The following is a 144,179-nucleotide window of genomic DNA, read 5'->3' as shown; positions in this document are numbered from 1 at the left end:
ACATTAGTCACAGGATCCGGTTTTGTAAGGGCTGAAAGAAAGAACGACTATTAATCAAGGAAATTTAAGAAAGAAACACTTAAACAAACCATCGCGATGACATCTTCAATAAAAGCCTTGGAAAACAAAATAATAAATGAGCACTGCAAGGGCTTAGTGCGTCCATTACGTATATAGTTAGATCCTTAACCGTCCCCTGCAAAAAAAGAATGCTAGTGGTTATGTTCTCCTTGAAATGAAGTACTATTTTCACAAAAAGATCTTAAGACATAAAAATTTTCCCGCTTTCAAAGCTTGCTAGGTAATTTATTTTAAAGACGTTGTACAGGTTAATTAAGCCGTGACTAAGCAATGGTGTCAAGCCATTCGATCTATCAGGTGGCGTTGTCTGTCCAAGTAATGTGACCGACAAGTAGTGGATGTGGTCAGCATTACAATTCAATGTTGAGCCACGAAGAACTGGTATAAGGCAAGCTGGGAATTTTGGAATTACAGTTAAATGGATGAATTCTGATCATCACGGTACAAAAATATTATAATAAATTTAATTTTAATGACTCACTTATTTGCGATGTTTGCGGTCCATAGCTTACGGAAGAGTTTTTTGTCAGCGCAGCAATTTTGAATCTGAACAATATATCTGTGTATTCCGATCTAAAGGGACTTCTTTTAGTGTACACACAAGGATGTTCAAACTTGACTGTAGTCTGTGAGCTGACGAAGACCTGATTAAAGAGTAAGAAAAGTAGAGCTATAATGTAAATAAGACGAGAACAGGTCCTTGATGAGGAAGAGAACAAAAATTAAAAAAGAAATTAAATAAGATCCAAGAAAACGAGGTGGGAAACGAAAACGTGAAGCATAAAAGCTGCTAGAACTCAGAGACGAACGTGTAAACGAAAACGGGAACGAGAAAAGAAGTCTACGCTAGTTAGACGAAGAGCGTCGTAGACATAAACAAGTATTACAAATACATTTCGTAGAGTACTGCTCACTAGTTTAGTCTTAAAAAAGTGTAAAGAAATTGTCTTAACGTGTTGCCCTGCTAAACCAAAACAACACAACGAAGAGGTTCTCTTGACAATTTACCTCTGACAAGTATCTAGGAGAACATCTAGATTGTTCTCCGGTAAAGGTCATTTCGATTAGGTACACGACTGCACCACTCGTGTTGTGCACAGGATCCCACTTCAGTGAGATTGAGGTGAAATTCCTGCTTGTTACTATTGGTATGCTAGGTTTTGGTGGAAAGGAACCATCTCCAGCCAGTATGGAGGAAGAGTTCTGTAAATGCGCCAAAAACTCGCAGCTTTTCAAACAGCTGCTTGCGTTATTCTGAAAGATAAAAACAGTCCCAGTCTTCATAAATGGACATTTTGAGAAAATATTCCACAGTACACAATACAATGCAACACAAGTTTATTGTTACAAGTATATTGTGACATACGCTTAGCTATTCAGGTGTAACCACGAGAAGGACTGTAGGAGCTTATTTAACGGACTTAATGTTTTCCGTGACTGGTTTAACTAAAACTATTTAGCTGGTGTGAACGAATTATGACAGAAAAAAAAAATGAAGTCCTTTCCGTAATAATGGAGAAAGCAGTCAACACGAGCTAAGGACATCAAACGCGTCACTTGACTTCACCTACTCGCGTATTTCGTTGTTGTTGCTGTCGTTGTCGTCATTTCATTTGAAGTTTCTGCATGTGGGAACAGAGGCTCAGCCGAATTACGTGTTTTTTAATCATTTTTGTGTCATATCTTAAACACTCTTACGAACAGAATAAGCAAAGGTGTAACTATGTTATATTTTAAAGGATATCCTCTTTTACGAGTTCATAATTAAGAAATTAAGACGGTCATTTGGGCATAGACATAATGGCAGATATTTACACCTGAAACAAACCTTCCTAGGAGGAACAGATGGCGGCTGTACATTTACCACAGTGCCTTGCGAACCTAGCACAGCCCAATGAAGACAAAGCCATATTTTTGCAATTTTTTCCTTTTGTTAAAGAAATTGTTTATGCTAGGTTGGAAGATGTTGGAACTTTTCTGTTCGTTCCTGTGAGAGTTGTTAAGGTCTTCATGCGCTAAGAGCTATGGGTAAATGTGCTAGTTGCCATCTTCTTTTCCTACGCAGGATTCAAAATGTACTTACACAACTTTGCTTGCACCTATCTTCGTCAGCAAAGGAAACTCCACATGGAATAAGGCACTGTGAAAATAGGTATGAGTATCGATTTAACAAATTAACGTCAGTTTTTTATGCGTCTGTCCTCTTATTGATGATAAATTGCGTCATAACATTGTCAAAGTGACTGCGGAACGACGAGCCGTAGGAACCCAAAACGGTCAAATCCCGGGAATAAATGAGGAGAAAAGACGCCGTAAACTTGCCGTAAACAAAGATAAGTGAATTTTATTCAAAATGACGCCACCATTGTCGATGGCTTTACTCGCTTTTTGATTGGCTACGTAGTCCATAGTCTGACAGCTGAAAGTTGAACTTGAAAACTTGTATAAATTAAAACTTTATCCGTCTGTACACTTATTGATGATAAAAATGAACCAATTAGCGCGAGAAATTAGGCGGTTATTAAAAAATCACAACGTATGTAATTTCAAAGTGCTGTTTAATTTTAAAGTAGGTGTTCCATTTTAAAGACACCCACCTCTTCGCAGGTTGACGTCTGGCAAGTCTTCTCTGTTTCATTGGCAGGTGTGTTCTGACAAAATGACCAACAATTCAAATTAATTAACAGATTACATCCAATCAATGGCAAGTGATGTATGTTACTTTCTGAAATTACAACATGCACAGTGTAGATATATCTAGGATTTCGTAATCGCAATGCGAGGTTCTTCCACATTTTGATTTTTGGATTAAGGCAATCTGGAACAAGTTATAAATACACCATGTGCACTCGTTCTGTACTCGAAATCTCTAATTGTGAAGCGTTTCGCAAGGTTTGGGCATAGCTAAGGGTTGGGAAGTTTTTGAGAGAGACTGTAAACAGCGGTTGCGGTTACTAATAAACATTGATCCAACGTTACTTAATGATATTATTTACACTTCTTGGCGTTATTAGTTTCTGAAGAAACTGTTGTGTTTCATTGGTGAATGATTCGAACTGTCGTAGTTAACGTGATTGATTGAAGGGAAAAGAGAGGCTGCCAACAAAAAGGGCAAATTGAAATTGTACAGCTAATTGAAATTGAACTGTTGGTCTGCTGAAAGGACAGTTGCCTGCCGTCTTTAAAGTCCCGCTTTCCGGAACAATCACAAAAGCGTTGCTGTTATAAACGATTGCATTCTCTCATCTTATCATCCCCATATTTTAGAGTTGCCTTCTTTATTAATATTTAGCTCTATATTTGTTTGGTTTTTTGTTTGTTTGTTTTTATTTTGTTACCTTTTTTTCCGCATTCGTGTTTCATTTCTTGTCTGGAATTCCTTGTCAGTAACACGAGTGAAACCTCGTCGGAGTGCTTCTATTTCTAAATTATTTTCCAAAGGTTTAGTTGCAATACACCGCTGCCAAAACAGCTTTCGTGTAATTAAACGCCTCATAAATAAGTAAATCGTGTGTTTGTATATTGTAAGTGTATTTTAATTTAGGCAATTCAATTTTAAAAAAAAAACTTTTTTTCAACCTCTGTAGAATCGGTCGATATTGCTGTTTGGAGCATACACCATTATCACCAAATTAAAAATTTGAGTTTAAAATCAGACAAAGAAACATCAGCTCTTTATAACCTTAATGCCACTATAAAATGTATACTAAAGACAAAGAAAACGAATTGTCAGCGCTTTTTTTCAGCCTGTTTCTGGGTCCGTTGGGGAATCCTCGCCAATCCCAAAAAAGCCCTCTCTCTGCCAGTAGCAAAGAGGTATGTGATATAATTTCCTCGTGGAATGTCCTGCGCCCTGGTGCCCGCCCCACGAGGGGAACTGTATTTCACATAAGCTCTCGCTACTAGTCGATAACCCTCACTTACGAGAAAAGTACTAACTGACTACTCGGCAATGCCAACCAAGTTAAAGAGGCTACTATGTCGGTTTCATTGCGAATGCTTCCATTGTACAAGAAAAATTCTTATGCCGTGTTTAGACTTGAACGGTTTACTGAGGTACCACAGTTTACTTACCTAGGTAAACATTTTCCGTGTGTAAACGTTAACTGATACTTTGGTAAATGCCGCAAAAGACAAAAGAAATTTGACCAAGGTAAAATTTGTAATTACCCTGTGATCAGGCATGGTTACAGTTAGTAACCAAGGTCAGGATGGCAGATATATCCGCCTGTGGCGGCGTAATATGTCACATCCCGCGGTGAGCAGATCGCGCGATTGTCACGTTTTCGGCCAAGCGTTTCTATCAAGGGAGATAACAGAGAAGTCTGAGAACGATTGGATCGATCTTCGTACGGAGAACAATCCGTCAGGTAAAAGAAGGCATTGTATTTTTCATTTTTAGTATTATTTACAACTTTCTCTAGACAAACTTCGATCCTAAGTGCGAGGGAATGATCCTCAAACGAAATCATTTGATCGGTCCCTTAGGCAGTTTAAAAATTAACCAGCATCTCATAAAGTGGTCCTCAAGTTCTAAACTGCTAGGTGTAACCATTGACAACAAGCTTACGTGGACAAAACACATATCAGAGCTCAAGAAAGGGTTCGTCAACAAGCTCAATCTGATCAAACGCAGTTGCTTTTTACCCAGGAATTCGCTTTTAGATCTATATTTTAAAGTCATTTTACCCTCGGTTACATATGCGCTACCAATTTGGGGGTGTTGTACAAATAAAAACGAATTTAATTCTTTGGAATCCATACATTGTAGGGCCGCTAGAGTCATATGTAACCTCCCGCGCGACATGCCCTCTGAGGATGTAAGAAAAACAGCTAACTGGGACTCTTTATTCGACACTTATAAGGTCAAAATAGCCACCTTAATTTATAACATCTACAACCGCATAACTCCATCATGCTTGGAACATATAATCCAAAGGAAAGAGTCTAAGTATGACCTCCGTCATCAACATCGTGTTAGCGTACAACGTTTTGAAACTTATTATATGAAAAACTCTATTTCTTACAGAGGATCCATTGTTTGGAATATTTTAGAACCATCCGCTGCCAGCGCTAGGGACTACGCCAAAAAGGTAAAAAAGTCTCACGCCCTCAGAAACTTGAACTTTAATGAAGAGTCACCGCAAATGGGCCGTCCCCAAATTGACAGGGATTTCGTCTTTTATTAAATCTATTCATATCTTTTATTTTACATATCTTACTTTTTATTGACTACATTCAGTTTTAATAATTTTTTAATAATTTTTAATAATTTTTAATTTATTATTTTATTAACATTTTTTACACGGCCCCACAAGCTATATTAGCTTTAAAACCCACCGTTTTTAAATAAAAGATATTGTTGTTGTTGTTGTTGTAATAATGGTCGATGTATTTTCCCACCAGGGAGGATGCTGCACATTCCCAATATCCACGTTTCTTCGCGTACAAGCACGCGTACTCTGCGTACGATCAACCACCGGATTTCCCCCCGCAATATTATGGAATGAGGTCAGCGCCTATGCACATGATGGCACCTCAATTTGCTCCTGTTAATTCACTGCAGTCGGATCCTCCCACAAGTTCCACTAGTGAAGATTTATCAAGCGCTGCGCGGAAGAAGAAAACCAGTCCATGGACTGAAACTGAAGAAAAAATCCTCATCGAGTTGATCGGTGAGAACGAAGAGAAGCTTCGTAATAAAGCATATAATTCGCCAGAATGGAAATCTATTGCAAAGCAACTGCACGAGAAATGCAGGCGAGAACATGTTTCAAGCGACAAGACTGCACAGCAATGCAAAAATAAAATGAGCACAAAAAAATACAAAACAACCAAAGACAAACTCAGGACCACTGGATATGGAAAACGGAGAGATGTTGAGGGTGACAACGAAGCAGAAGGCAACCTTGAGCTTGTGCGTAAGCATTATCAGGACATGGACGAAATTCTCGGCAATCGAGAAGCCATCAATCCTCGACACGTGTTGGAGAGTAGTTCGCCGATCGAAGACCAGAGTTCCCCACAAATTGATCAGGACATCCGCGATAAAGAAATTTTGGATGAGGAAGTTTGCACTGCTGTGTCCGCTCAAAAGAGGAAACTTGTCCAATCCGATGATCTACATGGCCCGTCTGGTGAAGTAGGCACTTCTGACTCAGAGGAAGACGAGTCATTGGCCTTTGCAAAGTCCTTATTCTTCAAAAACAAAGGCAAACAGGGAAAGTGCACAAGAACACCAGAGTACTCCAAAGAATACACCAATGAGTCGAAAAGATGGAAAGAAAGTAGCCAGAAAGACCAAAGCAACAGCAATAGCAGATGAACCTACAGTGCTGTCGTTTATGGAAAGAGCGCAAGAGAGAGACGAGGCGTTTATGGAGCGAATGGCAGAAGCCGAGAGGGAAAGCAGAGGAGAACAACAAAAGTTTTCAATGGATGCGTTAAAGATGCTTGGCAACATTTTAAAGGACGTTGCCAATGGGAAAGAGTAAAGTGCAGACCTTAACTTGTTTTACAAGAACATTTTATTCGTTTCAGTTCATTGACCATGATTTCGTGTGTTATGATTAATTTCAAGATCAAGATAACTATGTAGCAGGACGATGATTCCAGAAATGGAGAATATAAAGAAGGTAAAAATTACCGTTTGTGCCAAACAATTATATATACCTGAGCAATTATTTAAAATTGATTTTGAAAAATACAATTGTCTGTTGATTAATTTTTTGAAGTGAAATTAATATACACATACCAGAGAAAACCGTAAGGCAACTTATACGAGTTTTTAAATACAAGAATAATTTGTTTTCAATGATTCAAAAAAGAAATCTTACTCTTGATATCGGAAAGCTTTCATAACATTTTTAAACCACAGTGAATTAAATTGCTGATTAATTATACCTGTAACAAATGGAAAGGGACAAAATTTCAGTCTATGTACATTGATCTCCAGTCAATCCACCTGTGTGTTTTCAACTTAAACCAAAACATTCCAATAAAAATAAAAAATTTGGTTTAGTGTTTGCGCTATGACAAATGGTCCATTATATCATCTCTAACAGTGTTCCTTGCGCAAGGCTGCTCATCTCCATTGAAAGAACTTTGATCCATTTCATCGTCATCCTCAACGGGGTCTATAGCGCTCGGATCTCCAACATCTATACAAATATTGTGAAGGACACAACAAGTCATGATAGTGAGAGGGACTCTGCTTGTTTTTTCCTCCAATGGTTTATAGAGACACCTCCAACGACCTTTCAAAATTCCGAAGACTCGTTCTATAACAACCCGGGCCTGACTGAGGGCACGATTGAAACGCAATTGGCTCGCAGTTAATGTTGGTGTTTGCTTAAACGGCTTCATCAGCCAAACAGACAAAGGATACGCCGAGTCCCCTACCAGAAGAGATCCAACTTCAGAATCCCCAATTCTCTTCGAAGGCGCGTTTAGCCAGGTACCTTGATCAATTTCTCTCTGCAGTTTGCTCAAACGGAGAATACGGGCGTCGTGAATACTACCGGGGTAGTCCGTACTCACATCAAGAAATTTAAAAGACGCATTAGCAACACCTTGGATCACGATAGAATAATCTTGCTTTCGATTGAAGTATCCAATTCGTTCGTTGACTGTTTTTAATGCAATATGACTACTGTCAATTGCTCCTACCACTTGCGGGAACGGGGACTTGTTTGTGAACAAGCTAATGCTTTGTAGCACCTCTTGCTCAGTCTCTGGGAATTTAATAAATTCTGTGGCCCGTTTGGCAATTGCTTCACAAAAATCGTGTGTTATCAACACAGCTGTACACCTTCCAATGCCAAATTGCAGCCCAGTCGATGTATACGTGTCTCCAGTAGCTAGGCGCCATAACGCTACCGCCACTCGCTTGTTTACATGGATACATTGGCGCAATTTCGCGTCTCTCTTCGTCATATCCGAGCCAACCACTCGAACAATGTACTCACACGTACGCCTTGATATCCTGAAATTTTCTTTCCACCAATCTTCCACGAAATCTCCTTGCAAAAGGCTCTCAAACCAGAACTGATTTCGCGGCCATGCTCACGTACGCCTAGCTCGTTTGGTATTTTTTAAAGCAATTTGGAGTAAAACCATTCGTTTTCGCCACGACCTCTTAAGGTGTTGCAACATCAACATCCTACGAAATCTTGACGTTTCTGTTTGCGGCTCTTGAATTGAGAAATGAAAAGCAATGGCCACGAAAGCCACCACTTTACTTCTTGAAGCGAGCATAGTTTTAGAATTTCCCGCCAATTCGATTTCATAACGTAGATAATGCAGCTAGCGGGAGTGTTGACAGATCAACTTGAGTTATTTGAGCCAGTGTAAACACTGAACGAAACACATGGATAATGGTGGTTCTGTGACAGGTTTTAAAGATAGTTCTGTGACAGTTCACGGCTCGCTTCGCTCGCCGCGAATTATACAGAATTTTTAAAACCTGTGCACAGAACCACCATTATCCATGTGTGAGGCGTAACAGGCACAGAAAATAACGCTGTCATAGAATTAATTTTTAATTAGAGGATTCTCCATCTATGGTATAAAGAAAAAATTGGCCGCGTCAAGACTTTCTTCCGACGTGCTTGAGATGTCTTACGGCTTCATTTCGCAAGAAGAGAACGCGAGGCTTCGGCCTCCCCTAAGGCATAGAAGGGATTTTGATTTTGATTTGGTAAGAACAAACTTTAACGAGGGGCTTCATGTATGGAGAATGACAGTTCCAGCATCCTATAAATTCAAAAACGACCTTTTAAAATTCGCGCAAAAAACGAAATCAAGATTTGCCGAAGTTATAAAAAATGAAATCCAAAACCTACAAAGCGTGAAAACCAGTTCGCTCTTAACGTAAGGTTTTCGATAACCAGAGATGGAATGAAACAACAAATGGAACATTATTTTAGACAGAGAGAGCCAACGATTTTTAACAGAAACAACGTGTCAGAAGTGAGCGACGTATTTCGGCAGTTTATTGATGAAGTAAAAGGAGAAATAGAGGCATGGTCTCAAAGAGGCTCAGGCTGGGTGGTAGAAGGCATTTTGGATGCTTTTGTTAATGTCTCCCGATACCAGCCTTTACGTGGAGGCAGCTATATAATTTTGCCTGAAAAACTGAAAAATAAAAAAGTGATCATCAACGTAAAAAACAGGGACAACCAATGCTTGAGATGGGCACTGCGTGCGGCATTATTTCCAGCTACGGTTGGTGAAAACCCGGCAAGGCTGTCAAGTTATCCCACAGAAGACGGCCTAAATTTTACGGGAATAGATTTTCCAACGCCGGTGAAACAGATAGACAAGCTAGAAAAGCAAAACCCGAACCTGGCTATAAACGTGTTTGGCTGGGAAAAAGAGAGCGTCATCGTGCATAGGCTCGGCGAAAAAGACGGAAACGTGCCGAGGATCAACTTGATGTTGATAGAAGACGGAGAAAAATCTCATTATACTTATGTGAGAAGGCTGAGCGCACTGCTGCATGACCAAAGCAAGCATGGGGGTGTCAAACATTTCTGCGAACGATGTCTGCACGGATACAAGACGGCGGAGCTGCTGGAAAGGCACAAACCGGAATGCATGGGGCAGCTGAAACGCCCCACAGGGACCGAGTTGCCCAAAGAGGATGAAAACAAAGTCAGGTTCAAGAACCATCACAAGCAGATGAAAGCGCCGTTCGTGGTGTACGCCGACTTTGAGTCTTTGATAAGGAAGATCCGCGGCTGCGCCAAAGAAAACCAGGTGACGATCAAAACAGAGGTCCACGAGCCCTGTGGCTTTTCATATGTAATCGTGAGAAGCGACGGCCAGACGCACAGCCCGTACGGGTACCGCGGGGAAGACGCGGTTTACAGGTTTCTTATGAGCCTCCAGAACCACGAAAAGGCGATGAGGGCCGAGCTAGCCACCCCAAAGCCGATAGTCATGACGAGAAAGGATTGGGCCAAATACAAGGCCGCAACACAATTCCACATCTGCAACGAAAGCGTGGTAAAGGCAGGCAGAGATGCATTTGGCGTGTACGACCCCAACACAGGTTATTATTGCGATCAAAGACACAAAAGGGGTTCGTGGGCCTAAGAAGAGAAAGGAAGCCAAAAGGCCACGACACCGAAGCGTGTGTATATTGCAGGACCCCGCTGCTGGTAAACGGATACAGAGATGCGGTGAAAGACCACTGCCACATAACAGGAAAATACCAACCTAAAGCTAGGCATAAAGCCTAAAACGGCGCCGATACCAGTGATCTTCCACAATCTGAAGGGCTACGACGGCCACCTGTTGATGCAGGCCATGGCGCGGATGCAGGGGGAAATAAACTGCATCCCGAACAACATGGAGAAATACGTCTCCTTTTAGATTGAAACCCTTACATTCAAAGACAGCCTGAACTTCATGATGAGCAGCCTCGATGGGCTGGTAAAGGGAAACGCGCCGGAAGACATGAAAATTATAGAAAAGCTGTGTCAAGACGAAGAAAAGAGGAAGCTGATGCTGAAAGGAATCTACCCGTACGAGTACATGGACGGGTTCGAAAGTTTCGCCGAGGCAGGGCTGCCGCCAAAAGAAGAGTTTTATTCAAAGCTGTCAGGCAAAGGGATAACCGAAGAAGAGTACGCCCACGTCCAGGCCGTGTGGGCCGCTTTCGGCTGCAAGACCCTTGGCGACTACCACGACTTGTATGTAAAAACCGACGTGGTGTTGCTGGTCGACGTATTCGAAAACTTCCGAAAAGTTTGCATGGAAAAGTACGGGCTCGACCCCGCGCACTATTACACAGCTCCCGGTCTGAGCTGGGATGTACTGTTGAAAAAGACCGGCGTCGAGCTGGAGCTCTTGACAGACCTGGACATGCACCTTTTTATCGAAAAAGGCATGCGAGGCGGCATCTCGATGGCAAGCAAGCGGTACGCGAAGGCGAACAACTCGCGGGCGGCCGACTATGACCCAAGCAAGCCGAACAAATACATTACGTACTTGGACGCGAACAACCTGTACGGCTGGGCCATGAGCCTGCCGCTGCCGAAAGGAGGCTTCAAGTGGAAGCGAGTGATGCCGATGGAAGAGCAAATAATGAAAATGAAAGAAAACTCGCACTTAGGCTGGATCTTGGAGGTGGACCTTGAGTATCCAGAGGAGCTCCACGAAGCTCACAACAGCTACCCGCTCGCGCCCGAGAAGAAGTTCATCGGGGCAGAAAAGATGTCAGGTTACCAAAAGAGAATGATGGAAGATCTGGGGCTGGACTTCCCGACAAGCGAGAAACTGGTGCTCACTCTGGAGGGCAAAGAAAAGTACGTGGTCCATTACCGGAACCTGCAGCTATACCTGAAACAGGGAATGCGTTTGAAAACCGTCCACCAAGTACTGGAGTTCGACCAGGAGCGGTGGATAGAGCCCTACATCAGAATGATCACAGAGTTCAGGAAAGAGGCGAAGAGCGACTTCGAAACAAACTTCTACGAGCTGATGAACAACTCGGTGTTCGGCAAAACGATGGAAAACCTATGCAACCGCGTCGACGTGAAGATAGTCCGGAGCTGGGAGGAAGAAAAGAGACGCCGCCTGACGGCCAGCCCCTCGTACGCAGGCTTTCATATATACGTAAGCGACCTGGCAGGCATCCACATGCACAAAACGCGACTGTTCTTGGATAAGCCGATAGACACCGGCATGACGATCTTGGAGAACAGCAAGATGTTGATGTACGACTTCTTCTACAACCAGATGAAAGCCCGATATGGGGAGAAATGCGAGCTGATCTACACAGACACCGACAGCCTGCTCATCGAGACGGACGACATATACAGAGACATGGTGGCGCTGTACGACACGAGCAACTACCCCAAAGATCACCCGGTCTACAGCGGTGAAAACAAAAAGGTATTGGGCAAAATGAAAGACGAGTGCGCGGGGAGGGTGATCGCTGAAGCGGTGGCGATACGGTCGAAAATGTACTCGATCATAGAAGAAAAAGAAAACATCAAAAAAGCGAAAGGCGTGAAAAAATTTCGTAAAAAAAAAGAGATCCAGCATGAGCAGTACAAAGAGGCGTTCTTTGAGAGAAAGCAGTTCTGTCACGGGATGAACATCTTGCGAAGCGAGGGCCACGAGATCTACGGCATGCGCGTGGAGAAGGCCTCGCTGTCGGCGTTCGACACGAAGCGGTGGATGGCTGACGACGGCGTGCACACGGTGGCATACGGGCACAAAAAGATCAGGAACGGACTTTTTCGGGAGGAAGCTGCGTATTAGGAGGCACAACCAACAGCTCTTCGCGGACAAAACCGCGCTAAGGCCCGTCAGACAAATAATAGACAACAGGTTCGTTCGGTTTGGTTACAGTTCTTTCAAGATGGTGTACTTTCAAAGACCAAACTGGGTCTGTGGCTCTTTTAGTCCCGCCTTCAAGTTCGCTGGGCTGATACAAATATCTTACACTAAGAAGTGAGGGGAGTTTTAATAAGTAGAGGGTTTGGAGGCGACAGATTTCTCTTTGATAGCGACAGCCGGTTTTTTTCCGATAAGACTAGTGACTTCGCCGGTAAGAGCGGCAACAACGTCGGGAAGCCTTTTGACCCAGGCAGTCGACCGCTGAACCGAAGGCAAAAGCATTTCTACAGCATACTGATGCCCAAACAAGCGCTCGGCGAGCGTGCGGTTGAACCGTTCCACGATAGCCTGGTCTCTGTGAATTTCAGGGCGCCCGTGTCGACTTTTGGGGTTTTCCATTTCTTTGGTCACGCTTCCCATGAACTCGCGCCCAGGGTCGACCTGCAGCAGCTGAAGCCACGTCAAAGGGCTGCGCTTGTAAATCGACTGAAAAGCTTTCGCAACCTCCGCAGTCTTTGGAGGTCAGAGGTTCTGCCTCTTTGTAACAGCTGGCGACGTCGACAACAGTCAGCGCGTATTTGTAAACTTTGCGGTCGCGAGGGGGCTTGTCATGAGGCAGAAAAAGAAGGTCCGCCTGGTAGACCGCGTTAGGCGACGATACGTCGAATTTGGGCCGTGGAACATATCGCGGCGCGGGGAGATAGATTTGCCAGAGGGCTTGTTTGATGAGCCACTGCTTGGCGGTTTCTTCAGGGACTTTCGCAGCTTCCGCTAATTTTTTGATGGCAGCGATGCCTCTCCAGTAACCCTGTGGGCTGTAGTAGACTTTGGCAAGCTTGGCGTCCATTTATTTATTACACCTTCACGTTCAAAGAAAACGGAAAGCCGCTTAGCCGAGAGCGAGCGCGCTGCTGTCCACAAAAAGCAGCTCGCCTTATTTCTGCTACTCACTGGGCTGATAAAAGTCAGCGAAGCGAGGCTCTTTGATTGTGATCTGTTTGTCTGGGTGGGCCTGGTTATAGAGTTTGAACGCGTAGTCGGTGTTCGTGAAGTTCTGCTTCGCCTGTTCTTTGATTTCTCTGTTGGTTTCGATCCAATCAAGAAGCATGGTGCGGTCGCGCGTGTATTTGGCCATAGCGGCTTGATAAGCTTCAAGGGCTTTGTCGTGTCGTGTTTTCTCTGCCAATGCCGCTTTCCCACTGTCGCCAGACAGATATCTGACAAGGTAGTTGCCGCCGGAAAAAGCAGAGGCGTTAAGAATCGCGCCCCCAATCATCATCGCAATGCTCGCCATTGTATATGTGTAAAAATGTTTTTTTCAATTATCGTATGGCGGTGGGGGTTCGTACGGAGGAGGCGTAAGGCATTTGTCCGGTAATGGAAAGTGTTCAGTACCGAGATCCTCAAAATCAGAGTCCTCCTAATCGGAATCCTCAATAGCATCCAACCAAACAAATTTTATGGCATCAGCGGTATAATAAGATATCTTCATTGAAAAATATAATAACGCAACCGTTGAGAGGGCTTTGAGGAAAAAATAACAACGTGGCATTGGTATTATGACAATATTTCTTTCTTCTAAACCGAAGACGGAAGAATTTTTTGGTCTTCAAGGTACTGTTTGAGTGCGATGCTACCTGACAGGACAGCCGTAAATTTTGCATATTGCATGACACCGCTGCTCGGGTCAGAGGTAAAGTTTTCTTTTACCACCTTTTTCGGTGAGAACGACCGCATCCATTATCGTATTAACGAGCTTATTGTCTGACATCGCATAATGTACATCGTTTTTATTTTCAAATATCAATCCATATGCCAGAGCTCTCTTCTTTGCACCGGTCGAGGCAGCTGCGTATCAACAGGGGCTTGCATCTCGACGGCTGGTTGAGGCGTAGCAGGCTGTCGATTGAAAAACTTTTTTATATCTTCGCGTTTTTAATAGAGGCCAATGACGGAAACCGCGATGCTGATTATACTGAGCCACTGCGTCATACTGATAACTTTTTTTGTGTCTTCCTTTGGCACCTCATCAACGGGCACCTCATGAACGCCTGGCTGCTTTTTGCTAGGAAGAACGAGACCCGCGGCTTCAGCGGCTTTTTTCTTGCAGCGACGGCTCTGCCTGCAGCCATCCGGTTCGGGTTTTTCGCAGGCCGTGTGGTTGGTATTTTTGAAGTAACTTGACCCTGTGCCGGCTCGACTTGAGTGTTTTCTGAATCTGCCATTATTTTATTAAACAAAAAAATATTTCATTGAGGAATTGCTGGGCAAAGCTTACTAATTATTCAGCAGTTTGTTCAGCAACTGCTTGGCAATCCTTAGCAGTAATGAGATCGACATGTTTCGTTGTGATCAGTGCCGTGTTGAGTACCATGAGAAGCCGCCCACATTTCAACGCAAGACTTCCGACAAGGGTGGACAACTCTTTGGTGATGACGTAATCTCTTTTTGAGATCTTTCTGCAGAGCTTCAACGTCTTTAATCGGCAAAAACATACCAATTCCCCTGGTGTAAACCGAGATAAAGCTATTGACAAAGGTTTCAGTGATCTTGGCACCTACGTAAGTCTCATACCTTTTGTAGTACTTTTCAACATCTTTAGCTTCCAAGCGCTAACCTGCTCTTGTGTAAGCTGCACGCCGATAGCTTCCTTTGCTTTGCCTGTAGAAACCAGAATTGCACGCTCTTCTCAGAGGGCTGGGATGTCTGGCTGAGAAAGAGCGGGGCCTGGAGAGTTTGAGGGCTCGGTTTCGAGCATCTGAGCGACTTCTTCCATAACTTTCATATCGTCATCGGTAATGGCCGCCATTTAGTTAACGTTTTCCTTTTTTAATTCGAAAATTCGATCTCGTATGGGTGGCGAAGAGAGAAAATAAGGTGGGAGAACTTGCTCTCTTTAAGCCTCGCAATCAGCTGCTTGAGGGCACCTTGCGAAAGCTCTCCCGCGTATTCTTCAAAAATCGCCCTCGTTGTCTTGGCCGAAGGGGTGTAGAACAGCACGATGGCCGCCACATTTTCACGGAACGGTTTCGCAATGCTCGAGAGCGTTTGGTCGGCCATGGAGCACAGGTTGATCAGCATCTCAAACCGGTTTTCGGTGTAGAACTTTTGCAGCGTCATGTTTTCGGTTTTGCTTTTTTCTTTCACAAAGAAGCGGCTGGCCTCTTTCCACATGTCCTTGCTTTCGATGCCTTCGTTGTACAGCATGTTTGGCGAGCCGTTGATGGTGACGCTGACTTTGGTGATGTCGGGGAAGATGTATTTTTCCGAGTCCCGGGCGCCTGCGACATACGGCTCCATGAAAAGCAATAGGATCCCTTTCAGGGACCGTTTCTGAGCGTCGACTTTGATGTTCAGCCGCGAATCCGCGCCTTTTTTAAAGCTCACGATTTTGTGCCGCATCACGTGGTCGTAAGCGAATTCTTTGCCGTTCTGATACACGCTGAGCGCCTCGGCTCCAAGGAACTTACTGCGTATCATTTCGTACTCGAGCTGGATGTTGGTCAGCTTGTATTTCGGCTTGGTGGGGTCTGAGCCTCTGACCACCTGTGAAGCAGGGGCGAGCGTCACTTCGAAAATGAGGTCGTTGTACAGGGCCTGGGGGTAGAAAATGTCGTGGTCGGTCAAGATCTGGTGGTCGAGCATGATGTAGTATTTGCTTCCGAAGGTCTCGTTGAGCTTGGTTTCAGCAGGGTCGCTTGCCCTGTCGCCTGCGTTTAAGCGTATCTTGTTCAATTTATCACTCCGGATCCCCTCCTGCACCATGTTGTTGCGTTTTTGGACCGGGAGAAACAGGTCTTCGAACGTTTTGTAGATGCCGTACCCCCACCGTGTCTTGCAGGGTGGTGCCCGCAAACTTTACGACGAGCTTGTCGACCAGCGCCCGCGTAACGTTTCGAACGAGAACGTTGTCGGCGTGCCCGCCCTCCAGGTCGATGTCAAAGCGCAGCGCCAGCGAGCCGGGCACCAGCACCTCGTTTTCATGGCCCCAAAGATTTCGCCATGTATGTTGGAAGCAGCACGTCCGGGATTTCACCAGGAGGAGCGGAAGGCAGAACGTTCGCAGACGACATGGTATATTAATCCTTGATTATTTTCTAATTTAAAAAGAACATACATGGAATATATTGCGATGGCGGAAGGCGGCGGCGAATTTTGCTACAATGACCCTGACCTTGACAACCAGATCGACCACGATGATGATGATGACGACGAACAAGAGGTGAACAGAACACAACCCCTTCAGCCGGGCGCGGCGTCTACCCCCTACCACGGAGGTGAAGAACTGGAAATGCAAAAGAGGCAACACGAGAAGAGCGGCCTGCCTGACACTTCTTATTATGAAGAAACCCCTTTGTTGGGAGCGCAAGCTGAAATACAAACGTCGTGGGATGTTTGAAAGGCTCTGTTTCCTGAGGCAAGCTCGATAGATCTTGAGATTTCTTACAGCCAAAAACGCTTGCAAGTTAAAAAGTCTGGCTTTGGCAAAAAATTTTACCCATTGTTTACAAAGGATAATACGACAGGAAATCAAAGGCTGAACCCTAATCTTCCAAAAGAAATCCTAAAAGCTCTGGGGCCTTCTTTTGAAACAATCATGGCTGAAGAAAACGCCAGCCTTCAAGAAGATGCCCGAAGAATGGCAGAAGCTCAAAGGGTCTTGAATGTGCAAACATCAGAAGAAGAAAGACAGGCTCAAGAGGTGAGAACCTATAAGCAAAAAACCGAGGAAATCCGCACGGAATATATCGCTCTTCAAGAAGAGCAAATAAATAAAGACCCCCCAGGGGACGTTAGAGAAGACAGAGAAAAACTTATAGAAGCTGGAAAACAACTAAAACTGTTGTAGAACTTGATCGCAAAAGAAGAAAAAGAGTCGCTAGAGAGCGACAGACTGAAACGCGAGATCGCGGAGAAGGAGGCCCAGACTGCCATCTTACAAGAAAGATTGAAAGACTATGACCCAGAAGCCTTAAAGAGCCAGCAAAAAGCTTTGAAGAACCGTCTGACGAATGTGAAAAAAAGAAGAAGCCTCTCTTAAAAAACAATCCAAAAGCAGAGAAAAAGCCCAAAAGGACCTCGACACCCTCAGTAGAAGAGTTGCAGCGAAAGAAAGTCATAGAAACGCCTTGGAAGAAAGGTTCAACAGAACCCAAACACTTGATGAGCTGAAAGAGCTCGAAAGCGAGCTGCAGCGCCAAAACGAAGAAGATCGGGCGGTCATCCAAGATGAAAACACCACCCTCTCCGCCAGAGAAGCCACAGAGACTGGTGTGGCAGAAAGAAACGAAGATCTCGCGCGTTTGCAAACTCAGACTGAGGAACGAGAAAGGGCTCTCTCTCTCGCCGAAAGAATCAAAGAAATTTTCAAAAAATATGGCGTCACTGTGACAGCCACCTTTTTGGCAGCCGGCATCACGATCGGGGCTGATCGGCACGGTTACAAATGCTTTGAAGGCCACCGGCAAAGCTTTGTGGGCCGGCCTAAAAGAAATCGACACGAAGCATGGGGCCCTGCTCCCAGGGCTGATATCGATCGGCCAGGTCGCGAGCTTTCTTTTCAAAACGGCCGGGAAGGTGGTTGGCTATCTCGCCGAGCACACCTGGCTTCTGATCTCGGCGGCTGTTGTCTTTATTTTTGAAAAATATATCAAAAACGGGCCTAACGCAAGGCGATTAAGATCAACGCCACGAGCCCTACGCCCCCTATTATCACAGCTGTTTTGTTGATTTCCTGTTGGCTAGTTTTTTGCTCCTCTTGTGCCGTGGGCTCCTCTTGTCCCGTGGTCTCCTCTTTTTTTGGCTGCGGCTTGCCTGTTTGGGCGGCCATGGCTTCTTTGTGAATAGGGTTAGATGGGTGGCTGTTGGGTGGGTTGATTTTTGAAGGGCCGCCTGCCATGAGTTTGAGGGCGACTTTTTTTGTCCTCGAGTTTACCCCGTTGTTTACCCCCCAGCTTTATCCCAGCAACGGCCTGTTTCAGCTTGTTGTTGTACCCCACCGTCCTTTCTGTGTTGATGATCATTCTCGCAGGCATCAGCCAAGCGCCCGGGCAGACCACCTGGTTGAGCCTGACCTTCGCTTCATCCACCGCCAGCTGATACCTTTGCACGCTCTGGGCCAGGTCGGGCTGTCTGATAGCGTCTTCCATCAACACAAGGAACTTGCTCTGGGCTTCGTTAGCCCGGCCGCCTTGGCCAAGAATACCGCTGCGCACGTTGACCTGCGCGCCCAAGATGCAGTACACGAACGCTTCGATCGACTGGTTTATGCGCACCAGACCTGCCTGCGTCAAACCAGAGGCTGTGTTGGGGGCGAACCAGTCGTACTGGGGCACATCCTCCGGCTCGATGAAAGAAATCAGGTTTCCTTTGATTGCTTTCCCACCTTCATCACTAAATTTATTGTAGCCTGGGAACGGGTTTTCTGTCTTCGTTGGGTGCCCTGACACATAAAAGTATATGCTTCCCAGCCCGTGGTTTGCCCCGTGTGTGAAGCAAAAATCACTGGATGAATCTATGCTGAACTCATCGCAGATCCCGTTGGATGAAGCCACTCATAATGGTTGTTAGATTTGTCGAATGTTAGGTCGCCTGGCAAAGCGCTGATGCTCTGAATTCCACCAAGCTGGTACAAAATGCGTCTTACCGTGAAATACACGTGGAATTTATAAAAAGCCCTTATTTGCGGCGGCATTGCCAGGCCGCTGTCAAAGATTTCTCGTGAAATTCTTCAGCCTTGTGTCGCACAAAACACGGCGAAGTTGAGCCGCTGTGGCCAATATGACATGTGGGGTCCACCAAGCCACCGCTTTGATTCAGATGCACTGTTATGCCTGAGCTTGGTTTGTTGAAAGATTTCTCTGAATTTTGTCACGAAGAAGACGTCTGGGGTCACATATATGTTAATGGGTTGGTTGAAAATCTTTTTCAGGCTTGCAGGTGTCTCTGCAAAATTTTCAGCGGGTATGGCTAGCGCGTTTTTGGCTTTCATTGGCGACAATTGATAAGGGAAGCCTGCCGTGCTTGCCAAACCAAGAGCAGATTTCATTTTTTGGCTCCAGTAGGGCCTGTCTGACCCAAACACGCTTTGGAGAGAACCTTCCCCTGCCTTGAAGAACATTTCTGCCGTAATGCTGCGCTTTTCATCGATGTTGATTTGCGCCACGAATTGGTTTTTATCAGCATTCGGGACCTGTTTTTTGAATTCGGCCCACGAGTTTGTCTGGGCCGTGGCTTCTTTGGCTTTCGTATCGGGCCTTTGCGCCCATTTTTCAAAGTCCTTGAACGCAGCGCTATCCATTTTGAATATGTTATATTTGTACAGTATTATGGTGGTGCTTACGATTGTCGCGCAAAATAATGGAGAAACCGTGTACTCTGAGGAACCACTCCCGAAGGTACATTTCATCAGACTCCTCTCTTGCATATTGTACAATAGCTGGCACAATCTTGAAAGAGTGGGGCTAATATCTTTCAAAAATTCTGGTAAGGTGCTTGCCTCTTTGCCTCAGGGTCATTATACTGTTGAGAGCCTTGCAAAAGAGCTGACAAAAAGTTTCAAAAAACATAACAACGATGAAAAAATTGAAGTAGAAATGAATAAGCCTAGCTCTGTTCTAAAAATAACAAGAAGTGAAACAGTCTCAACAGAACAAATTTCAGTTAGGTACCCTTTGACTAGGTTGCTTGGCATCGGGGTGACATTAAACGATATTACATATTTCAAAAAGCTAAACAGCCCAAGCACCAATTTCATTCATTGCGATCTGCTCGACAAAACCACAGATTTTTTAAACGGGAAGAGGTCCGATGTTTTGGCTAGATTTGACATAAAAGGCTTGCCTTATGCCAAAGTAAGCTACGATTCTACCCCGCAAAAGGTGTTGCGTGACTGCTCCATAGACGCCCATGTAAATAGCATAATCGTCAGCGTCAAAGATGAACATGGCGAGCTCTTTGATTTCAAAGGCATGCCTCTGGAATTTGAATTAGAAATTAATTAAAGCTTTATATATACTATGTCGTCTGCGAACGTTCTGCCTTCCGCTCCTCCTGAGGAGCCTCTCTATCCCGTATTGACGGCGCCTGCTGAAAATTTCCGTTTGCAAAAGATCGACGAGATGGCCAACACTTTGGGCCAAGAAGTCAGACACTATCGCCTCGTTGCGAAAAAATACAAACGGGCCAAGAAATTCGTTAATTGGAGTGCTGCGGGCTCGAGTGTTCTCTCTGCAGCGTTTTCAAGCGCGAGCCTCGACTCGGCTCTGTCTGTGGTCGGCCTGCCGGCCATAGTTCCGTTAGGTGGCGTCGGCGGATGTTTCGATCTCGTTTCTTCAGGGCTGATAATCGCCAGCAGAAAACTTGAGGCGAAAATTAAAAAGCATCAAGAGATTACCCCGCTCGCCGTCGCCAAACGTGACACAGTCAACAGATTGTTATCCAAAGCTTTGAATAACAACGCCGTGTCTGCCCACGAGTTTGACATCATTCTTTCCGAGTTTCAGCAGTACAACGTCCTGAAAGAACAAGTACGAGCTAATCTGCTTCGACAACCGTCGAGCGGAAAGATTGTCGATGCTGACAAACTAGAGAAAGAGATCCGCGGCAAAGTTGAAGCCGAACTGATAAAAAAATAACCAACCCCGCCACTTCGAATTAACATTTAAAAACACACGATATCATTTGCATATTATAAGAACATGATCGTCTGTTTACACTTGATTGCGTTTCTTGTGAACGAATATTTCACACCAGAGTGGCCAAAAAATGTGCGTGATATTACACGCGAAGTCGTCGATGCCTTGTTTGAAACAGCTAATTAATACCCGGCAACATTTACGTCTGTCCAAATTAATTTGTCATTTTTCTGCGCATGTGCAGCGAATGACAGAGAAAGAGTACCACAAGTATGCAGAAAGCCTGACCAAGCAATATAAATATGTGATTTGCATAACCAATTGTTAGCGAAGCAAATGGCGGTGCTTTTGGATGTCAGGGTGGCCACCTGTAATTCCTAATACGGCACGTGCAGGCGCTTTGTTAGGAGTGGTGGGGGATGTCTTCCAGTAGACGGTACCCCCGGGTGAACTCGCTCCGGCCCTACTGGCAACAGGAGGTGTTCACAGATTCCTCGGTATTTCAACCTCTGTCCCAGAGGTTAAATGGGAATGACAGCCGCCTTGTCAGCGGCGGGAGAAGCCCTAGCCAGGGTTAGGCAACAACAGCCATCGAGCACTCACGACGAGGGTTTTGCCACCTTTGTTGGTCTGTAACACAGCGTCACGTGACAGTAACACCATTAGAGCTGATTGCTCGAGGCATGTTTATATTTTTTTTTGATAAGAGAATATTGGCTGCTTATTTCAAAAGTGCCTTGACCGTTTCTCGTGGTTCTAAACTTTGCATTAATTCAATCAACGGTGTTTCCAACAGATATACCGTCTGTTGACGGCTTTTGTCTTTATGTATTTTTACCAAATCCCAGTAAGGCTCTTCTTTCCTTGCCTTTTTCAATTTTTTGTTTTTCATGTGGCTTGCATTGAGAAAACCATTCCTGCCGCGCCCCATTTTGCTAAATACTTGCAAAGCTTTTTAAAGCTTTGCAAGTATTCAAGATAAAGAAAAAAGCAATTAAAATTGCTTTTTTCTTTATCTTAAACGTGCACTAAGCGCAATAGCGTCTAATAACTTCTCAATCAAACCCCCTACCCCAACGGAGGCCAAAACTACTTGTTTTTCATTATCTTTCATCCCTTCCAAATACGCTGTAATAAAGGCGGCACAACTTCTTGAAAATCTGTTAGAATATTTCTGATCTCCAAGATACTATGTCCCAAGAGCGGCAAAATTTCTTAAATGTTCTTTAGAAGCTTTATAGCTTTTCAAAAGATTTTTCATTAATTCGAGTTCATCAAACTCATTGACCTGCGTTTCTTCGCCCTCATTCATTGACCTCGCACTTGCAATAATACCAGCTTGCATAAAAAGACTCTGTTTGTCCGTAGTTGTTTTATATTCCTCTTCTGAAAGATTATTCATGTTTTCAGCTGACTGGTTGATAATGTCTGCCATCGCTATACAATGAACACGCAAATCTTCAATTAACTTTTTCGGAGAGCCATTTTTTTTATGCTTGTAAACCGTCGTTTTATGCAACATTTTACCACATCCTGGGCAGCTTTCTTTAGGAAGCCTTTCTGTTTCCAAACTTTTACAACTGTATTTTCTGTGCCTTTTAAGCGAGTTCGATTGAGTAAATCTTTTGCCACAGGCGTCGCAACAGTAATTTTTCTCTTTTTCTTGCCGCAGTTCAGGTTCATAATCAAGTTCGACTTGTTGATTTGTTGTAACGTCGGGTAGATTTTGTTCGAGGTCTTGAAAATCCTCTTCCGTGGGTACGTTGTTTGCAAGCGCCATCTTTATTCAACATGAATACAAACCTTTAAATAATTCTTGAAAAACAAAGTGCAATTCTTCAGGTCTCGCGCTCAAACAGAGCTTACAAAATTTATCGACTATTTTTGGAAGATACTGCTGAAAAAAATCACACAAAGAATTATCTAAAGTCACGTTCAATTCCGGATCAGTAAGATCTGACGCTTCTTCTTTAAAAAGTGAATTGATCAAAAGGTTCAGCATCTTTTTCTCAATTTCAGGTCTTTGTTCTTTGGGCGTCGCCGAAAAATTTTCTATAAGACTAACAGAGAATTTTTCTTTAAGTTCATCCATATAATCAAAAAGACTTTTTAACTGATCCACTGCCTCTTCTGAAGGATGGTTCATTTTTCTAGCTCCCACTTCTTTTTCTAAAAGCATGTTTATGTATTTAACTGTCACTTCCTCGACTGAAAGATTGTTCATGTTTCAACTGACGGGTTGATAATATCCACCATCGCAATACAATAAACTTGCAAACCTTCAATTAATTTTTTTTAGCGTAGGCAAGTTTTCAAATGGGTGTGCGACATCACGCGCGCCCTCAGTAGTAGGTGTGGAGTCTAATGGATACTGGCAAATTCTGTGTACAGATATCTCGTTTACATATAGATATACATTTTTTGATATCTTTTAACCTTTTTACAATTGTAAATTTAGTTAGCATCGGGCAGGCGAAGAGCCACCCTGTAAATATACTGCCCGAAATGCCATTATTATTATTATTATTATTATTATTATTATTATTATTATTAGTAAACACTGTTGAAATAGGTTTTAATAGTTTATTTCTTTTAGTTACTTTTACCTTGTAATATACCGATAGTGACGTCGAAACCCAGGAGGGAGCCATTATGTAAACACTGTTGAAATAGGTTTTAATAGTTTATTTCTTCTTTTACTTACTTTTACCTTGTATATACCTTATTTATAAAAAAAAAAAAAAAAAGTAGTAGTAGTAGTAGTAGTAGTATTAGCTTTAGTTGTAGTAACCATGATATCATGACATATATGATATGACGATGATGATAATAAATTATTATTATTATTATTATTATTTTGATATTATTATTACTATTATAATTACCGAAAACTTAAGGAACAACAGAATTTCTGAATTTTTTACCAGATACATGTAAGATTCAAGTTTGTATGGAAAAGTGCTCAATAAAGTTTGATTTTTAAAAAAAAAATTATTATTATTATTATTATTATTATTGTATTAAAAATTCTGTATGATTCGCGGCGAGCGAAGCGAGCCGTGAACTGTCACAGAACTATTTTTAAAACCTGTCACAGAACCACCATTATCCATGTGGACGAATGTACTAAGGTTAAGCAACTTGACCTTAGTAAATTTTATCTTGGTAAAAGCTCAAGTGTAAACACAGCATTAGTGGTATATACGGGTTTGGTACATGAACTTGAAACTGACAGATACAGACCACTTTTTGCTGCCTTCAAGCAGAAGGCTGCCACTTGGTTGTTCGTAAATGCTTCTTCAGTGGCTTGTAACAGGCTGGCTGATAGATGAATGATTCCAAAAGCAATCTGAGTCAGTTTCATCCCGCAGTTTTTAGCGGAGCTCCGGCGGCCCGTAGAGCCGCCAAGCGGAGCCCCATACTCATATAGGAAAGAAAAGGAAACCCATGAGTTGATTTTCTCATGGTTATCATGGCTAGCGGTATTGCCCGTGGGCGCGTACGCACGACGGCAACGGCGACGGCGACGACGACGACGACGACGGAGTCGCACAACATGGCGACCATACTCCAAATAATAGGTTGACAGAGATATGCAGCCTTGGTTTACAGTGTACTTCTTTGATATTGGACATCCAAGTTATGATCAATTGACACCTGTCAAAACACGGTATCCGCTGACCAGTATCACGTGACCATATCGCGGGCTCAAGTTTACAGCTTATCGAGGTCGAGTGTTTTATAAAGTTGACTGCTGACCAAGTGCCGTTTTTCGATTGGATCGCGGGCTCATCTCGGGTTAACTTGTTGAAAACAGGGCAGGATTGTTCGGAAGCCGGTTAACGCTAACCCAGGATTAAAAGTTAACCGCGATATATATTTTTCCTCTATACAAATGGTTTTCGCTGCTTTGTTTTGTGTATATAGTGATTATTAAAACTCAAAACAGAAGGCCAAACAATATACAGAAAACCTCAACGTAAAGTTACAAAACTCCAATTAAAATTCTACCTTTTTTGGGGTCAGCTTAATTTGACTCTGAACAACCCGGCCCAGGAGCTTCGCTTTCAGGCTGGCCTAAATCTATATATTAGATTATTCGCCTTCGATTTCCATGAGATGACAACTGATAAGGCTGGAGACCGAAAGGCGAATTATCTGTCATCTGTCACCTGTCAGCTGTCATTTCTCCTAGTAGAGTTCTGAGTAAATTTCCTTCAAACAATGATTTTCAATTATTTCTTAACCTATGAGTAGTATTTGAAACGCGCGTTCATCTGTTCATCTAGCAATTTTGAGGTTTGCAAGTCGCTTCACGCTGAATGACATTCTATTCGTTTTGGGGGACTTAAAGTGCCACTATGATCAAATTCTCCATACCCATTTTTTTACATTTTCGCACACAATAGGTCTTTCCTAGATTTTTTGCCAAATTTCAATCTATTACGAACATTAGAACTCATGTCGTTTTGACCTTTATTTCCGAGAATTTACGGCCGCCATTAATTTTCCTTGTTCCAAGTCTTGGTTGAGAATTTGAGAAAATGACGTCATTTTCTCAAAAATACCACACGGGTTGAAATTATAGTAACAATTAGCACAGCAATTCGCATAAAGAGTAACAAAAACTTTGGCTCATATATTCGTGCAATTTTTTTATATTAATTGTTATCATAATTTCAACCCGTGCGGTATTTTTGAGAAAATGACGTCATTTTCTCAAATTTTCAACCAAGACTTGGAACAAGGAAAATTAATGGCGGCCGTAAATTCTCGGAAATTAAGGTCCAAAAACCACGAGATTTAATGTTCGTAGAAAATTGAAATTTGGCAAAATATCTAGGAAAGACTTAATGTGTACGAAAATGTAAAGAAATGGATATCGAGAATTTCATCATAGTGGCACTTTAAGTATTCCAATATAATTTCTAAATATTCCTTCGAAGCTTTGTAGAAACGAGAAAATGACGCCATTTCGTAGACAACCCTTAGCCAATGTAACCTGAAGGCTGATGCTGTGGTGACGCAAGTATATGTATAACGTTCTTCACCAAAAAGAAAATGAACAGTATGGCTAGAGTAGGATCACCCCTTTCACTTTAAATTTAACAAAAATTGTATTAGGTTGCGTGGCGAAGTCAAATATGTTTAATTAGAGACATTGTTTGTTGAAATACTACTCTTTAGAATTTTGTTAGCTCTTGTCTTTCCTTCCATTATTCTTAACCTGTTCCTCTCGGGCGAGTTCTCGTGATGATTCGCTCTTAGTTTCAACCATGTGCATGAAATGAAAATACCAGTGCATGACTTTTTGAGGGAATATACGTTGTGCGTACTACCCAACTGCATAAGCTGTAAGGTAACTATAGAAACTCTTTAGCTGCGGAAATAATTAAATATACTAAATCAAGGGTGAATGTGAAATGAATCACAACAAAACTTACTGTTTTGTATGAAATCCTTATACATTTGGCTGACACGTTTTGTTAAATGAATGAAGTCTATCATGTTTCAAATTAGCAAATAACAAAATCATAGCCCTTCTCTAAATAATGTAGTCTGGTTGCGTTTAAAACGTACAACGATTCAGGGGATATAAACTTCCGCTGTAATTTTATGTATGTATGCTGTTTGTCCCAAGGAAATTTCCATCATCAAAATAACTCAAACGAAATTAAAATTGTTCCGAATTCGCGAAAATTGCAATTATTTTTTTAACAAATGTCAGGTGTTACAATAAGCGAGAAACCAACCCGAACGTTTACTTTTGTGCCAAACTCATTAAGTGACATCCTAAAACTTAATTTCATTTTGACCCATTTATTGTAGATTATCATGTGAAAATTACCCAGTTGGTCGTTCGTGAACTCGTGTATTTAAGCAATCGGTGTCTAAAATTTAGTTATTAATCCATTTATTTATTCAAGCTGCAGAAGCTAACCACCTTGTTCAAACGAAATGTACCGTATTTGTAATAGAGCGGCGTAACTTGAGGCGATTCTTGCCAAAAATAGAAATATTCGTTAAGCCCAATAAATGATTTAAATAAAACTACCCAAAGAACTTAGATATTAATTTTTTTTTTAAATGAAAGTAGGAGAGTTATAAACGATTTCATTTCAAAATTTGTCATGAAAGTATTCCAATTCATGAAAACTGACTTTGTGCCATTAATGCTTAATTCAGCAAATTTTACAAGAAGGTCGTATTTTCTGAGACTTTTCAGATCGTACACGCCAAAAAATTGTACGCAAACTGCTAGCTGGTACTGAGTGATAATCATTTCTTGATATCCGCTTCTTGATTTATAAGAATGAAGCACTGCAATTACACCACGTTAAACACAATACTTAAACTGCCACTAACCCTATTTTTTTTTTCGCTAATATAAATTTCCTTTTTCTCCTGATCACCACTGCGAAAAATTATCGTTGTAGTTATTTTCATTAATTTTCTATGAATTTTAAAAGTTTGTAAATTTCCATGTTCACGACCGAGGAAGAGCGGAGAATGGGACGAGTTGGCTTTTGACGTCACTTCGGGAATAACAATATTTTGTTTCTGAGAAGAATGTATGCGAACATGGGATAGTGTGTGTCAAAATCATTGCAGAATGCAAGGAAGATAAGTTGTTGGAGGCTGTAGCAATACAGGATGCGTAGAATAGAAAAAGACCAAAGAAGTGGGCTGATCTGTGCGAAGCTAAAGCTGGGGAGCCGTTGAGAATTTCTTCGATCTCGGGTTCGCCAAAATAAGTAAGTAATCAGGGAAACTAGTAGATTTTATTAAAGGAAAAAAATTTGGGGGGCTAGTGGCACTTTAATCCGGCTTTCAATAAGCGTAAGTAATTATCGTTAATTTGACACCTAAAGAAAAATTAAAACAAGGACTTTTTTTCCGGCAGAAATAAACAAGACCTGTTGTAGCTTGGACTCATGTTTTAGCGGAAAGAAAAAAAAAGATATTGCAAATTCGTGGTCACTGTGAATTTCATCAGCCAATACTAATCTTTAAAAGCACAATACCAATATTAATCATAAACGTTTCAGCCAAATTCTAGAATGATTAAGTTTTAACCGAAATGGTAACATCAAATCCATTTTCATTACAACTCAGAAGACTTAATTCATAAACGTTTAGTTCGTCAAGGGAAGAAAATATGTTCCCGGGTGTTATTCTGCCTGTATACGTCATATGTTGCGGATACCGCATATTTGCCCGGCTTATTTGATTATTTAGCCGGGTGAAAACCTGCTGAGGAAATAAGACTTGGTTTGCTAGCTCAAACATGGTTGTTGTATATCCATATGATTTAGTTTTTGTTGCGCGAGTTTGAAAAGACTTGAGATCATACGGTAGTCTGTAATCTGTAGCATTCATTTATCAGAGGTATCAATAATATGGGACCTTTCGAAAGTCGCCTATAAATTAAAAACAATTAAGAACTTTTAAGAAGCTTTAGAAAATTCTCCATCTGAAACTTGAATATTCACGAAATGTTTGTTGCTTGATTAGAATGATTTAGACCTATAAGTTAGTAAGAGTACGTTACGACTTCTTGAGAAAGTATATTAAAAGGCAAGTTTACCTCAGTGAGGCAGTTTGCGTAACATCGAGCCTTCGTGACAATTGAATCGCTTGGACCTCCTTTCACATTATTGAAGAGGGTGAAAATCCATAGAATCAGCAAAAATGGGCTGCAGGTTCGCCTGTAGGGCTGCCAAGCCATCGCCAACGACCCAATGTCCGGTGCAGTCTACACTGGACACAATCCAATATATTGCAGTTTAACTGCAGTTCGGTCTCTGTAAAAGAAACGTCAAGTTTGAATATTGTGGCAAACATGTTGACCTACAATGCTAACTGACACTTCCGCTAAACGGGTTCTGTCTGGCTGACGAGCTGACATGAGGTAATGTCATTAAATCAAGAATTTTTGGACTACCTTTTTACATGATTTTCCTAGTTTTTTAAACACGAACTCACTGAATTCAGCAGATAATTTCTTAAGTCTAACTACTGTATTCTAATCAATCGAAAGTGGCCCTGGTAGTAGAGCATTTTTTTAAATTCGTTTATTTCTTGTTGTTCCGTCGTCAGTAGGTAGTTTCAGCGGGGGAGCTTTAAAATCCTTTGTTTTAATGTCTGCATGGTATTGAAAAATATATTAGGAACAAACATGGAATATGACTTAACACCTTTACGACCATAAACACATATTTACAAGAAAACGATTTAATTAAATTTAAAGGACCTTTTTTTTCAAAAACCTTTCTGCTATGGAAAACTCGCCTTCAACGCTTTATCTTCGAAATCAGTTTTCAAAGATTTAGTCTTAAAATGCTGTTTCATGATATGTGGAAGTTTTTCACCATTTTTGTCAACAATTAAAAAATGTCTGTTAGCTACTCTCCAATGGAGTTACTAAATTTGTAGATTTTATTTCCTTTTTATCCAGTTTTAAGGGACCAGCAAAGAATTGTAGCCAATATAACGATCATAATTCAGCTTATCCCCGTTTTCCTTTATTGATTTAACATGATCAGTTTAAATTACCGTGACAGAACGAACCCCACGAACTGCCGGAGAAATTGAGTTTTATTGACAATTAAAAGAGACAAAAGAAATTTAATTGTTTCCATTGCTTATATTGGACTCCTGTCAAAAATAATGTTACTTTACAGAATATATTATCTCTACTAATTAAAGTTAAAAAATCAAACCAACGAAAAATATTGCTGCTGCGTAAAATGTGGTTTCGTAATCGACATCTGCTTTTATTTTGACCCAAAATAATTTTGTGATAGTTCAAGTGTAACTATTTTCAACACTAAGTGTTTCATGATTCCAACTGTATATAAGAAAATCGCCATATTGTTGCTGCATGTGAATTTCGGTTGAGATGAATGAGAGCCATGATTGATAGCGAACAACTGAAAAACATCTAATTTGTTACTCTTGGTTATCTGGCCATTTGCAGCATTAGCAATACCTAATTGCAATGAAAACAATAATAACTTGCAATAGCAACTTGTGATTTCAAATCGAACTCGCGCTGCGCGCTCGTTCGATTTTGAAATCACTCGTATGATTTCAGACCAAATTGCACTCCACTCAGTTCAATTACCATTATTAATATTGATATAATTATTAATATTTATTATTGATATTGATATTAATATTAATATTAATATTATTTTTTGGTGTCTTACACATGACACATTAATAGAATAAACCAAGATGAATCCGAGCTAGGCTAAAATATTGTTAATTGTCACAACCACACAAGTTCGGAAAGCCTAAATTAAAAATATCTAGAAAAGTTAACACCTGTTTCTATCGTAACAAATGACGTACCTTAATTCTTTGATTCTGCTTAAGTTCTTTTAAGTAATTATCGACACTAAATGGAATTTCAATTAAAAAAATGTACATCATTTTATTATCATGCAGGTACATACGTGCTCGTGAAATACGGTCCACATCATTTTGAGGATTCACGTGGCTTTGAGCAAGGCTGAAAAACTATTTCTTTCCTCTATTACAGAAAAAGATCTTGGTAGAAAATTTAATTGAAATTTTTGGTAGCGTATTCAAAGATGTCGTTTCAGTTTCCCTTCCACAAAAACGATGCCAAATGTAAACTGGCGTACCAACAAAAAGTCATTTGAAGCCTTTGCCAAGATGCTGGTTTGTTGAGAATGTCAAACGTTATTTCGATATCGCATTCACAAGAACGACATGCAACGAGAGTTACGTGCGGCTGAAATGTACGATGGAGTACCACGCTTTGTGGTGAACTCTCAAAATTGACAGCCTGAAGTAATACTTTTATCCCCCAAGACGTCAGTGAAAATGCGTTTTATTTTATCACAAAAGCTGATGTAAATCTGTCAAAAATATGCATAAAGCTAATTTGACTCTTAAAAGTCCGCCACCTTCTTTTAGAACAAAATTATGATGGTAGATAAGGGTAAGGTTTGTCTTCTTGGCCGACAGAAAATGATCAATCAGAATTTTTGTCAAAAGCATTTCACAAAGTTCACCCTCTCGAGATTGCTTGCTAAGCAGTTGTGATTGACGGATATCCGACTACCAAACATGCCTTAGAAAAAAACTTTTGTACAGACTGAAATCTATTTCCGCACAATACAGATAATATTAACATAACCGACAAAGTGGCCAGCGAATCCAAACGTAATAACTGTGGTACTAACCAAAAATTCAACCTATATTATTATTTTACACGTTAAAATTACCGAAAAAAAAAAGAAACGGAAATAAATTTTCGCTATTTTTTCTCGGTCAACACAGGGTAGAAACCGACGACTTTCTGAAGCGTGTGACGACCAGTATTCCTGTTTCAAATAAATATGTGGAATAAAACGCATTTTCTGTTCAATAACTGATTCGCCTTGCAACATACTAAGCCCAACGAGTCCGATAAGTCCTATTTTAATCTCGTCTGTACTCGAGAGGTGCCCGAGGTGTCGATATAGTCCCAACTGGTCAGATATTTTATTAAAATAAAGTCGCAGCGCGCATCATTATCAAGAAATTATCAGGTACTGTCTGCTTTTTATCTGGACCGTTACAGATAACTTTGTAAACTAAGTGCACTTTACTGAAATATACTTAGTGGCCAATGTACAATTTTTCATGAAGCATGGTAGTTAAAAACTTATCGTTGCCACTATACAACCAAAGCGGTTATTCATAATATAGATAAACAAAGGTTGAAAATGTGAATGCGTTATTTCATCAATCAACCACGATCTCCTTTGAATCGCGCCCGGCCAAACAAAATCCATTACATTACCAGGAACCATATACCTTGTGCCGGCGCTATACTTTTTTTCATGAGGAGTGTTAGTGTGAAATTATTATTACGAATCAGTCCAACCGGAGAATAAAATTCAAGGACACTTCCCGACACCAGGTGATCTCAGTAAATGAATTGGTCCCATCTCAAGGAAAAGATTTCTTACAGCGCCATTGATAAGAAGAGGTTTTATTCTGCACAGTGTATTAGAACGGAAATGAGACTGTTTTCGTGTGCGTGCAATATTATTAGATTATCTAATTTCGTCTTTGAACCTTATTGTCGGAGAGATGATAAGAAAACTGATAACTAACCTAATTATTAATTTAATGGCATGTAGCAGTTGAAATGGATTGTTAATTTATGAAAATTATACGGAACAATTCTATGCGTTTTTATAGAAAACATAACAATCCTTTATCTTAAATTGAACTAAGGATTTGAATTCAAATGCTGAATGCTGCCGAACGTAATATCGCAAAGTGGTTTCTGTTTCAGATTAACAGGTTAATGACTTTGAGAAGGGAAAATAAATCTTTTGTCCCCCAAGCTCAGTGTCAACAAATTTAAATTAACGTGGAATAACACCGAACAGGAATAAATAAGTTATATACGCAGAAGGCACGCATTTTATCTGCATTTACAAGCAACATTTATTTCACGTTACTATTATGTATCCCGTTGAAACAGTTAATTCAAGTCTTTTTATATAGCTACTGGTTAAACCTAGTGTGTCGAAACAAGTTCACAACTGAATTGAAACTGAAAAATTTTGTAAATTACAGATCTAAAAGAGGCATAATCAAATATAGATACCGACGATAAAAAGGTATTCAATTTATCGGTACTTACTAAACCGAAAAGCCCTGTTGACGTTATCTTGAACTAAAAATAAGACTGATTATTTCAAATTCACCTGACTTACTTTATTTAAATATTGTCTGAATTGAAAGGAACTGGAAGCAGGTGTGGAAATGTTCGTCGTTACACTTCAATCAAATAATGAAAAGTTTAAGAAAACATCATCTGGAAGCTTTTACACCAGTTACGGTTTTAAGCCAAATACCGGAATTTGTCTCCAAAGTCGTGATCACCCCAGATACAGTTGGTGAGTAATAGACTATAAACTTTTGTGTATACTTAACCCAATTTACCCCCAAGGCTATGAGCAATTGTGATAAAAATTTGTGGCTTTTCGTAATGTTTACAAGGAACACGTTAATCTATGATTTAAACAACTGACCGTCTTCTCAAGGCAACGATAGTGGGTATATTTCGGAAATCTAGTGTTTTTCAAAGTTTAAGGCCCCGTCAAAACGTATCTGGAAATACGATAGCGCCCCCTGCAGAGCATGCGCAATGCCAGTAATATATCAATAGAGTCCTGAAGTGTGACGTCACAAAAGAATAAATGTGAGAAACTATGGGATTTGGCGCCATTTTCGAATAGAGCGTCCTTAAAAAAGGGTCCTTGCCAAAAATTACCTCTTAATTGTAATTCCCAGCCGAAATATAAAGGATGAAAATTTGGTACTGCCCCATATAAATCTCTCTAATTTTGAGTCAGTTCTAAACTGAAGGAATCGAAACAAATTTTGAAGGGTTTGTATGGGATGCTATCAAACTTTGATCCCTTATATCTCTATCGGGAATTCCAATTCAGAGCTAATTTTTGGGATGAGGGCATCTTTTAGGATCCTCTATAAGAATATGACATCATATCCCATATTTTCAAAAATATTATTTTTGCGACGTCATCACTTTAGGACTCTATTGGAACCAATTTAGTAAGGTGTAAACTCCACTGTTTACTCTTGTTCAAAACTCTTACAATATGTCGAAATCGGCTAAAACACCCAGGAATTCCTCGACCAAAAGCAAGGCTGACTCATTCACTTGAACAGATGACGAAGTAGAACTTCAATCGAAAGTTGCATTTGAGCATTAAGTTGAAAAAACCGCTGTGAAATGTCGACTGGAAATCGGCCTACGCTTGAAAGAACCCCAAGTAGGAACGACATAAGATGTCTGTCCGCCATCTTGATTTTTCACTGGGAAGAACGCAGACCGGGAAAGACTGGACACGATCTATGACAACATCGCATTCGACAAGCTCCACTGTCGTCCGTGCACACCCAAACAATGAGCCGGCTTTTAAAAAGAAAACCTCCCTTTTGGGAACCGTTTTCGAAACTCTTTCTGTTTCTGGTGCCTGAAAGCACCGCTTAAGCGTGGACAGAAGGCTAAAACGGAGACAAAAATCTCCGTTTTTAAAATATCCGGATTCATGAGGAAGGAGTTTAAAATTCTCTCTTTGCGAGATTTTGGGTTTTATAAAGATTATATTTCAATGCTGTATTGTTCTTGTCATGAAAGGAAATAAAATGTAAGTGGGAAGGGGAGTGTACTGGCCACGAAAGTCAAAACAGTCTATAGCTAGGTTTGAATGTTTTCGAGACACGGTAGACACAAATGACTTTCATGTTCTTTGTGCCCAAAAAGATGCACTTCACTAACGTGTCCACTTAATTTCTATTTCAGTTATCTGATCCCGAACATTTGCCTCAATATAGAGAATGCTATTCTCTTAAATACTAAGTTTTTAGGTTTTAATATTTTGGGATTTTTCACAGGAACGCGACGTCACAAATTTGGTACCAGGCGATATAATATTGAAGAATTTTCAACAAGGACCTCAAAATGAAAAAACTTGTTTCAAATATGTCTATCCACTCAACAAATATAACGTTTTTAAATTTGAATTTTTGTTTCGCTTTTAGTTTAAGATTAATTGCCTCTCGACGTGGGATTTTAGGCAGGTAAGGGTCGCAAATGAAAAATTGCCTAGGCTAAATGAAAAGGTAAACCTATTCTTTTTACAAGGATAAACTTTTATTCCAGTAAACGCACAAGAGGCCATCCTGACTCACAGAAGATAAAAAAATGCATATTTAAACTCAACACTGATTGGCTAACAGAATGAGGTGAACACCAAATACGTTAACGCAAGCGCATAGAAATCTGCACAGCGTTAATTGCATCTGCATTACCTTGGTTTACGTTTCTCCAAAAGTTCCGTGCACCGCCGGAAATGAAGCCTGTCCTCTCCTATAATGTCTGATATCCAAATCCCATTTTTGAGCTTGATTTTCGTGTATTTTCCTGTCAGTTTGTTCGAGACATAAGACATTCACTTACTACTGTAGAGTTTCTTTAGTATTGCATGTCGTCATGTTGACAAAGTTTTGACATTGCATTCTAAAATGAACCTTAAGCAACATAAAGGGTAAAACCCCCCTACATTTCATCCCACTCGTTTTTGAAATACCAAGATTCTTGCGAAATGGAAGCGTCGAATCGTGTATTTGAGTGAATAACTAGCTCTAGATGAATAATAAAGGTTTTTATTTAAAACAGTAAAATATAATGGCTAATTGGAATAATCTGTTTTATGACATAAGCCTGTGTCCACGGTGGTTGCTCAGTTTAATTACGAAAGCCATTACTTTGTTTCCAGTGTTATCTCAAACAACAACAGACAATCACAAATGAAACCAGCACACACATCATACGTGTAGATCAGCTATACCCACATAACAAATGGCTAGAAATTCTTACTAATAAATAACACTGTTCTTCCATAAAATGAACACAATGCTTGGTAAATCTATATACTTTGGAAGACCGTTAATAACATAGACAGACTTAGTGGTTGTTTAAGCTAAAATTCACATGATACCATCGAGCTAACAGGCACTTATCTTACCTGAAAAGATTGAAAGAGATTAATAAATCCGCTCAGCATTTGAACGCCAAGCTAAGTCAAATGATTTTTAGTGCAGTTGTCGCATGAAGGCTGTTGATTTATCCATAAAAAAGGAAATAAGTCAACTGTTGTATCTTGAAACTTTGGCTGACAACTCTGACTGCTGGTGACTGACACTGTTCTCTTAAAAAAAAGCACGTTTGATTTACTCTTGAGACAACAAATTTCCTAAACAAGCATCATTTGAATAATTATGTCACGTAATCAATCGTTTCTTTAATATCTGAAATTTGGTCGGGCTTAAATCTTTGTATTTTCATTTTTATTTCAATTTGCTGTGTATTGCTGCAATTCTATTCGAGGAAATTTATCGAGCGATAAAATCGAATTAAACTATTTTAATTTAGTATTGCAAACAAACCTCAACAATTAATTCCCAAATGTAAAGTTTGAGAGAGGAAAATAAATAGAGCCTCATAAAGGACGGTGTTTTCACGCGGCCTTTCCTTATGTTATATCCTGTTTCCGTCGGGAATAAAATATACATTACATCTTTGACAGTTGTAATTACACAACTAAGTTAGTTCAGCAAAAATCAACCAATACGATCGCTCCTCTTGCCTACTCAGGTACGTCTGAAATTTCAATTGACCAATCAGGATTTAGCAGCTGGAAAACTGTACTGTCCTGGCGTCAAATGCATGTAAACAGGAAAGGTATTGAAGTCGTTCCACTTTTCTCACTGGAAACTATAGTTAATACTCACGAAATAATTTCAACACCCATATCAGATTGTAAAAAGTGACAAAATATAAAACATGTTGTGGCTTTTAATTTGGCACCAAAAGTAGGCCACCTGCGTTTGGCAACTTGCTCAATGATCGCTGTCGCCAGGTAAGACAATAGTTGCGTCATTTGGAAAACAAAATATGCTTTTCCTCGTCAAAATAAACTCAGAATTAAGTAGAAGAGGCTAAGACAACTTTAGTATTGTCTTTCTTTTTCCAGCTGCGAAAACAAAAAAGACTATTATCGACGGTGTCGTTTTGGCTGTTTGAATTTGACTACCGCTCGTATTGCGGACGCAGCCACCTCTTAGCAGTGCAGTGTGTAATAAGTATTTGGTCGGGATTCGCTTTCTTCTACTTTAATAATTAATTTATAAAAACATAAAACGCTATGTTGGCTCTCAATCAGAATTACGCCCATGAAGTTCGCGGTGTCTCAGTTTTGAGCATGTGCTTAAAGTTCGCGGTGTCTTTAAAATCTGTCATAATTTTTTTTCTAAACATTTTTAGTTGCGTAACACAACTCCCAGCTTCCTCGGGACTGGAATAGGAGCCCTCGGTCTATTCCTGTACGGTCACACCTCGCTGCGCTTGTTCCGTACTTTTAAGACCTGGGGTGAAATTCTCCCAGAACAGTCTTCGCACTTGGTTAGCATGATCGATTTATGTAATAGCGGAGCTCCGGCGACCCGAAGGGCCGCCAAGCGGAGCCCCATGCTCATATGGGAAAGAAAAGGAAACCCATGAATGGATTTTCTCATGGTTTTCATGGCTAGCGGAATTGTTCGTGGGCGCGTACGCACGACGACGACGACTTCGGCGGCGGAGTTGCCCAACATGGCGGCCATACTCCAGCTAATAGGTTGACAGAGAAATGTACCCTCGGTTTGTAGCGGAAGAATGACATTTTTTGGCGGGATTTTTAAAGAAAAGAAAACTCATTTCTATTTGTTATGTCGACAAACGATAGTGGAGGTTGATCTAATGTTTTTAAGATACGGTTGCACTGAAGCAAAAACACAGAAAGCAAGAATTAACAGGCAAAGAGGTAGCGAAGAAGATCGCGACAAAGAGCGGGCCAGCTCTGGGGAACGAGGCGAAACAGTACTGAACAATGCCATGAATTATAGCGAGTCAAGGGCTAGAGAAAGGAGGTGAAATAATACCGAACAATGCCGTGAACGAAAGCTAACGAGGGCTATAGAAAGGAGGCGAAAGTACCCGACAAACTGACTCAGAAGACTTGAGAACTTTCCAAGCATGTTTAAAAATTCGCGCGCGACGTGATGCTGTACAGCCGTGCAAGAAAGTCACATGATTTGGATAGTGCTATGTCGCACATGATGGTCTGCGGTTTTGTTACTATTATGCGCACGCATGCCATGTGCACCTGTTGTTGAATATGAACCGCCATGTTTGATTAAACGTTGTTGTGTTGTACCAGTTTGATTTATTAATTCCGCGAGACACAACAGATTGGCGACGAGGATTTAGATCCTACGCAGCAACCAGAGAAAGTTCGAGCTTTCGCCACTATGCCGATTGGAAAGATTGAAGCGTTTGACGAAACGAACGACGATTGGAACGCCTATGTGGAACGTATAGAGCAATACTTCATCGCCAACGAAATCAAGGAAGACAAGCAAGAGGCCGTAATGCTAAGCTTAATGGGAAACAAAATGTATGGATTACTACGCAATTTGGCCGCCCCAGCCAAGCCATCCAGCCTGTCTTCAAGACTATCGTAGAAACACTACAGAAGCATCTGTCACCGAAACCACTGCTCATAGCAGAACGATTCCGCTTTCACAAAAGGAACCAACTCGAAGGTGAAACCGTAAGTACTTACCTTGCTGAATTAAAGAAATTGTCGTTGTATTGTGAATTCGGAACTAACTTAAATGACGCGTTAAGAGATAGACTAGTGTGTGGACTACACAATGAACTTATCCAGAAACGGCTGCTCTCCGAGCCAGATTTGTCATTGGCCAAAGCGTCAGAAATTGCCTTAGCAATGGAAGCGGCAGCGAAAGACACACTTGAATTGCAGGGTAACATTAATAAAGAGTCTGAAGTCAACAAAATAAACAAGGATAGCAAAAGAGTTCCAAAAGGGAAAGATGATGTCAAATCAAAATCTCATTGTTATCGATGTGGGGGTAGTACACACGAGTCAGCCAAGTGTTACTTCAGGAATGAAACATGCCGAAAATGTGGGAAACTAGGCTATATCCAAAGAGTATGCCGCTCAGGAAAGAGTCAGAACTCTACCCGAAGACGAAGGGATGAGAACCCCAACCTTCACTCGTTCGAGGTAGATGATGAGTGTGATGATGATAGCTTGGTGGCATCCCTAGAAGTCAACAATGTTAACTATGGGATAGTTGGTGACGTCATCTGGGTGACACCAAAAGTTAATGGCCACACAATGAAGATGGAACTAGATACAGGTTCAGCGATATTTACACTCCCCTTGGAGACGTACAAGGAAACCTTCCCAAACACACCTCTGGCTGACACTACCGCTATTTTGAAAACCTACTCAGGAGAGAAGATAACACCAGAAGGCAAACTACTCGTTCGCGTGGAACACAACAACCAAGTCAAGGACTTAACATTGTATGTAGTGAAGACACAAGGGCCGGCGTTGTTTGGAAGAGATTGGCTACACCAGATACAACTCGATTGGAAAAGGATCTGTGCTATTTCAAAAGATTAGCCGACACAAGACACCCAGAAGAAATTAGAGAGACTCATAGACGACTATAGTGAAGTGTTTAAGGATGAAATCGGCACATTCAAGTCAGCCAAGGCGAAACTCGCGTTGAAGGAAGGCAGTCAACCAAAGTTTTGTAAAGCAAGGCCTGTCCCATACGCCATGAAACCTAAGGTCGAGGTGGAGCTGAAACGTCTAGAAAAAGAAGGCATTAATAATTGCATTATTAATATTAAGTGGGAAGGAATGCTATGTCGCTCATGATGGTCTGCGGTTTTGTTACTATTATGCGCACGCATGCCATGTGCGCCTGTTGTTGAATTTGAACCGCCATGTTTTATTAAACACTGTTGTGTTGTACCAGCTTGATTTATTCAATTCCGCGAGACACAACAGATAGGTGATGAGCAAGAGAAATCAAACGTTCCTGAGTGTTTAGAGAAATTACAGAACAGTAAACACAGCGGTAAAAAGTGGTTGATTCGTTGATCTATCGAAAAGATTAGTTCAGTGCAGTCTTCACAACTTTTGCCGCAAGTTTCTGCCTGCCAGGAAGATTTACACTGGCCGAACTGAATTGCCGACTTGCGGTAACTGACTTTTGTTGTGGCGTTTGCTATGAAAATTGACAAGTTGCCTCGGCGATTTAAGCTTATTTTCAATTGGAATCCTTTTTAAAGTCTTCCTTATTTGAAGCCATCCTGTGAGACATTTTATAAATTACGTCGTTTTAATTTCGCTCATCTCTAAACAATAACACGTGAGTCGCTTTGTGGAGAAGCCGGTCGTTTCGCCTACAGGATGATTCGCCTACAAGTCGATTCGCCTACACTTAAGACGATTCGCCTACACGTTCTGAGATGTTTCGCCTACATTGAAGTCGATTCGCCTACACGATCTGAGATATTTCACCTACATCGAAGCTTACTTTTAAAATAGAACAGAAGAATAAAGTTTACTTTAACTCAATGGTATATGTGTGTTATCGGATTAATTTTCTCCGAAGCGGACAAGAAAACAGCGCGCAGACTAAGTTCTAGTTCTAGTCCGCTTAGTTTCGTTTTCTCAACAGTGACCCGCGTAAGGTGCGCGTAATTTTTTTTGCTTTGTTATTAGCTTATACTGTCACACATTCGCGGCAAGCCGATTTTCTTAACAATAAGTGTAATTTTTTCTGACGCGCTCGTGATCAGGACAAGCCGATCGATCTACAAATTGTAAAAGACAGTTTATAATTTAGATAGTCTTTGTGGAGGTTGTTGTAAGTTGCAAACAAATTAAGTTTTCTGTCGATTTTCGTCGTCAACTTAAGATTATGACCTCACGTTTAAAAACAAACTTAACCAAAACCGTATTTGTAAAGACGGCCGGGCGAGTTTTGAAGTTTTCTCTGTGTTAGTTGGCACAGCTGCTTCGTAGAAGGCTAAAATTTCTTCTTCTGTTGTTGAAAACCAAGAAAGGTAAACCATTTTAAGCCGAAGCGAACAGGATTTGCTAAATTTACTTTTGACGTTCCTATGTGAATATCTGCATATTGTGATTACAAAGTATGGAGATTTCCTCGTTTGTTATTTCAATTTATTTGGTTTTGCGAAATGCTTGGGTGAATTCCCAGGTTAATTTGGTTGAAGACTGGTAAAGCTACCGCCGATAAAATGACTGCAAAGCTAAATTAAGCCGTCGGCAAAAATACACACTGTAATCTTCAAATTTAAGCGCGAATAATTATTAAACTTTAACACTGCAACTTAAACGAATTTTCTTTATCCTTTCTTTTATTCGGTCACCTTTCATTGAGAAGGGATTTGTTGTTGATACTCAGATGTAGTGATATGCATATTGTGTTTATAAGGTAGATTTCCTCGTTTTATTTTGTCTGTCCAATTAGTTCGGTTTGGTGAAAATATTATGCTTATATAGTCCAAATGTCGAGTAGACGATTATGCATGTAAATCCTGTCTGCAAATAAGGCTCTACTTTGAGTTCGATTTGCTATTTCATCTTATTAGTGCCACTGCTTTTGGTTGGAAGTACATGGGCCCTATTTTCTTAATGAGAGGTTATTCCCCAATGCAGTATTTACACTTAATATGGAAATGTTCCTCAAAAGTGAGATAGTACTAATAAAAAAAAAATGTGAAGAGTTTTACACGGTAAATTGAACAGTGTAAATAACATTTACATACTTAGAAAAAATTTAGGGTGTAGAAGTTCTTGCCCTGACCATTTCTCGGGAATAAAAATAACTTTTACATACATAAATACACAGTTTAGTCGGTGAGAGCGCTCTTTTCTCTACACACTCTCTCTCTCTCTCTCTCTCTCTCTCTGCTCTCTTCTTCACACTGATTTTTTTATTTACTAACTCATTGACCGAATGTCACTGACTGTTTTCTTTGTTGTGCTTGTACACCTTTTTGCTCGTCGAAGAAAGTTTCAGTTTCTTTCTGGCTGTTTCCTTTGTCCTGTCTGGCACCAATTTGTGAATTCCCTATTCTCCTTAAATTTTATCTCGTCAGGGTGACAGAATGCACTCTCAGTGTTCAATCATTGTTTTCAGTCGCCATAATTTTCAGGAAAAAAGCAGTAGTTTTCTTAATTTCCTTTTACTTTGTGTTAGGACCTTTTAGCATGCCCGTAATTGGCCCATGGGCATTACGGGAGAATAATTTTCAAGTAAAGAATTAGATTCGTTTTAGTGGTAAGTATTTTTAAATTATTATGAATTAGGCATTTCTTTTTTCTTATTTTTCTTATTTTAGTCGCAGTTGAGGTTTTATGATTTTACCGATGTATACCATGTAAATGTAAATAATGCACTTGAATTAGCCAATCAGAGTGTGCATGATATCAGCGTTCAACACAAGCCATATGTAATAAATGTATGTGAATGATATTGTTATGACAGGGAACTGTACAGGGCAAGAACTTCTTCTTTCGTAAATTTATATATTAATTCCTCTCAGCGCTGTCAAAATGTCTCAGGAACCTTCATTTTTCATAGTCCATTATTTTCCACCATACCTAGCACAGAAGCTCACCAAATCCTAACTAATAACCAACGTGTGTGTATCTCTGGCTTTTGGTGTGTACTACGTGTATATTCTGTTTTCCTGCCTTAACTGCTAGAAACAATTTTGACAGAGCTGTTTCAACAGTTTCACTTAAATTAATTGCCAGTAACAGTGCTACATGTAGCAGTGTTATCGAGTATGAGCTTTATGTAGGGTTTTAAATTTTCATTTTTTTATGATTACAGAAGACAACAAAATATACATGTGTATACATAACCTGATGTTCGCGTTGGTTGCGAATCGTAGTTCATAATAGTCATCCTATCACAGGTAAGGGAGAAAAGTTCAGAAAGTTTAGAGCATCTCTTCCCCCAGCACACCTTCCGTCTACAGGTGCAATAATTGAGAGGTTATATATATACGAACAGTAATGTAAAGTTATAGATTTAACATTAAAATCTGACATTTGAACACCTCCTTTGCTAAAACTAGTCACGATTTAATTGTTTTCACTCCCTGTGAATTCATAGAGATTCTAGAGGCAAATTATCACCAAATGTGGAAGTCCTGTCTTCAAGTGAGGGAAAATGACGCAAAAAAAGTTACAGTAAAAGTAAAAAGAATTGTGAATGCTGATATGGTGTACATTATACATCATTTAAAGGTATTTGGTGAGTGCCAAAGGCATAACATTTCATGTATTGCTTTTTCAGGACAAATTGTATAACAGTGACGTTTTAAAAGGTGTGAGCAGAAAAATAATGAGTACATTGTCCAGGCAGTACCAGTTTATGGACGGCATATGCAGACAGTGAGAGGTACTGTATGCATTACCAGGTAAGTTTGGTTTATGCTTTTGACTCTTGTACTTGGATTTTGCGTCATTTCATCACAAGAATAGGTAATGAAAGATGCAATAGTTGCTGCAAGTTATTTTTGAAGGCAAACTTATAAGTCTGCCTATGCTGAATAACACACTGTTAAAGATGGAGCAACCCTAAAACCAGGAAATCGGAATCCGGAATCCGGAACCCAATCCTGGAATCCAGAAACTGGAAACCGGAATCCACAAATCAAAGAAAACAAGTTCTTTAAATACTCGAAAATTGTTTTCCTTAGGTTTTTGCCTGTAAAAAAGAAGCGGCCAAGTAAAAAGGACCTGAAACTTAACCTTTTTTGAAAGAAAAATTCCCCATCTGTTGAAATTCGTGCAACCGTTATTTCTAGTGAGGGCTATGATTATGAGAGTCCTAGTAAAGTGCGTCGTAATTTTATTCCAAGCACCCTGAGAGCGTCTAAAATAAGCTTGTTGGTAATTAACCGCGCGGCCATGGGCCGAGCATGGTTCATGTTCTACCCGTGGCTTATTTTTTTTTTGGCAGTGACCAGACCCAAACTTTCTCTCGGCCAAATTTTAAATCATGCAACCTGTGATGTTTATTTGCCAAAAGCTGTTGAAATATTAATACGAGGACAATGTTACGGATATTTTTTCTTTACTTGTGTGTAAAATATATTTTCTTTTGGTTTTATCGAAGCGTTGGATTCGAAGGGAAATAATAAATACGCTAAAAACACTAAAAAAGGGTATTATGTCAGCCATGGAATGCACTGACATTGCAGCTTTCATTTTCGCTACGTGACAACTAAGATCGTGTTTACTTTGCAAGTTTATTTTGCCAGAAGCGATAGTCATTAATTTTTTTGCAGTTTTGCTAGTATTCTTGTGGGTTCCGGCAAATGAAGCAAATTCTTTGGCTGTTTCATCGCAGTGAGTTAAGAGATTTGAAGAAAAATTAAATATTTGCTGAGGTAAACAAGAGCTTGCCAGAACTTGCAACGTTTAAGTTAGTGCTAGAAAAAACACAACTGTTCTAAAATTAGCCGTGGATAGCGTAAACCCTCTGGTTGTGTGACTTGCGTGAGTACATGTACTTCAAAGCACAAACAATGGCCGCAACCGCATGTAGGCACTCGCTCACATGCCAATGCAGAAAAACACTAGACTCTTATTTACCCTGCTCAGACACTAGAGACAGATACCAGAGCCTGCTGGCAGACTATGAGTAACTCTATCCACCCGAAAAAGCACTAACCCTGACTGGATAGTGATTTACCCAATGGATAGCTTTATCCAGCTTTTGAACAATCGCGCGAGATGTATAGCTAAGGGTTGTTCAGAACTTGTCAATAATTTTTTAGCAATTACAGCTTGTGGCTGAAGTAAAGCCAAGAAAATAAATAACAGCAAAATAATTTTTCCCCATATTTATTTATTAGACATTGCTGAAGTGAATTATTAATATTTTCTATCATCATTCATAATATCTGGTTTCCGGATTCTGGTTTCGGGTTCCGGATTACGGTTTCCGGTTTCAGTGTTTTAGGGTTGCCCTTAATGGTGTACGTGCATGTTAATCTTGAATAATCTGACATTTCAGAGAGTTTAAAAATATCATATCATATCTGTGATGGTTCTGAAGTGGAGGGTTGCTACACGTACATGTAAATGTCTCATGCACGGTTTTTCACCTGTTATGATTCAGCTGCCAATAGTTTCTGTATCTGTTGGTGTGCAACGATCTACACCAATATTTCAACCTAATAATGTACAGTGTATATTAATTAACCAAATTATGTTGTTTTTAGTTGACCAATGCTACTACATAGTAATGTGATGCAAATTACATGTGCTCTCGAAAGCAAGTGGCCAAGTTCATAACAGTTATATATGTTTGCTTTGCATCTCAGGGCAGAGCCTGTCACTGTGGAAGTTTTGGTACCATCCCCCTAACATTTGATTCACTACTGAAGACACTCAGTAAACAACTAACAATGAAGTACACTGTATATCAATGAAAGGAATGTCATCTGTTGGTTATAAATTGTAATTGATATGTCTTTGTATGTTCAGTGGTGTTCAAATAGCAGCTATATACAGTATGATTACATCCCTGTTCCTCTCAGTCAATATATGAACAGTGTACACATGGGCAGCCTGGATTAAAACATCAAAGATTTTCAAAGCAACCATGGCCAGGTGAGATACATGTATTTCTAAAGAAATATAAATTCAAGGTCCTTAAGATTGTATATAGGGATTGATTTTTATTGTAAACAATATCTTACTGAGTGTATTTTCTTGTGTACTAATTGTTGTAGAACACAGAGATCACTATTATGACAGAGATATGTGTGAAAAGTTCCATAAAAAAATGCACTGCGAGCAAATTAAATCATCATAGATGCAGCTTCTGAGAGATCCCTAATATTAATGGCACATACATTGTACATACATGTAAATGAGTTCAATAATTTATTACTTAAGATTGTAATGCTTTGTTTGGTTTCTCTATATTTACAGACAACTTGATGCCATAATAATTTCTGCACTAAGTTCATTGAACAAACTGACTCGGAAGTTGAGTTCTGCAACCCATACTGCGTGTAGTAATATCATAGCTGCAACATTGTGATAGATACCCTGTATTACATTATTAAGAAACACCTATTATACATGTATTAACTAATTATTTAAAGTGTCTGTTAAGTTAATCAGTTTTTCTTAGAGATAATTTACTCACCATGTCACAGTTTAGTTAAATAATTGCTTTTTTGGCTTAAAAATGATATTTATTGTGCTTGGTTTATGTTGCTCTTAAATCAATTTTGTGATAACCTGCATTGGGCATGGCATAAATTAATATTTTGCCAACACGAAATGGAGAACTGGGTCTTAAGCAAAGTTGCACAATTAGTATTTTCGTAGAAAGAAAGAGTGGAGAAATTTGAGACATTCTACCGACAGCCTTGCCATTCGCAACGTCCAATAAGGTTAATTTTTTTCCTTAGTGTTGTACAAGTAGTGTTCTCTAATTTATAAATTATTTCAATCTGTTGTTTAAATGATTGCCTTGTAACCTCATGTCCAGCTTTGGTGCATGTAGGATATTGATGTATTGTTTATCCATTTTGCTGTAAATTACCTTTAATTGATGTGTCAATCAAATCATATCTTGGATATGCTGGCTTTTTCTGACAAGTGTACCTGTGCCTCATAATCTTTGAGAGCGTTTGGTTGTGTAGTGCTGACAAAATACACGTACATAATATAACTTACTCATAGCTTACTTATAATTCTTGGTATAATTTATTCATAGCAAAATTAACTAATGGTACCCAATAACAGCTCCGGTAGTCCACAATCTCAGTCGAGAAAAAGAACAAATAACTTTGGAATTGAATAATACAATTATTATCAGAAGCCTGTGCAAGTATTCATGATCAGCAACAAAAATATCATATTTATCGTTCATGCCTGAGTGATTTTGCTTATACTTATACTTTGAGATATGATGCAAATCCTTTCAGCAGGAGGAGACTCCATACGAAAATGAAGATGGCTAACTATCTTTGGGGATCAAGTTTGAAAACAAACTTTTTAACTTTTTACATGTGTATACTATTTTGATATTTTTGTGAGATTTCATTTGGTAGAGATTTGGGGACTGCGTATATTGTAACCACCTCATTTCAGTCATACCCCACAACAAAAAACTGTGTAAACGTCTTTCGTGCGGGAGTCCCTATGTTAACTAAGAAGGAATATAATGATTAATAACAATGTCTTGTCTTTCTCAGTAAGAAAGAACAAGAAATGCCACCAAAAACCATAGAAGACAGTTCTGTTATGTGATCAACATTTTTGGTGGCACCCCTGAAATCCTTGAAATCATGGCTCTATTTTCATCATCACACCATCTTACACCTCAATCTGTTGATGTAATCCTATTTCGGGCTGAAACTATAAAATCGCTCGCAGTTTATCTCACATACATGTACATGTTGGATTATTTTCATTAGTAACAACATTCCAAAAAATAACTGACGAGCTCTGCTTTTAGGCTTGGCTAAATCTATATATTATATATTTATTGGCGAGGACTTAGAAATTATCTGATTCAGTTTTTACGAAAGTTTCCAGACAAATGATTTTATCATACTTTGTCATTTCACGTTTTTATTGCCCGATAACAAAAAAAAAATCAAAAAAAATGTTAGAAGCTGTCGAGGAAAAGGTTGTTGTTATTCATCGTGGTAGATGCAGTAATAAAGTGTATTATCGTTTGTGTCACGATGTAGTCACTTGAGATGTAGATCGCGACGTTTCGACTGCTTACTGCTGGTCTTCTTAGTGCGACCAAAGGACATCGTCAACCCGGCTAAACAAGATGGTGTTGTCTACAGGATTCCCTGTGAGTGCGGCAAAGTCTACATCTGGGAAACAGGGAGATCTATGCAGGAGAGGATCAAAGAACACGACAGGGATATACGACTCGCCCGTACCCAGACCTCCGCCGTTTCTGAACACACCCACGAGACCGGCCACTATCCTATCTGGAATGAGGTCAAGTTTATTGATCGAGATCCTCACTGGTACACATGTAGGGTCAAGGAAGCTATTGACATAAGACTTCACCCTAATAACATCAACAGGGATAGTGGAATTAAAATTCCTGAAGCATGGATGCCCACGATCAAAATACACAACAAAAGGAGAACGGTACAACAGCGGACCACTGAGGGAACAGCTACTCGCCGGAACAATGGAACAATAGGAGGATCGAAATGCACCAATCAAAGCCGACCTTTGTGATATAAATGATTTCGTGCAATCAGTCGACCTTATCGCCTGAAGAAGACTAGCAGTAAGCAGTCGAAACGCCGCGATCTACATCTCAAGTGACTACATCGTGAGACAAACGATAATACACTTTATTAATGTTAGAAGCTGTTAGAAGAGGAAGTTGCGGCACAAAACACAAAAGCGAGCAATTTAGTGAAATTAAAAACGTTGAATTTATCAATCTTTCGGTCCTTTTTGAATGATATTCACAGTATTTCTAAAGGTCCCTGCACGAATTAGTTCGTTTTCAAAGGTCTTCTTCGCCTGTCTGAAAAGACGTAGCAAAATCATGATGAGGTTTTGTACACGCAAACTAGCGTCTCTGTTTAGCTAACTGTTGACCTGCTTTTCCGTTAACAGATTTTAGTGTCAACGGACTAATTTTTACGCTTTTTTTTTCTTGCCTGTCCTCCACACTAACATTATTGAAAAGCCTTGGGTTAGGTTATAGGGTTAGCAGTCCACAGTTTTCGAAGTTGAAGATAATGAACTAACGAGGTTTCACAGACGACTAAACAACGCTAAACATTATTGAAAACATTATTGAATTAAGAGCCATCAACGCTAAACATTAGTGAATGGAGAGCCATCGAGTGAAGCGACATAACACGCATACCCCAGAAGTCGGAGAAATAGTGCTGATTCTAGGAGAAGAGAAAAACCAAGGACGTTGGAAGAAAGGGAAAGTGATCCGAATCGTGAGAGGAGATGACGTGGCGAGGGGTGTGATCTTACCACACAAGGGGAAGCAATTGGAGAGACCGATACAGTCTGTGTGCCCCTCGGAGATCAGAAGCGCGGAACATGAGCCAGAACAAGCTTGAACAAGACGCTTGTTCGAAGAGAATGGAACCTACCAGAGAAAGGAGGCGAGCAACTTTGGACGCAGCATTTCGCGTTAAGAATATTCTTAGAGACAATGATTAATACATAAGGACTGCATTTGTAGTAAAAATTGCGAAACAATATTTAGGGGAGCGTGACCGGAAATTGTATGACCATAATTTTGCGTAGGCGTAAGATTGACTGTTGTAATCAGAGAGCTTTGTAATCGGATAGGTTTTAAAAGAGGAAGAATAAGGCATTGAAGTGAACACGACGTTCGGAGTGAAGTGTAAAATGCCAAACGCGAGGGAAGAAATAAATCTTGATTTGTCGATACACTGAGTGAGTTTTGTGTACCCTAACATCTCGGCACACTTGCCTGTCCTCCACACTAACATTATTGAAAAGCCTAGGGTTAGGTTACAGAGTTAGCAGTCGACCACAGTTTTCGAAATGGCACGGTGCATTTTGTCTGGATACGACGTCCTATGTTTATAAAGCATTGTTTTTAAAAACTGGAGGCTTCGTTTTCGCAAACCTTTCTTTAGAATAGTCTGGACGATTGGCAAAAACGCCAAAAATTATAAGTTGTTTCTCACCTTTGTTGTGTTAACTGCTCTTGCTTGTCATTCAGATTCCTCTTGGCTTAACTGAAACCTTAGAGCAAAAGAAATATAAATATAACTGATCCCGAAGAAATGAAAGTTATATTTCAATCCTATCAGATATGGGGCTTCGAGTATGTGATGGCGGCTGCGGTAGTTAATTGGAAATAAAGTTGCAGATCTTTGCCAACGCGTCTCAAGGAAGTTATATTAAAAGGAACTTATTTTTTTTCTGAGTAAACAGCAATTTAAATATGACAGATTGTGAAATCTTGGCGTGTGACAACCGATATGTGTAGAGCAGAAGTCAATGAAGAGTTTGATCTCAAAGTTTCTACAACTAAGATGGTAGATGACGAGGCCAAAGAAATCGCCGTAAAAATTGAGCGTGAATGATGCATTTGTTCAGTTTTAGTTTAATTGCTTACTAACTTTGAAACTTGGCGAGCTACTGTGTCTTGTTGCATGTATATTATACGAGCCAAACCTCGTGCGTTTTGTTAGAAGGTTATAATTACAGATTTTTGGTTTTATCCTGTCTTTTATCCTGTCTTTATCCTGTCTTCCGCCAAGTTTCCGTGGGCCGTTTTTGAAAGGGTGACGTATGCTGTAAGAGTGGAAATATATGTAAACATAGATTATTACAAGTAACTTAGAAGAAAGAAAGTACAACAAGCTTTTGCAGTGCTTTGCCCGGTTTGGACTGCTACCAAAATCAAAATTTTCAACACCAATGTAAAGTAACGACAATATCAACAAATTAAGTACAAACTTTCATCAACAAGTGTCTGAGGAGGATTCTGAGGGTGTATTGGCCTGAAGTGATCACCAACAGAGATTTGTTGTTGGAACCGGTCAGGAGCCTATCAACACTACCATTAAGAGAAGGTGCTGGAAGTGGATTGCCCATACACTATGACATAGCACGCCACGCGGTGGACTGAAACCCACGAGGCACACCCCCTCCCCCTCCCCAACCTCCTATTGAACAAAGAGGACTAGATGTTGGCCACGACATTCAAAATATTTTGTAGCCAGCTTTCAATACTATTCGAGACACGGTGGACACAGAAAGGTACACTTTACCACCGTATCCACTTGAGTTTTGTATCAGTTTTCTGGTCCTGAACATTAGCCCCAGTATACAGAGTGCTGTTCTCTAAAATCCGAAGCTTTTAGCTTTTAAAATTTTGTCATTTTTCATAGGAACGTAACATCACAAACTTGATTCCAGTTGTTATTAGTTATAGGCGATATTTTTATTAAAGAACTTGCAACAAGGATCTCAAGTTAAAATTTAATTTAAACATGTCTATCCACTCAAAAATGAGGACACTTTAAAATTTGAATTTTGCCCTGCTTTTAGTATAGATTAACTGCGCATCTTTTGGAGTACGTTGTGCTGCCCAACGTGTGATTAATAAGCAGGTGAGGGACGCAAGCGAAAAATAGCCAAGGCTAAATATTAATTGTTAACTGATAAGGTTCATCTATTCTTTATAATAGGATAAACTTTTATCCCAATAAACGCACATTATGACATCTTGACTTACAAAAGTAAAAAAGGCACAACAAAACACAACGCTGATTGGCTTACCGAATGAGGTGAACATCAAAACGTTAACGCAACTGCCCAGCTGACTTTACCTTTGTTTACGTTTCTTCAAAGATCCGTGCACATTGCAAATGAAGCCTGTCCTCTCCTCTAATGTCTAATATGTAAATCCCTTTTTTTGAGCTTGATTTTCATGGCTGACGGTTTGTTCGAGACATAAGGATATTCACTTACTACTCTAGAGTTTTTTAGTATTACATGTCGTTGTATTGACAAAGTTTTGACATCGTATTCTAAAATGCACCCAAGCAACATCAAGGGTAAAACCTCATTTAAATTCCAACCCACTCATTTTTGAAATGCCAAGATTCTTGCGACATGGAAGCGCCGCATCGTATATTCGAGCGTATACCTAACTCTAGATATAAAATAAAGGTTTTTATTTAAAGTGCCTATGAAGTGAATTTTTTCTTTGCGTTTTTCTGTCGCTTGTTATGTCTACTTTTCGAAATTGCCAAAAGCGGATAATGTTAAACAGAGAAAAGTTTGACTTTTTGCTGTTCAAAGTTCGAATTTGACAACCGAAAGTAGGTCCATTTTGCGCGCTTTCACTAGAGGACATATATCCATCACTATCTGACATTTTACTTGCAAAAAAAAATGGCAAACTTTGAAGAAATCTCCTATGGCAATTCACATAGCTACAATGGCAAAGTAGGGTAAATAAATCGCTGGAACAATTTTCAACGTCATCGCTTGTAAACTCGTTGCCAGTCTCCGGACCCCCTGTTTTGCTATACTGAGTTCACTTTGGGCGGCAAAAAGTCGGATTTTTCTCTTTGTAACATTATTCGCCTTAGGCAGTTTCCAAAAGTAGACATAACAAGCGACAGACAAAAGCAAAAAAAATTTCACTTCATGGGCACTTTAAACAATAAAATATAATGGCTAATTGGAATAATCTGTTATCTGATTTAAGAGCAATCGTCCCAAAATTTCGCCTGGAGGTATGCAAAATGAAAAATTCGAAAATCCCCAAACTTTGCCAGAATATAGGTCTGGATAAACTATTTCTAGAATAAATACTTTAAGTTCAATTAGCTTTCTATTTTACGCGAACTGCGGCAAAATCGGTTTGGTGGTTCTCATATCAGTTTCACGAGCTCCAAACAATGGATTATTTGAGCTTCGCTTAAAAATAAACAAAACGGTAAATCTGGCCATCGAATATCTTAATGAAAAAAACACATATTTACAAACAGTATGAAATATTGATAAGTTAATAAAGATGGTGAATTTTAAGCTCGATAATGAAATGTGAAGGTGAATTAATCAACATGACACGAGCGTGGGACAAAGAAAAAAAAAAAAAATTCTGAGTTCCCGACAGGAATCGAAATGCGAAATTTTAAGGCGCCAGACAAAAGTGGCACAAAGGACAAAACACGCTATTCCTTGTGACGCAATTAGAGGTGAAAATCAACAAAGCGCTCGTAGAAAAGACAATAGGCCAGCTTTTTGGCGAAAAATCGTAACTTTTCCGAATAAAAAGCTACTTTCTATCAATAGTTGTCCTGTCTACTGCTCAGGTTGCCTGAAATTTAAACTTTTAGCGATTATTTTTCGAAGTAAAATACAAAATCCTCATGTTTTGAACGGCCGAGGACGGATACAATTTGTAAATTGTAACAAACCGTAAAATCGATACTTTGTCGTATTTATACTTCAATTTGAGTATTGTAGTTAATCTGTGCCAAGCATGGACTGCATGTGTATTGGCTTCACAAGTTGATTCCGTTAACAGCCAACCGCTGCAAACAGTGAGAATTGCGTGACAGACTGCTGAAGGCCCACGCACCTTGCACGTGTTCTATAGTCGAACCCGTATTGTCCCTATTAAACGGCCACCCTTGGGGAAATGGATTTTGGGACTTCGATTACCAGCCCCCTGAAAGGGGTGGCCGTTTAACAGGTGGCTGCTTAATAGGGGTTCGACTTGTAATGTAATTAAAAAAGGTAGTCGTTACACTTCCTTTATTTTTAGTAAAATTTTGTTGCAAACCACAATACTGGAATAGTTTTTTCCTATTTTTGTTTAATAATTATTTCACAAGATACGTCTACCCCTACTCCAGCGCGCTGGGCCTGTTAATCGTGAACATCCTGACAAATTTGGTGGCTATAGGCTATTAGCATGAAACTCGAGGTTGTTTTGTAGCCAAACTAGTGTGAAAAACAAAAACTAAGCGACGGAGGCATGGGTAATGGGTCGATCTGTCGATCCTAATCAATGCATGTAACATCTGATGACTCTGATCGACGTAACGACCCAATAGGGATGAATAGTCTCACATCGATGTAAACAAAAATTTAAGACAGTTATGCACACGAGCACGATCTCACGAGCTCTTCAATTAATTGAACATACGGCTTTTTTAACTTTAGTGGAATATTGTCAATTTTCACTTCAAAGTGGCTGCATATTATGCGCAAAATAGGGACGCTGAGCTTGGTTAGCTTATTTCTTGAGTACAGTTCACAGAGATTGTATGTATCGTAAGTGATCGGGTGGATCAGCCGACACTCTTCAAGAATGTGCGCACGGGCGGAGGAATACGCGTCTTGCTCTGCAACAGCTTGACCGCCCCACTCGTCTGCAACGTCGTGACTTTCTTGCCTGAATTTTGCTGTCATTCTTGAAAAATAAGATTTTATTTGCTGTGGGGCTAGGAATTCATCTTCAGTGAATCTGCGACTCCCGTCTTCATGTTTTGTATGTCTCATATCTTGTGCCACCTGTGCGGGGTCTGCTTTGAATCCTGTCTGTTCTCTATTTTAAATTTTTCGTTTAGGTAGGCCTTCTGCTTAGCACTGAAGCGGGCAGCCTTCCTCGTAGATCGCAATGCCCCGCCCTGCGGTAACGCCCGAACACTCTGCTCTGAAAGCTCAGAACCGGCAATAAATGGCTGTGCGCTTGATCCTTCCTGTAGTTTTTCAACGTAAATAATCTTTGTCTTGTCGAGAAGAGAGTGTCTTTCCTCTACAAATTTGCACTTGCCATAATACATATGCCGCTCCAGGTTACAATGGCGCTGAAAAGTATTCACGCATCCTTCAACCGGACGGGAAAAAAGACCAGCGTGCTCGTTGTCAGCGGATGCAATGTTTCGTGTTGTCAAACAAAGAGACGTTTTGGAAGTCTCCAGGAGAAAAGGAACTCTCGGGGAATACTGGATCCTTCACTGAACCCATTTGGACTAAGGAAAAGAGAGCATAACAAATAACTAACTTATAGTACAAGACACGAGATTTTGTTGCATTGTTTGGCAATGACCTTTGAAATAAAAGCGCCTTCAGTAATAAGGGTATAAACCGAACCTAAGGTTCTTCAATTGATTACATTAGCGGTAACCCTGATATACTACGAGCAGCCCTTACTTAGTCCGTCGAGCGTGACTCGAAAAGAAAGCGCGCGAGAAAATAAAAATTTGGTAAAAGTAAGCAAGAAATTTTTTTTTTTACCTTGCAACTGAGACCATGGGATGGCCTTTCCTTCTCCCACATAAAATGCTTTCCATACAGTCAGACATTCCTCTCCATAATGGAAATTATTTAAGTTGCTCACTCCTTTCAGTTTCCCCTGCAACGAAATTGGATGCTGCTTTCGGACACCTCTGACACCACCATGAGATAGAATAGCTCGTTTTAGATCATCCGCAGAGACTACATCATGGCCTTCATTAAGCTTTGCAGTCATTTTTTCGGTACAACTACAAAGCTACAGGTTAAAACTACAAGGCATTGCCTTACTTCAGTAACCATCTCGACTTATTTCATTGTTTATACCTTGCATAACTTCTACAAAATTTGGGAGAAATATTGACAAGAGAAGAAGATCTGCCTCCGTTTGCAAAGTTGAATCAAAGCAGTCGAAAAACTTCAAATGACTCCTGATGTTTCTTCTGCATCTTTCTATCGCTTCACACACAGCATTTGCCGGGTTAAAACTACTGCATCCACACGGCCCTCCAACAAGTTCAGAGTAGCCACAGGTTTCCATTTCTTAACCTGTATCATGCAACTCCGGCTGTACAAACGCGGCACAGATTATCGACTCTGAAGTAATCTGATTATGCGTTGGTGGGCGGTTTAGACGTTTGTTTGTGGATATCGAAAGCGAAATTAAAGTGCTCTCGCATCAGTCATTGCGTGCTAAGTACTTGATGATTCCCAGACGCACAGGATTATACCCACGTGTAAATTTTCTTCCCATCTATTAAAATGTGGCCGTCGATAAAACCAGGAACATGGGACACCCCGGAACATTCCGGAACATTCTATTCCGGAACATCGAATAACTATGATAATTATAAGAAAAATATGTAAAATTAAATTTTCGAAAATAAAATAAACAAAAATAAACTGGTCCCAGCTCGAAATATGAAAAGATATTCTTCAACTAACCACAATGAGTGCAGGCTCCTCTTTTTTTCAGCCAATCACGTCACGGGGCTTTACAGCACAAACCTGGACGATTCGGACGACGAATGCCAGGTAATTCATTGCGTTTCCTTTGTTGATCCCCGATTTCTTCAACATCTGAGGTGTTCGTAGGAGCATCATACAGTTGCTTGTTAAGTCAGTAGCCATAGTTTTGTCACTACTGTTCCGTCTTCGTGTTGCAATTATCATCCCCAGTTTCGCGCTCTCCGCTAGGAACGCCTGGCACTATGACCCATCAAGTGCAGACTCAGCCTTTCCGGTCAAAGATTAGAGCAGTGCGTTCACGCGCGTACTTCGCTTGTTTGGTCTACTTTGGTGGCGTTCAAATGGTTCGACGAGCGAGCAAGAACTTCGATTTCGCAGTCATCTTTATGAACATAATTCGATTTGTTTCATCACACAAATTATTCTTTGACATTGTGTATCACACATGTAAGCAATAATTTAAATCATACCTAATCAATAGCCTTGGTTATAGATGGCAAAGTCCTGTGGAAATCTACGTGAGAAGACGACGTGACTCTTGTGACGGGCCATAAAGACTCATAAAGTCATGAACGGGAGTTTCACAATCCAAAATCTTCGTAAATTTGACAGATAAAACCGAGAAACGTTCGCTACTTCCTTTTTGGCCATTTTCCATATGTATCTTCTCTAAACAATGTAGAGGGAAAAGTTCAAATGCAGCGGTTTAAAACTGTGACTGGTCAGCCAGCGTTGTTAGATATGTTGTCGTGATGAATTGCATGGCGTGACACCGTGACAAGGAGAACAATTTGCATATTCCTGTTGTGTACACGAATGTTACATAAACACTTGCGTTTCGTTCCGAGCGAACGCTCTATTAATCGCTGCAGTCGGGATTGGTTCCCCTTTTTTAAAGTAAAAAGAGAGAACTAATAAATCCAAGGAAGAATTTGCGATGCCTTTTCTCCATTTATTCGCCAAAGGTGCTCCAGTTTTGAATGCAGGACTACCGTTCCACCTTGAGGGCCGACATTTTGCCAAAATCGTCTGCTTGGGCGCCGGCTGATTTCTAGAAGACTGTGTCATCTATAACCAAGGCTTATTCTGAGGTATTATTTAAAGTATTGCTTCAGTCTACAATACACGATGTCTACGAATAATTTGTGTTATGAAACATGTCGAATTATGTTCATAAAGATGACTGCGAAATCGAAGTTCTTGCTCGCTCGTCCAAAAAAGACGCAATTGGCCAAAATACCCTTTAATTTTGACGGGCCAAGCTAGCCAGTTAGATATGGTATACCTATAGCATAGCTCTTCCTTTAGAACCTTTTATTTGTTGAGAGATTTGTATACTAGAAGAGTTATGACCCTCTAAAATCAGTTGAAATTTTTCTTGTAAAGTAAATTGCGACAGTTGTATTTTTCAAACGGCCAAGAAGTAGACAAAACATATTTACTTCAAGATGACTTTTAGCTCAGAGGAATGATCAAAGTGTAAATTACAAACTGTGTGAATATGAAATCCAGGCAAGTTCCCTTCTTTCTGTACTGGTCTGTTGAAAATGTGCAATTTTGCATAAATTCCATCGGCCATCTTGGTTGATTGAGCGGTATTTCGAACTTTCCAAGATTTCACAAAAATGTGAAGTCGCTGGAACTTTGAAAGTATATTTCTGGAAATACTTCATCAAATGGGTCTTTTTGACGTAATAAAAGAAAATCTGAATTTTCCGACCTGTCGTCGGATTCTCCATATTTACAGGCAGTGACTCTTAAGTAGCGCAAAAATTTTATTGAAGCTATTTGAAGAAGAAACCCTGTTCTTTCGCTGGATTAACTTGACGTAACTCGATGCCATGTACCAAGGTGCTATTTTACCCTCTCATTTCTGCCGTTTTTTTGTCCGCCGAAATGAGTGAAATATTGAAGAAAAGCAAAAATCGCCCAAAAATTCAGTTTGCGATGGAATCGGACAAATAACATGTCAGACTGTTTGTAAATATGTGTTCTTTTCATTTAGATATTCAATGGCCAGAGTTACCGTTTTGTTTATTTTTAAGCGAAGCTCAAATAATACATTGTTTGGAGCTCGTGAAACTGATATGAGAGCCGCCAAACCGATTTTGTCGTCGTTCGCGTAAAATAAAAATCTAATCGAGCTTAAAGTATTTTTTCTAGAAATAGTTCATCCAGACCTATGTTCTGGCAAAGTTTGGGGATTTTCGAATTTTTCATTTTGCATACCTCCAGGCGAAATTTTGGGACGATTGCTCTTAATAGCCAGTTAATTGCAATCTCGTTCCCAGAGCTCACGTGTCTTTTGGTCAGCGCCAACCAAGAGACACGTTGGCTCTGGCAACGAGATCGCCATGTTTTAAACCAAGGCACGCATGCGCCGTGAAACCGGAACTCCTAACATCTTGGCGTCTGGAAATTGATTATTCCAGAGATTCGTGTCTTGGCGATGACCAAAAGACACGTGGGCTCTGGGAACGAGATTGAGTTAATTGCGACCGCTCCGACTTTCATTTATCGGAGCCCGTATTCCATCAGCGGCTCGCACTGTGTTTGTCATATAAAAGCAGTCTATCCAGATATAAAGCAAAACTCCAGTCTTTGGGTACAAAGTTTCCCCTGATGGCAGAAAAAAGTGTCATCAGTCCGGGATCGTTATCAGATTTGATAACCATGTGACGTCACAACATGGCGGCCATTTCAAAAATCGGGATTTTTCGTATTCACTTCGCTTTGCTCGTTATTTGTTCGATTATACTAGGGTAATTCACCCATAATTCTATTCGATAAGTACCAGAAAAGAAGGAGCCTCACGTGTTTTGAAGATGGCGGTTGAAGACCAGCGTAAACGATGTAAAATGCTACTCGTAAAGTGAAACAGCGCTTGCAATTTTGCATCCAAACCAGGTATGTTTCTCATTTTGTCATTAGATTTAAGTTACTTGCAGATTTTTGCGAAAATCACAAAAAATATGTCGTTAATCTTCACGCCATATTCTTGGGATTTAACGCGTTTTTAGTGTTGTGCACGATCTGTGAAAAAAGTACACGGGAGTATTTTGATTTACGATGAGTTGTTCGTAACGGCGGCCATATTTACAGCTGTAATTGATGTGTTCCTAGGTATTGAGATGGCGGATACTGGTACCATAGAATCAAAATAGCAAATTTATGTCGATTTTGTGGATATAGCTTGGTCATTACATGGGGCCGGGTAGGTTTACTGTTGTCGAGTTTTGCATCGCAGCGCCCCGTCGACCGCCATATTGAATTATACACTGTTCCTACCAAATAATGTCACTTGAACGAAAACTTGTGCAGCGATTGGTTAATGGTTTGTTTTGGTCGAGGTTATCAAATCTGATAACGATCCCGGACTGGTCATTGTCTGAGAAAGTTTTCCAGGGGCCAAAAGTTGTGGTCGACTGATTTGGCTGAAACATGGCACAGAAGTTGGGTGCAATGAGATATTTCAAAAGCCAATTTGGCTCACTTCTCTGACTTTTAGTTTTGGAGTCTCAGGGGAGGTCTCATTTTTTGCCCTTTGAACACCAAAAACCCAGCCTTCCAGGGGACATTTTGAAAGTGCCATAAAACCCAATTGGTAAATTGTGCTTCCAAATGAATTTGACCATGAACTCTACCATAATAGAGCTTTCATTTCATACCTGTAACTTTGTCCTCGAGGTATTGGACAAAGAGGAGCCTGGGGCTAGACTTAAGCAAAATTTGATGTTAAAATTACAACCCAAAAGTGCTATTTATCAAAAAAATCAGTGTATCTACCTGCCTTCTTGCATAACTTCCGTACCTATACCATTATTTACTTTAGTGACCCAGTTATCAAAATCAGTCGAGAAAAATATGGCTTATCAAAGTTTGCTGAATTTTTGCCACAAACACTCCATGCCTATCTAAGGCCATTCAAAATGGAATTTTGAGCATAATTCATGCCATGAACAAACCAAATTGCTGACATGAAGCCCTTATTCTGTATTTGGTAAGTGAAAATGAAATGTTAAAGCCAAATCAGTTTCATTGTTCAGAAATACTGTGATTCTTACCTTACAATTGCTCTTAAAAGGCCTTTGATTAGCACAACAAACACCCTGATTTAGCAAAACAAGGGTTAAAGTTTTCTTTCAAAACTTAATACAGATCAAACAGCACAAATGATGAAGGCCTTGCCTAGATATAACGATTTTTTTAAACGATGCTTGAAGTTTTCATTGATTTACATTCAGTTTCAAGTCATAATTCTTCTTGCTCCAAGCATGGAAAATCTCCATATTTTCTCAGGCCTGATTTTTTATACGATTACAAGACAAAGTTAGCTTAACAAAAACGTTCGTTAGCAAATAATCTATGTCTGTTAACAGCCTGCATAGTTCTTGTAAGTACCCACCAGTAAAGGAGCATGACCATGCATACATAGATATATTACAAACATACGAGCTGCAGTTTATAGCAGTGTCGATGTGACCCATTATTTCAGAGTCCTTTAGAGCGGAGAAAATGAAACCATACGTCAAGAAGGAATGCACAGTTCAGAGAGCTGGATAGTAAAACAAAAAGCTTTTGTTGCAGATACAATAACCAAACGAGGCCTTGCATTGAGATGACGTATCAACTGGCCCGCCATTTTGGACATAGGAGAGAGTGGGGACTGAACCGAGTTCCCATTCTTCTTCCGTTTCGTGGGTATGCTTTGTCATTGTTTTGTCAGGTGTAAGAAATTCGAGGGTAATTTCACGATGGCGCTTTGTTCCTTTGGAGGGGTAAGTGACCAGTGCGGCGCTGCATCATGGGCTGCGCACGAAACAGGAATGGTTCCTTTGTTGTCCAGCGAGATAGACATGCTTGAATGGTTGAAGGAAAAGTACAAGGGGTCAGGTGCGTCCGGGGCAAGAGGAAGACCTGGTAATACAAAAGCTACAGGTGATTCAAAATATCAGTTTGGGATCATACACGCGCACAAATGGCTTTTATCGCGATCCAGTGGATTCTTTTTATTGGACAGAGACCACGATATTTTACGATTTTGTCGTCTCAAATTGCTTGTTTGTGACGAAGATTTCTCGAGGTGATTTACTTGGTTCTTGCGAAGAGAAACTAACATTCAACAAATTGTTCATAGACAGGGCAAAAGGGTTGACTAAAACCCTAACTTTGAAAGGTTAAAGTACAGTTATTTTATCGCAGCAATCTCGTGAACCAGAAACAACAATAAGAATAACTTGAAGGCTGTTTTTCGTCCGCTCACTCTGTTCGTTTACATTCAGCTTTACCTGTGCAGATGCTTATCACGCAATCACAATTCGAGCTTGAAACTCTATCGTTTTCCTATATTTGCTGGTTTCGTCGAAGAAAAATCTTTGCAAACATGCTGCATCGAAGCTTTTTGATGAAGCTGACATTTTAAGCGAGAAAATGCCTTGTTTCACGGATAACATTCTTGGTTACAAAAATTATTTGGATACATTTTTTAATTACTTATAATTAGTTATTTTAGTATGTAAACAGAGGTGGCATAATTTTAGGAATCTTATACCCAGTGTGAAACCTATCTCAGATTTATCGTTGTATTCTGAAGCTCGATTAATTGATTAACCATTTTGTTTCTACAAAAATAGATGAATCGCGATAAAAAATACATTCGATTTTGAGACGGTATTACGACACCATAATGTCACCATGGTAGAGAATGTTTTCCTGCAGATGGCCTCTCTGCTTCGCATCGTTATGAGGCCCTAATATTGTCTCAAAATCTACCGAATAAGTTTGTGTTATCGGATTTGCTTGGAAGATTTAAACTAATTAGACTGCGTGCTAATACATAGGCAATGAATCCACGTGGATCTCTTCTATGATTTCACTTAGTGAGCGATAAAGTATTTGGGAAATCTGATGGATCGCAGGTCACCGAGACGCTGATCACTGCAGCTCGTATGCACACTGTATCTACGTTTGGTCATGATTCATTACTGATGCAAGAGCTATTTAGGGTATTAAAATGTCAGACAAAGATTATCTGTTAACGATCATTTTTGCTAAGCTTACTTTAACTTTTAAAAAATGGCTTGGAAAATTATGGGGACTTTCCATGCTTGCGGTAATACATGGAGATATGACCTGAAAAATATAAATCAGAGAAAATCTCAAATATTTTTGAATGAAGGTAAGAACATTGTCATTTGTGCTCTATGATGCGTACAGTCAACTCTCTTGTATGCGACCACCCTCGATGCAAGACAAAGTGGTCGCTTACGCTGAGAAGGGGTCATCTACGAGAAAAAATAAGAGACTAAGCTCAAACCGAAGTGATTAACGTGATTACATAAAGTTATTACCTAACGAGCAAACAGACAACTGCCAATAATGTTTCAAATCGAATAACGCTTGAAACTGTTGAAAATTTGTACATAACATCTTACATCAATGTTACAATCCATTTTTACCTACAGATCGTATTGCAGCCTTTTTTTGTTAGGCAACTGCTATTATCTGTGAGCACGCTTGGTCAGCGCTTTTTAAAACTGAACTTTTGTGATATTTGAGCAATGGTTTTCTTACAGTCATACGTGATCATGTCGGGTGGTCGCTTACGAGAAGCGGTCGCTATGACAGGGTCGACTGTACTAGGTTTTCAAAGAAGAGATTCATCCTTTTTTTGTTCAATCAAAGGCCTTTTAAGTGTAATTGTAAGGTAAGAATCACAGTAATTCTAAACAATCAAACTGATTTGGCTTTAGCAATTCATTTTCACTTACCAAATACAGAATAAAGGCTTCATGTCAGCAATTTGGTTTGTTCATGGCATGAATTATGCTCAAAATTCCATATGAATGGCCTTAGATGGGCATGGAGTGTTTGTGGCAAAAATTCAGCAAACTTTGATAAGCCATATTTTTCTCGACTGATTTTGATAACTGGGTCACTAAAGTAAATAATGGTATAGGTACGGAAGTTATGCAAGAAGGCAGATAGATACACTGAGTTTTTGATAAATAGCACTTTTGGGTTGTAATTTTAACATCAAATTTTGCTTAAGTCTAGCCCCAGGCCCCTCTTTGTCCAGTACCTCGAGGACAAAGTTACATGTATGAAATGAAAGCTCTATTATGGTAGAGTTCATGGTCAAATTCATTTGGAAGCACAATTTACCAATTGGGTTTTATGGCACTTTCAAAATGTCCCCTGGAAGGCTGGGTTTTTGGTGTTCAAAGGGCAAAAAATGAGACCTCCCCTGAGACTCCAAAACTAAAAGTCAGAGAAGTGAGCCAAATTGGCTTTTGAAATATCTCATTGCACCCAACTTCTGTGCCATGTTTCAGCCAAATCAGTCGACCACAACTTTTGGCCCCTGGAACACTTTCTCAGACAATGACACTTACGTTAGGTTCGTAATGAGGAAAACATACTGTCACATTTCTATTTTTTCCCCACCCCTTCCAGTCCTTTCATCGCATCGCATCCAGTCCTTTCATCGTTAAACTTGGTTCGGCTTCAAATCTTCTATCCGTCTAAGATCACGCGTCTTTGGAATAATTTTTGTACTGTTAACGCGTTCGCCTTTTTTTTTCTTTTTTTTCGGAAGGAGTTTGCGTAAAATGTAGAAAGATGCTCAGCGTGTATAAAGAAAAAGTACCTGAAACAGGGATATGACAGAAGAAGTTGCTAAGATCGCAGATGGTTTGAGTGAGTTAAACCTGGTGAGTATGTAGCCCTCAATAAAATGCTAAAGTAGGAAACAGAAATGTAAAATCATAGTATAAAAATATACAAAGATCCCTTTCACTGAAAATACCGGCATCTAAGCACAACAAACCAGATGACCGACGAAAAAAAAAAACGTTTTCGCAGCAAGTGTAAATTTTTAATCACCGTTACGCTAGCAGCTGCTTTTCAGTGTCTCGGGCTATTAGTTTTCGCTCTACTAATTGAGGGTAGTCACTAGAGGCAGTTCACGTTAAAGGCTGTCTTGGAATATAACGCTGCTTTAGCTGTCTTCTCGCCTCGGCTAGCCGGGTCACCCTTTCTGGTATGTAAACGCTTCAATGTGTTTTCTAACGGAACGTATGAACAATTGGCTCTCCCAGGGTAGCTCAGTTATCCGAGTAACTCGGTTAGCCGGGGCACCCTCTCTTTGTCTAAGCTTGGCAGCGATGCCTAGAGGACACAAACAAAGGAAATTGAATGACCATGTTTGTTCATTTCTTTTGCTTGTGTCCTCTAAACCTCACTATCAAGTTGAATTGTAATATATGGAAAGTGCCCTGTTAGGTTTCAATGAGAAAGACAAAAGTACCTAATCGCTTTCCCCCTCCACCCACCAACCCCACCCTAGCGTCGCACATGCAATTCAAACCTCTTCTTTCCTTTTTCGCACTTCAGGTCGATCATGAAACTGATAGCGACATTTCTTTTTCCATTCCTACCACTGAAACTGAATGTAAAGGCAAGTATAAACGAGAGAGCTTTTATGTACCAGACGAGGCTTCACAGGAAAGCGAAGTTAGTTTAACCGACGTGCAAGACGAGTTCAGGGAACAACTCAACCGCCTTCTACAGGCTCGAGACATCAGCCCAGTGCGCCACGTACTGTCAGTACCGTGAAATGAAGCACAAAGCCGTTCTAAGCGCCGATATGTAGGAAAAGCCGAGCAGTGCGTTTCAGCAGTTCTGGATGTCCTTGCTCCAAAAGATTCAAAATGCTTGTGGGATGAATTATGTGAGCGCAAAGGGTATTTAAGAACAACTGGCGGGAGAAGTCGGAAGGATCTGGAGCTTATTGAAGCGTTTGGCGAGAGTTGCTTAAACGCTCAGCACTGGAGTACTTGACGGTAAATACTCTCAATCCTCTCGGACAAGTTGTCTTTCAAAGAAGTGCAGGAATTTATCCAAACGGTCACCAATTACCGCTATAACATAGCTCGACACCATACCCTGCTACATGGGAGAGCAGAACCGATTCCAAGCCACGAATACCGGAGAATGAAAGTTGACCGGGAAAATTAGAAGATTTCATTTCGTTCATCACAAGTCCGCATGTTCTCCAAGATGTTCCTTTTGGCGAAAGGCTTTTGAAGCTATCAGCTGGTGAGGTTATTAAGACCCCAAACGTGATCAGAATGATGATACCTGAGCGTATTGTGCAACAGTACCAACAATACTGTAGTGAAAGAGGTTTTGAGCCCATGAGCAAGCGAACACTACATAGAGTTTTGGATGAGTGTTCAGCGTCTGTTAGGAAGTCTTTACAAGGACTTGACAACTTTTCCGCCCAAGGAACCGACGCATTTGATTACTTGGACAAACTGGTCGATAAACTGGTGGACTGTGGTAAAACGGAAGTCTGGACGAGAGAAATGAAGCAACAGCTGCGGTTATCGAAGCAATACCTTAAGAGTGACTACAAGGTACTTTATTTCGTTTTATGGTTTAGTATGAGGTTTGGCAGAAGAAATTCACGAAAATGGGACAGACATTATACACAGCAAGTCTTGCGAATTACCTTCCTAAAGTGAAAATATCTTGCTGGATAGTTTTGGTATATTGTATTTGAAAATCAGTATCAGAAATAAACACCTAATGGAGCGTGGGTTTTATTCGAGGGACGCTTAATTCGGAGTATGGGGGGACGGGGGTGTCGCTTAGTCAAAAAAGTATTGCAGTTGAAATTGTATACGTAAAACACAGTTGTGGTTTGCTTTGTCTTCAGTGTGTTTCAGGTCCACGTGGTTGAGTCGTCGAACATTGCTGATCACTGTGGGACTTACGCCCTAAGTGATTTGACAGACCCTGACTTTCAAAGTGAGTATTCCCATGCACTTTGCAATGACGAGGATAAGGAGGACATGTTGCACACTATTAAGCAAGCAAAAAATAACATCATGACCTGGAAAGCCCATCAGTTGCGCTCCGTTCACCAGGATCAAGCCAAATGTTCTGTCTTAGAGGCTAACATCAAGAGCAAATCTGATGTGTTCCTCGTTCAGGAGTGGGCGATGAAACTCATGCCACGGAAATTTCGAGAGCCGCAGTCGGATTTTTTTGCTAAGCGTGGGCCACCATGGCATATTACAGTTGCAATCAGAAAGTAGGAGGAAAGCGAGCGCTTTGAGTCTCAAAAATTTGAGCATGTCTTTCAGAACTGTTCACACGACAGCGCCGCCGTGGTATCTATCATGCAGGACTGCCTTGCCTTACTGAAGAAGGAAATGTCGGAATTAGAAAGAACTTATATTACAGGCAAGATAACGCGGGCTGTTACCACAGCGGGTATACAATTTTTTCAGCTAAACTAGCAGGTGACATCGCTGGGGTGGTTGTAGAACGGAACGACTTTCCGACCCTCAAGGCGGCAAAGGAGTCTGTGACCGTCAAGCAGCAACTATCAAGGAAGATGTAGGAAGACATGTTAACGAGGGTCATGATGTGACAACAGCTGTGGAGCTGAAAACTGCCATAGAGTCTGGTCCAGAGTCTTGTGCGAAAGCTAGTTACGTCTCTCTCAATACGTCAATTACTCCGCCAGTCAAATGGGAGGGTGTTAGCTTGCTTAACAACTTCAAGTATGAAGAGAGCGGAATACGAGCGTAGAGAGCGTTCAATGTGGGTCCAGGGAAGTTGATGCCATGGTCTCAATTTGAGGGCGTTTTGCAGATCCCGGAAGTCCTAGAAGTGCTTCACCCCCTCCCCCCCCCCCCCCCCCCCATCGCAGACTAAGCCATCTTTCAAGAGCGTGAGACACAGACATGTAAAGAAAACAGCTACACGGGATCAACAAGCAACCAGCGAGACCACCAGTCAAGACCAAGATGATGATGATAGTGAAAATGATCAGGCCTCACTACTTTTCCCGTGCCCCGAGGAAGGATGTATAAAGCCTACCAGCCGTTTTACATCGTTACAAGCACTTCTAGACATGGGTAAACACAAACAACTGTCTGAACAGGAAACACTGTATGACAAGGCTAAACGAGTTTACGCTTCAAAGCTAATGGATGAAAGTGGCAGGATTTCCACTGTGCAGTTACAATGTGAAGAACAGAGTCAGTGCTTAACTCCCCTTCCAGTGGGATGGGCTCTAAAAACAATTACCAAGAAGGCTCGTTTTACGCAGAAACAGAATGAATTTTTGAAACAACAATTTGAAATTGGCGAGCAAAGTGGTAGGAAAGGAAAGCAGATCTGAGTGAGGTCTCGAAATTAATGAGATCTGCTAGGGACGAGTTGGGAGCTCGCCGGTTTCAACCAGAAGTTCTAACAGGACAGCAAATCGCTGGATTCTTCTCACGAATGGCTACAAAGAAAAAGCTGGCTCCCAGTAGAGTGAACCGTGGAGAATCGGACGACGAGGTCCTAGGAGAAGATAACAGAGCAGCGGATCGAGGCGGAGGCGGCCCATTGGAAATCTGTGTATATGTGATGAGGGAGGTTTCCCTTCAGCACCCAATTGTATCCTCGTCAGGCTACAATATCTGTGAGCTCATGCGAGCGCGCAAGAAGAAATCGACATCGCTAAGTGTGGATATGCTGCGTAGCATTTGCACTGAATTGAGCGTGGATGTCTGCGATATGACGCAAAGGCGAAAGAGTCCGTACATCAGTCGCCTGTCGCAGCTTGTGGACGAATGCAACTGTGGCTCGTAAAACCGAGAGAATTTAATAAGCTGTTTACAGTTATGAGATTATTTAGTAGTTAGCAGGTGGAGGTGAGGGCGGAAATCTGCATTTGTACGTTTCGTAGAACCTTACAAGGACCTAGCCCCGGGGTGCCCCCCTCCCCCCTCCCCGGGAACCGAGTCAATTTCTGGTACGCTGCATAAGTTACTCTACACTATTTGACCTTCACCCAACTATAACGATGCTCGATGAGCGGGATAGATTTTCGTAAGTTGCACGCGTAAGCTAGTTGGTTTTTGAAAACATCAACACCGTGCCAAAATAGGCCTATTTCCCTTTAGGTTCCGGACAGCGGTATGACGGAAGTTGGGTCGACTACATTGTTGTACTTTGTTCGTACTGAAGTCAAATTCCACCGAGAATCTAAAGAAGGAACACAAAATTGCTTTTGAATATGTCACGGAACTTCCCCAGCAATACACTCTCTTTATTCAGAGAAAAGTGCTTTGTTTATTTTTATACCGATGCGATTTAAACTTTTCGGCGGCATAAATTAAGCTACTCTTCCGTGATAAAATTATCTTTCACTATTCCGATTTGTGTGTCTGTCAGGGCTGTTTTATTCTATCAGCAGGTTAACTAGTTAATCCTCTCTTATTAAAGCAACATTTTGCTCATCAACAACACAGATATTTTAAAATATCACCTGGTTTGGGGTCGATAATTTTACGAAGTCGTTCGTGCGTGACACAATGAAGTAGATTACAGTGTGATTTGAGTTTGGTGTTCCTTGACTTTTTTCCTCTTGTACGCGATGGTCAAGATAAATGCGCTATATTTCTAACGTTTCATCGGCGTAAAAGCATTTCGACCCGTTTTTTTGAAGCCTCTGGCCTTTTTTTGTTGTTGTTGTTGTTGTTGTTTTCTTGTATGGGGTGAGTTGTGTTACAACAGCTTACATTGTAAATTTCAATGGCGCTGAATTGTAGTTATCTGGAATTTTGACCGGCGTTCACGCAAAACTGCAAATCTAAACCTCAATGACTGGACTCTCTTTGGTTAAAATATCAGAAGATTTAAAGCACTACCGGTCAGCTTTTTGCCTCGCTGGATTTTGATTATTTTTGAGTTTTGCATTAATGAGAAAAGTGTGTTTACTTAATCGGGGCTCAGTTCGCTCGGAAAGGAAAAGAGATAAAAATAATCACTATGTCTTGACCAAGGAAGAGTCAATATATGCAATTAAAGTTGAGAAAGATTCACAGCGATGTAAACGTTTGTGTCGCAGGAAGCTGAAAAATGTATTTTCCGCCGGTCAGTGTAAAACGCAGACTGCAGACCGGGGGTAAAATGCAGACTGAGGGTAAAATAAAATATTAATAATAAAAAACGAGTCATAAGGATAAAATAATAGTGTTCGTAAAATGCCACGTCAGGACTCACGAAATGCACAAAGGCCTCACTCAGAAATTGAATTTTGTACACGTCGAGTTTTGGCATCTCTTCAAACAAAATGGTCATACTAACGATTATTTGACAACGCCGCCGACTGTCACCTTTCAGCGAATACCAATTCACAAACCTCTTGATATATTAAGTCGTAAACAGAGATTGAATGTCTTCCACAAACTAGGCTCGATGCCTACAAGTTTAGCTTGCCCTGTTGTTGTGCTGTCGTGTTTTGCTTGCCCTGTGTTCCGAACAATTCCAAGGCCATTTGAAGCAACTAAGACCCGCGGTGATTTGAACGTTATTAACCCTTTGTCGATGAAAACAGGATGAAGGAATTGCGCTATAAGAGTTGGTCGGTCCCAGACCTGATCGCGTAAACAAAATTGTACGCGTCTTTATTTGATCCGGATTTGATCATTGTGTTTTTTATTATTAATATTTTATTTTACCCTCAGTCTGCATTTTACCCCTGGTCTGCAGTCTGCAGTCTGCATTTTACACTCAGTCTGCATTTTATCCCCGGTCTGCAGTCTGCATTTTACACTGACCGATTTTCCGCTGGTATGAAGTTGATACAGTTCGTTAGCAGTGTATGTTTTTCGTGTTTTGTTGGAGCACGCCGTTAGCGCTTGTCTCCAGGGATTTTGTGATTGGTTGGTGTTTAGTATTTAAGGCTTCAATAGTTGCTAGATTCCTCTCGCTCGCGTTCTCCACTCTGGCGTTTATTTCATTTCCCACCTACTCGCCCGGTCCAACCTGTTTCCCTGTTTTCATTTTATTTTTCCATTATTTTGGGCCGTTCAGAATATGCTTCAAGTGCCGGTCGCCGCTACCGTTGCAACCGTCCAGGACACTGAACGAAGGACTGCAGAGTCCCGTTGCCTGTCACCTGAAACATGAGCGGCGTCTATTATTCGAGTAGTGCCCCAATTGTTAGACCCGGAGCAGGAGGTCTTACTGATGGAAGCTCAAAGTGACGGAGGTGATAACGTTTTGTTTGCACAACTCTCGGAGGTACAAGAAGCTTGTAAGTTTGAAGAATCTAGTGGGTCAGCTTTGTCGCAAGTCAAGGGTAGTCTGAGAAGACACGTAGAGTTTTGGCGCAGCATAGGTGCCCCTAGATATATATTATCAGTTATATGCGAGGGTTACCGTTTGCCTTTTCAGCAAACTCCCGCTGGGTTTACCTTCCGAAATAATAGATCAGCTTTGGATCATTCAGAGTTTGTTAATGAAGCCATTTTGGAGCTTTTACATTCAGGTAGGGTTATGGAACTAAATAGCCCTCCTGATGTTGTTAATCCTTTGAGTGTGTCCATCCAGCCCAACGGTAAAAAGAGGCTAATTCTTGATCTCCGTTACATCAACAATTATCTTATTAAGCGTAGAGTCAAGTGCGAAGATTGTAAGATTGCCTTATCCTATTTCCAAAAGGGTTCTTTTATGACAACTGTTGATCTTAAAAGCGGTTACCATCATATTGAAATTCATCCAGATCATCTGAGGTTTTTGGGGTTTGCATGGAAGTTTCCAGGGGAAGCTTCCATACGATATTTTGTGTTTACAGTTCATCCTTTTGCTCTGTCTTCTGCACCTTCCATTTCTACAAAATGTCTTAAGCCGCTTGAGAAGTATTGGAGGTTCAACGGTGTTAATACTGCTTTATTTCTTGATGATGGCTGGTTGATACATTCCGACCGTGACACCTATGCAGTCCTAGCTACTAATATTTGGTCTGATTTAAGGAAATCAGGGTTTATCACCAATGATGAGAAGTCTCAATGCTGTCCGAGTCAAGTTCTCGAATGGTTGGGGATTATATGGAACACCATTAACGGAACTATTACTATATTTGAGCGACGGGAGAGTAGTATCGCTAAATCTGTCGATAAGATTCTCTTAAGTGATCGTTTGGTATCGGCATGGGAGTTGGCCTCACTCGTGGGTAGGATTATTTCTGGTGGGGCGGTTTTTGGTAATATTTCCAGACTCATGACGCGGTATTGCTCAATTTCAGTTGCCTCGGCCCAGGAATGGAACTCCAAGTTTTATCTTGATCAATATTGTGTTAGAGAACGGTATTTTTGGGAGTCTAATTTGAAGCGACTGAATTGTAGGGTAGTGGCGGATTCTCCGTATAGAATGTCTAATTATGTAATATATTCGGATGCAAGCGCCACAGGGTGTGGTGCTCACCTAGATATTAATGGCGAGCAGGTTTGTAATGCGCAATGGGATTTAGAAGAGCGTAGAAAAAGTCCTACATGGAGGGAGTTATCTACCATATTGTTCACTTTACATTCATTTTTACCCTTACTTATAGGCTCTTCTGTGAAGTGGTTTTCTGATAGTGTATGTAAAATCATACAAGTAGGAAGTATGAGAAGTAATTTACATGCTATTGCGCTGAGATTTTTCAGTTCTGTGCCAATAATGGTATAGAGTTAGAGGTCCACTGGATCCCTCGCACTGAAATTGAGAGAGCCGATTATATTAGCCGAATCAGTGATTTAGATGATTGGCAGATTTCAGCCGATTGTTTCATGTCTTTAGAGGAAAGCTGGGGGTTCATTCAGTGGATTGTTTTGCTAGTTATTATAATAAGAAGGTTGGCAAGTTTTTTTCTAGATTTTGGAACCCAGGTTGTAGCGGGGTGGATTTTTTCGCGCAAAGTTTGGAAGGCGAAAATTGCCTTGTTGTCCCTCCTGTAAGCCTGATTGCTAAAGCTATTCATTATTTGCACGTTTCTAAGGCCATTGCCACTATAGTCGTGCCCTTTTGGCCGTCGTCATATTTCTGGCCCATTATTTCTAGAAAATTTTCTAGATTTGTAGTAGATAGTAAGTGTTTTGGTGCTACCGCTTTAGAGCAAGGGCGTAACACCAATTCGTTTTTGGGTAGTGTTAGGTTCACTGGGTTCATCTTGGCTGTTTGTATGAAGTTTTCTTAAGTCCCTATAGCTTTATCTACATGGGACGCTTGTCCATGTATTTTTCAGTGGAGAAGAGGCACTGGCCTGATTTGGTGTTATTACAATGTTTTTTTGTGGATAAGAAGCACTGGCCTGAGTTTGGCATTGTCACAATGTTTTTTTGTGGATAGAGGCACTGGCCTGCATTGGTATTATTACAATGTTTTTGTGTAGGCGCTTGCCGTTTTGTCGTGTTCGAGCAGAAATATTTTTGCAGCATGTGAATGTTTTCAGTGGCGGTCCATATTTTCTGTTATTTCTTTTGTTTTCTCGTCACAGATGTTTCTCTCACACCACGGTTGGAGGTGCATACAGGTTAGTGTAAAGCCAGGCCTAGGAGAGCTTATTTCGACTTAACTGAAGTCTAAAGCAGATTCTACAACGAAGAGATATAAGAAAGAGATTTTGAAGTTTATTGAATATTGTAATTTTTCCTGGGTTCGGCCGGTGCCTCCTTTTCCTGTTACGTTTATAGTTCCTTATCTTTTTAAGGTTTATAAGAGTTCTAGCTCATATGCCTCTTTCTTTCGTTATGACTCACGCAGCTCTTAAGTGGTTTCACTCGTTCGGTCCAAGTAACAGCGCCAATCCGTTGGATAGTTCTATTTGTCATAATTTGTTGGAGGCTGCTACGCGTGATAAGCCAGTTAGTGTTAAAAAGGCGCCTATATCCGCTGAGATTATTAAGAGTATTATTGATATGTTTGCTGTTCCTTCTGCTAATCTTAAGGACATACGCGTTGCTTGTATCTGCTCGTTAGGCTTTGCGGGGTTTTTTCGTTATGATGAACTTAGTAACATCGCGCCCGCGCATCTTGAATTTTTTCCTGATCATCTTAGAGTGTTTGTTCCCAGGGCTAAAAATGACATTTATCGCGAAGGTAATTATGTTTATATTAAGAGGTTAGCTAGCGTGTATTGCCCGGTTGCACTTTTAGAAAGGTATATTTCCATGTGTAATATTGAATTTTCCAGTTCAGTTGCTCTTTTCCGTCCGGTAAGATTATTTAAGTCCACCAATTCTTACAAGTTATATGGAGTTAAATTATCATATACCAGATGTAGGGAAATCTTTAAAGAGAGCTTTAAGGAAATAGGGGTGGATCATAAATTGTACGGTCTTCATAGTTTAAGGTCTGGTGGAGCCACCTCTGCCGTCAGTTATAATCCTAATCTTTCAGAAAGAGTACTCAAGCTTCACGGACGGTGAAAGTCCGATACTGCAAAAGATATGTATATTCTTGAAGATGTTTCTAAGCGTTTACAAGTAACTAGCCAGCTTGCCTGAGCATCCAACCATCAATTTATTGTATGTATTTATCTATGTTTTTAAGAGGAAAATAATTTACGTTCGTTTGAGCGTAGCGAATTAGAACGTAAGTGTGAATTTTCGGGTTCTCGCGGAGTGAATCTGAGCTTCCCGCACGATTACCGTTTTTCGTGGTTTTCCGCCGTTATATTAAATATTTCAAAAAGCTAACTTGATTTCCTTTAGTCACTTACTTAGGCCTTCAAACTGACAAAGTCTGTGCGAAATCGATTTTTTGACCGTGGCCACATTTTTTGAATTTTCGTTGATTTTTAGGGACATTCACTTTTAATTATCTATATCTTAGATCTATGATGCACTTTTTTCAAATTAGCCTTTCTCCCGTATTATTTCTAGTTGTTAGATGGCAAACGTTTTCAAATTGCTTGTGTGACTATGTACGCATTGCGTATCTATATTAAATGACCTGTATTCCCTTGCGCATGAGTATAGGCTACTTGGAGCCTCTTGTTAATTAACAATTATTCACCAATGTTCACTGACCCTGAAAGGAATAGTTGTTTTAGTATAAATTTCAGAGGTGAATATCAAGGACTACAAAATAACGGACTAAAACATAAAAACACAGACGCAGTTGTTTATGTGCATATACACGTTTGCAGCCATAGTTTTAATAATAAGCTTACATGTACATCGATTGTAAATCAATTTACTCACCGAGGTCGGCAGTAAAGCAAACGAGCGAAACACTTCGAAAAAAAATTCATCCGCTACCTTTGTTTTATCGTCGTTGACTTCTTTCACAGTTGTCATCGACGCCTAAAAATGCGTAGCTTTAGTTTAAAGAAAAATAAACTTCGGTCAATCGATCTGGCCTGCTGGCGATCGACGCAACCACTGCGTTTGCGATTCTCAAAAGCCTTGAATAAGAGTTCTTGAAAATATTTTTGGTCCAAGGGCGACAGCAGTCATTTTGAAAATTCTCCATGCTTTCAAATATCCTGGACTTGGAGTGATGTCTTTTGAATAAATGAAAACTTCATTCAGCAACTGTCCACCATGTTTACTTGCCGAGATGGCAAAGATGGCGAGATAAGTAACCAAGGTCCAGCGGGATGAATATAACGTCACATGATGAGCTTTTCGACCAATCAGAATGTCCAATTCTTATATTCACCTCTGGAAATTATACTAACAGCACTTATTTCTTTGAGTAATTAACAGTACTTATTTCCTTTCAAACAAATGGAAACAATGGTTTCAGTTGTTGCCATTCGATCTTGAAATAGTTCTTGAGTCTGTCAGTTTGCGAGTCATTCCGTTAGTCAGTCCTACTCAGAGAGTCGGTCGGTCAGTCACTAGTCAGTATTTCAGTCAGTCCGTTGGTTAGTTAGTTCGGTTTGATAAGTCAGATTGTACAGGTCAAGGTGAATAATTTCTATCTTTTGTTATCTTTATTGACAGCTTTTGGCTTTTACGAAACTCACGTCTGCAAAAGGATCTGAATGTGACAACTTCCGACCAACCACACCGCTGAACGGTCGAGAAGTGGAAGCCAATTTCTGATCATGGTGTCGTGGTCGTTTCTCATTTCTTTATAAGGCCATTTAGAAAATGTGGTCGACAATGCTTGAGCTTGATTGGTGTGCAAATGCATTGTGTATCTCCACAAGATTGCCTTTTCGGATTTTCTGATGAATTACTCCAAAAAGGAGACGGCTTTCGCTAATGTAGGTCTTGATTCTTCTCGCAGAATGTCATAGATAAAAGAAGGTCACTGATGGACAAGTGGAGGGGAAAAACGTTTTTGAGAAATCCTCTCAGCATGAACACCGCATCGAAAGTGAAGATGTTAAAGTCATCATACTGATGCAACTGGACTGGAACAACAATAGCACCTTTGCACGACCCGGTCACGTGATACCAAATCAGCCATGTAGGGACCCAAGTTACACAGTGGGGCTTCCAAAACAGAGCAACCCTCACCAGTGAAGCTTGACATTCTTTTGCTTTGGATGTCCCACTGTGTAATTTGCGTCCCATCATGGCTGATTTTGTACCACGTGACCGGGTCGTGCAAAGGGCCTATTGAAAGAATCAGTTACTTATTTGAAGTTCCACATATATTTTTAAACGGGATAGTTTTTAAAGATTTGATTAAAATATGTTACTACTGGCCTTAAAAACTATCAAGTTTTTAACCATGCCTGGCCACAAACCAAATATTTTAAGTTTTTAAAGAATTGATCCATAGTTTCGTTTGAAGCGTTTTCAGAGTTCCCTTTGTCTCCAGAAACCGTGTTCCATGATGTTGATGTAGAGCAGCATGAAATCAGTCATAAATGATTTTCTTCTTTAAAATAATTTAATTGAGGAATAAGATTAATAAACGTGAGTACAAAATGAATCGAATAGACAGTTAATGCATACAAAGTGTAAATTGTTTAAACATCGATAAGACATGAAACGCTTTATGCATCTTTTTGTAGTCTAGCTATAGTTCGTCTCATGTGAAGTTTGACGTTTGCCCTGGGTCTTAAATAACCCCTAAATCAACCATCCCATATAGAAATACAAAAGCCATCGATCGCAAAGCTGCAACATAACTATGAAAAGAAGCAAGGGCCTTCTATAAGTAATAAATGCTGCCGAGACTAGTTAGATTTGAAAGTGACTTTGACTTCTCCACCTGTACGTAATAAGACACAATAAACCAAAATAAACTATAAAGCAGTTACTGCATGGTTTGTATATTTTTAGCAGCTATCGTGGGTTCTGTATCCTCAGCCGAACTGAAGGGCTGAACCTTCATTATTAGTTGTCAATTAGAGCTCAAGCCCTCTACTTCCCGGGCGGTATAGAGCCATTTCAATGGCGTCAATATTCACTTTTACGTCTTTAAGATCACGAAAATCTTCACCACGGAAAGCACTGTTATGAAACTCAATCTTATTCACACCAAGAGAGTCAATATCGCCGTTCATCTCTGGACCGGGTTTTGGCAATGGAACTATTTCATTCTTGTTGGAATCTTTTGTGGGTTTGTGTTCTCCTACGCTAATATCATCACTTTCGTCCTTTAACAGCTCGTCACTTTCTTTGTCAGACAGTTCATCATCTGCAGATTCCTCATTTAAACTGTTGAAGGAAGGCACATTATAATAATCCCTGGATTCGTCTAAAACGCTGAAATCCAAATACGGATTGTCCTTCTGCATCATCTCCTCCAGTCTCTCTCGTATTTGGGTGAAGTTTGGTCTGTCATCTGGGTTTTCCATCCAGCAATCCGTCATCATACTGAACCTAATAAAATGTCGATGCATGCTTATTGGTCAATGTGTAAAAACTTTACATATATGCAGACTGAAATAGCTGACATGTAGACATGCAGACTGAAATTGCTGTGAATCTGTTTTTCTTGTCTTTTTTTTTTATGGACGAATGAACAGATGACAAAAACGAACAAATTTCTTTAGGCATGAGAGTCCTGGTCTATTTTATCAGAAACGTTGTTTCTTTGAAATATTTATTCTGTGTATGCTTTCTTTTATTAGACACCCCTAAAGTTATTATTGTTCGCTAGCTATGATAGCTTTCATGCTAATGTAATTATTTCCTTCACTATTTCATACTAATGGTACCTTTTTCACAATTTATTAGTCATGGAGACCAGTACCTCCACGTATCTTTGGAGGCCTTCCTGAATAATTTCCCCAAAAAAGTTTTCCATTCCTTTTTTTCACAGCAAAGTTAGCGTGGGATCAGTAGGTTGCTAAGTGACTTTCCCGACGATATATTTCGTTCATTAGGACAAACAATAACTGCATTCTATCATTATCAAAATAGGATCTTACTTACATTTCATCATTACAAATATCTGGTTTTTCCATTCGATAACCCCCCTTTAGGAGGCGAAGTAACTCTCTGTTGTTTATTGTAGGGTACGGAGTTCCGCCTGAATGAAAGAGAGCTCCAAATTACACATCTATTTCAAAAATTAACAACACATTTCAAAAACGCTACTACATTGAGTCAATTTCTGGTTTCATGGAAGCTGAATTGCAAGACGCGTTACTGGTCAAAAAAATGCTACAATAATGATATTGAACTTCGCATGTTTCATAAGTTAGGTAATGGAAACCTTACCTAGTGTGACCAGCTCCCACAAAACAACGCCAAAAGCCCACCTGATTGAATAAAGTAACAAAAAGTGCAATGTTAGTCGTCGTTTAAAAAGAAAAAGCACTAGACAGCTGTTAAAACAAGAGGGACACGCGACGAATCTGTTTCCTGAAACTAGTCCTATGATCTGTTCTTCAGCCGATTTCTTGCTGGCTGGTTACCTCAGCGGGAGTGTTGCCATTTCTCGTTGACTTTGCCTGCTGCGCACAGCAGGTGAAGATATGGCCTTGGCCGCAACCATTTGGACATATGTCCTCTCCCTTCCGCTATCAAAGATGAGATATGGCCCTGGAACTACTCCCCCAAAAGACTTAAATATGTCTGCCGGCTAGTAAATGTCTACAGGGAAATTTCTTTAGAAATAGACGTTCAGGAATTAAATTTTAGCTGGGGAAGATGGAATAAAATATTGTAAGCAATTCGAAAAATTGTTTTTCAAATGCTTATTTGTTGGCTAAATTGTAGCCAGAATGACTTCTGACAAATTTGCACCTTGTGTGCCCCCTGAAAACAACATTTTCCTACTTACACGTCGCTTTGAGCTGTGAAAGTTTGATCAAAGATGGCCTCGATTGACATCCATTTTAATGGAAGTTTTCTGTTTCTCTTTGCATGGTAAACTTTCTCTTCATACACGTGGCGAGTCAGGCCAAAATCCGCCACTTTTGCGATCTTGTGTTCACCAACGAGAACGTTTCGGGCTGCTAAATCACGGTGCACGAAGCCTTTCCTCGCTAGGTACTCCTGTGAACGCATTTTAATAATCAGAACAATTTGTAAAGTAAGGGAGAGAAAAATCGACAACATGAGGACGAACAACGTCAACAGGAGAGTTGTATAAAGGTAAAACATAAGAAAATAATTAAACAGCCAGAGCTAATTGTAAACTCTTTGAATGTTTGTTTAAAGTTAAAATCTGGGAATTCGGTTTTGTTTTTGGAACACTCCGTTCTCTACACGGGATTGTAATGTCTAAAGATAGTAACACAACAATTCAAAGCAATAGCCTCACCATTCCTTCGCTAATCTGCCAAGCAAACGCCATAAGATCTCCTGGAGTAAGGGTCTCCTCGCCTTCATCTTCCTCGTCATCAGCTTCATCTTCTTTGGACATTCCTTTATTGTGCATTCCAGCTTCTTCCTCCGTTTTTGAAGACTGGGTAAATGATAGAATCTGAATATTTCCATTGTCACCTGCTTGTGCCTCAGGGCTGTTGACATAAATGCGGTCGCTTTTCGTGGCCTGATAACAGAAAAAAAAGCAAATGTTAGTTTCATGCTTAACCAACCTTCACACATTTCTTTTAATAACGGAGCTCCCACAGGCGGAGCACCATAAGCACAGGGACAGAACCACATGCATGCATAGAAATAAAAAACATGCATCTCTTTTTTCATGGTTAACATAGTTAGCGGCAAGGATCGCGGGCGCTTTCGCCCTACGACGACGACAACGACTACGTCGTGCAACATGGCGACCATACTCGATCTTTGATTTTGGACACCCGAGTTATGGTCAATTGACAGTTGTCAAAGTAAGGTACCCGCTGACCAGTATCAGGTGACCATTTCTTTGGCTCACCCTTAGAGCTCACCGAAATTGCGTGAATTTTTTGCTGACCGTTTCTCAGGCACTGGTTCCCGATTAAGCGAATTAACCCCTGAAACCACACGCCGAATAATTACATGCTCAAAATCGATCAGTTGCTGAGTTTCTTGCCCAGGAAAAACGAATGTTTGTTTCCTTTATGGTCAAGTTACTGTAATGAGGAGCTCCGCTTTTAGGCTTGGCTAAATCTATATATTAGCCTGCGATTTGATGTCGCCTCGTCACTCATCGCATCTTTTCACAGCTTACTTCTCTTCAAGTACTAAAATTTAGAGCCAGCCGGTTCCATTTGTTCAGATTGTGATAATGGACGTGAGACAAGAAACCTAAATTGGGAAACCAGAAATTTTCCAAATCATGCAGAAACAAATATTAATCGACATCGCAAATCATCATGCTTAAAAGTGGAGTTTGGTTAGCCGAAGAAAACAAACAGAAGCGTGTGAAAATACGTTTTGAATCCTATAAAATTATCTCGAAGATAAGTTCTAAAATCGTATTTTGTCAGTAGGAATATTTTTGAACATGTAATATGCTTATACCTGTATTGATATTCCTCCAGCCTTTCCATCAATAACATATGTTTCACAGTAGGTCGAACGGTAAGGCCCACGTGACTCATCACCAAGGTATTCTTTTACCTTATGATTGAAAGAAAAAGAAATCGTATAAATGCCAGAATCAGTATTGTTCCTGTCCTTAGTTGCCAAATAAAGGTACTTCAGATCAGAACTTCAGATAACTTTCCTTAAAGTGCATGTCAAGATGCGCAGTTACTCAGGAGCCTGACATGATTCCAACTTTCCAAAACAGTCATGACAAGTGTGTGATGTACTATGAGGTTTCTTTAAACCAGGAATGTGGAGATGCAGCAGTAAGCAGGATGTTCTTCTCTGTAAGATTTCCGTTCATTAAAACCTTAACATTGTATCAAGATCCTTTTTTAACTTTTAGAATTCTCCTTTTTACTAACCCATAAATTGGGACCCTCAAGGAGCCTTCCACAAATGTTAACGGGGTTGGTCAAATAACTTAAGATATTTGATATACGTGTGTTACTTTTACCTTTCCTCGCCTTTTTCGGAGATAATGTAAAAGATCACCATACGGAATATATTCAACCAGTAAGAACATTGGTTCTTCCACAGTACAACATCCCAGCATGTTAACAATATTCTTGTGTGATCCCACAGCTTTCATGAGTTGAATTTCCTCAAGAAATTCTCTTCTTTGATCACCGTCTGCCATATCTAAAAACGAAATACAGCACACGTAAATACACATAAATAGTATATAGACATCAAATTGATACTCTCAGATTTATCTGGCTAGTATCTATGGTCACCCAACCCGAGAGAGAATTGACACTTGTTGTTAAATGGGTTTTGAACATGTAATAAAAAAATGAAAGTCACCCAGTTTCGTCAAGGCAAGAAGCTAGAACAGGAATTAAGATCATTTAGTATTTAGAACTAATCAGAAAAAGCGGTTCTACTTGAGGAGAGTCTTGTCAATTAGTAAACTAGATCCAGTTAGTCCAGTCCATGTGTTGTCAATATTGTCAAGGCTTTCAAAGGTTAAGACTGATCGGAATGAATTACGGCTATTCTAGTCCAGTCCATGTGTTGTCAATATTGTCAAGGCTTTCAAAGGTTAAGACTGATCGGAATGAATTACGGCTATTCTACCGACGAAAACTATTGCGACTAGCAAAAAATAACTCTTTTACTTTAAACACTCTTGCTGAATTTGTCCAGAGCAGTAAAATCATCTTACAGTGTAGCTGTATAAGAACGATTTTTTTTTTTCTGTCGAAGGCACGAATTTGTTTGTCAATGGAAAGATCATAACTCTTAATTTCAACAGATCTCTACTGAAGCAATTTTGCTCTTTCCACAGCAAAGGCCAATTGTAGATCGTGCATTATCCTGCCGAACCATACTAGATAAGATTACTTTTTAACCCTATGGCTGCTTATGCAAATATCAAATTTCGTGGTAAAATGCCAATGGAAACTATAGGGGTGGGGTGACCAGCCTGGTCTTACAACACAGATGAAACAATTACAATCTTTTCAAAATCGCTTTGCGAAGAAGATCGTTAAGTCGAAAATGTCATCAGCAGAGGCTCTGACGTCGTTGCGGTGGGTGTCTTTACATGCGAGGCGGTTCGGTCATCGGTGTTGTGTTGTGCAAGATGCAATGAAAGGTAGCATCCCCGAACATTTCGGTGTATTCAGATCCACAATGAACCAACAACACAGTTATAATACCCGAAATGGCTACATGCCCAAAGTCAGTAGGCCAAGAACGGAATGGGGAAAAAGCAAAACATATTATAAAGCCATTAACGACTGGGCCACACTACCAAGTGCTTTAAAGAAACTGATGCCGAAAACTATTTTTAAATACAAACTGAAACAGTTTTTATTGAACCATTTTAACCTTAGTTAGTAGTATTTTAATTCTTGTTTTAGTTTTTAATCTTAGTTAGCTTACCGCATAGGTTTTCGTCCTTTTTATTGTATTTTAGATTTTAATGTATTTTAAAGGTTTAACCTTTATTTTCTCAGAGGACCCTCCTGAAAACCACCTTATGGTGATTGGAGGCCTCCTCTTAAAATATTATGTATTATTTTATTATTATTATTATTATTATTATTATTATTATTATTATTATTAACATAAAATTACTTGAAATGAATTCATGTTGATCATCTCGAGCCGGATTATGAGGTTACCGAAATAATTCACAATACAACCCACCGTGTAGCATTTTCACCGCCACTGTGAATCCGCCAGTCTGCTTGATTGTGTTTTTACGAATCGACTTCATTGGAGGCATCATGGACATTTTCCGTGAGGGCGTAGAAAGTTCTTTGAGGATTCCCTTGTATACCTTACCAAACGCCCCTTCTCCGAGCTCTTCCTCCAGGGTCACCAGGTCACCATCTACTTCCCAATGATCAATCATTAGCGCGTTTTTGCTGTAGAAAACAATGCATACATTTGCATTTAAGTCCTGAACGTACTAATGATTTAGGCAAAAACCGCTCATAATGCTCTGTTTCATTTCTTAGTTCAAATGGGCTGTGTTGACATACGGATAACTTTTGTCACTTTAAATCGTCGGAGGTGGAGGTTCTGCCACTTTGTAAAAAACAAATAGCTCAGGAGAACTTTTGTCTCCTTATAACTCGTCCCTCTATATAGTGTAAGCAGCAAAGATAAACGGAGAAATATATCGTCGGGGATTTTAAGGTCAATTATAGACGTAATTCAAGTATTACTTTGACAAATTCAATTTAATTTGAGATTAATCTTGGAGTCCTCAAGTGTATCAATGGTATCATTATAAGCACCCTACCCTGAGACACGCCCTGCCTTCTTCTGTCTTTGCTTCTCTCTGTAGCACCATAAACTCACACATATGACAATCAGAACAGCTAACAAGACTCCTACAACAAGCACAGCTAACTCTGCGGTGGACAGTGGATCAGCGAGAGGCTGGTTATCTAAGAAAAATGGCATGAACTGATCATAAATAAAATTAATCTGGTCGTGCATTGACTTAAAAAAGTACATCGCGTTTGCAATAATAGGAGCGTTTACCTTAATGCATGCAATGAATCTAAAACAGAAGTTCCCTATTGTTTGCATAGTAATCACTGTTCGAATTTTGATGTAGCGAATTTTGTACTTCTACCTAAGCATCACACATCTGTTATTTTAGAATAGAACTCGTACTGCATTTAATGTCTCCCGATTCAGTCGCATATTTCCGTTGTTTCTAATAACAGTATAAAATGCCACGTTTTCATTTTTACACTACATCTACTTCACGAAGCTTTTAAAGTAAAAAATGTCTGTCAAACATATTTTCCACAGAAACATATTGTTCCGTGAACATAATCCTTCACTTCAAACAGTCCTTGTACTGTATGCCTTCAAGCAAAGTCACTATTTGGTTGCTATAGCTTCTATAAGCAAATTATAAACATTCAGATTTCGAGGTGAATCGAACATGAATAAAGTTATGTATTTACACAACAGGGGGATATTATATAAATAATGCTAACCAGTTTCAAGTTTCCAGACGAGCGAGATCTTGGCATCTGCACCCAAAACCTCAGGCACAACAAACACTGGCGTAACCTTAAAATGTAAAGGGATTTGCATCGATCAGTTCTCTTATAATCAAGCAAGATTTAAATTTATTTTGAGCATTTTGTGAAAACTATATCGTTGCGAACGTTACAGAAGGTGAATTATTGCGCTGATCGTCCAAGCGAGTCCACACTCATTTTTAAGGCTGGGAAATTCGACTGAAGCACTAATTCATGATATCCTAGAGCGGACTGAGGGTTTTGCTAGCGCCAAAATGATGTGGCAGTAATAATTTGTGTAATTCAGTCATTTTCGAAGAATTTAGAATTAATCTTTTCTGGGCGGAAATTTTAAAATTGCGTTATTAAAACTCAATATATCAAGGGACTTCGATACCCTTTTTAGCCTTTTCGTGAAAAAAATAGATACACTTATGACCGCTTAAAAAAATGGAGACTAGGAGACTCGTAAAATTCGACTAAAATTTTGCGAGACCTAGAGTTGCTGAAGGACAACTCTTCACATCTCAATAGAAGTTATAGTCCACAACTAGATTTTCCCCGATTCTTATTGGTTTAACTAAGTCACGTGACGCGATAGTGTTCATTCGCGGAAAGACACTATTATCCCATAGTGTCCGTCCGGGGAAAATACACGGATGGATAGTGGAAAATTTTCCGTAAACAAGCTGGCTTATAGAAAATAAACAATTGAAATTGCATTAAGTGTTTTTTGTCTGTTTTCTTTTTCAAATTTTACTTCTAAGAAGGTTGAAAATAATTTAATATGATTTTTGAACTGACATGTGGAAGAAAATTTAGTGGTGAACAATAAAGACAATGTAGTGTTAGCTCGTGTTTATGTCTCGGAACTATCAGTTTGATAGTAGCCCCTTTGAAATTTGATGTTATTAAATTAATACTAGCATATTTGCTCTCGAAGCGTCGCTTCTCGGGCAAATATTTGTTTCAAGAACATCAAATTTCCGTGGGGCAACTATCAGCCGATAGTGCCTCGACAGAAACACTTAATTGTTTGAAATAGTTACCCGCGCTGTTTCAAGGATTGAATGCGCCATAACAGATACTTTCAATTCAGTATGTGGTAAATTAAGTGAAAAAAAATGCTTGTTTGTGTTGATGATAAATCACCTGGAATTCAACTCCATCAGCTCGACTGATTTCATCGATTGTAGCATTTGTACCAGTCTAAAAAGAAGGATGCTGAGCGGTTACTTTTAAAAAGTAAACATTTATAACCTAGGAGAGATTAACTTGTCTGTTCCGTCAATTAACCATTGAATTATTGGTAGATATATACCATAGTATACATTTGTCTGGTTTCTAACGTGTTTCAAAAGACTGCGTTCGAAAACCGTCTAAAGAAACAGCCTTCATGCCAAAGGAAATCTCTTCATAATGTCTGGGGATTAATGTAACCATACGCATTGATACAGCTGTAGAACATGTGGGCTGCCTGCGAAACTGGTGTCCACCTAATCATACAAATCAAGACAGCATTTGAGCCTCGTGGCTTATCATCACAAAATTTCTCTCCGGTTTCAATCATGAGGGTTCAGTGCCCAGACCAAGAACAGAAAACAGTAATTATAACTTATCATATGGCTTGCGTTTGTCTAACACGCGCTCTGATTGGCTAATACTAATTCTCCCCTAACGCCTTCGGACCGATTATGCACCTGCAAAAGCGAAGCAGAAAGCCATATAATAAAAAACTTATTTACCTCGAACGTTCGGTATTTACGGGAAAATCTCAAATCTCGGCTTTGCCGTACTGACGGCAAGGTCTCGGTCAGAGTTTCTCCCGTGAAGACCTCACTCTCGGTTAATAAGCAGTTAATAATGAATTTCAATCATTATCCTTACGGTTGTGATTTCGGTGTTCAGAGCAGTTCCTCTTCTCCCGCGCTGTGAAGAATCTGTTGGTAACACTTTGTACTTGTAATATTTCACGTCACTGTGAGTGAAATTTGGTTTTTGCCAGCTCACTGTTGTTCGAAAAGTGTCATTAAAAGTCGGTACAAGAAAATCATATACCAAATCATTGACCTGGACAAGCTCCTCTGCTGGTTCTATTGGGAAAAAAATAATAACAAACGTGTTATGTTTGTCAGCTTTCGAAATGTTTTAAGGACAATTAGTGAAAAATGGTAAAAACTTGAACTCTTGATAGTGGCCAGAAATATGGCAAAGTAACCCTGTAAAACTCCACGTTGTATTTCCTCACCTTCCGCTTCAGAGTTTCACAGCGACACATCCTAAGCCTCAATATGCGTTTGTACTCACCACATCTCTAAGCTTCGCTTCAGAATTCTATGAACTTACGAACTTTCCTCGCGAACTTCGCAAAATGAACATACTGAGTTAACAGAAAACAGTAAAGTCAAAAATACTTGTTCAAAAACTGTCACGTGCACGCGAGACTTGTTACATTTGTCTATCCGGGTGATGTTCTCTTCAACTCTTTCAACTGTTCGAATTCACTTGCCAACAAGCGCTCTAAACATTTTCGGTCGGCACGCACACAAAAGACACGTCTGAGCCATTTTTGGAGGTGTGCAAAATATAAAAAAAGTCATAAAATTTCAAAAGCCTAACAAAAACATCATAATCGTTAATTGAAGTGAAGCTATTCAAACAATTATTTTCAAGATTTTAAGTAGATTGCTGGTAAAAGTTCAAATACTTACGAGGCGCGGTTACTCGCTCCTCTGCGACTTTTCCTGTTATGTGTATATTGCTGAAGATAGGAGTAATCTGACAAAAGTAAATTAACACTTATTAATGACTTATTCTGCGGGCAAAACAGTTAATTTTGTTCCCTGAGAAGTCCAATGCTTCCTGTCGAGAAGCTTAGCAGAACATTAAGATAAACTGGTTTCCCTGAGGACCAGTCAGTCCACTGAGTTCTTTGGTACATGAACGTCACACCACGAACGTAGTAGATCCGACGATGGTTGTCGGTCAATATCCAATAACGGTGTAATGTTCATACCCTCTCACTTCATATATTTTGTGATGTTACCCGCTCAGTCTCGCTTTTGAAGGGAAATAGTTTAATTATAAGACCTCGACGGGGTTAACGGAAACGCTTTTGGGGAGAAATGGAAACTAGACCGATACAATATTAGATCATGTTACTAATGTTTAACAAGAAGACGAGAATCAAACTCTCAGCAACTGACGAGAAATTAAATAAATCAAGTTATTTCTCGCCAAGGTATTAGCCTCTTTGGGAAATCAAAGCTTTTGAAATTTAGATTTAAGCTTTCACTAACTACATGTGAGAACATTTAAAATCTATCTACAGGTAGAAATGAAGATCGTAAAATTTACTTGAGAAAACGGCATTACCTGACAGTCATGTAAGGAAAATTGTAACCTATAAATAAATGTATAATCTTTTACCTTCACAGTGACGGCTTCACGAGGAAATATCCCGGATATTTGCAATAACGTTTGGTTCTACAGGCAAGAGGTTGTACAGTTAGCAAAGATTGTAACGAACAGATAGTATTTGAAGTTGCCGTAACGCGAACAATAAATAAATTCCCCAGTTAATAGAGAGATTAAGCATGACGTTACGTCAAACGGCAAACGGCGAAAATGAAACTTTTGCCGTCTGTCTTCAGCTGTCTATACAGTAGAGTGAAAATATTTGTTTTTGCGGTGAATAGTAGGGGACATTTTTCTACTTTTGTGTGATTTAGTTAAGGATTAGAAGAAAAGAACGCAAATTCAGATGTAATCTTTGCCGTTTGCCGTCTGCCGTAAACGTCATGCTTAAACTCTCTAATGAGTCAATCAACCCCTATTCCAATAGGGTTGGACGCATTTTTCTGTTACTCATACGGGACCTTTTTTCTCGTGGTTTTCCGAGGAAATAGCGCCTGGGGCTGCACGGGTCATATGAAAAGAGCCCTTGGGCCCAGGTCAAACCTCGAACTTCACATGAGACGAACTAAACTAAGCGAATTAAGTTCATGATAAGTTCGACGTTTGACTCAACTGAAGCAGATGGATACAACGAAAACCCGGGGAGGAGGCACATACGCATTCCTTTACACAAACTGAGCAATATAATGTAACTTTCCCATTCCTAAACGCCTAAAATTCACTCCAAACGATGAAAAAAAAAAGAAGAAGAAGAAGAATGAGAATGAGGGAAAAAAGGACTGACCCACAATGGGCTAAACTTGCTCTGAAATTTTATATAGTCTATTTTGACCAGTACAAGATTTTCATTAACGGTTCATGATCCAATGACATAAGTTAACTTACCACTCCACTCTTGGAACATCCTGAACGATCAGTGTCTCTCACTAAACCGGGCGAGCAGGAAATCTGTTCTCTTGAATAACCGTCAAATTCGTAGGACATAGTATAGGAGTGCACGATGCTGTGCTTGAACGAGGGACTTTCCCAAGTGAAATTCACGCTGAATGTGTTGCTTTCTTGGTCTTCAACAAATGATCCCGAACGAAGGTTTCCTACCTGTATTTCCTTGTTTTCTGGACCTTTGAAGGAAAATAACAAAACGAAATGGTCATTAATGAGATAAGCGCAGCTTTAATACACTTGGAATTTAGTTTGATCCTATGCGCGTGCTCATTAATTATTTTTTTGTAGTGACCTATGCATCTTTACTGAGCAAATAAATCATGTGGTAATGTCAGTATCGCACGCTCGCGCCCTAAGCAACAAATATAAGCATGTAAAGGGCTTTGTACCGGTTGCGTTAACTTCGTGTGCACTTTACGCTTTACTAAATTAAGCGGTCGGTGGCCCCCTCTTTTCTTTTCATAGATCATTCCTTTTACTGATTCTCTTCACTTCAACAAAGCAAATCTGCACATGATCGGATTTGGGCTCGAAGGTCCTTAATAATTCTAATGTCCAGTGTTCCGTGAAATGTGATGAGATGCAATGAAATATCATACTGTTTAAATTAAAATAACAGCAAACTACGAGCGCGGAAGAATGAATACATCCTTTTTTTGATCACTATAGCTTTATATGTATAAATTTGTAGTAAAAATAACTAAATAAATAAATTCACTAGTAGAAATGACAAGAAAGAACAAAGTCAGCATAACCGCTTCCAATGAAAGAAATTGAAAATGTAGTCTTTTCACATTAGCTTTAGATGTAAAAGAAAAGAACGTTTGAACTGTTATGTTTTCTTTTACCGATTACTTAAGACTTCATAAAACAAGTTTCATTTATACTTTTTTCGTTGTTGTGTTGATTTAAACGAATCGTGCTTTTAAAGTTTCCAGAAGAAGGAGAAGAAATCTTTAGATTCTATACCCAGCTTACTTAACTCGATCTCCTTTTTTTAACTGAAAAGCTCGTAGTCTTGACACTATTGTACTTACTCCGTGGCTCGTTCCTCATCGTGCCCCGCAGGACACTTATGGCCATAAATATAATACTGAACATTTACTTACTTGGTGGTTCAATAACCTTCTGCGATGGAATTCCTGTGACGACAGCTGCAACAAATTCTGGTGTTACCTTTGAAGAGAAATTGGATGCGATGAATTTAATAATAGATTTTTTTTCTTGTTTCATTTAGCAAAAGTACAAAAGCTAAGTCGAATTCTACAGCGGCATCGTCGTTGTAGCTCACAGCAACAACAACAACAACAACAACATGAAACAAAAACACAAACTGACAGTACTTCTTACCTCTACTTTTAAATTGTCTCCAGGTATCAAGTCTTGAACAGAAAAGAACGTCTCCACCTTGTTAAAAAATATATTTTATTATTTACTATATACGCTGTTTTAAACAAATTCAAGCAGTGTTCACGAAACACAAAAGAATATCTACAAAATATGGGAGAGTAAAAACAAATACTGATAAAGGGTATGTATGGGGTTGAGTGGATGGCGAAATCGAGATCGGCAAAATTTAATGATAGCTAAGAAATTTACTGTTTTTGTTATTTACCTTCTCCATTGTCCAGTCATTTACTCTATCTGGATTCCCGGTCCGTTGGTATTTTATGGCGTATGTGGTAACACTGCTTTCATTAAACTGAGGCTTCTGCCACGAGATTAAATAATCATATTTTTCCGAAGTGCTTGTGTTGAGTTTTGTGTAAGTCAAGTTCTGAACTATGACAGCGCTAGGATCAGGCTCTGAAATGAGAAAAGAAGACTTGGTGTTAGCATATATTGAAAGGTAAGAACCCGATTGTTTGTTTTCCATTTGTTAATGACGTGGGCGCCTAAGCGTTTCATTACTAAAATAAAAACTCTCGAATTGCATTATCCAATGATCCTGTTTTTAATAAAATAAAAAAAAAAAGATAGTTCTTACTCAGTAATATGTGGCTAGTCATCAATATTAACACGATTTCATCTCTCGGTAAATAACTATCTGCGTGACCGATCGTCTAAGCTACTGACTAAGCTACTGACTGAGTGACTAAGTGACTGAGTGACTGAGTGACTGAGCGACTGAGCGACTGAGTGACTGAGCGACTGAGTGACTGAGCGACTGAGTGACTGAGCGACTGAGTGACTGAGCGACTGAGTGACTGAGCGACTGAGTGACTGAGCGACTGAGTGACTGAGCGACTGAGTGACTGAGCGACTGAGTGACTGAGCGACTGAGTGACTGAGCGACTGAGTGACTGAGCGACTGAGTGACTGAGCGACTGAGTGACTGAGCGACTGAGTGACTGAGCGACTGAGTGACTGAGCGACTGAGTGACTGAGTGACTGCGATACTGACTGACTGACTGACTGACAAGCTGGCTGACATACTGACTGACTGACTCACTCACTAACTGACGGACTGATTGACTGACAGACTGACAGACTGACTGATTGACTGACTGACTGACTGACTAATTGACTGACCGATCGACAGACAGGCAGACAGACCGACCGAACGAACGACAGACAGACTGACAGACACATAGAGCGACCGACCGACCGACAGACAGACAGACAGATTGACTGATCGATGACTGGCTGACTGATGGACTGACCGATTGATCAGATGCACGAAAGAGAGACGCAGTGACGAATTGAAAGTTACTGGCATACTTACTTGGTGCAGTTGCCGATGCAGACTCCTCTAACCTCTTTATGTTTGGGTTGTCAAATTTTGGTGTAACCTGAGAAACCAAGACGAGATAGACTTGGGTGAAGCAGAATTGATCCAGAAATTATTAAGATCGCCAATGTCAACTTATTTTCAAACTTGAACAAAACCAAAATGCGTTATGAACCCAAATGGCAAAATATGAAAAAGAACAGTTAGTAATTGTAAGTAAATCGTTTTCTGGTGGATTCGCCAAAATTTAGCAGCGACAGCCGTTGCACTGATTGCTAAAATGTCTTCTTCTTGCAAGGTAGCAAACTTGCTGAGGACTCTTGCGATCTGGGAGGTGGACAGCGTACACCATCCCACGTTTGAGTAACCAATCAAAATGTGTAAAAACACTGTTATCTAAGCAGTAGAGCACTTTTTCCGTGGTTACATAGCATCATCTAAACACGAAGGGGGGTTCGGATAATTCGAGACAGTTATGCAAACCCGAGACGCAGTCAAGGGTGCATAGCTTTCGGGAATTCTCACAATCCCCCGAGTATTTAAATGAGGCCATGTAGACACGGAAAAGTACTCTATTGCTTTTATAAAATACGCGGGAATCTAAACTTCACAACCGTGTTTACATAGTCTCTTCTAAATACACCTACTGACAAATGAGAGAGCGCGTAGTATATCAATTATTTTATAAATACTAATCTAATAGAGTTGTTTAACAAATTTGGCTCACACTGGCAACTTACACTTAAGTACCGTGACCAGATTTCAAATAGAAACAAATACACGTGTCACCTGCTCTGTGATTTGTAGCTATTTGTACTGTTTGAGGCGGAAAAATCAAACTTCATTTAATACGAAGTAGAAAAAGTAGTACGCAACTGGTAAAGGGCCGGGCCCAAGCAACGTAACAGAAGTCTTGGTTGCATTGTTAATCAATGCCAAGTCTTAAGCGGCGTTCACACGGCAAACTAAAGTTGGCAAACTCGTGTTGGCAAACTCAAGTTGGTGTGTGTGAACGGCACCAAAACAGTCGGCAAACACGTTGGCAAACTGTTGGCGACAAATTGAACTTGCCTCTATTCTCGCCAACTTTTTCACCAACTTTTTCGGGTTGGTAAACTCGTATCAGACGTGTGAACGATTGGCAAACATGTGTTGTTGACTGTCCACCAATCAAAACACGGGCTCTTTTCAAGTGATTTGTCTGCGTGACACTTCACAAAATGGCGGACGCAATTCAAGATGAACATGAGGCCACTTTTGAATTTATCGAAGAGATTCATAATTGTCCGGCTGCGTGGGACGTTTCATCTGTAGTATACAGATACTAAAAACAAACAAAAGAAAATGGAGGAGCTAGCGGACAAACTGGGTTTTGTCCAAACCTTTCCTTTTCTCCACCGCTTTCTGTTTCTTTTCTTCTCTTCTTCTGTTTCACTGTTCTACGTGAGTGCCACTGCACTAAGTCGGCCATGATGCAAATTACCGTGTGTTGTGATTTGATGTGAGTTTGACGTGTGAAGGTACGAGTTTGCCAACTTTTTGAAGTTTGCCAACTTCAGTTTGCCGTGTGAAGGCCGCATAACGAAGGTATTCAAAATCCGCAAAAACTAAATAACTGAACTTACCTTAATTGTCACAAATTCCTGTGGCCTTATTCCTGATAAGTATGACTCCGGTGTCTTCTATATGCAAAAAGACGGAATACAATTAGAGTAGTTTCTGATGATTTTTCCCTGTACCCGGATGAAAGCACGGCGTTAAAGATGGATCAATTTAAGGTTAAGTTCTTGTTTTATTAAGAAAGGAAGGTTTGTTTTTTTCCAGAAGTAAGTCTCTATCATCGCTTTTTTGAATACGGCGTGGCCTAGTGTTAGGGCGCTTAATTTGTAATCCTGAGATCCCAGGTTCAAATTCTCCTCCCTCTCGCTGGATGGATTTGTGTTTGGTGGTCCCTTATTCAACCTCTCTATACACTTTGCAAACAGCCAACTGGCCCAGCTTCCACCACTAGACATTTTTTTCTAGTTTGTGCTCATGGTCAGTCTACGATATTTTTCTTGGTTTAGTTTCCCCAATTAGCTCAACAGTGCTAAATGATTATGACACTTCAATATAAAACAAATATTTGACGAGATCGAGCAAATATTTGTGATTTGTCAGTGGCCTGAGGTCTTGATTTTTACATGGCAACGGTATTGTGAAAAGCATGTTTTTGAAATTTTCAATTATTATTTTTTCTTTTTTTAATCCCCCGTTTTAGCTTTCTAGCAATGATTGTTACTTTTTTTGTAGAAAATTTAGTTTTCTTTATCGGTTTTAACTATTTGAGATTCAAATTATAAATCCAAGATGGCGTCTATTCGGATTTAATGACGTCATTTCTACGGGATACGACGTCATATTTTTATGTTATGGGTCTCGAATGAAGTATTTTTGGACTTGCTTGAGGCAACTGAGGGGCCTATTGTAATATGAATGACAAGTTATCATACCACATTTATCCGGACGGTTGGATTGCCAGAGGTGTATCCGGACAGTTCGTACACAACCTCGTAGGAACGCAAGGTAAAGTTAAAGGCAGGTCCGGTCCACGTGCAATGCACTGAGAATGTAGTGTTTCCTTTGCCACGTACAAACACTCCGAATTGTATGTTTTGAACCCTGATCTCGACGTCACGTGGCACTGAAAAAATACAGAAATTAATCAGTGGTTCTTTATGAGTGATTGTGGAGTTATTGCTCAGGGTTTTATTATTCGAAAGGGAATTGACGCTACTCAGTGATTACTAGTTTTTTTAATAGGGTAAAGTCATTAATTTTCGTATTAACCTACAAAATCACCTAATATTACCTTGAAAACGTGGAAAATGTCAAGCAATACTGTTCAATTCTTATACGCCACTCATCCCCGTCCCCCCACCCCGTTTCGAAAAGAACCTCTTGCATGGGTATAACCTGAAGTTTTAGCTTTTCCGAGACATAAAAACAATTATCTCGATGATAAAGCTCCACGCAGTAGGAAGGTGGATCTTTTAACATCATTTGGTGATATTTCAAATTACTCAGAAGAGAAAGTTCTCCCAATGCAGTATTCATGCGCAGACGCAAAATTTTACACGACTAAGTCCTTTCCAAATTAAGCCCAACAACAATTCCTTTTCATGATAAACGCCTCCAAAAAGAAGCCCTACCGAAAATACCTTATCCAGCAACTATAAAACCTTGAATGAAAATTTTAGCAGAAGGGCTGATTGCCAGAATTTGACGGTATATCCATATAGCAACAAAAGTTGTTAGATTGGAAAATACAAAAATGCATGCATAGTTTGAAGAGATTTTACTGGCAATTTCTCTTGATTATTATAGATGGAACTCGCTATCTCTTTCCTTATTGGTCGAAAGCGTACAGTGAAGTTTCGAAATCAGCGCCTTTGACATCATCTAGCTGCAGATTATACAATAATTATGTCAAGGACACTCATTTCCACCGATAATCATGTCATGTATGACCGCGGTGCATGATTTCTAAGGGTAAACATGTCAAGTTCGCGCGCTTTGTGTTGCTTGCCGTCAGTGAAGAAGCAAAAACGTGACTTCCAGTTTTTTTTTCGTTCAATGTATAATAAAGCAATTATTAGATTCGGTTTTTTTTTTTTGTATCCAGAATAATCAAGGTCTCTGTAAGGGTTACCAGCCTCAGCCTTCGGCTACCTCTTGATTATTCTGGATATCACAAAAAGCTCATCCAGTAATTGTTTAAAAACGACATCCAAGTTGATAAAGAACCAAATCTATGCTCTTAGCTCATGAGTTAACTCAACCTATCTGTGACTTTCCTTTTATTGGCTTGTATGCTTACCAGGTACAGTCGCATTCCCAAGAACTGTAATTCCCTTAATCCACTTATAATCTTGATATCGTGGAATTACCTTGCAAAAAAAACCACGAGAACAAAGGTCTTATCACAACAAATTATAAAGGAATTGGCAATAAATTGATACACTTTTTTTGTCCTCCCACTTCAAGGACAACAGGTACATCAGCATTTATTGCCATTTTGTTCTTAACTACCAGCAAAATTTTCATTTAATTTGATTTAAATAAATTTACAAACTACTGACGCAGCGAAATAACAGTATCAGGTCAGGTATAACAACGATAAAAGACAGAATTCTAGCATAGTAGGGTAAAAAATTCTAACTTGGGTGTAAAACGTACACAAATTGTCAAGCAAGGAATGAAAGAAACAATATGTAAACTGAATTATGAAAACAAAAAATTATTAAAAGAATACAGGCTACTTTCAGCACTTTTTTTCACTTGCTTACCCAATAGTCAACTTGCTCGCCGTGCAATACGCCTGAGATGACAAAGCGCGTTGGAGACGGCTGGATGGTAAAACATATAGCAAAACATTAAAACTGCATTGTGAATTAATATAATTTTTCACGTTGTTATTGTAAGATAGTTGTGTGTCGGTATGTAGATTCGTTAGTATGCAACATACATAATCATGCTAAGAAGTGAATATATAAGGAGTTTGTCCGCTAGGAGTTGTCACTCGACGGCATCTCCGTTCTTGATCACTTTATTCTGGAAATTTTGCTTTAGTAAAATTTCCGTCTTAAGTTAGGTACATTTTTTGTACTAATAACTATCCTAGGGCCGCTTATGTTTGTTGTAAGAACTATGCTAGGGTCGTTTATGTCTGTTCAAAAACGAGATCCCCCTCCTATACGACTGGTGTTTTCTTACTTGTACTAACTTAGGAATCATTTTGTTTTCGTTTCTCTGCAGAGTGGTTAGAGAACAACAGCAGGTATTAAATATGAACCCATCGATAATATAATCCTGGATAACTTTTGTTTGCTTTGAAAGAACCTACTCAATTCTTAGGAGCAACAGCATTAATCAAAGAAAGGATTATCTTTATTGAATTTATTGTTGCAAAGAATGGGCGATCAATAAATTTTGCAAATCGCTGTCTATTTTGATAATTTGGTTCATTTTCTTTGGTTGGGATTTCCGTGTCACTATTAACAAGTCACTACGATAATAAAAAAGATAACAAATGCCACTGTTCCCACATACAAAAGCAATCCCAAAAAAATATTTTAACTTGAAAACCCAGTTACTCTCAGTCAGCGTTTAAATTGCCAAGAAACAACTAACTTTTCAAAGTACTTTAATTTTCTGTACAATCTTATTGTAACAGTTTGCTTGGATACTGTTTAATATTTTCTAAATATATTCTAAAGGATCTTAATTTTAGGTGCATGTATTATTGTAAAGTAAATGCGATTTTGAGAGGGTATTACCGCATTATATTTTATAGACACGAGTGTTTTACTGGAAAATACACCACTCGTAAAATTCATGCGAATCCACACCCGGAACTCGGGTGGCGTATTTTCCGTATCCTCACTAGTGAAGATATCGATGATTTCACTGACATCAAGATTGTCCCTTAAATTGTACTTAAATTCGTAGGTGTATGATCGAAACGTCTTCGGGTCTTCCTCGAAAGTCTTCGGCAATCATCGGCAATCATCGGAAATTTTCGGAAATTTTCGAAAAATGTTCGGCAACGTTAGTGTGACCTTCGGACAAGTTTAGGAGAACTTTCGGAAATCTTCAGAAAGTGTTCGGAAATCTTCGGAAAATCGCCAAAAACGCCGTCATCAGTATGTCTATATAAGAAAAAGTACATTACACGTTAGCTCGAAGATATGAATTTTATGTTCTCGTTTTATGTTCTTGTCACTCGAATATCCTCTCGCCACCGTGTAATATCCTCTATATATTGGCGGCTAGCTGGAATAAAATATAATATAGAAATTATATTCGTATTCGGCGGAGTCGCACAGCGACGGAGCCCAATACGAAGAAATTGCTCTCAAAAACAAAACAAAATTCATTCAATTTGTACAAAGTATTGAGGAACCAAAAGCCGGAAGAATTTAAAGCGCTATCATGTCGTCTCCTCGCAAGCAAAACTTTGAGATAATCGTGATATTCGACTGTAACAGGGCCTCTACTGATAACAGCCAGTTTTAAATTGTAAATTGAAAGAGCGCCCAGAATCGATAAATATTAATTATTCAATAGATAAGATAGAGGCTGTACAACTTACGATATATAATTCTACATTCGTGCCATTGTTGCGTCTTGTACGGTAAGAAATCTTGTACGAGACAAGCGTGCTGTAGTTAAATGTTGGTTCTTCCCACGAGATATTCACACTAAAGCTCCCGCCATCTGGCGACGGAGAAAACTGGCCGTGTGTTAAGTGACGTACTTTTACTTGGTCTGGATCTACACCTGTTTAAAGGAAAACGAAATGACATAGTAATGTTTATATGTGAGTACAAGCAGAAATTGAAATAATACTACACCACAAAAAAAAAATTAGTTAAATTAATTAAAGTATAATTTATCTCATATCGTTAAGGCTATCAGAATTTTAAGGCTAAGAGATAAGTAGCTTATAATTAACTCCAATTTAGTGATACGGTTTGACAAAACTTCAATGCAAAAACGTATGCAGTAAGGCATACATATATTTAAATTTGCTATTGTCTATTAATTGCCGTTGTCCGGCTGTGTGAGCTTTTTCGGTTCAAGATAAGTTAAATTTTCAAAAAATCCCTATATTCTTTTAGTAACCAACTGAATTCTACTACTTTAAAAAGTATCGGACCTTCACCCTTTAACCATCAATTACAAACATTTAAATAACCTTTATTGAAAACAGTTTAAGGTCCCCGGTCAATTTAAACTGAAAACAAAGTTATTTCATTAAAACTTGTTCGGACGTTGTTTTCTTCTGAACTGTCAACGTGTTGAAATGTTTAATTTCATTTGCAAACAAAACTTGTACAATTTCCATAACAGTGTCACTCGTGTATAGTATTTCAGTAGATTGTCATCGTTATTGAATTTTCAATTAAATGCTATCGCGAAGATGTCTATTTTTCTATGAAAGGATCTAATTTCTTAAAAAACGAGCTTTCGCACAAGAAATTCTTCTTGTACAACTTGAGTAATTTTTCAGACTTTTGTGTTGACTTTACATACTAATTACTTTTATTCTAAGTGGAATTTTAACATGTAATTTAAAAGGTTACGGGCATATACGACCCTAATAGAGATCATGACAATATTTGACATTTGACAAAAATCAATAGGATTTCCGTTTGACCTGTTCGCACGTTAAATCAGCAGTATTTTCCATGAGGACATGCGCTATAAAACCCAATGGAAAGAGCTTTTCCCTTCCTGTGCAATGCCATCATTTGCATCCCATGGTATTTTGTATTTACGTCGTCTTTTGATTCTCGGTGATATCTCCATTATAAGATGTCACAACTTAAATTTTGTGTTGATAACAGAACAGGGGGAGAATTACATTCCAGCAACAAGACATCAACTGAGGGATTGCTGGTCTTCGGGTATCTCCAACAGCGTGGGAAAATGTTTCATATATTTAAATTTTAGGGAATCCTCTGTGAGTCTAAGAACTATTCTAAAATCGGTTGATCCGGTGTTAAGTTCTCCATAATTATAAGAATCCTTGGGGAAAAATTAGAAATCTTTTGGGGGTTTGGAGCCGCAACATGAAGATTTTGAATTTATGTTGCAGATCAAAACAAAGCAGTTATGACATCATTGATTTATTAAGATATCAAACAAAAAGTCCCCTCGTGTGCAGTAACTTTGGGACCACAGAGCTGGAACCATAGGCATTCGATCGTTCATTTCATCGATTCAAACAGACCAGACAGGCTTGCATACTACCACGACTACATGCTCATTAGAATAAGGATATAGCTTCAGTATTAATAATTTAACTGAATTCTTCAAAATAGGAACGCAAATAGCCTCGGAGAACCAAATGGCAATGTTCCACGAGATACCGAAAACTATATTACACATTCAAGAAGCCACTGACACATCGGCAGAAATATTGAAGTTTTTCAATTAAATGATCAGAAAAATTCGTCTGACTTTTATGTACTGAATTAACGATAAATACTGATCGTAATATTTCACAATTTCCACGTTGGACGCACTCTGTCGGCTAGTGCCATTTTGGTACAAATTTGAAACATTACTCACTGTACATGTATTTATCGTCAATTTCTCCAAAAACTAAATTCTTCAGTTACTTAGAATAATAGACAATAACTGAGTCTTAACATTGCTTTCTTTTAAATCCATTGAATCTGTGGAATTCCGCTACTTTCGCACCTTTTGTTTATTCTGATCTATGGATGGGTTATAACGCAAAAATAGAATTAAATTGACTATTGTGACCCTTTAAGTATTGCTTTATTCCATATAATTCTCCCATTTTCATCCAATCATACTTTTGGTGTAACATAGCGGACTCTCTTATGCATTTTCATTAATACACTTTACTCGTCGATCGGCGGAATTGGAGAGTTTTGATTTTCGCTCTCTTCGCAAATTAACTCTTCGCAACTTATCCCGTTGATGAAGCAAGCTGTAAGAAAAAGAAACAACCATGCACTGATTATGGAGTAAAGCCAGCCCTGATTTTCGTTCCCCTTTCTAGTGCGATATGATCCAGTTTCACAAAAATATATATATAATATTCTTTTGTGTCCCTGTAACTCATAATTAACGTTATTACATTGCCGTTTTTGAATTCCACGCCCTTGAAGCTATAATTAAGGGTATTTTAGCAGGTCATACTGTTGCTATGGTAACCTGTTGTGTCACAAAAATGATAACGTCGTGTTCACCAATGATTGGGTATTTTTTTTTCAAACCATAATTGTAGCATCAATTGATAAAGAGTGGTTATGATAACTCATGAAAATCTAAGTCTTGGAAACTGCTGGAAACTGTTTTGAGCTACCTTAAGTGGCGCAAGGGACAAATTGGAGACCGCTCGTGCATTTTAGTACTTTTGACATGCTAAGAGCTAGGATCACTCGTACATGGAGGTAATATGTCGGTTAATTCCCTTAAACACAACTAACAATGAAGATTTTCAAAAATGAATTCAAACATACGAATCATGCATGAATACTGATTTGCATTACTTTGTCACTGCATATTAACAAATAAATGATTAAATTTAAATACCTAAATTAAGCACTGAACGTATTCATTAGCATATACATATCTAGGTGAGTATCTGCACCAACCAGGAGTTGTTAAGACAATAGAGGTCCAATCCGATAGCGGTTTACCATCCTGGAACATTGGTCTTATCTGTAGGAGAAAAACCACGACAATAAATCAAAACTACTTTAATCTTAACTTGAAGAATCCGGAAAAAAAGAACATTTCAAGGTTGTTTATAACCAGAAAGTCTAAAGGTGTGCAGAGGCTATTCAATTTAGTTTATTTTTCGGATAGTAAGGGCTCAGCATTCATGGAGTGAAGGTGCGAAACGTTAATATTGTCATGATTAAAAACGGAAATTCTACCCCATGGAGACGAGATTAATTCTATATATGAAGACATTTATCTTGTAGCCCATCACCCGTCTTTAAGGTGGCTCTAAACGGTTTCCAACACTTAGATTTTGATGGGTCGTTATAACCACTCTTTATAACTTGATGCTACAATCATGGTACCTAAAAACTGCCCAATCACTGGTGAACACGTTGTTATCATTTTCGTGACACAATAGGTTACCATAGCAACAGTATGACCTCCTAAACACACCCTTAATTACTGCTTTAGGGGCTTATAATTCAAAAACGGCACGGTGAAATTTTCTTATTGTATCACCTTTTGGTAAGCATGATAAGACGCAACTTTTGGCAAAGTTTAAAAAAATTCTGTACATGGGGTTCAGAGCCACCTTAATTTTTCGAAAATGTAAGGTGGCTCTGAACCCCATGTACAGAATTTTTTTAAACTTTGCCAAAAGTTGCGTCTTATCATGCTTGCCAAAAGTTGATAATATAAAAAAATTTCACCGTGCCGTTTTTGAATTATAAGCCCCTAAAGCAGTAATTAAGGGTGTTTTTAGGACGTCATACTGTTGCTATGGTAACCTATTGTGTCACGAAAATGATAACAACGTGTTCACCAATGATTAAGCAGTTTTTTGATACCATGATTATTGCATCAAGTGATAAAGAGTGGTTATAACGACCCATCCAAATATAAGTGCTAGAAACTCTTTTGAGCCACCTTAAATGGTTAACGATTCTTAAAGTACCTAATTAATCAAATACCTCAAGTACGTAAGACGTTCCAGGGAGCAGATCTTTTAATGTGTGACGATTAGTAAACTGCAAAAATAATGGCATATGAAATTATTACAAAGTGACCCTCTGAGGTATAGACTCGGTTATAATGACTGCTTGAGCAGAGAAGGTGCTGAGAGGTACAGTCAATTAAGGGAGCGAGCCCCAAAGTTCGACACTTCAAAAATAATTACATCTTCATAGCAATAATCATTATCGCCGTTGTTATTGCTATTATAGTCATTGCCATTACCATCACCATCATCATCATCATCATCATCATCATCATCATCATTATCATCATCATCATCGAGAGTCACGTGAGCAATGGCCGAGAGCGGCCACGTTTTCTGAGCGGGAAGAAATCTTTCCCTCGAATCGTTATTTAAGTTTGCCCCCGAGACAAATGCCTATCACAAAAGGTAAAAAGAACAAGAGAGGTGCAAGAGGTTCTACAGAGGAGGAAATGTCTGCGTCCAAGCGCCCGAACATGGCGACCGACAACGCACGGAGCGAAGAAGAAGTCGAAGAAGCAGAAGAGGTTGACAGTACAAAAGGACCCAACCTTTACGATATTCAAACTTTACTCATTAGTATACAAAGAACCACAGAAAATATCCTCAAGGAGAACAACAAACTCTCGAACGAAGTTGGTGAACTGAAGTCGTCGCTTAGGAGATTGGAAAACGAGTTGTTGGCGACAAAGACCGTGCTAAGCGATGTGCAAAACACCAACAAGGAACTGAGAGTCGAACTTGAGGCAGCTAAACGAAAAATCTCTCTGCAAAGAGATGAACTAAATGAACTGTACGATGGCTTGGACGATTTGGAGCAATATTCGAGAAAGAACTCGCTCGAAATTGTCGGTATTCCTGGAAGTACAGTAAACACCCGCATATAAGAACACACAATTTCAGAGGTCAGACTGATTGTGTTCTTATTTATCGGATGCTTAGTGAAAAATCAGCCTCAGGATGTTCTTAAATGTTCTTAAATTTTTTTAAATTCAGTGCTGTACAGCATAAAAAATGTTGCTAGAAATTTTAATCATGTTTTTGGACAATTACATAAATTGATGGAACAATAATTAAAAACCTAATGTTCAAATAGGTCTACTGTAATCAGTAATGTAACAAAACAGTAACAAGAAGGGTGTATGTATAGTTCTGTGGCAGATCCATATGCTGCCCCACCCTTGAAATGCCTAAAGTAGAGGTCCACTGTACATCTGCAAATCTGAAAGTCTGATTTACTACTGTGTTGACATGTACATCAGCAAAACAATAACATTAAGGGTTTGTACTCTTGTTATTGTTTGTAGATCTGTAACCCAAAAGCCAGCTGTGCATCTTAAAAACTGTATTCGTCCAAGCCCTGGGGAGAGATTTTCTCGTCTCCTGAGCCATCAGTTGTCATTAGGCAGCCGGTCTTTTCAAAAAGCCGTCTTAGAAAGTCTTTGCTTTCTTTTAGTTCACTCCAGGCTTCCCCAGTCCATTGAGTCATAAGTATTCGCCTGTCCTTTGCAGAAAGTCTATCATGCCATTTTTCAAGATTGTCATCTATCTCCAACCACCTGTCCATTGCAGCAGCAATTTTCACTTTCATCATCCTTCCACATCCTGCATCAATTGGCTGAATTTTATCAGTATGGTTTTCTGGTAGCATGTACACAGAAGTACTGATTTCATTCCTACATGTCTCGTGGAACTCTTTGGTTTGTTGGAAGGACACGTTGTCTGCAAATAACACCTTTTCCTGGTCAGTTTTTCCAACCCCAGGAATGAGTGTTTTCTTGCACCATTGCATATTTGTCACCTCATCCATCCAGGCATTTTGCTGGAAATACACATCAACTCTTTTATCATATTGTTCTTTCTCTTGAGAACTAACATTCCCTTTCCCTCTAAACACAAGGGAAGGCTTTACATTCTGTTCTCCTTCACCTCTTATGCAAAGTTGCAAAGTGGCTTGCCTTTTATCCAGACCTGATAATGGTTGTGCAACCCAGACTTGTTTATTGCCACGTGAGTCATAGGTAGTCCCTTGGTCCACCACGAATGGAAGAGGAACCTGGTCCACATTGTACCTGTTTTCAGGAGTCCACCTGCCATATTTGGGGTCAGTCATAGTTGATCTGTTCCGCCTCCTCTGTGTTTTCAGGGATTTCCTCAAATTTTGATGGAACTTCTGGATGGTTAACCTACCATCATCAGCAGAGTTTTTCTTCTTGTTTGTTCTTCTTCTCAGTACTATATCGTGCCTTTTTTTAAACCTTTGGAACCAGTTAGAGCTTCCTTTGAAACTTTCAGCCTCCTTTTTCCCATAAGTCATCTCAATTTTTGCCTTCATCTTTTTCCTGAACCACAGTTTTGTAATCTTGCATCCAGCTGCTCTACGAACTTTGAATTCAGCAATCAATAGATTAGCTGCAAGTGGATACCTCTCACTCTGCTTCGATCGCCCAGCCACAATTTTTCTTCTCTGCCTTGCATCTCTTATATTCCCAGAATTTTTTCCCTTTTTATTTAGTTCTAGTTCCTTCAGAATTTGGTTTCTGTTTTTGTTCCACTTTTGAATCAAAGATCGATGAACTCCTTTCTCTTTTGAGACGATGTTGTATCTATGTTTTGATGATTTCAAAGAATCAAAAAGATCCAGGGTTTTCTTTTTGAATTCAACTGTGTACGATTTTCGCTTCTTACTTCCCCTTCTCTTGTTTCCAAGACTTTCGACTTCGTTACTGTCTAGAACAATGGGATCATTACTTCCTGACTGGCTAGCCTCAGGCAATGAGCAATGGGCATCTGCTTCCTTTCGATTGGCGAACATATTCTCTTGCTTTGAACCCTCGTGTGAGTTCTCGGTCATCGGGTGTTTGAATTTCATGTGGCTGTCAAGGTATTGTTGACCTCTGAATGATTTACCACAGACGTTGCATTTTACTTCAGCGCTTTTAGATATCTCAGCTGTCTTTTCCATCGTTGGCGTGATGTCAAGCATACAACCATTCTTCAATTCTACTTTTTTTCGAACGCCACAATCGAATAAAGTCCGATTCATCTTTGTTTTAGCTTAATATATTCAGCTCATAAAAATTCCAAACAGTGAAGTTCAACACACGAGGAAGAACACTTTGTGCGCCTCTGCATTGGCCAGCGGTTTCCTTTGTTATATTACCCGGGAACCACTTCGAGCACTGCCAGGTTGTGCGAGTGAGGAACCATCTTGGAATTCGTGAAAAACCTTGACAGATTTTTAAGGATAAACCCACACACATTAGAATAATGACGAATGAATATGAACTATATTTAGAGGCAAGCACAAGGGGTTATCATGCTTATTTCAAGGACGCCACAGTCTACATTGGAGAGATTCTTATATGCGAAATGGAGCCCAATAATCGCCACAGCAAGTATGCAGTTGTGGTAAAAAATGAGGACGACAGGATTGTTGGTCATGTCCCTGTTGAGCTTTCTAAACTCTTCTTCAAATTTCTATCAGAGTATGGTAAAATTGAAGCAGAATGCATTGGAAGTAGAATAAACAAAGGGCGAGGAAAAGGACTAGAGCTACCAGTAGACTTTAGACTAGTTGGGAATGCTCGATATCTCAAGAAACTTCTCAAGAAATTACAGAAAAAGAACATTGAGTTCGATTACCAATGGAAGCTGAGCAAGATACAGAAGTGTTGAGTTTGAACTTCAGTTATTTTCAATAAATTTGAATGACATAATGGGCAACAAAAGACTGGACAAGTATTTGCAAGCTTTGATCAACTACAACTGTGATTGACCTTGATACAGCTATAAAATCTTATGTTTTTCTCTATCAATACAGTAGTTTATAGTATTGTAAAGGCAAAAAATGTAATTCATGATATTAGATATTCTGAAGAGAACAAAGGTGCCCAAAACTTAGCTAATACCATTGGTCAGCAGGTGTGTTTATGGTAATTTGTGTAATTTTGACACCCTTCCCATTTTATAAGAACATTATTTTTTTTTTCCAGGCTGATATTGTTCTTATAAAAGTGGTGCTTTATTTGCCAAATTTCAGTCTGATGTTCTTAATCCATGTGTTCTTATATGCGGGTGTTTACTGTATTCGTGAAAATGAAGGCACAGTACTCAAAATCGCCAATGCGTTGGACGTTCAAGTAAAACCCGACGATATCGACATCTGCCATCGAGTGAAAAGAAAGAAATCTAGCCCAATTATTGTACGCTTCGTAAGTCATAAAGTGAAATCTTCTCTTTATAAACAGAGAGTTCGACTGAGAAATGTACAGTTTGCCGATATATTTCCGGATGCTACAGCAGCAGATCGAGTTCAAGCCAGCAAGATTTTCATCAATGAAAACCTGACGGCCTTCCGCAGAGAGTTGGTGGGAAAAGCTAATGCTAGGAAGGATGAGTTATCGCTGCTAGGAGTGTGGACCATCGACGGTAAAGTGTTTGTGAAGACATCCCCTGAGGGAAGACCTATTCGAATTTATTCTGAACATGATTTAAATAACCTCTAGATCGTTTGAACGGTTACGGTAGGATATGTCAGGATATGTCGAAAATTGTCTCGCCTTACTTAATCTATGTCTTGACATGAGGGAAAGATCCAAATGGACAAGGGCGAAGGTTAAACAACCTCTTAAAGGTCTTTCTTTTTTGTTTGTGTGTGTGTGTGTGTGTGTGTGTTTTGCTATTTTCTTTTTGGTTATTATTATTATTATTATTATTATTATTATTATTATTATTATTATTATTATTGTCGGGGGGTTTAGCTTCTTTTTGTACATTGATTATTAATTTTTGTTAGGAAGCCTGTACGTGTGCAATGCAATCCATGTAAAATTCAAAATTATTTCGTTAAATGTTAGAGGTATAAGAGATCAGACCAAAAGAAGGAGCATCTTTACTTATTTGAAAGATCAGAAAGCCAATTTCTATTTTCTCCAAGAGACGTATTCAGATGTAAATGATGAATCAATTTGGCAAAGTGAATGGGGAGGTAAGATTCTTTTTTCTCATGGGACACACCATAGCAAGGGTGTTTGCATCTTATTAGATCCAACCATAAGCAATAATGTGGAATATTTCTTTAGTAACAATACAGGCAGAATTGTGTTAATCACCACGCATTTAAATGGCGTGAAAACTTCATTATGCAATATCTACGCACCTAACAACCAATCAGAACAACTAGAGTTTATTCAGGAATTGAACAATTGCATCATAGACAAGTCCGAAATGACAAATATTATCATCGGAGGCGATTGGAACTGTACGTTAACAAAAAAGCACAAAAAAGGCGGAGCATTTTGGAAACCTACACCGTTTAGAAATTTGCTACCAACCACCATGGAAACCTTTGATTTAATCGACATTTTCAGAGCTCGCCATCCGAATTTACAGCTTTTTTCATACGAATCTAAATCCTTGCAGGTTAAGTCGAGGATAGACTTTTTTCTCGTGGCAAAATCTTTGGTAAAGTATGTAAGCAAAGTTGGAATTACCGTGTCGATTGCACCTGATCATAAAGCAATCTATTTTTATCTGTCTTTGCCCGTGACGATCCCAAGGGGCCCTGGTTTCTGGAAATCTAACAATACCTTGCTTGATGATGAAGTCTATATAGCACATATTCGCGAACTCATACCTCAAATACGCGAGAAGTATTCCTTCGTTCAAGACAAACAGCTATTCTGGGAATTAATGAAAATGGAATTAAGGGAGAAGTCTATTTCATTTGCAAAACAAAAATCAAGAGCACTTTCCAAAAGGGAGACTGAAATTTCCAGGCGACTTGATCTCCTCGACAACTTAATTTGTAACAGTAATAACCTGCTGAATATTAATACCACTTTAAATGAATACGAAGCTTTAAAGACAGAGCTTCATTCAATATATGATCGCAAAGGAAAGGCTGCAATGTTTCGATCTAAATGTAAGTGGATAGAAAAAGGGGAAAAACCCACTAAATACTTTTTCAACTTGGAAAAAAGAAACTTCAGCAGAAAGACCATCAACGAACTCAGAAAACAGGACGGAGTAGAGATAAGAGAAGAAAAGGAAATCTTGAAAACCATCCAGGAATTTTATGAGGACCTGTACTCCTCTGAAATATCCACGTCACAAGAACAATTTGACCTCTTTATCAGAAATGTAATCTTTCCAAAACTCTCGGATGAAGACAGAGAAGAAATAGAAGGCCCTCTGACACTCGATGAATGCAAAGGAGTACTAGAATCATTTCAGGAAAACAAATCGCCAGGTGAGGATGGCTTCACTGTAGAATTTTATAAATACTTTTTCGATTCAGTAGGGAGTTATCTATTGGAAAGCCTAAATGCGGCTTATGAAGTTGGGAAATTGTCTATCTCACAACGCCGTGGAGTAATTACTCTTATTCCCAAGGTTGATTCGGATCTGTTAGACCTTCAGAATTGGAGACCAATAACACTGTTAAATACAGATTATAAAATTGCATCGAAAGCCATAGCTAGACGGATTGAGACAATTCTTCCAAAACTTGTACACCCAGATCAGACAGGCCTCATGAAAGAGCGATATATAGGTGAGAATTTAAGACTCATCAGTGATGTTCTCGAATACACTAAGAATGAGCATTTAACGGGTGTCTTGGTTTCTCTTGACTTCAGAAAAGCATTTGACACTTTGGAATGGCCATTCATAAAAAGTGTGTTAAATCTTTTTAATTTCGGAGAAAGCGTAAAGCGGTGGACTAGCATCTTTTACACTGATGTTGAAAGTGCAGTTCTTAACAACGGGTTTGCGACAAATTGGTTTAAGCCAACAAGGGGTGTCAGACAAGGCTGCCCCCTATCACCATATCTTTTTATTTTGGGGGCAGAAATACTATCCAATAAAATCCGCCAGAATAAGCTGGTTAAAGGAATAAATATTTATGGCAATGAAGTTAAAGTGAGCCAATTTGCAGATGATACTAACCTCTTTTGCGAAGATATTACCTCTGTTGACAATGCCCTCTGTTTAGTTAACGACTTTGCGCCTGTTTCTGGTTTAAAACTCAATGTCAAAAAGACCGAGGCACTTTGGTTGGGTAAATGGCGCAATAACAGAACGACACCGTTGCAACTGTCATGGCCACGCGATCCTGTTAAAATTCTGGGAATATACTTCTCTTACGACGACAAAGACAATGATCACTACAATTTCAACTTAAAAATTCAAAAACTCCAAACCCACCTCGATATGTGGAGCTCAAGGAGCCTCACCTTATTTGGGAAAGTTTTGATTATTAAATCTTTAGGATTATCACAAATTCTGTATTCAGCCTCTAACACCAATGTGCCCAAAGATACTATCACAACTGTTAAAAGGAAACTCTTTAGTTTCCTTTGGAACAAGAAAAAGGACAAAATTAAAAGAGAAGGCCTTTACCAAGATTCCGATAAAGGTGGTATTCGTATGACTGATGTAGGTCTAATGTTAAAGGCCATGCGTTTGGCATGGATACCTAGTCTGCTGAAACATGCAAACTCGAATTGGAATTCAGTACCCGATTTTTTCCTGAGAAGGCTAGGTGGCTTAAACTTTCTACTGCGCTGTAATTATGATGTGACTTTCCTTGATTCGAAATTACCTACCTTTTATAAGGACATGCTCTCCTTCTTCGATGATCTTAAAATTCTGTATAATTATAATCTGGGCCAAACAGTTTTATTTAATAACCGGGAAATACTAATAGACGGCAAGCCGTTTTTTATCCAAGAGTGGTTTTCAAAAGGAATTATTTTGATAAGTGACCTGTTAGATGAACAAGGTCAGCTACTCTCATACCAAGCCTTTAAAGCGAAATATAAATGTAAAACTAACTTCTTGAATTACTATCAAGTTAGAAGTGCTATTCCGGACAGCTTACTGGCCAAGACAAAGAACAATAACTTGGAACCGCTCTCCAAGAGCATCTTTCTACAAAACCACTCAATTTTCGATCTTGATAGTTCAACGAAGGTAAACTTTGAAACTGCGAAGGTAAAGGATTTCTACTGGTTATTGAACAAACAAGTTAATAATAGTCCACATACTGGACCAACTAAATGGAGTAAATCTATGCCGATATGTGGAAAACAATGGGAAAATTTTTTTCTATCGATTAAACAGGTTTCCAGAGAAAATAAGCTGAGGGAATTTCACTTCAAATTTCTCCACCGAATCGTTGTAACTAAAAAAGAGCTCTGTAGATTTGGCATCAAAAACGACAGTGATTGCCCATATTGTGGAGAACAAGATGCGATAGATCATACCTTTTCAGACTGTCTTTTTACTAAAGATTTCTTGTCAAAAGTGGTGCAATGGTTCAACAACTGTAATAACTCTTCGTTCAAACCGTCAAATCAAGAATATTTATTTGGGATTTTTTCCAATCCTGCCAATAAAGAACTACTGAAAAAATTTAATTACACCATGCTTTTTGCTCGCTACTTTATCTATACTATTAAGTTACACAATAATTCTCTTCACATCACAGATTTTGTCAGCGAAATCTCCTCTAAGTACAGGCTGGAAGATTTAGATTAAAATTTACATGCAATGATGCTCCAGATTTGGTCTACTCTGGTTAAGTCATTATGATTATTATTAAATCTCTCTTTATTTTTATTTACTATAGCTTATAAATGTATTAATTTTGCAACTGTTAACATTGTAGTTTATTGCATTGTACTGTATATAGGTTTATGTGTATCAATAAAGAATGTATTTTCACAAAAAAAAAAAAAAAAAAATCATCATCATCAGGGCCCGGTTGTTCAAAACCGCGATTGGCGCTAATCCACGATTAAACAGCCTAATCGCCGATTAGTTTCTTTGTTCAAAGCCCGATTGTTCCTAACCAACGATTAAAAAAAAGTTGATCGTAACTCGATGATGGAAAGCTAAAGGTAGTATTAACTGTTTTACAACGTGGAAATGGCGGGGCTAAGTTAGCTTTGCTCACGACATGAGCAAAAATAATTATCATTACATGAAAAGAGATGTTATGGGAAAAAATTATTTCACTTACAGAAACAAAAGAAGCAGAAGAAGTGTCGCCTTCCCTTGACCATTTCCCAATGTACATGTGGATTCCCTTGAACGGGTAAACTGGAGGGTCCCACGTCACCGCGGCCGTAAAGCGATAGTCCTGTTGCGCTGTCATAGGTCCCTCGAGTGTCACATTACTTACCATTCTGTCTTTTAATGGGGCGTAAGGAGGGTCAACTGAAAAGAGCCAAAGATTAAATATGACAACAATCAATTAATATGTACACAGAGTTTGAATGCAAAGCTTTGTCAAAGCGACTGTGGATAGAGCTGTCTGTCATTGCCTGTGACAATGCCCGTAAAAAGAGCTTTGTCCGTTCTGTCAAGATCTTTATGCATCAGTTGAGTTTGGTCAAGCGTTATTCAGGGTTGAGGCAAAGAATGACTGTATATAACAATTAAATTTGATATACAAAGAATGTTCACTCGATTAAACCGACAAACACTCTGCAACATCGATAACCTAGGCCTCGTTAATCACGATGTGAAGGCTAGGACCTCACTGACCTACAATCATGGACGAAAGTGTTGATACATTTGAGCAAAACAAACGCTTTCTATCGGCGTCCTTCCGTGGTTTCAAAAAACATCTCTTTTGTCGATAGCCAAACCCCCCTCTCCCCCTTTTCAGTGTTGAAATATGCTCCTTGGACACGTGGTTACAACATTGAAAAGGGGAGAGGGGTCGAAATGTGAAATTGGAGATTGAGAAACACACCCGTTCAACGAAACAGGTCTTTTTCGGGGAGTGTCTCAACTGCTTTTGTCCATGACTGTAGATTCAATGATGTACCTACCAGGCTCTGTCATGGCTTTCAGGTTCCTTCAGAAAGTATTTCTGTTTGTACGGTTGAGAAAGAGATCTGAGTTTGCCCGTTTAGCTACAAACCATCAAAGGACATTGATTGACTACTTACACTTATAGCATTCCCTCTCAGGAAAGTCTGTGATGTTTTGACAACCTGGAAGTTACACAGATATACATTATATCATTAAATTCGGCTGCTAAATTTAAAGTAAAAGCTATGACCAAGTTATATCATGTTATGCAATAAACGGATATTTATCCCCCTTATCTATTGGGCAACGTTACTAATGCTCAGTTAGTCTGCAAATTTTAAATCAACAAAAAAAAAAAAAGCGACAATAGCGAAAAAGGGACGAAAACATGAATTTAACTGGTATGTAATGCCATTCGGGCTCTACTCCATACGACTACAGCGTTTTCTACCAGTAGAACATCATTACAAAAACAATAAAACCAAGATTGTTATAGTCAAGTGGAATGCTTGAGGTGGTGTGTATATGTGCTGTATTTACCTGGATAAGTGTAGTTAAATACTGTCGCATTACTCACACTGCACCCAACTATAGAATGAATCTAGTAACAAAGCACACGATATATGAGTTCTTTAGGAAAATGAGCAGCCAAGGTCATACGTGATATAAATTAAATTGATAGCCAATGTAAGTTTTTACAAAGGAAGGTAATCTACCAGTGAAGTGTATTGGCTCCTCCTGCCAAAGAATAACTCTTGTAATATCAGCTGTCGACATTAATACGTGAACAAGAGCATCTTAACAACACTACAACATATTTGAACTGCGGAGAAAGATATAAAGTTCGCAACTGCTCAAGTTGTGTTCATAACTACGATGTCTTTTTATTGCAGTTCAAATATATGATCTTTCATATGTTCACTTGTATTCTTCATCGCCCACAGGTATATTATGATCTCACAAAGAAACCAGCTCTTAGTTGGCTTGATAGCTCAGTTGGTAGAGCACTACACCGGTATCGCAGAGGTCATGGGTTCATATCCCGTTCAGACCTGATTTTTTTTTTTTTTTTTTTTATGTCTTTACACTTAAATATGTCCTTTTTGACTCTTACTTCAAGCGTATGGATGCATTTCAAAGACTTGTGAAAAATATGCATTGATAAAGTTGCCTCTGCCTGCCAAATAGAAATGAAGAAAAAATGTTATTTTGGGGCTTTCTTATAAATATTACCTACTGCGTGATCAAGGCAATGCAGTTAGGTGAGGAGTAAGGTTATATTTTATTTCAGAAATAGAAAACACGTTCCATGTTTCTATTTAACCAATGTGTTTCTGTCGAGGAACTATCGGCTGATAGTCACCCCGCGGAAATTTGACGTTCTTAAAACAAATATTTGCCTGAGAAGCGAAGCTTCGAGAGTAAATATGCTAGTTTTATGAACATCAAATCTCCAAGGGGCAACTATGAGACCGATAGTTCCGAAACATAAACAATCTTTTGCCCCTATTGTTCACCACTAAATTTTCTTCCACGCCCAGTTAAAAAGTCATATTGAATTTTCTTCAACTTTTTAGATGAAAGGCGTGAAAGCCAAATGTAAAATTTACAAACAAAACAGACAAAAAAAACCCACTAAATGGAGATCAATATAGGGGCGAGATGTGCAGGGGAGATCAATATAAAGAGGTGTACAGCCTCTTTCCAAAAAAAAAATTTACGGACAAGTACTATCCATCCGGGTATTTATGGGCACTGTGGGCTGATATTGTCTCTCCACCGATGAACTCTATCGCGTCACGTGATCAATTTAAACCAAAAAGAGTAGGGAAAAATTTGGTGGTGAACTATACAGTCGAACCTGCAAATTCATACAAATTTAACCTCTTTATTACGGACACTCCAGGGACCAGGTGTCGATAATTTGCAGCATGCACCACTTTCTGTTGGCGGTTACACAAACATTGACACTTTATCATTCAGTGATACCAACATCAGAACATGTCAAAATGTTAGTTTTCTAAACTGTCAGTGGAGACTTAAAAGTGACGTCAAAATAGTGACCTCTACAATAGGGAAACCTCTGTAACACGGACGCTCTGTTCCTTCGGTGTCCGTATCAGAGAGGTTCGACTGTGACTAGTTACAGAAACACGAGTGAAAGTTTGGGAGAACGAGAAATGCTATTTTGCGCAGAAATGATGCACAGCTTTTTCGAGTTCCCCAAATTTCACTCGTGTTTCTATTAAACAATTAGATTATTCGCTCTCGATTTCTTTCGCGTGATAGTTGACGAGGGCGCAGTCCTAGTCAACTATCACACATAGAAATCGAGAGCGAATAATCTAATTGTTTTAGTACAAATCTACTAGTCGTTCAAACCTTTATCTAAATCCTCTTCACAGACACTTCGAAAATGCCAAGAAGCGGCCGTCATTTTGTTAACAAGGGCACACTGCTACGCTACTCACTATCTATCACAGAATAGATAGTGAGTAGCGTAGCCAATCAGAAAACGGCATTCGTGATAGAACGCTAGTAGATTTATACTAAAACTCGATAGAAACAAGGAGAACATGTTTTCTACTTCTTTTAGAAAATACCGGGACGAAAAAAAAGTAAACAGCTTGTTTATTCTAATCATCAGAATGTTAATTCTCCCTGCTTGCGCTATCATTACGTCAACAGCTCGTTGTACTTGTTTTGTTGTTGTTGTTGTTGTTGTTGTTATCGAATTATAGAAACACGATTTTAACTAACCAACCAACGGTGGCCTGAACGAATCACTTAAAGTGCCACTATGATCAAATTCTCCATACCCATTTTTTTACATTTTCGCACACAATAGGTCTTTCCTAGATTTCTTGCCAAATTTTAATCTATTAGGAACATTAGAACTAATGTCGTTTGGACCTTTATTTCCGAGAATTTACGGCCGCCATTAATTTTTCCTTGTTCCAAGTCTGGGATGAGAATTTGAGAAAATGACGTCATTTTTTCAAAAATACTACACGGGTTGAAATTATAATAAAAATTAGCACAGCAATTCGCATAAAGAGTAACAAAAACTTTGGCTCATATATTCGTGCAATTTTTTACATTAATTGTTATCATAATTTCAACCCGTGCGGTATTTTTGGGAAAATGACGTCATTTTCTCAAATTTTCAATCAAGACTTGGAACAAGGAAAATTCATGGCGGCCGTAAATTCTCGGAAATTAAGGTCCAAAAACCAGGAGTTTTAATGTTCGTAGAAAATTGAAATTTGGCAAGATGTCTAGGAAAGACCTAATGTGTACGAAAATGTAAAGAAATGGATATCGGGAATTTCATCATAGTGGCACTTTAACAGGAGACATTAAATTCAGCCTGAAATGCGCCTTATTTACCGATCTCAAGCGTCAGGTTATAGACTGTCTCTATAAATAAGCTTCTAACATATCAGACGACCTGAATCGAGCGTCTTTTAAAAAACAGACTTGTAGTGAAACACCTTAAGGGCCCATTAACCGATTCATGCGCGCGCTCGCGCGCGTTGCTACGGAGGTGAAATTTCACATCCGGTCACTTACGTCAGCCTGAGCACGGAAAATAAAAACAACTCTAAAACTTGAAAATTCGCTTACATTTTAGATGTTTTTCTTTGTGTGTCGCAAAAGGCAAAGTAAAAAAAGTACAAGCAAAGACAAAATAGGAGAAAGACAGAAAAACAAGAGCAATAGAAAGAGAAAAACTAACTCCGTGTAGCTTTGTTTGATCTTACCGAAGTGCGCTGGTAACGTAAATTGCGCACGCGCTGATAGGGTAACTTCCAATATATATCGGGCGCACTTCCGGTTTCTTTAAATGCTAAAGGAAACGCGGTTTTTCATTAAATCCAGTCTTTTTCGACGAATTTCGATTAAAGCCAACGTTGGCAACATAGCTATGCATTTCTTTTTCGAAATCATGCTTTTTTCAGAAAATTACAAATTTTTCAATATTTTGAAATGCTTTCAAAATCTGACCTTTCAGAAACGAAACAAAATCGATGCATAGCGTAATGAGGATTTAAATTAAAATATAAAATCAACAAAAAAATCTCGAGAAAGTAATTTGCCTGGAAGCCTTTGCATTTTTTCTATATTAGTCACATGACCATGGGCGTGGCCTGATGACGTCATCACTAGTGTTACTGATCATGAAAAAGTTAAAACACATGAAATAACTCTGAAGTAACTAAAATGACGAGGTTATATGAGCATAAATTTTCACTAGCAACGGCTCGAAAAGATTGGTTAACGGGCCCTTAATCATATTAAGCTTTGTTGCAAATTGTCCATTTGCTCGTTCCTGCTCGATCCTTAATTTCAATAACTTGTTGTTACTCAGTAAACATTATTTACTTACCCCATTACTATCCGCCGTACGAGGCAAAGATTCATATTGACACGACGGATCGGCATGAAAGCGTGCACCGTACTGTGAAATGAGATCCTTCTGATCTAATATACAGAAATTGGACGAAACAACTGTTAACAAATACGTTTCAGCTACTTATTCAAAATTACGCACTAGTATCTGTCAAACGTTCACTTGAAAATGACTCTCGGTTTTGTCTCAGCAACATATGGAAACACTCACCTGAGATCCTAGTGTCGATGTCTGAGACAACTTGCATTGGAGATGGACTATTAAATCTCTTTATTTTTTTGTTTTCATAGGAAAATTTAACTTTAGGTTATTCAATATTCTTCTTTTTTACGAGAAAACAGGCTTCCATCTAGAATCGAGAACCTATGGCTATATCTGGAACGAAGACCAAAGTTTGGTTGTGGATTACGGAGCGTCAGTGAGAAGAACTGCACCTCGGCATCTTCACCTACCCATGCTGGTTTTTTATTTCCATTTTTATTCGTTCTTTTTTTTCACCTACCTTTAGGCGGAATAAAAGAAACCGTCAACTTTATTTTATCCCCAAGACTGGCGCTGTCATAGAATATACTATCCAGTGTCACATTAGTCACAGGATCCGGTTTTGTAAGGGCTGAAAGAAAGAATGACTCTTAATCAAGGAAATTTAAGAAAGAAACACTTAAACAAACCATCGCGATGACATCTTCAATAAAACCCATGCAAAACAAAATGTTAAATGAGCACTTCAAGGGCTTAGTGCGTCCATTACGTACATAGTTAGACCCTTAACCGTCCCGTGCAAAAACAGAATGCTAGTGCCTGTGTTCTCCTTGGAATGAAGTACTATTTTCACAAAAAGACCTTAAGACATAAAAATTGTCCCGCTTTCAAAGCTTGCTAGGTAATTTATTTTAAAGACGGTGTACAGGTCAATTAAGCCGTGACTAAGCAATGGTGTCAAGCCATTCGATCTGTCAGGTGCCCTTGCCCGTGCAAGTAATGTGACCGACAAGTAGTGGATGTGGTCAGCATTACAATTCAATGTTGAGCCACGAAGAACTGGTATTGGGCAACCTGGGAATTTGGGAATTACAGTTAAATGGATCAATTCTGATCATAACAGTACAAAAATATTATAATAAATTTAATTTTAATGACTCACTTATTTGCGATGTTTGCGGTCCATAGCTTACAGAAGAGTTTTCTGTCAGTACAGCAATTTTGAATCTGAACAATATATCTGTGTATTCCGATCTAAAGGGACTTCTTTTAGTGTACACACAAGGATGTTCAAACTTGACTGTAGCCTGTAAGCTGACGAAGACCTGATTAAAGAGTAAGAAAAGTAGAGATATAATGTTAATAAGACAAGAACGGGTCGGTGATGAGGAAGAGAGCGAAAATTTAAAAAAAAAAAATGAAATAAAATCTAACAAAACGAGGTGGGAAACGAAAACGTGAAACATAAAAGAGCTCAGAGACAAACGTGTGAACGGAAACGGGAACGAGAAAAGAAGAAGTCTACGCTAGTTAGACGGAGAGCGTCGCAGACATAAACAAGTATTACAAATACACACAAGGATGTTCAAACTTGACTGTAGCCTGTGAGCTGACGAAGACCTGGTTAAAGAGTAAGAAAAGTAGAGCTATAATGTAAATAAGACAAGAACGGGTTCTTGATGAAGAAGAGAGCAAAAATTGAAAAAAAAAATGAAACAAAATCTAACAAAACGAGGTGGGAAACGAAAACGTGAAACATAAAAGGTGCTAGAACTCAGAGACGAACGTGTGAACGGAAACGAGAACGAGAAAAGAAGAAGTCTACGCTAGTTCGACGGAAAACGTCGCAGACATAAACAAGTTATACAACTGACTACATTTCGTAGAGTACTGCTCGCTAGTTTAGTGTTAAAAAAAGTGTAAAGAAATTGTCTTAACGTGTTGCACTGCTAACCCAAAACAACACAACAAAGAGGTTCTCTTGACAATTTACCTCTGACAAGTATCTAGGAGAAAATCTAGATTGTTCTCCGGTAAAGGTCATTTCGATTAGGTACACGACTGCACCACTCGTGTTGCGCACAGGATCCCACTTCAGTGAGATTGAGGTGAAATTCCTGCTTGTTACTGTTGGTATGCTAGGTTTTGGTGGAAAGGAACCATCTCCAGCCAGTATGGAGGAAAAGTTCTGTAACTGCGCCAAAAACTCGCAGCTTTTCAAACAGCTGCTTGCGTTATTCTGAAAGATAAAAACAGTTCCAGTCTTCATAAATGGACGGTTTAAGAAAATATTCCACAATACACAATACAATACAAGTTTATTGTTACAATTGTATTGTGTTATACGCTCAGCTATTCAGGTGTAACCACAAATAGGACTGTAGCATATAGGAGCTTATTTGACGGACCTATTTTTTTTCCGTAACTGGTTTAAAACTTTTAAACTCAGTTTAACTAAAACTATTTAGCTGATGTGAATGAATTATGACAGAAACAAATGAAGTCCTTTCCGTAATAATGGAGAGAGCTGTCAACACGAGCTAAGGACATCAGCCGCTTCACTTGGCTTCACCTATGGCGCATTTCGCTGCTGTTGTTGTCGTTCTCGTCACTTCATTTGAAATTTCTGCATATGGGAACAGATGCTCAGCCGAATTACGTTTGCAGTCCTTTTTAATCATTTTTGTGTCATATCTTAATCACTCTTAGGAACAGGATAAGCAAAGGTATAACTCTATTATATCTTAAGGGATATCCTCTTTTACGAGTTCATAATTAAGAAGACGGTCGTTTGGGCATAGACACAGTGGCAGATATTTACACTTGAAACAAGCCTCCGTAGGAGAACAGATGGCGGCTGTACATTTTAAAACACAGTACCTTTCGAACCTAACACAGCCCAATAAAGACAAAGAAAGCCATATTTTTGCAATATGTGTCCTTGCGCTAACAAAATAGACCATATTCGTATTCTCGGTATTGGACTGGAACTAGCTTGCAATGGAGGCTCATGCGGGAGGATATCATCAAAAAGAGATTAATGTCATTTGCATTTGAAAAGACTCCCTGCATTAGCCTCAGTTGCAAGCTAGTTCCAGTCCAATACCGAGAATATGAATATCGCCTATTGTGTATGCTAGGTTGGAAGATGTTGGAACTTTTCACTTTTCTGTTCGTTTCTGTGAGAGTTGTTAAGGTTTTTGTGCGCTAAGAGCTATAGGTAAATGTGCTAGTCGCCATCTTTTTTTCCTATGCAGAATTTAAAATGTACTTACACAACTTCGCTTGCACGTATCTTCGTCAGAGAAGGAAACTCCACATGGAATAAGGCACTGTGAAAATAGGTATCAGTATCGATTTAACAAATTGACGTCAGTTTTTTATGCGTCTGTCCTCTTATTGATGATAAATTGCGTCATAACATTGTCAAAGTGACTGTGACAATGTTATGGCGAAATTTATCATCAATGAGAGGACAGATGCATAAAAAGCTGACGTCAATTTGTTTTTTACAATAACAAGACCCCAAAATGAACAGTGAATTTTATTCAAAATGACGCCAACATTGTCAATAGCTTTACTCGCTTTTTGATTGGCTACGTAGTCCATAGCTTGACAGCTGAAAGTTGAACTTGAAAGCTTGCATAAATTAAAATTTTATCCGTCTGTACACTTATTGATGATAAAAATGAACCAATTAGCGCAAGAAATTAGACAGTTATTGTAAAAATCACAACGTATGTAATTTCAAAGGTCTGTTTAATTTTAAAGTAGGTGTTCCATTTTAAGGACACCCACTCACCTCTTTGCAGGTTGACGTCTGGCAAGTCTTCTCTGTTTCATTGGCAGGTGTGTTCTGGCAAAATGTCAAACAATTCAAATTAATTAACAGATTACATCCAATCAATGGCAAATGATCTATGTCACGTTTTGAAATTACAACAGGGTAGATATATCTAGGATTTTCGTAATCGCAATGCGAGGTTCATTCACATTTTGATTTTTGGATTAAGGCAATCTGGAACAAGTTATAAATATACCATGTGCACTCGTTCTGTACTCGAAATCTCTAATTTTTGAAGCGTTTCGCAAGGTTTGGGCATAGCTAAGGGGTTGGGAAGTTTTCGAGAGAGACTGTAAACAGCGGTTGCGGTTACTATTTAACATTGATCCAACGTTACTTAATTAATATTGTTTACACTTCTTGGCGTTATTAGTTTCTGAAGAAACTGTTGTGTTTCATTGGTAAATGATTCCAACTGTCGCAGTTAACGTGATCGATTGAAGGGAAAAGAGAGGCCGCCAATAAACAGCTAATTGAGATTGTACAGCTAATGGAAAATGAACTGTTGGTCCGCTGAAAGGACAGTTACTTGCCGTCTTTAAAGTCCCACTTTCCCGAGCAGTCACAAAAGCGTTGCTGTTATAAACGATTGCATTCTTTCATCTTATCATCCACATATTTTAGAGTTGCCTTTATTAAAATTTAGCTCTATATTTGTTTGTTTTTTTTTTGTTTGTTTGTTTGTTTGTTTGTTTGTTTGTTTTTATTTTTTTACCTTTTTTTCCGCATTCGTGTTTCATTTCTTGTCTGGAATTCCTTGTCTATAACACGAGTGATACCTCGCCGGAGTGCTTCTATTTCTAAATTATTTTCCAAAGGTTTAGTTGCAATACACCGCTGCCAAAACAGCTTTCGCGTAATTAAACGCTTCATGAATAAGTAAATTGTGTGTTTGTATATTGTAAGTGTACTTTAATTTAGGCAATTCAATTAAAAAAAAAAAAAAAACTTTTTTCAGCCTCTGTAGAATCGGTCGATATTGCTGTTTGGAGCATACACCATTATCACCAAGTAAAAAAACTAAGTTTAAAATCAGACAAAGAAACATCAGCTCTTTTTAACGTTAATGCCACTATAAAATGTATATTAAAGACAAAAGAAAACGAATTGTAAGCGCTTTTTTTCAGTCTGTTTCTGGGTCCGTTGAGGTATCCTCGCCAATCCAGTAGCAAAGACTGAGGTATGTGGTATAATTTCCTCGTGGAATGTCCTGCGCCCTGGTGCCCGCCTATGGTTAGCCAAATGTTGCAAAATTCAACAACTTGGACCTTCATATTCAACAACTTATATTTATGTTCAACAACATATATTTATATTCAACATTTTATATTTATATTCAACGATACGCATTTTCTTTCAACTTCAACCCAAATTATTTTCATTCAACAAAAATATTTGTTCAACTTCAACCAAAAATAATTTCATTCAACAACAATATTTGTTCAACTTCAACCACAATTATTTTTATTCAACAATGAAGTTCCCGGACATTCAAAATAGTCATTCAACAAAATTCCCCGTCCCACCCCCTGAACTACCCCGAACGCTGTCACAAATCCCTAGTGTTTTGGGTACCCAAAACACTGAAAGCGTAAAACTGATGCAAGTGAAATCATCCACAATTCTGCTCAAAACCCATTTATCTTCTTACGAAGCTTTGTCTCAATAAATTAAAGCGTTCTTTAGCTTGATATAAAAACAATACGTCTCTGAAAATAGTCGCAATTCATAACAGACTGTCTGATCCGAGTCCGCAGTTATAACGACATATAAAACCGAATTCACGCGCCAAAGATCCTTGTATGAACATGCGCTTGGTGCCTATTGATAACCCTTGAAATGCACGTTATTCAAAACGAGAAAGGCGCTTTCTAAACCTCCGATAGTGCGGCGATTAAAATCAATATGCGAACGAACGGCCGTCACGCAATATGCAGGTCTCAAGCTGTGACCGACCTCTGTATGTGTTGCCTGTCGGAAATAAACTCTGGCTTAGACTTGTTTGTCGCTCTTTCCTTTACCATCCCTCCTAGTATATGTAGATTTTACCGGAATATATAAGATGAAGATATAAAAGGTTTGCTTTGCCTTTTAATCCTCGGTCGATTTGGCTACCCTGAATTAAAGAAACGATAACAAACAAGCATATTGGAAAGGGATACCCATATATCACCAGGGATTTAAGTATCCCACTTTCCCAGTGTTCAAAGGACGTAGTCTTGTCTACTTTATTTGCATTTTTTATAGAATTGTCTCCGAAGAAAAAAACTGCTTTAATGGCAAAATCTAATAGGAGGGATGGTTGAGGAAAGAGCGAGAAATAAACAAGTCTAAGACTTTCCCTGTATCCAAGGATTAGCCTTGTATATACTTTATTTATATTTATTTTGGTTTTGTCTCCGAAGCAAAAAACTTATTTCATGGCATAGAGAACTGTTCCCCGGCAAAATCTACGTACACTAGGAGGGATGGTAAAGGAAAGAGCGACAAACAAGTCTAAGCCAGAGTTTATTTCCGACAGGCAACACATACAGAGGTCGGTCACAGCTTGAGACCTGCATATTGCGTGACGGCCGTTCGTTCGCATATTGATTTTAATCGCCGCACTATCGGAGGTTTAGAAAGCGCCTTTCTCGTTTTAAATAACGTGCATTTCAAGGGTTATCGATAGGCACCAAGCGCATGTTCATACAAGGATCTTTGGCGCGTGAATTCGGTTTTATATGTCGTTATAACTGCGGACTCGGATCAGACAGTCTGTTATGAATTGCGACTATTTTCAGAGACGTATTGTGTTTATATCAAGCTAAAGAACGCTTTAATTTATTGAGACAAAGCTTCGTAAGAAGATAAATGGGTTTTGAGCAGAATCGTGGATGATTTCACTTGCATCAGTTTTACGCTTTCAGTGTTTTGGGTACCCAAAACACTAGGGATTTGTGACAGCGTTCGGGGTAGTTCAGGGGGTGGGACGGGGAATTTTGTTGAATGACTATTTTGAATGTCCGGGAACTTTATTGTTGAATAAAAATAATTGTGGTTGAAGTTGAACAAATATTGTTGTTGAATGAAATTATTTTTGGTTGAAGTTGAACAAATATTTTTGTTGAATGAAAATAATCTGGGTTGAAGTTGAACAAATATTGTTGTTGAATGAAATTATTTTCGGTTGAAGTTGAACAAATATTTTTGTTGAATGAAATTATTTTTGGTTGAAGTTGAACAAATGTTTTTGTTGAATGATATTATTTTTGGTTGAAGTTGAACAAATATTTTTGTTGAATGAAAATAATTTGGGTTGAAGTTGAAAGAAAATGCGTATCGTTGAATATAAATATAAAATGTTGAATATAAATATATGTTGTTGAACATAAATATAAGTTGTTGAATATGAAGGTCCAAGTTGTTGAATTTTGCAACATTTGGCTAACCATACCCGCCTCAAGAGGGGAACTGTATTTCACATAAGTTCTCGTTACTAATCGATAACCCTCACTTACGAGAAAAGTACTAGCTAACTACTCGGCAATGCCAACCAAGTTAAAAAGGCTGCTATGTCGGTTTCATTGCGAATGCTTCCATTCTGCAAGAAAAATTCTTAGTGCTATACGGGTTTGGTACATGAACGTGAAACTGACAGATACAGACGACTTTTTGCTGCCTTCAAGCAGAAAGCTGCAACTTGGTCGTTCGTAAATGCTTCTTCAGTGGCTACTAACAGGCTGGCTGACAGATGAATGATTCCAAAAGCAATTTGAGTCAGTTTCATCCCGCAGTTTTTAGATTATTCGCTTTCGATTTCCATGAGATGACAGTTGATAAGGCTGGAGACCGAAAGGCGAATTATCTGTCATCTGTCACCTGTCAGCTGTCATTTCTCCTAGTAGAGTTCTGAGTAAATTTCCTTCAAACAATGATTTTAGTCATTTCTTAACTTATGAGTGGTATTTGAAACGCGCGCTCATCTGTTCATCCAGCAATTTTGAGGTTTGCAAGTCGCTTCACGCTTAATGACATTCTATTCTTTTTGGAGGACTTAAGTATTCCAATATAATTTCTAAATATTCCTTCGAAGCTTTGTAGAAACGAGAAAACGACGCCATTTCGTAGACAACCCTTAGCCAATGTAACCTGGAGGCTGATGCTGTAGTGACGCAAGTATATGTATAACGTTCTTAACCGAAAAAAAATGAACAGTATGGCTAGAGTAGGATCAATCCTTTCACTTTAAATTTAACAAAAATTGTATTAGGTTGCGTGGCGAAGTCAAAATATGTTTAATGAGAGACATTGTTTGTTGAAATACAACTCTTTAGAATTTTTTTAGCTGTTGTCTTTCCTTCCGTTATTCTTAACCAGTTCCTCTCGGGCGAGTTCTCGTGATGATTCGCTCTTAGTTTCAACCATGTACATGAAATGAAAATACCAGTGCATAACTTTTTGAGGGAATATACGTTTTGCTCACTACCCAACCGCATAAGCTGTAAGGTAACTATAGAAACTCTTTAGCTGCGGAAATAGTTAAATATATTAAATCAAGGATGAATGTAAAATGAATCACAACAAAACATACTGTTTTGTATGAAATCCTTCTACATTTGGCTTACATGTTTTGTCAAATGAATGAAGTCTATCATGTTTCAAACTAACAAATAAAAATCATAGCCCTTCGCTATATAATGTAGTCTGGTTGCGTTTAAAACGTACAACGATTCAGGGGATAGAAAATTCCGCTGTAATTTTATTTATGTATGCTGTTTGTCCCAAGGAAATTTCCATCATCAAAATAACTCAAACGAAATTAAAATTGTTCCGAATTTGCGAAAATTGCAATTATTTTTTTTAACAAATAGCAGGTGTTACAGTAAGCGAGAAACCAACCCGTACGTTTACTTTTGTGGCAAACTCATTAAGTGACATCCTAAAACTTAATTTCATTTTGACCCATTTATTGTAGATTATCATGTGAAAATTACCCAGTTGGTCGTTCGTGAACTCTTGTATTTAAGCAATCGGTGTCTAAAATTTAGTTATTAATCCATTTGTTTATTCAAGCTGCAGAAGCTAACCACCTTGTTCAAACGAAATGTACCGTATTTGTAATAGAGCGGTGTAACTTAAGGCGATTCTTGCCAAAAATGCAAATATTCGTTAAGCCCAATAAATGATTTCAATAAAACTACCCAAAATTAAAGAACTTAGATAGATTTTTTTTAAATGAATGTAGGAGAGTTAAAAACGATTTCATTTCAAAATTTGTCATGAAAGTATTCAAGTAAATGAAAACTGACTTTGCCATTAATGCTTAATTCAGCAAATTTTACAAGAAGGTCGTATTTTCTTTGACTTTTCAGATCGTACACGCAAAAAAAATGTACGTAAACTGCTTCTATTGAGTGATAATCATTTCTTGATATCCGCTTCTTAATTTATAAGAATGAAGCGCTGCAATTACACCACGTTAAACACAATGCTTAATCCGGCTTTCAATAAACGTAAGTAATTATCGTTAATTTGGCACCTAAAGAAAATTAAAACAAGGACTTTTTTTCCGGCAGAAATAAACGAGACCTGTCGTAGCTTGGACTCATGTTTCAGCGGAAAGAAGAAAAAGATATTGCAAATTCGTGGTCACTCTGAATTTCATCAGCCAATACTAATCTTTAAAAGTACAATACCAATATTAATCATAAACGTTTCAGCCAAGTTCTAGAATGATTGAGTTTTAAATGAAATGGCAACATCAAATCCATTTTCATTTCAACTCAGAAGATTTAATTCACAAACGTTTAGTTCGTCAAGAGAGGAAAATATGTTCCCGGGTGTTATTCTGCCTGTATACGTCATATGTTGCGGATACCGCATATTTGCACGGCTTATTTGATCATCTAGCCGGGTGAAAACTTGCTGAGGAAATAAGACTTGGTTTGGTAGCTTAAACATGATTGTTGTATATCCATACGATCTAGTTTTTGTTGTATGAGTTTGAAAAGACTTGAGATCATACGGTAGTCTGTAATCTGTAGCATTCATTTATCAGAGTTATCAATAATATGGGACCTTTCGAAAGTCGCCTATGAATTAAAAACAATTAAGAAATTTTGAGAAGCTTTAGAAAATTCTCCATCTGAAACTTGAATATTCAAGAAATGTTTGTTGCTTGATTAGAATTTGAAGACTGATTTAGACTTATAAGTTAGTAAGAGTACGTTACGACTTCTTGAGAAAGTATATTGAGAGGTAAGTTTACCTGAGTGAGGCAGTTTGCGTAACATCGAGCCTTTGTGACAACTGAATCGCTTGGAACTCCTTTGACGTTATTGAAGAGAGTGAAAATCCATAGAATCAGCAAAAATGGGCTGCAGATTCGCCTGTACTGCTGCCAAACCATCGCCAGCGACCCAATGTCCGGTGCAGTCTACACTGGACACAATCCAATATATTGCAGTTTAACTGCAGTTGGGTCTCTGTAAAAGAAACGTCAAGTTTGAATATTGTGGCAAACATGTTGACCTACAATGCTAATTGACACTTCCGCTAAACGGGTTCTGTTTGGCTGACGAGCTGACACGAGGTAATGTCATTAAATCAAGAATTTGTGGACTACCTTTTTACATGATTTTCTTAGTTTTTTAAACACAAACTCACTGAATTCAGCAGATAATTTCTTAAGTCTAACTATTACATTCTAATCAATCGAAAGTGGCCCTGTCAGTAGAGCATTTTTTTTAAATTCGTTTATTTCTTGTTGTTCCGTCGTCAGTAGGTAGTTTCAGCGGGGGAGCTTTAAAATCCTTTGTTTTAATGTCTGCATGGTATTGAAAAATATATTAGGAACAAACATGGAATATGACTTAACACCTTTACGACCATAAACACATATTTACAAGAAAACGATTTAATTAAATTTAAAGGATGTTCTTTTTCAAAAACCTTTCTCCTATGGAAAACTCGCCTTTACCACTTCAACGCTTTATCTTCGAAATCAGTTTTCAAAGATTTAGTCTTAAAATGCTGTTTTATGATATGTGGAAGTTTTTAACCATTTTTGTCAACAATTAAAAAATGCATGTTAGCTACTCTCCAAAGGAGTTACTAAATTTGTAGATTTTATTCCCTTTTTATCCAGTTTTAAGGGCCCAGCAAAGAATTGTAGCCAAGATAACGATTGTAATTCAGCTTATCCCCCTTTTCCTTTATTGATTTAACATGATCAGTTTAAATTACCATGACAGAACGAACCCCACGAACTGCCGGAGAAATTGACTTTTATTGACAAAAAAGACAAAAGAAATTTAATTGTTTCCATTGCTTATATTGGACTCTTGTCAAAAAATATATTACTTTACAGAATATATTTTCTCTACTAATTAAAGTTAAAAAATCAAGCCAACGAAAAATATTGCTGCTGAGTAAAATGTGGTTTCGTAATTGACATCTGCTTTTATTTTGACCCACAATAAGTTTGTGATTGTTCAGGTGCAACTATTTTTAAAACTAAGTGTTCCGTGATTCCAATTGTATATAGTAGAATTGCCATATTGTTGCCGCATGTGGATTTCGGTTGAGATGAATGATAGTCATGATTGATTGCGAACAACTGAAAAACATCTAATTTGTTACGCTTGGTTATTTGCCCATTTGCAGCATTAGCAATACGTAATTGCAATGAAAACAATAATAATTCTGTGTAGCGTTTAGTCTTTACGTGGGCATGTCCTTTTACGACAAACATTTGGGCAATCAATCAACCATTGTTATATCACATCCGGTGATTTTCAAGGGCAAAATCAGTTTCCGAAACAACCGCATTTCTATTACTAACACTTGAGTACGACATTTGCTCACATAGTTACAAGTATGCTGGCAAGCAACGACGCTTAGCATAACAGTATCCACGTATGTACTATAGACCGGGTTGTTTTCTAGCACGGAAGAATAATTGAAAACTGCAAGAAGTATTCAAAATTGACTTATACTTCTAAAGTAAGCCTCGCGAGAAAAAACAAAATAATGATAATAAATGATAAAAATGATAATAATAGTAATAATAATAATTATTATAATAATATTAATATTAATGAAAACAATAATAATTCTGTGTATTAATATTGATATTGATATTATTTTTGGTGTCTTACACATAACACATGAATAGAATAAACCAAGATGAATCCGAGCTAGGCTAAAATATTGTTAATTGTTACAGCCACCCAAGTTTGGAAAGCCTAAATTAAAATATCTAGAAAGATTAACACATGTTTCTACCGTAACAAATGACGTACCTTAATTCTTTGATTCTGCTCAAGTTCTTTTAAGTAAAAATCGACACTAAATGGAATTTAAATTAGATAAATGTACATCATTTCATTATTGTGCGGGTACATACGTGCTCGTGAAATACGGTCCACATCATTTTGAGGATTCGCGTAGCTTTGAGCAAGGAACTGAAAAACTATTTCTTTCCTCTATTACAGAAAAAGATCTTGGCAGAAAATTAATTTAATTGAAATTTTTGGTAGCGTATTCAAAGATGTCGTTTCAGTTCCCCTTCCACAAAAAAGATGCCAAATGTAAAGTGGCGTACCACCAAAAAGTCATTTGAAGTCTTTGCCAAGATGCTGGTTTGTTGAGAATGTCAAACGTTATTTCGATATCGCATTCACATGAACGACATGCAACGAGAGTTACGTGCGGCTGAAATGTACGATGGAGTACCACGCTTTGTGGTGAACTCTCAAAATTGACAGCCTGAAGTAATACTTGAAGATGCGTCTTATTTTATCACAAAAGCTGATGTAAATCTGTCAAAAAATATACATAAAGCTAATTTGACCCTTAAAAGTCAGCCACTTTTTTTTAGAGCCAAATTACGATGGTAGATAAGAGTAGGGTTTGTCTTCTTGGCTGACAGAATATGATTAATCAGAAATTTGTCAAAAGCATTTCACAAAGTTCACCTTCCAGGGATTGCTTGCTAAGCAGTTGTGATTGACGGATATCCGGCTACCAAACACGCCTCAGAAAAAAGCTTTTGTACAGACTGAAATCTATTTCCGCACAATATAGATAATATTAACATAACCGACAAAGTGGCCCATGAATCCAAACGTAATCACTGTGGTAGTAACCACAAATTCCATCTATATTATTATTTTACACGTTAAAATTACCGCAAAAAAAGTGAACCGGCACGGAAATAAATTTTCGCTATTTTTTCTCGGTCAACACAGGGTAGAGACCGACGACTTTCTGAAGCGTATGGCGACCAGTGTTCCTGTTTCAAATAAATATGTGGAATAAAACGCATTTTCTGTTCAATAACTGATTCGCCTTGCAACATACTAAGCCCAAGGAGTCCGATAAGTCCTATTTTAATCTCGCCTGTACTCGTGAGGTGCCCGAGGTGTCGATATAGTCCCAACTGGTCAGATATTTCATTAGAATAAAATCGCAGCGCGCTTCATTACCAAGAAATTATCAGGCACTGTCTGCTTTTTATCTGGACCGTTACAGATAACTTAGTAAACTAAGTGCACTTTACTGAAATATACTTAGTGGCCAATGTACAATTTTTCATGAAGCATGGTAGTTAAAAACTTATCGTTGCCACTATACAACCAAAGCGGTTATCCATAATATAGATAAACAAAGGTTGAAAATGTGAATGCGTTAGTTCATCAATCAACCACCATCTCCTTTGAATCACAAACGCCCGGCCAAACAAAATCCATTACATTACCAGGAACCATATACCTTGTGCCGGCGCTATACTTTTTTTCATGAGGAGTGTTTCTGTGAAATTATTATTACGAATCAGTATTACCGGAAAATAAAATTCAAAGACATTTCCCGACACCAGGTGATCTCAGTAAATGAATTGGTCCCATCTCAAGGAAAACATTTCTTACAGCTCTATTGATAAGAAGGGTGAGAAAAATCAAACAAATTTAAGGTGTCTTACCTTTCCAGAGAGGTTTTATTCTGCACGGTGTATTAGAACGGAAATGAGGCTGTTTTCGTATGCGTGCAATATTAGATTATCCAATTTCGTCTTTGAATCTCATTGTCGGAGAGATGATAAGAAAACTAATAACCAACCTAATTAATAATTTAATGGCATGTAGCGGTTGAAATGGACGGTTAATTTATGAAAATTAGACGGAACAATTCCATGCGTTTTTATAGAAACATAACAATCCTTTATCTTGATTTGAACTTAGGATTTGAATTCAAATGCTGAATGCTGCCGAACGTAATATCGCAAAGTGGTTTCTGTTTCAGATTGACAGGTTAATGACTTTGAAGAGGGAAAATAAATCTTTTGTCCCCCAAGCTCGGTGTCAACAAATTTAAATTAACGTGGAATAACGCTTAACAGTGAAGAGGAATAAATAAGTTATATACGCAGAAGGCACGCATTTTATCTGCATTTACAAGCAACATTTATTTCACGTTACTATTATGTATCCCGTTGATTTTCTTACACCACTGAAGAAAAGGAACAGTTAATTCAAGTCTTTTTATATAGCTACTGGTTAAACCTAGCGTGTCGAAACAAATTCACAACTCAATTGAATCTGAAAAATTTTGTAAATTACAGATCTAAAAGAGGCATAATCAATTATAAATACCGACGATAAAAAGGTATTCAATTTATCAGTACTTACTAGCCCGAAAAGCCCTGTTGACGTTATCTTGAACTAAAAATAAGACTGATTATTTCAAATTCACCTGACTTACTTTATTTAGATATGGTCTGAATTGAAAGGAACTGGAAGCAGGTGTGGAAAAGTTCGTCGTTGCACTTCAATCAAATAACTGAAAAGTTTCTTAGTAAGAAAAAATCATCTGGAAGCTTTCACACCAGTTACGGTTTAAGCCAAATACCGGAATTTGTCTCCAAAGTTGTGATCACCCCAGATACGGTTGTTAAGTAATAGACTATAAACTTTTGTGTATACTTAACCCAATTTACCCCGGGGGGATGGGGCTCAAAATGCCCCCGCTGATTTCAAACTTTTCCTGAGGCTATGAGCAATTGTGATCAAAATTTGTTGCTTTTCGTAATATTTACAAGGAACACATTAGTCTATGATTTAATCAACTGACCGTCTTCTCAAGGCAACGATAGAGGGTATATTTCCGAAATCTAGTGTTTTTCAAAATTTTAGGCCCGGTCCACACGTATCTGGATATTTCTGAAAACGGTTTTCTTTCTTCGATCTCAAAAACTACGCGTCCACAAGTAGCGCAGTTGAATCGTTTTCGACCGTCCACAAGAAAGCAATGCTAGTAATATATGAGCCCGCATGCAGCAATTGGCACCAATTTTGTAAGGTGTAAACTCCACTGTTTACTCTCGTTCAAAACTCTTACAATATGTCGAAAAAGAAAAACCCAATACGTCGGCTAAAATACCCAGGAATTCCTCGACCAAAAGCAAGGCTGACTCATTCGCTTGGACAGATGACGAAGTAGAACTTCAATCGAAAGTTGCATTTTGAGTATTAAGTTGAAAACACCGCTGTGAAATGTCCACTGGAAATCGGCTTACGCTTGAAAGAAGCCCAAGTAGGAACGACATAAGATGTCTGTCCGCCATCTTGATTTTTCTCTGGGAAGAACGCAAACCGGGAAAGACTGGACACAATCTATGACAACATCGCATTCGAAAACCTCCATTTTCGTTCGAGCACACCCAAAGAATGAGCCGGCGTTTTAAAAGAAAACCTCCCTTTTGAGGACTGTTTTCGAAACACTTTCTTTTTCTGGTGCCCGAAAGCACTGCTTAAGCGTGGACAGAAGGCTAAAACGGAGACAAAAATCTCTGTTTTTAAAATACCCGGATACATGAGGAAGGAGCTTAAAATTCTTTCTTTGCTGTATCGTTCTTGTATCTTCAAGTTTTTTTCGAATCAAATTTTAAGATTTTAAATAGTGCCAAAAAGTATTTGAAATTTGAGATCCGAAGAGACACGCAGTTTTGTGATGTGACGTCAAGTAGCTGTGATAGGACGTCATGATTAGACTGTGATTCTCCCTATTGAAAGTGAGCGAATCTGGTTGTTTTATATGTCATATGAAGTGCTTTCAAATGACTTCACCGCAGTCATATAAAAAAGGTTCCCCAAGAAATGAAACGGCGGCCATGTTGGTGTTCCAAACCAATCCCGTGCGAGTTGAACTCTTCTAATGCTAAATCTCTTGTTCCAATCAAAAAACTATGATCTAGATTATAGTCTCTTGTTCCAGTATATTTGCATGGCTGCTGGCCACGAAAGTCAAAACAGTCTATAGCTAGGTTTGAATATTTTCGAGACACGGTAGATACAAAAGACTTTCATGTTCTTTGTGCCGAAAAGATGCACTTTACTAACGTGTCCACTTAATTTCTATGTCAGTTATCTGATCCCGAACATTTGCCACAATAAAGAGAATGCTGTTCTCTTAAATACTAAGTTTTTAAGTTTTAGAATTTTGGCATTTTTCACAGGAACGCGACGTCACAAATTTGGTACCAGGCGATATAATATTGAAGAATTCTCAGCAAGGACTTCAAAATGAAAAAACTTGTTTCAAATATGTCTATCCACTCAAAAAATATAACGTTTGAAATTTGAATTTCGTTTCGCTTTTAGTTTAAGATTAATTGACCCTCGACGTGCGATTTTAGGCAGGTAAGGGTCGCAAATGAAAAACTGCCTAGACTAACTGAAAAGGTAAACCCATTCTTTTTACAAGAATAAACATTTATTCCAGTAAACGCACACGAGGCCATCCTGACTCACAAAAGATAAAAAAAATACATATTAAAACTCAACACGGATTGGCTAACAGAATGAGGTGAACACCAAATACGTTAACGCAAGCGCACAGAAATCTGCACAGCGTTAACTGCATCTGCATTACCTTGGTTTACATTTCTCCAAAAGTTCCGTGCACAACCGGAAATGAAGCCTGTCCTCTCCTATAACGTCTGATATCTAAATCTCTATTGTTGAGCTTGATTTTCATGTCTTTTCCTGACAGTTTGTTCGAGACATAAGACATTCACTTACTACTGTGCATGTAGAGTTTCTTTGTATTGCATGTCGTCATGTTGACAAAGTTTTGACATTGCATTCTAAAGTAAACCTTTAGCAACATAAAGGGTAAAACCCCCTTAAATTTTATCCCACTCGTTTTTGAAATTCCAAGATTCTTGCCAAATGAAAGCGTCGAATCGTGTATTTGAGTGAATAACTAGCTCTAGATGAATACTAAAGGTTTTTATCTAAACAGTAAAATATAATGGCTAATTGGAACAATCTGTTTTATGACATAAGCCTGTGTCCATAGTGGTTGCTCAGTTTAATTACGAAAGCAATTATTTTGTTTCCAGTGTTATCTCAAACAACAACAGACAATCGCCAATGACTGACCATTACTAATCAGAGATAATTTGCTTTTTAAATTCTAAATTCTTTAGTCACTTAGCTCGCTCCGTTCACAGGCTCCCAAAATTTACTCTTGAAATATACAAGAAGTGAACATGTGTCGCGAATATGAACGTCATCAAACATGGAAATGTTCTTCCGTGTACTATGTAAATAAGGACTCCCTGTTTCGAAGGGAGAAAATACAAGGCAACCCAAGAAAACGCAGCCCACACATCATAAGTGCAGATCTACTACACTCGCATAACAAATGGCCAGAAATTCTTAATAATAAATAACACTGTTCTTCCATAAAATGAAGACAATGCTTGGTAAATCGATATACTTTTGAAGGCCGTTAATAACATAGACAGACTTGGTGGTTGTTTAAACTGAAATTCACATGATTCCATCGAGATAACAGGCACTTATCTTACCTGAAAAGATTGAAAGAGATTAACAAATCCGCTCAGCATTTGAACGCCAAGTCAAATGATTTTTTGTGCAGTTGTCGCATGAAGGCTGTTTTTTTTATCCGTAAAAAAGGAAATAAGTCAACCGTCGTATCTTGAAACTTTCGCTGACAACTCTGAGCCTGCTGGTGACTGACATGGTTCTCTTAAAAAAGCACGTTTGATTTACTCTTGAGACAACAAGTTTCCTAAATAAGCATCATTTGAATAATAATGTCACGTAATCAATCTTTTCTTAAATATCTGAAATTTGGTCGTGCTTAAATCTTTGTATTTTCATTTTTATTTCAATTTGCTGTGTATTGCTCCAATTCTATACGAGGAAATTTATCAAGCTATAAAATCGAATTAAACTATTTTAATTTAGTATTGCAAACAAACCTCAACAATTAATTCCCAAATGTAAAGTTTGAGAGAGGAAAATAAAGAGAGCCTCGTGAAGGATAGCGTTTTCACGCGGCCTTTCCTTATGTTATATCGTACATCCGTCGGGAGGAAAATATATATTACGTCTTTGAGAGTTGTAATTACACAACTAAGTTAGTTCAGAAGGTCAATCAGCAAAAATCAACTAATGAGATCGCTCTTCTTGCCTATGTCAGGTACGTCTGAAATTTCAATTGACCAATCAGGATTGAGCAGCTTGATAGCTGTACTGTCCTGGCGTCAAATGCATGTAAACAGGAAAGGTATTGAAGTCGGTCCACTTTTCTCACTGGAAACGACATTTAATACTCACGAAATAATTTCAACACCCATATCAGGTTGTAAAAAGTGAAAAAATATAAAACATTTTGTGGCTTTTAATTTGGCGCCAAACGGGTAGGCCACTTGCGTTTGGCAACTTGCTCTATGATCGCTGTCGCCAGGTAGGACAATAGTTGCGTCATTTGGAAAACAAAACATGTTTTTCCTCATCAAATTAAACTCAGAATTAAGTAGAAGACGATAAGAAAACTTTAGCATTTAATTTCTTTTTTCAGCTGCGAAAACAAAAAAGACCATTATCGACGGTGTCGTTTCGGCCGCTTGGCTTTGACTACCGCTAGCGCTTGTACTGCGGACGCAGCCACCTCTCAGCAGTGCAGTGTGTAATAAGTATTTGGTCGGGATTCGCTTTCTTCTTCTTTAACAATTAATTTATGAAAACGTAAAACGCTATGTTGGCTCTCAATCAGAACTGCGTGCTTGAAGTTCGCGGTGTCTCAATTTTCAGCGCGTGTTTAAAGTTCGCGGTGTCCTTACAATCTGTCATAATTTAATTTTTTTTTTTTTCCTAATCATTTTCAGTTGCGTAACACAACTCCCAGCTTCCTTGGGACTCTAATGGAAGACTAGGAGCTCTTGGTCCATTCTTGTGCGCTTGTTCCGTACTTTCAAGACCTAGGGCGACATTTTCCTAGCACAGTCCTCGTGCTAACCCCTCGCGCTTGGTTAGTATGATCGATTTATGTAATATACATTTATCGACGATTACCTAAAAATTGTCTGATTTTATGGAAGTTTTTCAGACAAATGATCTTATCATACTTTGTCATTTCACGTTTTTATTGCAACACGCGAATCACACCTAGATTTGTTATCAGCAATTAGAAAAGGAAAAGGAAAAAAAAATGTTAGAAGATGCTAGAAGAGGAAGTTGCGGCATAAAACACAAAAGCGAGCAATTCAATGAAATTAAAAACGTTGAATTTATCAATCTTTCGATCCTTTCTGAATGATATTCACAGTATTTCCAAAGGTCTCCACACGAATTAGTACGTTTTCAAAGGTCTCCTTCTTCACCTAGCACAACGAGGTTTTGTACACACAAGCTAGCGGTTCCTTTAAACTAAATGTTCGGCACCTGCTTTTCCGATAACAGATTTTAGCGCGAACGGGCTAATTTTTATGCTCGGAACATGAGCCAGAACAAGGCGCTTGTCCAACGAGAATGGAACCTACCAGAGAAAGGAGGCGAGCAGCTGTTGACGCAACGTCTCGCTTAAAGGCGATGATTAATACCTAAGCACTGCATTTGTAGTGAAAATTGCGAAACAATATTTAGGGGAGCGTGATCGGAAATTGTATGACCATAATTTTGCGTAAGCGTAAGATTGACTGTTGTAATCAGAGAGCTTTGTAATCGGATAGGTTTTAAAAGAGGAAGAATAAGGCATTGAAGTGAACACGACGTTCGGAGTGAAGTGTAAAATGCGAAACGCGAGGGAAGAAATAAATCTTGATTTGTCGATACACTGAGTAAGTTGAGTGTACCCTAACACCTCGGCACACTTGCCTGTCCTCCACACTAACATTATTGAAAAGCCTAGGGTTAGGTTATAGGGTAAGCAGTCGACCACAGTTTTCGAAATGGTATGGTGCATTTTGTCCAGATGATAAGTCCTAAATTTATAAAGCATTGTTTTTAAAAACTGGAGGTTTCGTTTTCGCATACCTCTCTTTCGAATAGTCTGGACGATTGGCAACAACGCCAAAAAAGCTTACATTTTCTAATGAATATGCTTCTTTGAGGAATATAAGGCATTGCAAAACCCGCATTAGTTTTAATATATAAGCTGTTTCTCACCTTTGTTTTGTTAACTGCTCTTGCTTGTCATTCAGATTCCTCTTGGCTAAACTGAAACCTTAGGGCAAAAGAAATATAAATATAACTGATCCCGAAGAAATGAAATTATATTTCAATACTGTCAGATATAGGGCTTCAAGTATGTGATGGTGGCTGCGGTAGTTAATTGGAAATAAAATTGCAGATCTTTGTCAAAGCGTCTCAAGGAAGTTATATTAAAAGGAACTTATTTTTTATCTCAGTAAACAGAAATTTAAATGTCACAGATTGTGAAATCTTGACGTGCGACAACCGATAACTTTAATGTAGATCGGAAGCCAATGAAGAGTTTGATCTCGAAGTTTCTACAACTAAGATAATAGATGACGAGGCCAAAGAAATCGCCGTAGAAATTGAACGTGAATGATGCATTTGTTCAGTTTTAGTTGAATTGCTTACTAACTTTGAAACTTGGCGAGCTACTGTGCCTTGTTGTTTATATATCATACAGGCCAAACTTCATACGTTTTATCAGAAGGTTATAATTATAAATTTTTGGTTCTATCCTATCTGGTCTTCCGGTAAAACGTAAAAACCACCAACTTTCCGTGGGCCGGTATTGAAAAGGTGACGTATGTTGTAAGTGTGGGAAATATATGTAAACATAGATTATTACATATAAGTTAGCAGAAAGAAAGTACAACAAGCTTTTGCAATGCTCAGCCCGGTTTGAAGAAGCAAGACCTACGCACTGCTACCAAAATCAGAATTTTCAGCACTAATATTGTAAAGGCAGTTTTATCAGACGGCTCAGAGACATGGAGAGTCACGACAATGACAAAAAATTAAGAACAAACTTTCATCAAGAAGTGTCTGAGGAGGATTCTGAGGGTGTATTGAACTGAAGTGGATTTGTTGTTAGAACCGGTCAAGAGCCTGTCAACGCCACCATTAAGAGAAGGCGCTGGAAGTGGATTGGCCGTGTACTAAGTGCACGCGGTGGACTGGAACCCACAAGGCACACGAAAACGTGGCAGACCGAGCATTACATCGACCGAGGATCCCAATTTAACTTGGTGCGAGGCCAAAAGAGCAGCTCAAGACCGCCATAGATGGAACGCAACTGTGGACGCTCCATACCACCCCACCCCCCTTCCTCCATGGGGCAAAGAGGACTAGATGTTGGCCACGACATTCAAAACATTCTATAGCCAGCATTAAATACTGCTCGAGACACAGTGGACACAAAAAGGTGCACTTTACTAGCGTATCCATTTGAGTTTTTTATCAGTTTTCTGGTAATAGTAAGTATCAGTTTTCTAGTAATAGGCGATGTGTTTATTACAAGAATTTGCAACAAGGATCTCAAAATTAAACTTTAATTTAAACATGTCTATCCACTCAAGAAATAGGACATTTTGAAATTTGAATTTTGTTCTGCTTTTAGTTTAAATATTAATTGCCCCTTTTTGAGTCTGCTGTGCTGCCCAACGTGTAATTAATAAGCAGGTGAGGGACGGTAGCGAAAAATAGCGAAGGCCAAATATTAATTGTTAATATAGTGATAAGGTACATCTATTCTTTGTAATAGGATAAACATTTATCCCAATAAACGCACATGAGGACATCCTGACCCACGAAAGTAAAAAAGGCACATCAAAACACAACGCTGATTGGCTTACAGAATGAGCTGCACATCAAACTGCCCAGCTGACTTTACCTTTGTTTAATTTACGTTTCTTCAAAGGTCCGTGCACAATCGCAAATAAAGCCTGTCCTCTCCTAAAATGTCTGATATCTAAATCCCCTTTGTTGAGCTTGATTTTCACGTCTTTTGCTGACAGTTTGTTCGAGACATAAGACGTTCACTTACTACTCTATGTCGTTATATTGACAAAGTTTTGACATCGTATTCTAGAATACACCTAAGCAACATCAAGGGTAAAACCCCATTTAAATTTCACCCACTCATTTTTGAAATGCCAAGATTCTTGCGCAATGGAAGCGCCGCATCGTATATTTGGGTGTATACCTAACTCTAGATACAAAATAAAGCTTTTTTATTTAAAAAGTAAAATATAACGCCTAATTGGAATAATCTGTTATCTGACTTAAGCCTGTGTACATGCTGGTTTTTCAGTTTAATTATGAGAGCCAGTGCTTTGGTGAAGTGAAAGAAGTGAAAGACTTTATTTAATGAGGGTGACCCGTGACAGTGTGGTTCCAGTGTTATCTCAAACAACAGCGGACAATAATCACTAATCACCATTACTAATCAAAGACAATTTACTTTTTAAATTCTAAATTCTTTGGTCAATTAGTTCGCTCGGTTTACAGGTTCCCAAAATCTATTCTACTCTACTTGAAATATACAAGAAGTGAACATGTGTCGCGTTATACCCATAATACCAATATGAACATTATCAAACATGGAAATGTTCTTCCGTGTACTAAGTAAATACTGACTCCCTCTTTCGAAGGAAGAAAATACAAGGCAACCCAAGAAAACGCAGCCCACACATCATAAGTGCAGATCTACTACACTCGCACAACAAATGGCCAGAAATTCTTAATAATAAATAACACTGTTCTTCCCTAAAATGAACACAACGCTTGGTAAGTCGATATACTTTTGAAGCCCGTTAATAACATAGACTTGGTGGTTGTTTAAGCCAAAATTCACATGATTCCGTCGAGCTAACAGGCACTTATCTGAGCACATTACCTGAGATTGAAAGAGATTAACAAATCCGCTCAGCAGTTAGACGCAAGTCAAATGATTTTTTGCGCAGTTGTCGCATGAAGGCTGTTGATTTATCCGTAAATAAGGAAATAAGTCAACTGTTGTGTCTTGAAACTTTCGCTGACAACTCTGAGCCTGCTGGTGACTGACATAGCTATCTTCAAACAAGCACGTTTACTTTATTTTTAAATACACAAATTTCCTGAATAAGCATCATTTGAATAATAATGTCACGTAACCAATCTTTTCTTTAATATCTGAAATTGGATCGTGTTTAAATCTTTGTATTTTCATTTTTATTTCAATTTGCTGTGTATCGCTCCAATTCTATACGAGGAAATTTATCAAGCTATAAAATCGAGTCAAACTATTTTAATTTAGTATTGCAAACAAATCTCAGCAATTAATTCCCAAATGTAAAGTTTGAGAGAGAAAAATAAAGAGAGCCTCATAAAGGACGGTGTTTTCACAAAGCCTTTCGTTATGTTATATCCTATATTCGACGGGAATAAAATATATATATAACATCTTTGAGGGTTGTAATTACACAACTAAGTTAGTTCAGAAGGTAAATCAGCTAAAATCAACCAATGAGATCGCTCTCTTTGCCTACGTCCGGTGCGTCTGACATTTCAATTGACCAATCAGGATTGAGCAGCAGGCAAGAAAAACTGTTATGCCCCGGGACCGGTTTCTCGAAGGTCCCGAAGAGTTTTCGCACCCGGAAAGCCATAGCAAAATCTCGAACCTTATGACCATAGAACTGTTTTATTCACGTATTCTTAATATGAACAGAGGTTCCCTTCACACAAGAAGTTTCAGGCGTATACACTTATGGGTTTTTAGATACAGATGAACTAAAAATGTCTTTATGGGCCCGAAAAGTTTCCGGGGCTTTCGTGAAACGGGCCCCTGGCGTCAAATGCATGTAAACAGGAAAGATATTGAAGTCGGCCCACGTTTCTCACTGGAAACGACATTTAATACTCACGAGATAATTTCAACACCCATATCAGATTGTAAAAAGTGAAAAAATATAAAACATTTTGGGGCCTTTAATTTGGCGCCAAAAATAGGCCACCTGTCATCATATTTTATGTCATTTCACGCTTTTATTGCAATACGCGAACCATAGAAAACGAAAAAATGTTAGAAAACGCTAGAAGAGGAAGTTGTGGCGTAAAACACAAAAGCGAGCAATTCAATGAAATTAAAAACGTTGAATTGATCAATCTTTCGGTCCTTTTTGAATGATATTCACAGTATTTCCAAAGGTCCCTGCACGAATTAGTTCGTTTTCAAAGGTCTCCTTCTTCACCTGTCTGAAAATACGTAGCACAATGAGGTCTTGTACACACAAAGTAGCGTCTCCGTTGAACTAAATGTTCACCCGTTTTTCCGTCAACAGATTTTAGTGTCAACGGACTAATTTTTAGGCTTTTTGTCTTGCCTGTCCTCCACACTAACATTATTGAAAAGCTTTGGTTCAGGTAAGGGTTAGCCGTCCACTGTTTTCGAATTCCAAGTTTTTAAAGCAATTTTGTAAACTGTTTTCGAATTTGTACGGTGCAGTTTGTCCAGATCAGACGTCCCAAGATTTTAAAGCAATTTTTTAAACTGGAGGCTTCGTTTTTTCGCATGCCTTTCTTTAGATTAGTGTGGACGATAAGCAAAAACGCACAAAAGCTTAGGTTTTTCTAATTAATATGAAGACAAACCTGCTTCAGTTATATGAAAGGTGTTTCTCACCTTTGTTGTGTTAACTGCTCTTACTCAGCCTGGAATTCAGGTTCCTCTTGGCTAAGCTGAAATCATAAAAATGCAAAAGAAATGTAAATATAACTGATCCCGATGAAATGAATACAGATTAACGAGTTACTTTTTTCCGAAGAAATAAAAAATATACTTCAATCCCACAAGTCAGATACAGGGATTGTGGCCCTGGCCGGCAGTTAATCAGAACTTAAACCTCAGATCTTCGTCAACGTGTCTCAAGGAAGTTATATTAAAAGGAACTTAGTTTTTAATCTGAGTAAACAGGAATTTAAATATCACTGGTGGTAAAATCTTGACGTGTGACAACCAACAATTTAAGTTTAGAGAGGAAGTCACTGTCAATGACCTCATGATATGAAATTTGTTGACGCCAACGAAATCGTCGTAGAAAATGAATAATGTAGTTGTTTTTTTGTAGAATCACTAACTAACTTTGAAACTTTGCGAGCGTCTGCGCCTTTTGCATGTATATTATGCGGGCTAAACCTCATGCGTTTTGTCTGAAAGTTATAATTGTAGATTTTTGGTTTTATCCTGTCTTGTCTTCCGGTAACAGGTAAAAACCACTGTTACACTATGCACATTCGCTTGCACCTTTGTATGTTTTAATCATATGCACTTGCACCTTAATTGCACTATACAACATTGTCACGCACGTATCCAGATAGCATGTATTTATTACTTGCAGCAACTTAATAAATTCAGTTTTGAATGTGTTACCGAACGACAAACATGGTGGCAGCGGTGGGATTTTTTTAGTAATCTAACGGATCTAGCGCTTTACCGACTCAACTATTCTTCAGTCTACAGCGATATGGCTTCGAACACCCCGTTTCCCGAGTTTAAGACAACAGGAGATGACAAGCACGACCTGGAAACATACATAGTAGATTTGATAGATTACTGCGTCATGCAAAATTGGTTCGATCCATCGAAAGAAACTGACGCACTGAAATGGACCAAGCCTGATAAAGCCATGGCATGTCTCCGGGCATCTCTATCTCCGGCAGCGAGAACGGTTTATAAATACAGCTTGGGTTTGGATGAAGCCGACCAAAAGAAGCCTCATTGTGTTGTCGCCGCATTGAGAGAGTATTATGGCGCTAGCGTTGGAGTGTCAGGGGAACGACAAAAGTTTCTTCGTTTGCTGCAAAACGAAAACGAATCGATTGCTTCCTGGGAGACGCGAGTGCGTAATCAAGCAGCACAGTGTGAATATGAAGACTTCGCTGACGAGCTTATGAGGGACCAATTTGTCGCCGGTTTAACGTCTGATACTCTTCGAGTGAAACTTATCGGGAAAGGGCATAAACATAAAAACACCGCCCAAACAAAGGTTACGCTACGAGAAGTTGTCGAAGTTGCCAAAACGTTCGAAGCGACTGTGTTCGCGAATCAGCTCATGAAAACTGCCAGGAACACACAACAGGAACAAGTGAATTTTACGAGCAAATCAGCATTTGCAAATCCGCGGCAAAATCTGAAGCCGGTACAGCAATTGTCACAGTGTTTCTGGTGTGGCGGCAACCATCAACAGTCCTGTCAACAGCACTGCCCAGCATTTGGTAAAAGATGTGGAAAGTGTGGGATCTCTGGTCATTTCGCGCGCGTCTGTAGAGGTGGAGCAAGGCGACAAGGACGACAGCAGCAATCAAATTTTGTCGATGAAGACAACGGTGAAGAAGCATTTGTGGTGGATTGCGAGACACCCTCACAACCTGCAAGGAAATTCTTTGCCCATTTACATCTTATACATGGAGAAAAAACAAAAGTAGTGAAAGCACAAATCGACTCGGCATCCACGTGTAACACCATACCCATCAGTCTACTAAGCGAGGTGTTTCCTGACGTAAAGATTTCGCGGACCAGAAGCAGGATTAACACGTATGGAGGCGAAACTATGCGCCCTGAAGGCCAAGTAACTTTGTGTTGTGACAGAAGGGGCAAGATTCACACCATAGATTTTCTTGTGGTCAACGTGCCTAATGAGAAACCACCACTTCTCAGCGGAAGAGATGCACAAGCCCTGGGTTATTTGAAGATGTATGCTGATGAAGCAAACGCAGTTGAAGAAGAAATTCCGCGCAATATGCAGTCACCTCCACCACTAGGAAAACTGACAAAGGAAGACGTGCTTCACCACTACTCAAACGTATTTAAGCCAGGCCGCGGAAATCCTGTTGGAACCCCTTGCACATCGAACTTGATCCTAATGTTACTCCAGTACACGCCTCAACGCGTCGAGTTCCCGTGGCAAAGTTGGACAGAGTAAATGACGAGTTAAAGAGACTATGCGATGAAGGCATCATAAGGCCGGTCACACAGCCTACAGACTGGCTCTCAAACATCCTGGTAAAAGAGAAACCGAACGGCAAACTTCGAATATGCATTGATCCAAGTCAAACCATTAACAAGGCCATCAGAAGACCTAAGTACACAATACCCACGATTGAAGAGAAGCTTCCACAACTGACTAAGGCCAAAGTGTTCACAATTGTTGATGTATCTGAAGCTTTTCACACCATCGTGATGGATGAAGAGTCTTCTTTACTAACAACGTTCCAGGGACCAAATGGTCGCTACTGCTACACTCGCATGCCATTTGGGATCGCCTCGGGACCGGAGAAGTATCAACGGCGCCAACATGAATTCTTAGACGGCTTACACGGGGTAATAAACATTGCCGACGACATCTGTGTTTTTGGATGCGGAGATTCAAAAGAGGAAGCTGACATCGATCACGATAAAAATCTTACAAGCCTGTTAGAAAAGTGCAGCAACCATGACCTGCGACTTTCGGTGAAGAAATTACAGTTTAAATCTCCCTCTGTCACCTTTATGGGGTACAAGCTTACCGACAAAGGCGTATGTGAAACCTAGGCCTACGAACAAACACCAACGCTGGATCTATGGGGAGGTAATTGGAAGACCCGCACCAAGGTCCTGCCTCGTGAGCACAGCAATGGGACCAGTCCGGCGAAACCACGCACAAATCAGGGAGGCAAAGGCAGAACCTGCAGTGGGCAACTATGATGAAAAATTGGACCGATTGGAAACTGCATCCCTACCATCTGAAAGTGGACAAACACAGGAAACGGATCAGCCGTTGGACCAAGAGCCTACACCGCCACCTCGCCGTTCAACAAGAGAACGTAGACTTCCCTCACGATTCAACGACTTCCTTATGGAATGAACGCTTTAATGACTTTCTTGCGGAGATGTAAAGACTTTGTTTACTCATGAACAGTTCAGAGAAATTATGTTTAGGTCCACTATATAATGGACATTCTATTATTGATTTTATCTTCCAAAAGGGGAAAGGTGTTACACTATGCACATTCGCTTGCACCTTTGTATGTTTTAATCATATGCACTTGCACCTTAATTGCACTATACAACATTGTCACGCACGTATCCAGATAGCATGTATTTATTACTTGCAGCAACTTAATAAATTCAGTTTTGAATGTGTTACCGAACGACAAACACCACCAAGTTTCCGTGGGCCGGTACGAAATGCGCCGCAAACAATGCTGACCTTTGGCTCACTGATGATGGCGACAGTAATTGCAGAGTTCCGTGTGGGTAACGTCAATACCTCTTAATAACCGAGCTCTCGGTCTGTACTGTAAGTTACCGACTGAGCTTTGCGCTTGGACCATAAATCTAACGGGGAAAAACGAGGATCCGTAACTTACTGTGTGTCTGTTGGGTTCGGGAACGATTTCTATTCACGCGGAACAGTAACTTTCTGACGCACGTCGAAAGCAAAACGAGGCAATTTGAAATCGTTGTTAAGTCGTTATCACTTTTATATGGGCACAATTAAAAGTAAAAAAAAAATTTAAACTTTAACTTGTTTTAAAAGTTAAGAACACTTGGCGATTAATCACGAAACATTTTGGCAACGAAAACAGCTTTAAATTTTAGCGGGCCGTACAGTAGAAAGCGGCCCGCTAAATTGACCAATCCCAGCGCGCGTAGTAACTAAGAGATACAATAGTGTAAGTCACTGATATCATAAATCGCGAAAAGAAAGTTTTAGACATAAAATGGCTTTAAAGTACTTATTAACGCAAATTAACTTCACACCCTAGCAAGTAAATAGAAGTGCTGAAAGTTATTCTTTTAGCTTCCTTTCAGGAGCCATAATCGGGGACGTCCGTCCCCGATTATGGCTCCTGCTTCCCTTCCAAAGCAAGCCGTTTTCACAACCGTAAAATCTCCCACTCTTCCGTGCCTGCCACTACAGAGCCTTGATATTATTCACCTATTTTTCGCTGACTTTATTTAATTCCAGTATAAACGGACCTTGTGAAGCAGTATTGGCATTCTACGTGTACATCTCTGTCGCAAACCATGTCTACATTAGGCTGACTGAAATATGGCGAGGAGACGTAAAAAAGGAAAAAAAGGCTAGAGAACGTAAAACAAAATGTGCCTGGATTTTGCCTCATTTGATAGAAATTAAGCTGATTGTAGTTATTTACCTATTAAGAGCCAGTGCCCATAACTATGGACAAACAACGCCACAAGTCGAAAAATCGATTTTGCTCATTTTTTGCCCATAGATTGGCCCTAGCTAGTAAACAAACGGACCATAGTTAGTTTCTCCTAATGCAGCTTTTTGGGGGAGAAATTTGCGAAAAACGAATTCGCCCCGATTGAGCGCAAAATCTACTTCCTGTTATGCTAAATTTTCTGAAAATTTGATTGCTTTGCGCGTCGCACAGCAGCTACTTGAGAATCTTTCAATGGTCTTTACATTCAGCTTAGGTCTTCATGGTATGACTGAGCGAAAAATAAAATAAATGGAGGTTTCTTTTGAGCCCGAAACGAGATCAAACTGCCACGCAAAATTTTACAATGTGTCGCAAGAGAATTATTGCATAAAAACATCGCCATATTTTTCTATGGGCTATAGCTTTAAATACCATAAAAACACTTTCTGCGGGTTAACTGTACACCCACCTGTTTGAAAATCAAAAAACATCTCTGGGCAAATGGTTTTAAGTCGCCCGCCTTGGCCTCTGCTTCTCATGAATTTTTCCCTGAACCGCCGTGAGAATGTAAACAATTGCGTGACGCGAGCAGTCACCCTGAATACATAATTCGTTTCCAACAAACCGCAGATGGCTATCTTAGAACATTTGGGTGAATAAAGAAAAACACAATGGACCACTTTTAACTTAAATATTTTGAAAGTCATCGCTTTGGAAATTTCGTTAATTAAAAACGCCAATTAAAAGCAATTTACTTGGAGT

The 144,179-nt window shown here is 39.2% G+C and overlaps 6 protein-coding genes, 1 long non-coding RNA gene and 2 pseudogenes across 8 annotated transcripts in view; 6 read left to right on the top strand and 3 right to left on the bottom strand.

Moving 5' to 3' along the window:
- The window catches only part of LOC110065324 (uncharacterized), an 83,167-nt gene extending 47,358 nt beyond the window's left edge, over positions 1-35,809 (bottom strand). Inside the window, exons 1-8 of the mRNA XM_089292001.1 lie at positions 35,657-35,809; positions 34,941-35,052; positions 28,657-28,873; positions 2,679-2,732; positions 2,165-2,221; positions 1,090-1,335; positions 563-725; positions 1-31 (exon numbers count right to left, since the gene is read on the bottom strand). The exon at positions 1-31 is cut by the window's left edge and continues 80 nt beyond it. Coding sequence (XP_089148127.1) covers positions 1-31; positions 563-725; positions 1,090-1,335; positions 2,165-2,221; positions 2,679-2,732; positions 28,657-28,797 — 692 coding nt within the window. The 5' untranslated portion in view covers positions 28,798-28,873; positions 34,941-35,052; positions 35,657-35,809. The remainder of the gene's footprint in view (positions 32-562; positions 726-1,089; positions 1,336-2,164; positions 2,222-2,678; positions 2,733-28,656; positions 28,874-34,940; positions 35,053-35,656) is intronic.
- Positions 8,976-12,354, top strand: LOC110065425 (uncharacterized; annotated as a pseudogene).
- A 9,082-nt stretch (positions 35,810-44,891) lies between the features above and the next one.
- LOC149111188 (uncharacterized) lies at positions 44,892-47,058 on the top strand. The gene is made up of 2 exons (XR_016207693.1): positions 44,892-45,214; positions 45,539-47,058. It is a non-coding gene; the product is annotated as an uncharacterized LOC149111188 (long non-coding RNA).
- Positions 47,059-64,490: 17,432 nt separating this feature from the next.
- On the top strand, positions 64,491-66,988 carry LOC149111187 (uncharacterized; annotated as a pseudogene).
- A 2,385-nt stretch (positions 66,989-69,373) lies between these two features.
- Positions 69,374-74,220, top strand: LOC149111186 (uncharacterized). Its single transcript, XM_089292398.1, has 2 exons — positions 69,374-70,630; positions 74,119-74,220. The coding sequence occupies exons 1-2, from the start codon at positions 69,374-69,376 to the stop codon at positions 74,218-74,220; spliced, it is 1,359 nt and encodes a 452-aa protein (XP_089148524.1).
- A 780-nt stretch (positions 74,221-75,000) lies between these two features.
- On the bottom strand, positions 75,001-134,480 carry LOC110065273 (uncharacterized). Of its 2 annotated transcripts, none has more exons than XM_089292002.1 (38): positions 134,418-134,480; positions 124,208-124,424; positions 117,916-117,969; positions 117,389-117,445; positions 116,107-116,352; positions 115,276-115,438; positions 114,634-114,744; positions 114,108-114,202; positions 110,832-110,894; positions 110,258-110,318; positions 109,855-109,899; positions 108,918-109,114; positions 99,864-99,920; positions 98,820-98,886; positions 95,777-95,964; positions 93,972-94,031; positions 93,503-93,572; positions 92,136-92,326; positions 91,269-91,325; positions 89,638-89,704; positions 88,528-88,718; positions 88,263-88,319; positions 88,022-88,088; positions 86,853-87,088; positions 85,980-86,036; positions 85,262-85,328; positions 84,438-84,643; positions 83,703-83,759; positions 82,524-82,599; positions 81,812-81,959; positions 81,211-81,431; positions 79,511-79,695; positions 78,988-79,086; positions 77,849-78,079; positions 77,366-77,580; positions 76,801-76,841; positions 76,513-76,609; positions 75,001-75,957 (listed from the first exon to the last, which is right to left on the bottom strand). In XM_089292002.1, the coding sequence occupies exons 2-38, from the start codon at positions 124,346-124,348 to the stop codon at positions 75,480-75,482; spliced, it is 4,719 nt and encodes a 1,572-aa protein (XP_089148128.1). In that variant the 5' UTR covers positions 124,349-124,424; positions 134,418-134,480; the 3' UTR covers positions 75,001-75,479. The 2 variants fall into 2 exon arrangements, with proteins under 2 accessions (XP_089148128.1, XP_089148129.1); XM_089292003.1 differs by lacking the exon at positions 134,418-134,480 and adding an exon at positions 131,813-131,968.
- Positions 100,135-104,545, top strand: LOC149111183 (uncharacterized). Its single transcript, XM_089292007.1, has 2 exons — positions 100,135-100,753; positions 103,976-104,545. The coding sequence occupies exons 1-2, from the start codon at positions 100,282-100,284 to the stop codon at positions 104,395-104,397; spliced, it is 894 nt and encodes a 297-aa protein (XP_089148133.1). The 5' UTR covers positions 100,135-100,281; the 3' UTR covers positions 104,398-104,545.
- On the bottom strand, positions 100,900-102,941 carry LOC149111185 (uncharacterized). Its single transcript, XM_089292004.1, has one exon. It carries the CDS (start codon positions 102,933-102,935, stop codon positions 101,226-101,228), a length of 1,710 nt encoding a protein of 569 aa, XP_089148130.1. The 5' UTR covers positions 102,936-102,941; the 3' UTR covers positions 100,900-101,225.
- Positions 102,934-103,792, top strand: LOC149111184 (uncharacterized). Its single transcript, XM_089292006.1, has one exon. It carries the CDS (start codon positions 103,160-103,162, stop codon positions 103,565-103,567), a length of 408 nt encoding a protein of 135 aa, XP_089148132.1. The 5' UTR covers positions 102,934-103,159; the 3' UTR covers positions 103,568-103,792.
- Positions 134,481-144,179: the final 9,699 nt, after the last annotated feature.

This window comes from Orbicella faveolata, unplaced genomic scaffold (genome assembly GCF_042242905.1).
Source record: "Orbicella faveolata isolate gen_17 unplaced genomic scaffold, um_ofav_v1 contig_24, whole genome shotgun sequence".
NCBI classification, from domain to species: Eukaryota; Metazoa; Cnidaria; class Anthozoa; order Scleractinia; family Merulinidae; genus Orbicella; species Orbicella faveolata.
Note: the sequence above shows the minus strand (reverse complement) of the source record. Positions and strands in the feature narration are given on the sequence as shown.

Excerpts from the sequence above, each read along its gene's own strand:
- LOC149111186 (XM_089292398.1), top strand. The coding sequence starts at position 69,374 with ATGGAAGCTCAAAGTGACGGAGGTGATAACGTTTTGTTTGCACAACTC. Across the intron at positions 70,631-74,118 it reads TAGATATTAATGGCGAGCAG|CTTTTGGCTTTTACGAAACT; the intron begins GTTTGTAATGCG and ends CTTTATTGACAG.
- LOC149111183 (XM_089292007.1), top strand. The coding sequence starts at position 100,282 with ATGCCTATCACAAAAGGTAAAAAGAACAAGAGAGGTGCAAGAGGTTCT. Across the intron at positions 100,754-103,975 it reads AATTGTCGGTATTCCTGGAA|GTATTCGTGAAAATGAAGGC; the intron begins GTACAGTAAACA and ends CGGGTGTTTACT.
- LOC149111185 (XM_089292004.1), bottom strand. The coding sequence starts at position 102,935 with ATGAATCGGACTTTATTCGATTGTGGCGTTCGAAAAAAAGTAGAATTG.
- LOC149111184 (XM_089292006.1), top strand. The coding sequence starts at position 103,160 with ATGACGAATGAATATGAACTATATTTAGAGGCAAGCACAAGGGGTTAT.
- LOC110065273 (XM_089292002.1), bottom strand. The coding sequence starts at position 124,348 with ATGGTTTGGCAGCAGTACAGGCGAATCTGCAGCCCATTTTTGCTGATT. Across the intron at positions 86,037-86,852 it reads GATGTTCCAAGAGTGGAGTG|AACCAAACGTTATTGCAAAT; the intron begins GTAAGTTAACTT and ends TCTTGCCTGTAG. Across the intron at positions 77,581-77,848 it reads GGCAGATTAGCGAAGGAATG|GAGTACCTAGCGAGGAAAGG; the intron begins GTGAGGCTATTG and ends ATGCGTTCACAG.